Here is a 144,179-nt window from a genome sequence, read left to right on the forward strand (position 1 = left end):
ACGTGACTTTACATTTCAATGCTTTTCCTCCACCAGATGGTTTAGATAAAAACCTATTAGTTTCATTCGTGCAAATGGTTTCATACAAAAAATGTCTATTTTTAACATTTTTGCCTCAAGGCTTGGATTTAACTTTCTTTTTGCAGAAGTGGAGAAGTTTTCACTAGTGTCTAATACTTTAATCATCATCATTCTTACTATCAAATAAGGTTCATACCAGGATGTGGTTGATGAGTCCTCTAAAAGAATTTACGTACAAAAAAGTGCATTAAAATTACTTCATAAATTTGATTTATGCATCTTTTCAGACAACCTTTACGTGTTTGCAATTTTCCATGAGCTTAGTTATGAGTATTTCAATCTCTGCAAAAGTAGTGTATATGTTCTGTCAAACATAATGATGCAGAACCTTTATCTTCCTTTCTTGTCTTGATGTCATTCCTTTGGAGAAAACATTCAGTGTGTGAAAACTGGAGAGGGTTCACTACTGGAAACCCTAATTGCTCTTACAGGCAAATTTACTCCCCTTTCTGGAGGTAGGGAATTCCCTCTAGCGATGAAATTAATGTGGCTCTGCCACACACATGCTGAGGGGATGTTAGGAGGGCATACATGAGTAATTTTAATTGTGAGGTCTTTCTTTATTATTCAAAGAGCTGTTTGGAACGAAGCAGAGCAGGACATGGGAAACACCATAATCTCTTCATTAACATGGTCATCATGGCTGATCTGACACAGACGCTATCTGCCATTTTCTCTCACTTCATCAGAGCTCTCTGGGTGCTCAGGGGTGTCTGGCACCCAGCCCATCAGTTGTGCAGAGCACTAGGACCTAACTCTAGCATGCGATGGAGGCACGCTGTTAGCAACCTGATCACACACTGGAGGACCAGCACATCCAAGGTGCATACTATGTAGGACGAAACTCCTCTCTCTTTTGCCTACTTCTCTATATTACTTGATGAGCCTAAAAACCAATGTCTACACTACACTAGGAAGTAATTCCACCCATTAAGAGTTGATCAACTGATTGAAGTGCAGGGGACCAAAGCTCCTACAATTGCATGAAGTTCAGGGGTTTCACTTATGACGAAATTTACTGTTTTCCCCTGTACTGCACCCCATCACCAGTAACTCAGCAATTCACATACCAGAAGTTAGGTGGCTGAACTCATATCTAGACCCTGACAGGTTTTTAGCAAGTTAAATGCATTAACTGTTAACACAAGAATTAAAACAAACAAATAAACCTTATATGTGTTTTCCTAGATTTGGTTCTTCAGCTACTTTGCCAGAAAAAAAACATTGGCAAGTAGCTATGGGAAGAAAGAAGGTAAGACAGTCAAGAGCAAAAAAAAAAAAAAAAAGACAACAGAAAGAGGAAGAGAAAGGAAATCACATCCCCAAGTGTCTTCAAGAGGTGGGTTTGTGCAGTATCTCATTCTGTTGGACATTCAGAGAACCAGAGCATATGTAAACAGAAACCAATCCAAAGAACAAAACTCTCCATGCAATAAGGAGATTTCCAGTCATGAGTATATTACTTGCAGGATTTACACCACAGGGGCAATATATTGACAGACCGTGACTTCATATATACATCACTGTATTATTATAGCTGTTAGGATGTTCAGGAGGTTGTAATTAGTGAGCATCAGGGTGTGTAAGCCCCCTGTGTGGTGCTGCCAAGGCTAATCCATGTCAGTGCCTGCAGGCAATGGTGGAAAATAAAACATTTCGATGAACAGCACCAGGAAAATCTAAGCCAGGCCAAGACAGCCACAAGACCCTGTGATATGAAACAAAAGCAAACATAATCCATGGGTCAGAAATAACTGCTGATTCATGGCTTATTTTTGTGGTGCACCTCCTGCGTTAAAAGAAGAATTTGAATAGGAAAATGGCAGATGGGAGTGTTGTGTTGTTGGGGTTTTTTTTCCTTCCTGATAATCCAAACAAATATCAGCACATCACTTAGAGCCATGGGCTGTAGCTGGCACACAGGCATTTGCATCTGTGGGCACCAAGGGCTGGATGAGAGATCTCCACCATGGAGTGGCTGTTACACCACAAGTGGGTAACTGTCTCATCTAATGCTCCTCACTGGACTGTGACATGTGGATCCGTTTGCCCAGGTCAGAAGTTAGTGAACTGCTTTTGTAACTGATGACACATACAGCTTTCCATCTGACAGCAGCTAAAGATTGCACTTTATTTCCTTTTAGGTCAGAGTCCATCCCTTCCTGAGCACTTCTGCTCCACCAAAAGGCCTTGGCCCTGCTCCCTGCCCTCCGACACACCGATCCCAGGAGCACAGCAAACATCTGCACTATGGGAGATATCTCTCGCAGGCTGGTAAGGAGTCTAATAATTGCCTTTTGGGGGGATTTCCACACCGAGAAATGCTGCATCAACATGCCAACATAGCATTAGGTGGGCACACAATTCATTTAGCCATCTCTCCCAGCATTTTTATGCACTTATCTCCACTCCCTTCTCTGTGCTTTGAAGTAAACTTAAGCTAGGCCATCAGCCATTGTCAACTATTTCAATCATACCTAAAAAGCTGACCATTGTATGACACACAAAATGTCTGAGATGGAGTAAGAACCATCTCCATGGCTGGGTTTGTATGGAATTGTATTCCAATTGTACGGAAGTTTTTCAGCACACTGCTTTGGGTGAGCATACCTTCCCTCCATGCTCTAAGAAAAGGAACTCTCATGATAGCAGCAAACAATCATGACCATGCTTTTGTCATAACGAATATTTGTACCAGATTCTAAAAGAATAATGTGCATCCAGTCAGGGAAAATGGACCCAAAGTATGACCTGCATGCCCTCAAAAGATCTATGACCTGAATTACAATGAACCATTCATGAATAAGCTTCATATCAAGAAACAGCTAGTTCATCTCTCTAAACATCAGACTCATGGTGCATATTTGAAAACAGAAAAAAATGGAATTCATCGTATGAATAATTTCTTGTAATTGATTTGCCTGCATTGGTTACTTTCCAAATAGTTCTTTATACCTTGTCTGGGAGAAGAAACTTATCTCAGGATTTTCATGCTTTTTCCAAAATGAATCAGAATATTTCCTCTTGAGAGAAACATGCAAGTCAAAAAGCCTAAGAATGTGTTCCTCCAGTAAGACCTGATCTTCTATCATTAAGACTAAAAAGTCTTTTGCCATTGTTTTGAATAAAACTGAATTATAAAGTAGAAAAACAATTTAGACTGTAGAAATACATGAGTGAAGCCAAGTACAGAATGGTGTTAAATGAATGCCTTAATTCCATGCTATGTTTGTTGGTTTTTTTTCAAAAGAGAAAATAGATAAAATAGGTAAAGCCACAGAAGCAAACACTTAAAATGAATTAAGCTGTGTTTCAAGAGAGGGTTGAAACTCCCCTTTGTCCTCAAAACAGAGTCTTCTTTCCTTGTCCTCAGACAAGCCAGAGATTTAATTTGCCTCACACAAAGGAAATGCTCCCAAAGGAATTATACATCCAATTTACAATATGACATATGAATGCCCCACCTGCTTTGGGCCACGCAGGGAACCCGCCTTTCTCCTAAGGACACTGCTGCAGCAAGGTCTCTATGGGGATTTAAAAAATTGCAGCCTGAGATGACTTCTGGATATGAGCAAGTTTGGCCTGATCAGTGGTAAAAAAACCACAGGTAAATAAATTGTATATCCCTTCAGCACATCTTCAGGATTTAAAGGATATATCAGCACTGCCAAATAACTTAGTTCACCAATTCACTCTTGGGCCCTGATATCTGTGTTACTTAAGTGGTAGCTCACTCCTGGGCTTCACTTCTTGGAGTGAAATTCTTCTTCACTCCAGGCCTGTGTGTGTTTTTAAGCCAATTTCCCTATGGAAACACCTTAGTTTTGTCCTTGAGGATGGACAAGGTGGCACCAACCCTGCACAGTACTCCAGCACTATCCCTGCATGCCCATCACCACGAAAGAGCCCACTCAAACACCCGCACACAGCCTTCCTTTCCTGCCATACGCTCCAAGGGGCTACAAAACCTTCATCGTGGGTTTTGAGAAAAAAAAACCCTTCACGCAAACTGATCTGTGCAGCTCCAGGTTCCCGTGGGAGCACCCAGGACTCTGGGAAGAGAGCGGTGTGGTACGGATGCAGCCAGCCTACCTGAGGGGAGGCTGGCCCCAGGCAGTGGCACTGGACCACACTGACCTGCTTGGTCTGGGGACTGAACTGCTACACTGGGGTCAGCCACAGCATAGCTAAAGAGACACATTCATCCCTTGCACCTTTTCTGTTCCTCACATAGGGAATCATCCAGACAAAATGGCCCTGCAGACACACTGGCCAGCACCATGAGCAAGGCATCAGCCATACAGCAGTGCTGGTCTTGCATGGCATGCAGGAAAGACTACTGAAATTTTTCTTGCTCATCCAGTCATGCTCAGGTCCCTGTCTATTCTGGAGTTGTACATACATATGAGGGGAAAGGAGTTTTAATTTCAATTTTGAGTTTGCAAGCTATGTCTCTGAGACAGTAAAAATCATTTTGTAAATGCAATAGCACTTTTTAATGTAGCTTGTACCCAACATATTGTACAAACTAAAGCAAACTCTAGATGGAATAAAATAAAACAGCTAACGGGAGAATATAATAGATGATAAACAGTGAGGCTAAGCATTTGACAGTTTCCCACTGCTGAGTATTATTATCAATAGCACTATATTCAGCCATGTGAATTATCATCACGAGCCACGCTTCATCTTATAATATGAAAAAGGCCATGTTTGAAAACTCTGAGCAGCATAAATTATGCAGATCATAAGTAATTTCTAATTGATATTTTGTTTCATTTTGTGACTCATAGCTATAGTGGTATCTCGATCCCAAAGCACGGAAGAGTCTGCTGTGCCACCCAGGAACGCAGCAATTCTGCAAGCAGCACATGGAATGAGGTGGGCAAGGACAACACTCCAGCGCTCTGCTGCTCTGGCTCACATCGCAGGAGCCAGAGCTGGAGCTGACTGGGTGTTGGAAAGGTTTTCTACTAAGTCATAAACCTGTCATTGCCCGTAGATGTTTGAATAAAAGCAGGAGAGTTCATAATCTTTGGGGATGGAGCATGTTATCTGGACACCAGACAGGCATGGATGGAGTGATCTGAGAAGATGATCACTTGGGAGCAGTGACCATCGCTCACTTTGGGGGTAAAACCAGTGGCTCAGTGGTTGCTTGCAGCTGAGCATCAAAGCATACAACCCTGAGTGATACTCTCCTGATGGTGGGTTTCTTTTCAGCCTCCATACCTTGGGAAGGTGGCACTACCACAGGACTTTTCTATCTTCAAGCCATGGAGACTTAGCCCAAAGCCAGAGTAGTCTTTTCCACTACAGAATGAGCCAGAGAAGCAGCTGCACAGAGTGACCTACTGTCACAGAGCAAGACATTACCATAACAGCAGCCAGATGGTCAGGCTTTGCCTTTATTATTGGAATTATTATTCATATCACAGGAGTGCTGAGATTCCCCAGCCAAGATCGGCACTCAACAGACACATGATAAAATGCATCTTTCGCCTACAGAGGTTCCCATCTAAAACACTGGGACAGGTAAAAAGGAAGAAAGAAACAGGCACACAAAGGAGTTAATGGTTGACTGGTGGCTCTACAGAGAGCAGTGGCAGAGCCAGAGAGCAGGCGGGTGCAGGCACCAGGCTACCCCTGGTGCTGCGCTGCCTTCCTGGCCACACCGACCACCCCATGGCTGCAAGGGCTCACAGCTATCCCGCCTGCTTGAGATCTGCACAGGTCCCAGTGTAATAGGTCCCAATCTCTGCCCAGGCACTCCTGCTGTGCAACAATAAATACTAGTGTGGTAATACCAGAGGGCAAAATGAAGTTTCAACATGTTAAAGACAGATCATTGCTGGAAGCTATCCTATCCTGGCCACCCCTGGATCAAATATGTCGACAAACTAATTTCACCAGCATCTCCTTGCTATGTTTCTGATACAAACTGGTTGGTTTTATCTTTGCCCATTACCATTCAGGAAAAATATCTCAGTAGTTAGAAAGAGTGTAGAGAAAGATCGACCATCAGATATCATGTGTGCTCTGGCTTTGTTTATTGTAAACCCACAAGAAGTCACATGCCATTTTGTTTTTAATTTTGCTGAGATCGGAAAAATCAGTTTAACAGAAACAAGAACTTACCCACAAATGTAAAAGCCCTGGGGCAAGAGATAACCATATGGGATATTATCAAGGTAGGTCACATTTTTCTCTAAAGTTGAGTAAACTCCTAGAACTGATAAAATCTTGCAGCCAGACTCCATTTGATATGAGAAAGCATTTGTGGGAGGGAAGCATCTGTTCATTATCACTCATGGGCTTAATTGTATGTTTCTTATCACCCAGTGGTGTTTTCATACTTACCACATGCACTACCGTATGTCCAACTTCAAAGAGAGAAAAGAATATTGCAGTGCTGAGTGACTTGTTTCAAAAAGGAAGATAGTTTCAAATAACCTGGTTTTATTCTGAAAAAGGGGAAAGGGGCAAAATCTGGGGAGTGGTGTCTCCTATAGGAGTTAAACTGATACCTCAGAGAATAGCAGACTTTTGAAACACCATACGGCTCCAATGAGTTAGTTATCACTCTGCCTAGTGCTCACAGGAGTTAGTGTGATTCATTTTTTCCCTGGAGAGAAAGACTTACCCTTTTGCCTCACTTAAAAATAAAATAAATAAGCAAAAAAACCAATTTGATATTTCTCTTGAAAAAATGTATTGCAGCTCAGAGGTATAATTGAATTAAGGGGAAGAGGCAAAAAACAGCAAGAATACAGAAAAGAAATAAGAAAGGAGAATAAATTGATGTGAAGGGTGATGATATTCAAGAGATTTTGTCCATTCTTTCTTGCAGTACTGCCCTCCCCTCTGTGCCTGTCACCTCTCACCTTGTGCTCTGCTCCCAGACTGTGGTTTGAGCTCTGGCTTCCACTCAAAACCTTCAACATCATAAAGTGGAAAAAAAGACCCACCGAATTCTTTTCAGATTGTTTTTCCTACTTTCCCATGAAAAAAAAAAAAAAAAAAAAAAAAAAGAAAGAAGTAATCATTGCAGGGCTGAAGTAGTCCTCTTGGTGTGAGTTTAATTAATTGAAGCAAGAGAGTCCCCAGGAACCCTGTCATAATTCCCATCAAAAACACTGTAGTAAGTAACCCCATAACTATAGATGAGGGATTTTTTTCATTACTGTTTCAATCTCAACCCTTCAGAAATCCTCTTTTTATTTCTGCCATGACTCAGCTGATTTAGGTACTTTAATTCCTCTTTTCTTCCTTCATGCTTTCCATATTGTTCTGTGTTTCCTAACAATACGGGCATGAAATTCATGCTGTGAAAGATGAGAGGTAATCTCTGATAGCTACTTGAAAGCTCAAGTTAAAAATAATCTTGTGGCACAAAGGGCTGCTTTTTCTTGTTCTGTAGATTTATAGTCAATACTGGTCACATGCCAAGAAGTTTACCAAGATGTTTGTTTCCCCACATATGACCATCTCAGTGTGCTAGTCTACTGAACTACACTCAAGAGTAGCCATCCACTGCAATTCCATGATATATTGTATTAAAAAAACTAAGTGGACACATTGCAGTGACATCTGAGGATTTCTTCTCCCTAATGCTCTAAGAAGCTTAAGTTCCAAAAACTGTTTATCCAAAACCTCATTATCACGGACACTGAGAATTAGGTGGTTCAACCTCTCTCCTTTCTTCTTTTTTTTTTTTTAATTGGAAACCCCTAGATTTGACTGGCTGTGGTCAAGACAGTAAGACAGAGAGTTTTGAACATTCAGGTCCTTTTGGCTTGCCTACTTCTGGCACCTTTCCTGTACTCATATCTTGTTGTTCCTGTTTGGGCCCAGAGGAGCTTTTTTTTGCTCCCCTGTAGGAAGGCACCATCTCTGTCTCCCTGTTCTCCCTGTCGCCCTCTCAGCCCCTGCCACAGGCAGTGAGCTGGGCAGAGTACACACAAGTTGATCTGGGGAAATTTTTTCTCCTCTTCCCTTTCCAGGATTAGTCCACCCCCTAGCATGCCTTGTTGATCAACTTCTAAGCTGCCCTGACTGAAGTTACTACAAATCCATTAGATTTTGGACCCAAGAAGAAATTCCCTAAAGTCTTCTGGAGTATTCACTGTACTCAACACCTTCTTGTTGAAATACTACCTTCATTTTCCTCTTTTCTCTGTCCTCTGAGTGCAACAGGACAGAGTATTCCACATATACTGACACTAGTTCTAACATAGAGCCCCAGGACCCCTTCTGTGCCCCCTCTTCTCCCACACCTGGTTCCCACCAACCATAAGTTATTGCTGCTGGAACTATCAGAGATGACTATCCTTTAGGGTAGATCAAACCCTTCATTCACCTGATGGTTCTGGCCCCAGTGGTACTTTTAAGCTCACAATTAAATTAAGGTCCCCAAACTAGGATTTTACGATCCTATGCTCCCCCACTTCACATTTCTTTTGTCGGTAAACTAGAACAGCATCACTCACAGGACTTTGCCACAACTCTGATTCTGTGTCACTAGATCTTTATTAAATGCAAGCAGCTGTAGTAATATTATGTTATGTTTCCAAAGTTCAAATTAAAAAAAAAAAAATCAGAAAATATAAAACTGAAGCTTTCAATAGTAGCTTTTAGTTGGCTGCTATATAGTTGAAGTATGTTTTTCCACGCAAAAAAAAAAAAAAAAAATACAGCATATCAAGATACTCATTTAACCAGAAAAAGAAAACACAGAAGAGTTTGTAAATGTCCCCTGCAGATGAGGCACTGTTTCTGTAGGAAATTTAATTTTCACTTCCTTTGAATTTTTAATTTTTTCCTATGCAGATTTTGTGGGTTTGCATTTAGTTTCCTGTTTGGGGTTGTCTGCTTTATTTTAAAATAAAAAAATATGTGGATTTATTTGATTTGAGAAAGTTATTGATTCTTTGGACATGAACTCCTAAGGGGCATTTTTATGATGTCCATTTTCCAGAGCCCCCTTTCCTTACCTCATCTAAACACTGCCCTTAGCTATTATCAGCAAAATAGAAAATATTCACTTCCAAGTTTTTTTTATGTGTAGTCTGCCACTTCCTTTCATAACCTCAGAATTTAAACTTACAAGATGCTTTTCAGAGTGTTTTTTCTACCTTCTACAATTCCTCAAAGAGTGAGCATTTATATGGTCCCTTGGTTACAGTTCTTGGGGTCCCTTGCTTACAGTTCTTGGTTCCCAACAAAAGAGGGCAAAAGTTTTCCTTGGGAAACTTTCCCTCTACTTCCCATCAAAGGGCAAAATCTGATGGTCATCAACTGATGATCATCCAAAGGATGGATCCCATTTACTGTCTGGTGGGCAGTGCCTCTGCTCCATCTGAAAACTTCTTCCCTGGCAGAATAAAGAAGCCTTTTGATTCCCATTGCTAGTGCTTCGACAGGGGATAAATCCCCACATCTACCACACAAATCTCTTTCTTTATGCTTTTCCAAAATGTAATGCAAGTGAGAAAGCAGTCCCCCCCAACAGATACTTACAAGCACTAACTGGAAGCACACAGAAGCAGTTCTTCTACTGACATTTAAAGCCACTTTCAGGATTGGGAAAGCACAGCAGGGGGGTAACAGTTCACACCATTGTTATACAGTCAAGGTACCAATGCTCCCACCAAGGGTATTAATAATTGTATTCTGTATTAAAATAATAGTAAAAACTACCAAATCAAACGATGAAGGTAAACACAAGCTAATCAGGAAGGAGATTTAGAAGTTACAGTATAATTCCCCCAATGGCCCCAGCCTAATTAGTGAAGAAGATAAACTGGTTGACAGATTGCACAGCTAGAAAAACATAAAGCAAAGAAGGTTGTAATATTTATTATTACTGTATAAGACAGTGATTAGACCCCCAACCTATGTACAGATCTAATCACCATCGCCTGGAAAGGATAACAGCCAGCCCTGCAAGTCTGGTTTGACAAATTAATCCAAACCTGATCCAAATAAAGAGATTTGTAGTTTTCAATGAAAAATTAACTCCCTGGCTGTGCAGTGGGGACATCGCCACATGCACTAATGGCATTGTTACCAAGAGACAGTGCTGCACTGTGTCTGTGCTCAAGGGTCTGTCAAACAGCACATGGTTTGGTGTTGCAGCAAGGGCAAAGAATTAATGTAGAAATTTGTGTATTTGTGAAGCATTAGCCATCATAGGACATAAAACCTAACCCCAGGATGCAGACAGTAGTCTACAAAGGGTGAATTGACAAAGCTGGTCATTCTCTAATCCCTGGCCTTCTTGAAGGACATCCATATATCTCAGAAAGGTTAGGGTGAGGAAATTGCTCACACTGAGTATCCCACAGTGTAGCAAAAATCACACAAAACAGATTTCGTTACATATTTGTACTATGATGTGGCAATCTGATCAGCAACATGAGAAAGAAGCAACATGATTAGTAGGTGAGACATTGTATGGGCATTGTCCCTAAAAAGAAAGAGTGTATGGAGCTTGGGGAACTTGGGAAGCCTCAGAAAACTGCTGGAACAAAAAGCAAAATTGGAGCAAAACAATAGTGGGGAAAGGGCAAGCCTGAAATTTTTTCTGTGTAATGAATTACGTTTGCTGGTTTGTGTTCTATAAGAGCTCTAAGGGTTTCAAGACCTTCCCTATATTTGAGGAAATGTCATGGCCATTCACTTCATGGCCATGGTCAGCATGTCATTCCCTCACAGAATATTAACAAATATTGTCCATATTATAGGCTTTACTTTATTCACTTGAACAGTACAAAAAATATATGCTGATATATCAAGCAAGCACAATTTCTACTACAGTGCTTTTAATGAGGTATAGAGGGAGACTGTGGCTACAAAGCTCAGCAGTTTGCTGAAGCAGGTTCCTACTTTTTTATGTGTCTGGACTCCTGAAATGAAAGCCTTCATGTGGAGTTAGGCAGGCAGGCACTCAGAGCGATTGCAGGGCAAGTTAGGTGTCTCAGAACAGCTTTCACAGCAGTTAGCAACCTGAGAAAGTTCAGGTAGTTACTAGGAGAATTGAGGACAGGTAGGTCTGAAGTCCTGTCCATGTCCTGCCCTGTGGCCCGTGGTTCTGTGCTGCCAGGACACACTCACCAACTTCCCTGGATTTTCTCCAAACTGCTTTCTAAAAGCACTCAGGAGGGACCAATCCCTCTTCTCAGGTGAGAGCAGCAGCAGTCTTCTGGCCAGAAAGCAGAAAACCTGAGTTCATTTTCTGCCATTTACAAAGAGGACACCAAACCATTCTCCCACCCCATGGCACAATGTCCCAGGCACAGGATGAAAAGATTTCCCTCAAGAGAAGTAGTGGAGATGATGCCCCTGAAGTGAAGCACTAGCTGTGAAGAACCGTTTGTGTAAAATGTGCCTTTGGGATTAGATGGCATTATCACAATATTTGACTGCTGCATTTAACTTGGAAATTAAGCTGGTCTGGAAATATAACCCAACTTTCTACCTACATCTAATCTTCCCTTCCCAAATTGTGCAGAATTCAGTGTAATCTTTCTTTTCAATTTTCAGTCTGAACATTTTTTCCAGTTTTGGCCAGAGAGAAGAACTTTTCAAGAGATCCTTTCCCACCCTTCTGAGATTAAAGCATTTGCTAAAGCAATGTCGTGTGTTTGCCATCCTTTGTGCCTCTGAGTGGTTTAGAGAAGCAACACTATGTTATTGTCCAGCTGTCTTTTGAACACCTGGGCTTCGCAACAGTACAGACAAATAGTGGAGGAGAATACAGGCTTTTATAATACTATGAACACAATATTCAGAAAACAGAAATTACAAAAGAATCTTCTTTTATTCCAACAGCTAAGTGTTTAGCTGAAATTCATATTTGATGGGACTCGATAACTAACAGCAAGTCCTTAATGTAACTGCCCAAAACACTATTATGCTTGTGCTATACAAAGATCATATGTGGTGATAACCAGATACAGACACTGAGAGAGGAAAATAAATTCTGGAACTGGTAAATAAAGCAAAATATAACAGAATCATAAAGATAAAAATGAAGAAGATTTAAAGGTAGCTTTTCCTCAGAAAGGTCTGTTCACTGAATCTAAATCATCTCCCAAGCTGTGCTTAAGAAAAAGTTATGAGGGAAAATGTTGTCAGGGCACTAAGTCTGGTAAGGGCATCTAAGGCCCACTGGTGAACTCAGAGCACACTCTGATAAATATGAAATAAGTGCTTTGCTATGTGTAAGGTTGTTCTGCTCTTAGGCTGTCTAAATAAGGCTGCCTCTGGTGCTACTAATTAACTAGACCTTAGCATGCAATCCACAGTCCTGCTAAAGAATGATACTAAATAAAGTCACGCAGTCTTGTTTAACTAGACTCAAAGATTAGGTAAAGAGACGATACCACTGTGATCACCTAACCTGCTTTCCTGGCTGTATTGTACAAGCCTAATCTGATTTACATTCCAATGCAGGTGCAGGCGCAGTCCTAAATGCTGAGCCATGAGCAGACGGCATAAGAGAGATGACTCCAGTACAAATTGCTTATCCCATGCAAATATAACAGCTCCTGGCTCTAAGAGGCTCTCTGTGTGCAGGAGAAGGTAGAGAAATGGTGGGTTTTCATCTCCTGCCAGACAGCGAAATAAATATGCTGGACTGGAGGGAAGAATGTTGTGGGTAGGATTTGACTCAGAGATCAGCATTCAGATATTGGCCATAGGACTTCACTGTGTTGGTTCCTGCCTGTAATGAAAAACACCAAAAGAACATGTGATCTTAACTGAGATATTTCCAGATGACTTCACCACAGATTTCAGTAAACAATTAAAGTGTTTAACTACTACAGAGTGTGTGTCCTCAGCTTCTCAATGCTGGATCTTTTTAAGCATTTACATCCAGACCAAAGAACCTTCTATTCTGACCTATTTTTCCTCTGCAGTCAGCTGTAGACTGTGACCAAAGGCATCCTCCTATCTGCTCCTTGTTGAGCTAAACAGACAGAGCTCTTGCTTTCCCTCTCTCTCTCCAAGGTATGTTTACTTGTCCTTTTGTATCTGTCATGACTGTTCCCTGAATCCTCTCCAAATTGTAAACATTTTCCTCAGGCTGTGGAGAAAACAGTAACACAGGATTGCAGTAACAGTCATATTCATGCCAAACGAAGAAGGAATATAATTTTTCAGCTCTTGAGATCACTCTGTTTACAGTCCAAGGATCACATCAGCTACACAGCCCACTGTCACACAATAAGCACTTGTACTGAGCTGAGCTATTTCTTCACAACTTGATAACTCCCTTTGCACAGAGAACTAACTTGAGTGACATTATATGTGACTGTTTGGAAAAGAAAATTTGCTTACACTGATCAGTGCACCCCTTTCTCTTCATCACCCACCTTTTCCACAGTCTCCCTGTCATCTGCAAACCCAATCAGCAATGACAGAGGTATGAAATGGTTCCAGGTCTGCTTCCAGTGGGAAGAAATAACTGTGCCCAACATATTCCCCACATTTGCAAGGACTGGTTAATAAGTTTTCTATCAATCAGATACATGTGCCATGCTACTTTTTATCATTTCAGCTTTCACCCTGAAGGTTGTGATGAACTCTGTCAAAAACTTCTAAAAGTCAAGCATCATTATGTTTATCACCCAACTTCACTGAAAAACCTATCAGGTTGGTCAGACAGGATTTGTTTTCCATCTGTGCATGTGAATTGCCGTTAACTAGATTAGTACTATATTAGCACTTAAAAGGAACTGTAGCACAGAACTAGATTAGCACTTACATTTGCTTATTCTATGTCAGCTGTTTATTATTTGAACAGGAAGAGGCTGATAGGCCCATAATTGCCTAGACTATTCCTCTTACCTATTAAAATACAATGGTAACTTTTAAAAATGTCTAATGGAATTTCTTTAGTGCTCCAAGACTGACTAAATTTCAGCATTAATGCTCATTGAGTTCCTCTGCCAGCTCTTTTAAAACTCATGGGTATGGGATGACCAGATTGCTGATCTAAAATATCTTCTTTCACAGATGTTCTCTAACATATTCTTCATTTACAACTGGAGAGAACGTATTTGACATTGACATATTCTACACTATAGGCTGTACATACATGCAAATAGAAACGTTTCCCTTTATTTATTGGACTGACATAACTTACCATTTTTGCATTAACAAACTTCAGAAAGAATTGTATTATTCTTTAATTTGTGGTTCAAAAAAATCTCAGTATGGATTAATATTTATAACTAGCAATTTCTACTTTCTCACAATAAATAGACAATTTTAATCCTTTCTTTAAGCAAGTTTGAGTGAGTTAAGCTTTTCTTTTTTACTTGGGAAATGTGGCTTCTGGGCTATTTCATACAATGTTCACAAACATCTGCAATTAATAAATCACACAAATTATTTAATACAACATTTTTTTACAAATTTTTGGAAATTACTTGGTTCTGTATTTCTGGCTTCCTCAGACTGTACATTTACACAGTCATGCATGAAATATAACAAATAGGCAATGTGCAATATAACAAATCATTGGGATTGGGATCAGTTTATAGATGATCTTAAAATGAAGAAAATTTGGAGGGAGTCATGAAGGCAAATAGAAGTATCTTATGTTCAGAGTAATAAAAAAAAGTTGAGTCAGTGTAGCTATGCAAGAGGTGCGTGTATTTGAAATGCTATGTCAAGAAAGCAGTTTTAGCACTAGATATCAGTGGATCAGAAGTAGCTTCAGTGACAGAACCTGTGAATGAAGTTGAATGCCTCTTCATAACTGAAAATGATCTCCAGTAAATCTCTCCAAAATAACTCACAACTCAGTACTGAGACAGCCCCTGGGAAGAGGTCATCTAGTCGTTACATGATCAGTATTAGTGTAGATTTGCTCACTGTAAGAAGGCATTATGATTATCTCATCATCATTTGTGGTGATCAATCCATGGGATCTACAGATTTTAAAGGGATTACAATTTCTTTGTGCTGTAAACCTTGCTGGGTCATTGACACCTGTTCCTAGATGTTCCTAGATACTGTATGCTGGCCAAGAAAAAATTATTTGAAAGAATTCTCAGAAGTTCTGTATTTTTCTGACTACTCAAAATGGCAATTTTTGATCACAAAGTTTGCTAATATTTGTAATTATACTATCATTTTCAGTTATACTTTACCATTGTTCCCTGCTTCACTCAATCAGCTTCATCAGCCATGATAGTTGCCAAGCTTTATTTGTAACCACATCAAGAAGTGTAGAAGCTGCAGGGGAATGAACTACCAAGAGTTTATGTGCAACCAAAGTAGGTCCATTGGTTTCAACTGAATGTATACTCTCACTTAGCTGGGGATCTGACCCATCGTCCCTGCAAATGGAAGTACTCAAGAATGATAATAATGACATTGTTCAGCAACTATATGTTTTAGACATCTTCTGGTGTTGTTTATTTGTTTGCTTAGTCCAATTTTAATCACTTACATTGCAGTTTTCATATTGGAATGATGTCTATAAGCAAATAATTTATTTTTAACTTATATAACTGCAATCTGTTTGAGATCAGAAGAAAGAGGCTATTTTTTTCTTTGTGCTACTCAAAGCACTGAAATGAAATTATTTCTACTGCTTGTTACTGTTTTCAATGATTATTTGGTTCAACATTTGCAGCTGGGCAGATATTTGTGATTTTTCCTGTGCTTTTGTGTACTGGGAAACAACTTTTTTTTTTTTGTGAGGAAAGAGAGAAAGCAGTAAAATAGGCTTTGCCAATACTTTTCACATGTACACAAAGGAAACACCTTTTATATGTGTATGTATGTATATATATGTGCATACACATAAATATGCATACATATTTATGTACACGCATGTGTGTAGATATATATACATATACACACACCTATATATATAAACATACACACACATAATCCTTATTCATGTGTTACAACTTCACGTGACAATGAACAAAATAACAAGCAGGTTCTTCAAACTGGCACCATGGATTCCACAACCACGTGCAAACACTATATCATATTATTAACAGTAATAAAAAATCATAAATTAAATCTGTGATAGAATATTTTGTCTGTTGGATTTAAGTTAAGATTTTGCATCCAAATGGCTTATGGGCTATGGAATCAAAAATGTGACCCCTCTTTCTAGAAGATAGGAGAGCAGAGCAGTGAGAAGATATTTAAAACCCAGCTGGGCATAGTCTTGGGTAACCTGTTCTAGTTGACCCTGCCTGAGCAGCGGAGTTTGGACTAGACAGTCTCCAGAGGTGCCTTCCAAATTCAACTAACTTTGTGATTCTGTGAAACATCATCTTTTCTTTCCTGAGCAGAAAAATCCACGTCTCTTAGCCAAGTTTTAGGGATTTCTATTAGTCTCGGGCCCCAGCAAGCCACCAGAAGGGATGAGACAGAACAGCACCCTAAGTGGGTGAAGGTTCAGAAAAGAGTCAGAGAATGAGAACAATAGTTGTGTACTACGTTTTTTAAAAATATAACTGTGACTCCAATTATTAAACATGAGAAGGATGGACAACAAGGGAGAAAATACAGGATTAAAAACTTGGGATCCTCTTGAAATACAACACAATCTCCTAGATAGTTGCAGGAGTATGAAGCCTTATAAATCTTGATTTATCCTCTGAGATATGCTTTTCTAAACAGCTAAAGATCTGTGACCTCTTTTTGCCAAGAACTATTCTTGATGATAAAATCATTGCTTGTATTTGCTCTGTTCAGACAATACAGCAAACAGCAAAATTGCACAACACTGCCATGTTAGCCTAAAATCAAAATGGACAACACATGAGAGCCCATTTTCTCTGTGCCTAAAATCAGCAGAGTACTAACTAACTAAAGTACTGCTGATAGTTCACGTCACACCGCAGATCGCTGATGTGTCTGAGCCACACACTTAGAGCAGTCTGTCTCAAGATTCTGTGCCAGACCAGTGCATCCTTGCTTTCAAATGGGACAGCTAAACTACTGTTATTTAGCTTTATTTGTCGGTATTGTCATTAATCCAGCTGTAGGACCTATAGGCTATCATTTTGTTAATTGTCATATGTAATTTTTAGCAACACTTAGGCCCAAGCTTATAGTGTACAGCTCGCATTTATGTTAATGGATGCTCTCATTAACTTCAGTGGTGCAGGGTTAGATGCCAGAGTAAGACAAGGAAATGAAAAGCAGTGGAGGGCCTGTGAAACTTTAAATATGGGCTCAGGCCTCTACCAAACCAGCAAAGTCTTGCAGCATACATGTGAGAGCTGCTGACTTAATTCAACGAGAGGTGGAATAAGAGTACAAACACTCCAAAAAATGCTGGAGGTCACATTTTGGCAAGGAGATCTGGTTCACACTGTGAAAGAGATAAGAACAGAGTACACTGAAAAATGAGAAGACAAGGAGCCTGTTTGTTGACACATACAAACACAGGAAAATGGAGATGACAGCTAAGGTAGTTATTAAGAGTGGAGATCAGGGACAGCACTCACAGGCTGGAAAAACAAAGATCACAGGACAGTAAGCAGTATTCCCTGCTCTGCTCGATGCAGGTGCCTTACTCCCCACATTGCTAATTAAAGAAAAGAGACCCCATAGTGGGTTTTATGGTAGGAGTCAGATTCCTGAAATGAAAAATGTAATGATTTTAAAGACCTGTGAGCATGAACAGGAATTAAGTGGTGACAGCAGTGGTGAGCCATGTAGGGAGAAGAAGGGCTGGTGTAAGTTCAGCACTTGCCAGCACCAATGGCAACACTGTCATCTGCAATGGTACAAGAGGAGGGCTGTCCAAAATTGAGACATTAAAATGAAGGGGTGAGTAAAACAGTGCTAATTATCCATCTGTGATTATAAAGTCTTTTAACTGGTCTGGGGTCTTGGGGTCTGTGAGACCTGTCTGACAGTTTCAGACTACACAGGACTTTTCTATGGTGCCTTTTGCAGAACGAGATTATCATGTAGGGCTAAAGTCTGGATTCATCTCTTCGGTATTCACGTACATACTTTGACTTTCCATTGATTGCAGACCTGACATTTTTGAATAGGACTGCTTGCATGATGATTTAAGGTAGTGGTTGTAATAGCGCTTATAAAGCTTGTTATTTTCTATGATTGTCATCAACTCATTCATTAGGTGTTTATGTATTCTTTTTTATGGTTTTAGCTTATAAAATGAGCACTGAAATGTAGTTATATTAATATAAAACCGTGGCAAGCACCCAGTCTTTCTCTATTCCAAAATATGAGAAGAGGTTATATGGTGTAATTAATGGCAGTTAAATGAAGAACAAATTCAAGGAAATATTATTTCATGCAAAATATGGGATTTACAGCCTCAAGAGACCTTTTGAGTGAAATAGTGAGTTGAGTGATTGGATTTTAAAAAGATCTAGATAATTATGTGACCATTAGCATTTATAATTATGCTAAGATAATTAAGTATAATGAAACCTCATGCTTCTTGGTATAAACATATTACTTACAGAAGTCAGGAAGGAATATGTTTTAGAAATTCAGCATTTCACAACCATCCAGGTGTATTTTGGTTTTGTTGTGCAGACTCTTTTTTTTTTAAACTTTTCCAATCAGACAACAAACACATCTGTAGGCAGAATGATAGATTGAATGGGGTAGCCATCTATTTTACTCTAGAATACCCTATCTCCTTACCAGTTGAAGATAATAAAGTTTCACTGTCTATGTGTGAAACTCTTTATAAGTGTTCAAAATTGACTATTCAAAATTGCCACAGAGGAAATCCTATTTGGAGATATGTCAGTAACCTTATCTGCTACATCACCTTCTTGTTGCTCTTTCACAACTAGGAATTTCATTGATGGACACTGTAGTCTCAGAAGCCAGATGTGTTTTTCAAAGGAAATGTCATTGGTCTAATAGAGGGCAGGCTTTTGGCAAAAGACAAAAAGTTGCTGTGTGAATATTTTTAACCTAGACAAGATTTAAAAGGTTTCTTTAAATAAAAATAAGTATGAATCAGAGATATGTCACTGTTGTTTACAAAGTCGAAAATGTGTGTTAACGTATTGCACAGTCTGGTTCTTACTTATTCATTCATTTTAAATAGACAGTTACAACATTTTGCTGGTGAATATCTTTGCTTACAAGTTGCATGCCTGATTTATATAACCCTGCAAGTTACATAGAAATTTAGAGTACTAAAAAGTGAATGTGGTTTGACTGAAGTACCATTGTATTTTGGCTGTTTGGCATTTGCTTTCACATCATGTGGTCACAAAGAACAAACCTGATATAGTCTAGGTATTTCTTGCCCATTTTTTCTATTAGGTGATAAGCAATACTATTTTGCACAGGTTGAGGTACAAAACTATAGCCATATGTTGTTCTGAAAGAGACTGTATTTACACTACTGAAGAGAAGTTTAAAAATTAGCTGGAAGTCAATAGACATGGCATATATGGTTCAAACAAAGACTTTCTTTGTTAACAAGTTATGCAATACTCCAGTATGTTGCTTTCCCTAGCTGTGAAACAATGATGGCAGCATTTATTTCAACCACTCTGGAACTGCAAAGATTTATAAAGCTCCTTGAGACCCATCTGACAGATATTTAAAGGGTAATGCTTAGATATTCAGAACTGTGGACACTTGTAGAAATCTTTTTTTAAAAAAAAAAAATCTCCAGCAGCACACCTAGTGCACTCCAGTCACTGACAGCCATTCAGTCCATACAACCAGAATAGAACTAGCCCAAAGTAACACATTCTGAAATGCATATAATATGAACATCTGCAGATCCACTCCTATTCATCTGCACACTTGCTAATGTAGGCACAGCCAAAGAGCTTTTAAAGTCAAACGACAACCTGAGTTACTTCAAAAAATAAGTAAATGCAAGATTTTTTTTGCTCAAACAACATACACAAAATAAACACATCATTATAACACTTGCTAGTTGAAGTTTCTGATTAGATTTTTTTTTCCAAGCAGAGGCTGACACAGAACACGTTGCTATATATTGCATATAGATGCATGTCTGTATATATATGTATGGGCATAACGAGCTGTTCTAAGAGCTGAAAGGAAAAGTTACATTCCCATGACAATGGACCACCATAGTAGTGTTTTCGTGTAACTAGAGCTAAGGTACCAGTAACCGGACAGATTTCCCACTTCATTTGCAATGGCTATAGAAAACCATAGCTCAGATTTCACCTCCCTTGTGCCCTTCAGGAATTGCTCTTATCCAGTGGACATCCTGCAGCTCTGTTACTCGAGCCTCATCCAAGCAATCCCTTACCCAGACTGCAACCTGAGGAGAGGTTCACCTACATCAAATTGATGTCATACGCATACTGATGGCATCAACTTTTGAGAGTCTTGTTTACATTCTGAGAACATACCTACATTTATCTGCCAGCATATCCATCCATCAGACTTATACAATTCATATCACTGTAGTACCTGTAATTGCAACACCTCAGTGAACATTCAACCCTAATGTCTATGTACTCTTGAAGAAAAGGAAATCTGCCGCCATTTTAATAGGTCCAATGATCAATGGTGTCAGAGACACTGGTGGGCCAGATTCGATTGAGATGGACTTCCCTTGTTACAAAGGAAAAAATCTGTTATTCTGCAGCCATGAAATAGTGCTTTCTAGTCCTCATGAAACTTCATTGGAAGTTTCAGAAAGTAACATACTACTGAAGTATCAACACACAGGATCTTTAAAGACTCATTTCTTGTTAAGCTGTCTCAGCTTCAGCCTGCCAACTGAGTCAGCCCAGTCTGGGTTATATTTCACTCACTTTTCCAAAATCCACCACTGCTGAGTCCTGGATTATCCCTGTCTAAAAATTCAGTCCCCCTGTGTCTGAAGGTGAAATTTGGTTTAGCAGAAAGAAGGTGTTAACACAACTGCATTGTGGAGATTAACATTATAGCAAATCATCAAAAGAACCAGAAATATCCAACACACTCAAGATATCTATTTTTTGATGAAAGCTTCAAGAAAATAATAAGAGAATGGGGTTTTATAGTAGGTCAGTTATTAATTTTTCTTGGAACACCAACAAAAGCTTGGCAAGAAGCAACATGTCTGCAATATAATTTTTTACTTTTTATTTAATAAGTTCCATATACCATTTAACTTTCTCTGCTCAAACTAAGTATTTATTTTTTCACCTGCTTTGAACTAGGAACTGTGATCTCATTAATAAAAGGTTAGAAATAGTGTTTAATTTCATTGTAGTTCCTAAAGTATCCCTGTGTTAGCGCTGAAAAAGGAGTGTGTGATACCTAGCAGCAACATTCATAATAATTCACAGCTCATGCCCCTCCCATGTTAAGAGCTTTACAACTACCCATACACACACAAGAGTGAGAAAGAGCAGAGGTGCTTTTCTGTGCTCAAGTCCTAACAGGGGACACAACTGCTATCCTGGCACCTTTGAGCTGTTAAGATGCTCCTGGATGTACTTGTTAACCTGCAAAGAGAATAAGAGAGCTGCAGAAGGTGGTAGCACCACTGTCTTCCTGGACAGGCTCTCCAAGAGAATGGCCACATGCCAAAAAAATTGTTGTGCCCACTGCACATGTCTAATATGTACTGGCTTTCATGGTGTGACAGTATGGCAACATGACAGTACAATTATATGACTAGCCTTACCCATGTTAGCTTTATTGTAATAAAAGCTACGTTAAACAGAGCAGCGATACCTTATAAAGGTTTGCAACACGGATGACTCAGCAAAGCAAGAGCTCATTTCAGAAAAGAGTCCGTGTCATATCTCATGAAGTGTGGTCCCCCTTGTTCTGCTAACACGTCCTGTGCTGTTACTCCACTACAGCTCTGTCTGTTCAGCCTTCTGGCAATATCTATTTCTCATAAAGCATGCTTAGTCCTTCACCATGCTAACAACAACATATGCTGGTTTAGTATATACTACTGCCCCTGGTAAGTTGGTGTGTGTGAAGTCCCAATTCACTAATGGTCATTCTGGAAGCATTTTGGGGAAGAGTCTGAAAATCTTTTAAAGAACCAGCGGCTCCATCATCTTTCCAGTCATTTGAAACTATCCCATTTAAAATCCAGTTGTTTAAAGCAAAACCACCAGAAGTATATAGTCTTAGATGTAAATGGATATAATGCTTGGAAAAGTAGTGAGCAACTGATAGAAAAAAGATGATTTAATAGGGCATTGCCAGCTATGATGTCTGTTACACTAATCTTTGATCCATATGGTTAAAACAGAACAAAACATTTGTATCTGTCAATTACAGACTGCTTATCTCACACTGGCCACACTTAGAGAAGAAGTCCATGCTGTAGAATTACCACCTTCCCTATTTAATCTGTCAGATATATATGAGGTAGATTGGGGAGGAAAAGATCATGCATCAACTGCTAGACAGCAGGCCAAACAAATGGCTGTGCAAAATGAAGTGGACTTGCTCATCTAAGGTTTCAGACACATATTTCATTGGTATCTCAGCTTCGTCAGTCTATGAATATGTAGTCATTCAGTTTGAAAATTTTCCCATCTGAGCTCAAAGGTTTCACACTAATACTTCTGTTATTGTAAGAAATTGACGCAGCAAAGAAAAAAACCCTTTTCCCTAAAGCCTCTCACAGAGCTATCATTGCTGCTTCAGACACAGCAACAAAACAAACTAAGACCTGTTTGGAACTACTGACTTAAAATCTGCAGTATGTGCACTCAAGTATGGGTGCCAGTCATGCATGTGCATAATCATGTTAAAACTGCAAACCCATGAGCCTAAGCTCAGACTCAAATGACAGTTCTCTGAAATGACTCGGACAACACAGGGAAGAGCTTTTCCTGAGTAGTTTCTAGCTCTTCTACATCATATCCTCATATACTGTGTTGGGGGATGAAGAAGAGAAATATGATTAAGGTATTTCAAGCCTGACATGAATATTTTTCCACTGGAGAGGGTTTTGATAATGTAGGCCTCTGGACTGAATTTGGAATTTGCTTTGCTTCTGTAATTGGGCTTCTAATGCCAGCAGAAGAATCAAGGCCTGAGAAGCAAACTGAAAATATATTTCAAGGGAATGCACACATCTGTGGTACGGTAAAACTATTAAGCTACTGAATGCCTGTTTTGAATTACATCAAATCACCTGAAGACCATATGGCAAATGGAAATTTTTTAAGTTAACATTTACTGCCTTGTACAGTATCAAGAAAGATTTTTTTGTTATTTTAGCTAAACCTATATATGTAAACTCACAAGCTTTCGACTTTTTATGATCAGTAACTGAAGGCCAGGTGCAACCTGCTACAAATGCATAATCTGCAGAACAGTGAGCTGTTTTCCAGTGGAAAAGCATGTCTGTGTTTTTAAAAATGGGGTGAATGAAGGACCAGTCACTTAATCCTTAGACAGTATCACTGATTCTTCTCAAGTTCACTGGAGGAACCAGAACTAAGAATCTTAAAATCAGATGCTGAACTGGGAACTCAGGTGCCTAACTTCAGGAGCCAGTATTTGACAACATTGACCTATTTGTCTGTCCCTAATTGGACAAAGTGCTCTAGCAAGTTTAATTTCCCTATGCACTTTCCCATATACATCCCATACCATTTGTGGGTTGCAGATGGAGAGAGCAGACAGCAGTCCTAAGAACAGTTTTCTTCCAACGTGGCAGAAGATCTTTGATAAAATGTCAAACAGAATTTTTCCATTTTCTAAGCACACTTCCACATATACATGCGGTAATTAGCCAAATTATTGTCCAAACCAGTCACCTAACACAGCTACTGAGCCTTTGCCTTTGTCCTTACACTGCCAGAATGTAACTTTGGCTCTGTATTAATGTCAGCGCCATTTCATCAGACTTGCACAGTGGGGAGCAGTCCCATAGTTCAGGCTGTTTCCCAATTCCTAAGAAAATCTGACCCTTTAGATTTGAATGTCCATCACAATAGAAACTAATTTAAAGTTTGCATTGTATCTTAAGGACATTCTGAATATATATTTCTCACTGCTGGGATGTTTTGTGTCTCTTCTGGATTTGTAATGTGCGTTCAGCTATGTTTAAAGTGGGTTTTCTGTAGTGAGTCTTGAGCAGTCTGTCTCAAAAATATTTACTCTCAATAGCTGAACTTGAAAATGTAAGTGTTGTAGCGCACGGATCAACACTAAATACACATTTAAGGCAACAGGAGTTGTGTGAGCATGGCTGAGTAATGGCCACCTGGACCTATACATCCTCATACCTAATGTTTTTAAAAATAGTCATTTCTCACTTGCAAGATGCTTTTCCTGTTTTCTGTCTTTCTAACTTCCACAAGAGAGAAAAAGTACTGGCCTCTTAGAGCTACCACTTAGTTTATTAGTTATATTCTTACTTCATCCCAATGAGAAAAGAGGAATCTCTCTAGATGGAAAATGTTGCATTATGCATTCTGTCTAATAAAACATGAGGCTTTATTATTGTTGTGTTCTGGTTTGTTAGGCGTAATACAGCATATCAATGAGTTGCACTTGTCTAAAAATTTAGGACACTTTTTTAAAGAGGCATTATTTAAAAGAATTACTGTAATGGAAAACATGTGCCCGACATACTTCAATAATTTAGTTTATTTTTATATCCTTACATTAATGTACTTACCTAAAGCATGTATAGCATAAAGGCCTTTCTTATGCTTGTACCTGCTATGTTCTGTGAGGTGGCATTTCAGTTCACAGAAATAAGCTACTCAGCAGCACAAACATCTATTATTTGAACCTGATACTGCAGTCACTGTGCTATGGCTGTAGTGCTAAATAACACCTGTTCAGGGACCATTCTCTGGCCCTGAAGCAAAGTGGCCTGGCCTGATCCTGTCTACACAAGGTAGCACCTGTCCTTCAGGTCTCCTTCAGGCCTGGCGTGGTACCTCTGAGGCTCTAACATATAATTATCATTGTATGTGCACATGCTCAAAATGCTCACAGTAATACAAAAGTGCATTGCAGCTTACCAAAACAGTGCTTTTGCAGCATGAAAATAAAATTAGAGTTGCACACTTTGGGTTTGATATGCTGACGTGTTTGAGGTACAAAAGCTGGTAGTACATTTCTGGAAAACTGAGAAAGGTAGAGGGACCCAAGTCATGTCATTCTTGTTCATACTGCCCTTTTGGGAATGGTGCTTAATGCCTCCAAACCCCAAATCTTCTGACTATTATAGCAGAGCATGCTAGTTCCCACAGGACAAAATCATGCCAGGGGGCTACTGAGTAATCAGTCAGAGCGGATGATAAGAGTATGAGTTTTCTGCATGACTCCTGTTATGTAGTCAGTGTGTTAAACACTTTCATGGCTTCCAGTGGTTGAAGAGTGCAGGATTCAGGCTGTCACATCCCGCTCTCACACAGGCGTGTATGTGTCTGGGTACATACAGCCTCTGTTCAGTTTTCCACCTGAGACCATTAACTTTGATTTAATTATTCCTGATTTCCACTGCTGACTGAAAAGTCAAAACTCCTGTTTTATCATGCTTAACCCATGATAACAGGAAAACCACCCCGGTTTTCCAGCTCTGAGTTACAGGGCTGTGCATGGCCTCATAGACATGCCCATCCTGGCAGGTCAGTTCATCTTACCTGTATAACACTTCCAGGAATATATCCTTTAGAGAGCCTTTGTGCCTCTCTGCCCACAGCCGTGGACTCTGCTGGGACTCCACAGCCTCTCACGGGGCTGGTACATGGGGCTGCAGAGGAGGGGGGTCCCTCAGCAGGCAGAGAACCTGCAAAGGCAGAGAGGATGGTTGCCATCGAGGTACTGCACACACACACAACTGTAATTGCACTTCTTTGGTAAAGACTAAGTCTTTCCAAAATGTCACACTTTATCCAGGACTGGAATTAGGAGATTAAAAGGAAAATTAAGAGTTAGCAAAGAGGGGAAAAGAAGTCTACACTGCTGTTGCCACACCTAATTGCAGAGGGAAGACAGCTAAATTAAGTCTGACTTTTTGAACAGGTCTTTATAGACACAGCTGTTAATTTGGGATGAAGGAATGCACTTTATGTGAACTCCATAGCCTTCTTTATTTTAATTATTTTTTTAAAATTTTTCTATTAATTTTTCTTTTGAATTGACAACATGTTTCTCTTTCTTTCAGGGAACAATACGAGCACTTTCCAGTGGCCAAAAATAATATGTCTAAATTCCAGTGGATTTTAAGCAAAGACTGCACAGACCCATGGATAAAGTGTCTGCCTTATATTTCAAAGTACAAAGTTCAAATTTAGTAGGTACTTATAATTTTATTTTTAAATTTTAATGTGCCAGATTCTCAGTTTGGGTAGATCAGCAGAGCTCCACTGATGTTAAGGGAACTATGCCAAGCTGCATTAGCTTAGTATCTGGCTTCACAACTTTTTTTCTCTTTGTACCGAATTCAGCCTTCAGTACTCATGCACTAATAATTTGTTTGAAGTCTGTAACTAATTTTTTTTTCTTTTCTTATAAGTAAAAATATAGTCTGTGAATTTGTAAAAATGAGTAGGCTTTGTGAAAGGAAGGTTGTAGGCATAAAAAGATATTAAAGCTGGACTTCCCCAATTTAGACTTCTACTGAAGTCGGTAGAAATGTTGACAGAGCAGAGAATGAGCAAAATCATAGGGACAAAGCCTCTTTGGTGTCTGTAAGGCAGAAGGATGCAATGATTTCCTTCCATCTTTTACACTCAGACGCTAGGCTGTTCAGAAGTAGAAGGTGACAGCAACGTAATTTTTCACATCAGTCTCAATGTCTACGTCTTTCAAGAGCAGCCTGAGGTCACACCAAAATCCCTGATCTGCCTATTCTCTAACTGTTGACATCCATGGATTGCTTTCCTTGTTTATCCCTTTGCCATCCACTTCCTTGAATTTAATGATTAATTAAATCCTTGTATTTAATTGAATTTCATGTTTGCATCTAACAAGCACCCAAGTATTATGCAAGGTCCTGTGTATTCTGCAGGAGCCACTGCTGGGGCGAGGTTTGCTGGATGGATGAGCTGCAAACCTGAGCCTTGCTAGGGCTGTCCCTCAAGAATCAATATGAACCCATCCACTGAGACCAAGATTTTATCTTTTAGCTTTATCATGAAACTCTGAGGAGCACATTCTCCAATTAGGAAGGCCTATAACTAAAATTGTTTGCAATGAAGAGTTAGTTAGGCTAAACATCTGTCAGATGTATAAATCTTAGCATATCTGAGTGCACATAATTATAAGAGAGAAGACAGAACTGAATACAGCAGAGCTGTGGGTCTGCCCTGTTAGGTAGCTAATGGCTGATCAGGGCTAAAAGGGAAAAGTAGTGGAGCGTGCCTGAGAGGTCTCCCTACGAGTCTCCAGGAGAGTTTCTGGTTGAGTCACAGTCATGTCTGCATTTTATCCCATTTTATTCAGGTAGAAATGTAATGCAAATCTGCCTGAATAAGGATCATGAGGCTCCATGAAGACACAGAAGGGCAAGGCAGCAGTGCCCATCCCATTTGGGCACCAAACTCACCCCTCAGCCAGGCAGACCCACAGTGTCCATTTTCCTGAATCTCCCTCTAGTAGCCCTTTCAGCAAATGTTAGATTTTTCCTGCAAATCTTTACAGGCTGATTACTTTTGCAATGTTTTTAAAACCCTTCAGAAATTTATAAAAGAAGAAAGAACTCAATTTATGTTGTATGACCAAAAAACAATTTGGAAAATTATCACAGTTCAGCAACATAAGGAAAGGGCGGTTTCTGAGCTACATACATACAACCATAATCAAACCTTCACATGAAATTAAAATGATGATAATTTTTTACCAGGTCTATAAAAAATTAGGCTTTGTGTTATGTGATTCCAGCATATGCATAGAAAACATAAGAGACTAAGACATGTAATAGTGGAAAACTTGTATGACAGTGTGTGATACTGAAAGGAGGATTTCTTGAGCTTTTCCTCATTTCTCTTCTTTGTTTCCCTGGCAGTGAGTTTCTGAGTTTGAATTTAGGCTTGCGATCCTATGCTTTTATTTATCATGTGAAAACTAGGTCTGCATCTAAAAAATAGACCTGCATCTATTATTTTTGAGAAGATTTTCATACATATTTCTATATTTCCATAGATTTTTCAAACACCATTCAACTGGTACTGCATAGAAGAGTGTGATTTTTCACCTGGTTTATATTAGCTTAGCTCACATTTATCCAACTTCATCAACAGATTCAGTTTGTTGTAGTTGGATTAAATTTAGTGAGTACATAATCAGATAGCCATGAAAACAAGGTATTTTGAAGCCAAGAAAGCCAAATTTGTCCTTATTTACCTCCTGTGGAAAGCCATTAACTTTCATGAGTAGAAAGGAGGGCAGAAATTTGCTTTGCACAGTATGGAAATCACTGCAATGCTTTGGCAAACTCCTTTTCTTAAGTTTAACATGGTTAAGGACACACAAGAATAACAAATCCAACCAAAATTTTGACAATAGATTCACTGGCTGGCAAGTTGCAAATCTTCCACTTAACTGAAGCCATTGTAAAGTCCACAGAACTCCCAGTAAGCACCATACTTTTTGAAAGTTGTAGAATCATTGAAGATAGGAAAGCATGAGGATATGAGAAAGTGAAGTTCATCATGACCCTCTCTCTGCAACAGTTAGACAATGACAACATGAGAAAACCTGCAGATAAATGCTCCAGTACTCCAGAAGTTGTGAAGTCACGGAGGTTTTTACCCTGAAGAAGAGTACCATCCAAGTCCCCCATATTGCACATAGATGAAAATGTAACAGGTAATAAAAGAAGAATGGAAACACATTTTAAAAAGGCTCTAACTGTAGAAATTAACAAAAGAAAATAACATTGCCTTAAGATATAATGACCACATTTCCTTCCCCTTAAGCTAGGACAGGCGCATGGGATTTCCCATACTCAGCTCTATGAAAGTCCCTCCTTGCAAGTGCTGCTCTGTGGGTCACAACAGCTCTTTCAGGAGTGGTGTGAGAAAGGGGGAGAGTGGCTGCAATCTGCAGCATCATTTCTAGACCTGCCTGGGAATTTTGTGCCACAAATTGTTGTGTTTACTGATTCATCAAAACTTATTTATGGGAAAGGCTTGAATGTAATCTCCATTTGAAAAAGAAATCCCCTCCCTGCCTTTTCAACTTGCTGAAATATTCTTCTTTACGTTTCTAAAACAAGAGATTGCCTTTGGAGACTGTAAAAAAATCTTTCAAAATTTTTGGAGGTTTTGAAATCTAAGTAACTTCCTGTTGAAAAAGAAGTTAAAAGCATCCAGAGAAAAGGCCTTATCAGAATAAAATATGTACTTTGATCCATCAAAATCATTTTTGATTGCTGAGCTGTAAAAAATTTCAAAAATTTTGGTTTTTCTCCTTTGTAGAAGGGGAAAATATTTTAAAAGCTCAAAATTTCTGACAATCAAATAAAAATGTTCCCTTACTATTCTAATCACATCCTGAAAAGTCTCAAAAAAGGCTCTATTTAGCTGAGAATTTCTCAGTTCTCTGATTTCTCTGTTCTTAGATTTCTAAGTACAAATAAAGATAATAGAGACATTTTGCTGGACAGTCAATGAGGAGCTACCTTTACTGGGAGACACAGTGGGCTGCAATCCCTTCTTCAGCCATCCATCACGCCAGGAGCTTCCTACTACATGACTGAGACCATCCAAGCAAAGCTCTCCCTGCTTCACCTCTGCATTCACACAATGAAACCAACACTTAGTCTTGAAATACTGACAGTTTCCCTGTAGATACAGAGACATGGAAAAGGACAGGATGTCCATGTGCTCTGCCTTATGTAGGTGGCCACCTGATGGCCACACATTTTTGTGGAAATGCCACTGTCCAAAATTTGCAGATATTTCTCTCCAATTTTATGCTGGAAGGCTTGGTTTGGTCTTCAGTGTGTTATGTTGGAAAACTGACTTTTGTTTTGCTCTGAAATGCTATGCATTCTATTACGTCGTGGTATTTGTAGTATGTCATGAACTTTAACAAGACAGATGGAACACAGCCAGCCAGATTTCACAACTGTTTCTTGGTTTTATGTTTATTTACTTTTTAATCCCTTTTACGTCTGAAATCTGCCCTCAACAAAACAAAGAACTTTCATCAGGCCAAGCCTTAAAAAAAAATACACCGGCACAGGAATATTCTTGTGCTATTGGTGATTAATATGTATACAGTGTTAGCTTAGTGCCATCAAGTGACCAAAAACATGAAACGGCATTTCTATTTCGGCTTTTTTTTCCGATATTTTTTTTAATCTAAGGAAAGATGACCTGTTATCCGTTTGATATAAGTACAGGAAATAGCCTCACAGGCTTTTGATGGTCTACTTCTAGGGCATTACTAATAAGAATCCCAAAGTTGACCTAAAAATTTCTTGCATACCTTGATAAATCAAGGCCTCCTCTGGCTTCTCAGTTTCTCAGGTCTGAAGAACCTCACGCATCTCTCTGGCTGAAATCTTCACTGTGTAGAATTCAATAGGAGGTCTCACCTAGGTGAAAACTCACAACAATTTTTATCACATGGTGGTATCCTGAGGCTCTGATAGAGGGTTTTTTAATGAAGGGCATCATAAACTGGGTGTATAAATCCCTATTTTGGTTTCTGAAATGCAGAAGCCAGTTCTCTCAGAAACAAGCATCCTAAATGGATTGAAATGGATACATCAAGGAAAACGTTTAGGTTTTAGTATGTCCATTTGTTATATGATTACACATTGCATAAGCAAGCATAGGTAATGTAAACTTCTAAGAAAACATTTCTAGAAATTATTTTTCCAGATTTTATCTATCTAAAATATATGTAAATTACTTTCAAACAGTCGTTAGTGTAGTAGATAAATACATATTGTGTTTCTGATTTCTTAGGGTGGAACCAACCTCAGAAGCGTCATTCTCCGAGGCGGAGTGAGCGCGTTTCCTCCCGAGTCTGTCGTACTGATTTTCCACCAGCAGCCGGAGCTGTGCCTCAGCTGTCGGGTAAATTTAAGAAAACTGGCAGAAAAGCAAGGCAAACACTCCATAAAACACACTTGAGAGAGAAGGGAGAGATGACAGAGCTCAGCATCCACGGACAGGACACTAAATACAAGCATTTTAAAAATCCCAGGTCATGTCTTGGGGGCTGATAAGCAAGCTTCAAGAATACTGGGGTCTGTCAGGGCTTCCTGTGGTTAAGTGCAGAGTGGAGTATCGCTACAAAACATGTTTGTTACCTGATAGTCACAAAAGCAGAAATAATACCATTTTCTGATTTTGTAAAAGTCTTTTCCTGATAGTTCACCACATCTCTCCCCTTACAAATTAATTCCTATATCAAGTGTAGACAGTTAGCATTTGTGGTTATACTTTCTGATGAAATATACGGAAGAACAAACCTTTGTGGTGTTGCTATTTCACAAGAGCCTGTGGTTTACAGTTGGATCTATTTTGTGAAAAGCCTGTGAGAATTGAAAGCTCTGCACATACCCCCGAGCTTTTAAAGTGGTTTCATGTGTTGGTTGGGAGTGCCCTAAGTGCACTGGGAGCTGTGTTTTCAGTATTCATATATTTAGACCCTATCTACATTTAAAATGCATATTTAAATGTGTGGTAACTTCCTGTCTTTTCACTACACTTCCTCCTGCCTTGTTTTTCACTTTTTTATGAAGTTATAAAAATGTGTAATTTAAAAACTATTTGCTTCTTAATAAAGTTTCTAAATCTCTCTAGAAAAAGATTGTAGAGAAAAAAGCTGTTAGAGATTTTGGGACATGTGACAGTTGACAAGAGCACAGCTAACAGCAGAGATCAGCCAGACAAACCTCTGTACCAGTTGCAGAGATATGTGTTTGCTGGCAAAAATTGAAAAATATTTTTGAAGAGACAAATTCTCTTAAACATCACACTTTTTTTTTACATTTCAAATTCTGGAAGGGCTTGGATGCAGCTCTAGTGATTGACTGAGAAGCAGTGGTCAAAGTAGAGAAAAACTTGAATATCAACCAAATGCTGTCAGTAATTCAGAGGTAGAATTTTACTTTGACCATCATAACATTTCCTTTTGCTAATGGCATCTGCTTATGGTCTCATAACTTAATTTAGACTTTGGGGATCTTGCTGGTTTCCTTAACTTTCTTATGGTTCAGTTGCCATCATCATCAACAGCTGATGTAGCTCTATTGTTGTAATTGATTTAGTGTCATGGACCACAATATCCTGCTACTTATACGAATGCAACCAAAAGATGCTTCCTTTCCCAAACAATTTACTGTTTACTTATATAAAAAGGTAACAAATCCTTAGTCAGAGGAAGGAAAACCACCAGAGTCAAAACCACCCAACTCACAGGTACAGCTGGCTAGAAGAATGCATCCCACTTGTTGCGCATAGATGTGGTGATCCATGTAGTGATGATAAACCATACTCTTGGCTTTTTTTTCCTTCTGTTTCCTTCTTCCCAAAACACCACAGCTCATTGCTTAAATTGTCAACCAAAGTGCTGCATGCTTTAATGCTTGACCATTAGAGATGCTGAGCACACAGGCTCCTTTGAAGCAATGGATTTCAGGTTCAAAACCTCAGAAGAAGAGTAGGTGTCTTTTGCTTTAGACTTTTAAAAATCCTTAGTTACTTAAAGTATGCCACTGCAGCATATGAACTCTTTAATCTTTACCACCCCAGAATGACAAGCCAAATACTGCTTCAGTGTCTAAACCGTTTTTCCAGTATCCTTTTGAAAGAAGTGATCAGGTACCTTGAAGTTGAACAGCTTCTTCCATTAATGGTCTTTCCCTTTAGGAATTTTTAAAAAATATTTAAATGTTGGAAGGCATACAGCATGAGGAGCTGTTCAATTTATTTTCTGCATATTGCTGAGTGATGTAGTCCTAAGTAGCTTCCCACACCCTATTCTGTTCTAATTCTTTGAACAGAAGGCTATTGAAGTCAGGCTATTCTAATGAGGCAGCAATATCAAATACTGAATTTTTCTCTTTCATATCATACCAAGTGGGAACTCTATATGTGGTACTGTAAAAATTACCATATGCTTATGAGTACTGAGAAGAAGCGTTAGCTTGGTTTTGGAAATTTTTCAGAGCACACAAGAACCGAGAATTTCACCTCTGCTCCTGAATTTAAAGCAGTCCTCTTAAAAAACAGATGACTGCTTTCCCTCTCTCCTTCTAACCAGTCAGCTGATAGTAGCTATGTTTCCACCACAATTAAAAGCACAATTTACAAAGCAGCTTAAGAGCAGTGTGCTTTATGTCTGGTGAACTTACCCTCCGCAATGCTGCCTGGTGGACAGCCTGTTGAGGCATGCCTGATCATTATAATTCATGAGATCAGCACGGCCACAGAGATCTTGACATGCTTAAAATGTGCTGGAAGATACCTCTGCATGTGTGTGATAGGGCATTTGGCGAGTTTAATCTTTAGGGCTATTTTGGGGTTGCTGTTAACAAATAATGTTAACGTAACCCATGACTTTTCTTTGAAAAGCACCTCCTGCAGTACATGGCTCATTTTACACAGCTGTAGTTGCCTTAAAATTGAATGTCTAATTTAAGACAGTCATCTGGACTCTCTCCATAGTGAACAGAGATCCTATCAGAAGCGATTCATTCTCTGTAGGTGTGACGTCTGAGATAAGAACGGAGAATCACCTACCTCTTTCCATGATGTACAGTAGAAACATGGAAGACTATCTCAGACTAGAGGCTTAACATACATATTTGGCTAAATTTAGGTGAGAAGAATTCATCCTTAGTGCCTCAACTACAATTATTCCCTGAAGAAATTCTGTTCTAAACAATCGCTCTGAATAGGAGAGTTGTTTGTATTCGTCCCTTCTCCAGCTACTCTGAAACAAAATATAACTCTATTGACAGGTGACAGACAGCATTTTCCAGTTAAGAAAAAATCTGGTCTTACATACAGAAATATATTCATAGGACATCTGTATTACACACCATACAAAACGTGTCAAGTTTTCTAGATGGGAATGAAGAAGGAAGGGCCTTTACACATTTGTTGTGTGTCTTCAATATAGGGAAAGCAGTCTAATTTGTTTATTCGGGCTTTGGCTGAGCTGATCTTGTATCTCCCCAGTTCATCACACAGTATCAGCTTTTATACAGAACTTATGTTATCATAGGTTTGCTCTTTATCTTTGCTGAACTGGGTTCTGATTTATGGAAAGCAGGATATAGTCAACCAATAATTTAGAATATATATCAAAGAAATATTACATGCTTGCACATAGGTCTGAAAATCAATCTAAATTATGCATTTGTTTTACTGAATTAAAATGGAAGCATGAATATTACTCTGTCACAGCTCTTCTTTGCACCAAGAATGCTATTGGATACAGAGAGAAGTAGTTAATAAATAAATGGCCTAACATACCTGGGACTATTTCCTATGGAAAAAATATAGGCATTTAAAATATTCTTAGCTGAAATCTTTTAAAAGTTTTAAAGATAACCCATCTAAGCAAATTAAACAGTTTAGTCCTGCATCTCGGTTATTCTTTTGCTTTCTTTTTCCTCCCCCACATCCAACAAACCACCCTCATGCCAGGGAAGGTACTTCCTAGCAGAACACTGAACCTGTTAACCAAAAAAGGGAGACTTGTGCTTTTAGCATTTACAGAGCGGGACTTAAACTTCCCTTTGACATAGAGTTTTATACATACATATTCTTAAACATATAGTCACGTGCACTTGTTCACAAGGAAAGAAATAAAACAATGGATGAATCTGCAAACTAATGTTCTGCCAACAAATCAACTTTGCCCATACAAAAATAGGGAAAGCCCAACAACATGACAAGTTACTTTTTAAATTTCCATTTAAGTGATACATTATGGTGGTGGGTAAAATGGAAACTAGAATTTAATCTGTAAAGCTGTATATGTATACTACTTTTGCATAATGTATCTGTCCTCCACAAACGCTCCCTCCCTCCCTGAGACTTTCTGGGCTTTCTCTCACCACCACTATGCATGTTTATTTTCATTACTATTGTATGAAATACAGCTCCATTGTCCAGTAGACTATATGTAACAAGTTTACTGCCTTTACTTAAAACACTGGCTATATGGAGAAATGATTGAACTGTTAATCCACTTTTCAAATCAACATTTGTGGTAACCATATTTAGTAGCTATACAGCAGAGCAGAGTGACTCTATTGCATCTAATGACATGAAGTATGTTTGGGTGTTGGAGGGGAACCAACACCCAAACTTCATAAAGTAGCTGGGACACTGAAGGTGTGAAGAGGGATCTTACTTGATGAACATACTCAGCTGTTTTTTCCAGTATAGTTAGTATGTATTCTAAACCTGTTTTAATAAAGTAAATATATTATTTTCTGTTAAAATTTTGTCTCTGATCTTTAAATTTTACATGCCTTTAAAGAAACTAAGTTAGTATCGTTGCATTCCCCAGCAGTGCAGATATATACAAGTGTACTGGATTATTTCTGGATTACCATACACTCTGCACTAGTTTATGAGTCCTCTTCAGGACACTGCCACCATGAGGTGCAGGGATCTGTCTGAGCCATATATGACAAACCAGAGGCTGAGAACCCAGCCCTCAAATTCTACATGGCTTAACCTATGAAAAAGAGCTGTTAGTAATGTTAGCAAAGGAATATGGAGACCTAAAGGAGATATATTAACTACCTAATCCTTCAATGAGTACTAAAATCAAAACAATTTATAGTCAAGTAATCCATTTAATCATGGGTGCAGTTCAGAGGGATTTCACTAGAAACATTAATTTTACATAAAATTGTCAATTTAAATTACTGTGTAAAATAATTGTATAAAATTCTCTCTTCCTTGCCTTCATGGTTTTACTTGCAGAATAGCTTTAAATGCTGACACCGTCAATCCACCTCTAGGCTTGTTTTGCTCCAAGTAAAATGGTGTATTATGTATTTGTTTATTGACAAAATACTGGTTTAATGAAAATTGATTTTAAATCAGTTAAGCACTTACAAACTTCTTTTTGTACACATATAAATAGATTTACAACTAACTAAAAAAAAAATTAGCAGAATTTAGTACAAATAAGCTGATTACAAACTAGTTTGAATGTGTTTACACCAGAGCTTGCAATGGTATGATCAGTATAAACTTTATATGATTATTTTTAAATTAGTGGAATTTCTGATTGTACCTCCAAGTCTTCATTCAGATCAGGGCAAGAGGTAAACCAGAGCACATCTAATTGTTGTTGTTGCTGATGCCGATTCTATTGTTGTTACTGTGGTAGAAGCAAGATGTACCAGTTAAGGATCTATTAATCTAGACTGTGAGTACACACACAATGAAAAGATAGTGTATGCCACAAAGAACTCAGAGCTAGCACCTGCTTTGCAGAATTTAGCCTGCCTTAAATTTTTGCTAAAAGCAAAAGTATTCATTTGTACCTTTAAAAAAATGCAAACTTTACAAAACTGCAAACTTATTTTAAATAATTTAAATGTAATTGAAAAATAGTAAGAAGTGACTTATTTTCCATTAAAAAAATGTACTTCTGTTTTCTGACTAGCTCTAATAACAATAAGCTAAAGTATTCTTTACTAGCTTTCCTTTTGGTTAATGTGTCATGCGTTGGCCATTGATATACCTTGCAGAATAAATATATTATTGGGTAGATCCTTGAAATATACTCAGGAGTCTTTTATGCTCCCAACATTTCAGTGGGAACTTCACCACTGACTTCAACAGTTGAAGTTAAGCTCGTCTTCAGTGCAGCTATACCAATGCACGCAGTATGAGCAACAAACAGGGGGAGCTTGAAGCCATGATGCAGCATGAGAACTATGACATAGTAGCTATAACAGAAACGTGGTGGGATGCCTCACACAACTGGACTGCTGCAATCGATGGCTATAAGCTCTTCAGGAGGGATAGACAGGGAAGGAGAGGTGGTGGAGTGGCCATATATGTAAGAGAATGCTATGAGAGCTCAGAAATCAAGTATAGTGATAATGGGGTTGAGAGTGTTTGGATTAGGTTAAGGGCCAATAAAGCAGATCTTGCTGTGGGAGTCTGCTGTAGATCTCCCAACCAAAGCAGTGAGGAGGATGAAGCTTTCTATAAACAGTTGGGAGAAATCTCGCAGTCACTTGCCATTGTTCTTGTGGGGGACTTTAACCTCCCGGGTATCTGCTGGGATCACAGCACAGCAGAGAGGGAACAATCCAGGAGGTTCCTGGGATGTGTGGAGGATAACTTCCTCACACAGCTGGTGAGTGAGCCGACCAGGGAAGGTGCCCTCCTGGACCTGCTTCTTGTGAACAGGGAAGAGCTTGTGGGGGAAGTAAAGGTTGGAGGCCGTCTAGAGTGCAGTGATCATGAGAAGATTGAGTTTTCGATCCTTGGCGAAACAAAGAGAGGGGTTAGTAAAACTGCCACCTTAGACTTCTGGAGGGCAAACTTTGACCTGTTCAAAAGACTGATTAACAAAATCCCTTGGGAGGCTGCCTTGAAGGATATGGGAGTCCAGGAAGGCTGGACATACTTCAAGAGAGAAGTCTTAAAGGCACAGGAGCAGGCTGTTCCTGCATGCTGAAAAACAAGCAGGTGGGGAAGGAGACTGGCCTGGCTAAACAGGGACCTTTGGCTGGATCTCAAGAACAAAAGGAGAATCTATTGCCTGTGGAAGAGGGGCCAGGTCTCTCATGAAGACTATAAAGATGTAGTGAAGTTATGCAGGGAGAACATTAGGAGAGCCAAAGCACAGCTAGAGCTCAACTTGGCTACAGCTGTTAAGGATCATAAAAAATGTTTCTATAAATTCATTAACAGCAAAAGGAGGATTAGGGAAAATCTCCCTCCTTTACTGGATGCAGAGGGAAACATGGTAACTAAGGATGAGGAAAAGGCTGAGGTGCTCAATGCCTACTTTGCCTCAGTCTTTAGCAGTGGAACTGGCTGTTCCCTGGACACCCAGCCTCATGAGCTGGGAGATGGGGAGGGGAAGCAGACTGAGGTCAGCACAGTTGAAGAGGAGATGGTCAGAGACCTGCTACACCACTTGGATGCACACAAGTCTGTGGGACCGGATGGGTTACACCCAAGGGTGCTGAAAGAGTTGGCAGATGTGCTCGCCAAGCCGCTTTCCATGATTTACCTGAAATCATGTCTGACTGGGGAGGTCCCATTGGACTGGAGGGTGGCAAATGTGACACCCATCTACAAGAAAGGCAGAAAGGACAATCCAGGAAACTATAGACCTGTCAGTCTGACCTCGGTGCCAGGGAAGGTCATGGAGCAGGTCATCTTGAGTGCCATTAAAAGTCATATAATGGACAACCAGGGGATCAGGCCCAGTCAGCATGGGTTTGTGAAAGGCAGGTCCTGCCTGACAAACCTGATCTCCTTCTAAGACAGGGCAACCTGCTTATTGGATGAGGGAAAGGCTGTGGATGTTGTTTACCTTGACTTCAGTAAGGCCTTTAACACCGTTTCCCACAGCATTCTCCTGGCAAAACTGGCTGCTCGTGGCTTGGATGGGCACACGCTTTGCTGGGTAAAAAACTGGCTGGATGGCTGGGCCCAAAGAGTGGTGGTGAACGGAGTTAAATCCAGTTGGCAGCCGGTCACGAGTGGTGTCCCCCAGGGATCGGTTTTGGGGCCACTCCTGTTTAACATCATTATTGATGATCTAGACGAGGGGATCGAGTGCACCCTCAGTAAGTTTGCAGATGACACCAAGTTGGGTGGGAGTGTTGATCTGCTCAAGGGTAGGGAGGCTCTGCAGAGAGATCTGGACAGGCTGGAGCGATGGGCTAAGGCCAACTGTATGAGCTTCAATAAGGCCAAATGCCGGGTGCTGCACTTGGGCCACAACAACCCCCAGCAGCGCTACAGGCTTGGGGAGGAGTGGCTGGAGAGCTGCCAGTCAGAGAGGGACCTGGGGGTGTTGATTGACAGCCGGCTGAACTTGAGACAGCAGTGTGCCCAGGTGGCCAAGAAGGCCAATGGCATCCTGGCTTGCATCAGAAATAGAGTGGCCAGCAGGGACAGGGAAGGGATCTTACCCCTGTACTCAGCACTGGTGAGGCCGCACCTCAATTTCTGTGTTCAGTTTTGGGCCCCTCACTACAAAAAGGACATTGAATTATTCAAGCGTGTCCAGCGAAGGGCAACGAAGCTGGTGCAGGGTCTGGAGCACATGTCCTACGAGGAGCGGCTGAGGGAACTGGGGTTGTTTAGTCTGGAGAAGAGCAGGCTGAGGGGAGACCTCATCGCCCTCTACAGCTACCTGAAAGGAGGTTGCAGAGAGCTGGGGATGAGTCTCTAACCAAGTAATAAGTGATAGGACAAGAGGGAATGGCCTCAAGTTGCGCGAGGGAAGGTTATTAGATATTAGGAATCATTTTTTTACAGAACGGGTTGTTAGGTGTTGGAATGGGCTGCCCAGGGCAGTGGTGGAGTCCCCATCCCTGGAGGTGTTTAAGAGTAGAGTCGACATAGCGCTGAGGGATATGGTATAGTTGGGAACTGTCAGTGTTAGGTTAATTGTTGGACTGGATGATCTTCAAGGTCTTTTCCAACCTAGACGATTCTGCAATTCTGTGATTCTGTGAAGCCTATTCTGAACATGTCTAAAAATTCTCAATTCTCAAAAAAAAAGACTGACATGGAACACTTGAGCATTGTATTTCATAAAGCATTTTAGGTACCTGAAAGACAAAACTTTACTGGATAAATACTGTGAAGAATATCTGCCAGAAACCCACTATTGTAAAAAACTTCCCTAATAAAACTGTTGGCACAGTAAGTATAGTACTACACCCGAGACATGAATCTTGTATTCACAATGACATTAATGTATACATTCATCAGTATACATTCATATGTACTCCTCCATTCCTGAAAGAAAAATCTATGTACATCTTTAAGCTTGTGCTGATATGTGGGCATTGTCTGAACTGAACCTTTCATTTATTTAAGGTAGCACTACCCGTGTGAAAATATAATGGTTCTAGGTCTTGTCATTCTAATTCTTTCAATTATCTGCTCTCCACCAGTTTCTTCATGAAAATGAAAAAGACCAGGGGTGTTTACCTGGAAAATACAAGTGGAGAAAATGACATCATAGCAAGATGCTGGCACAAATCTAGAATGGAGAAAACCAGCCAGAATGACAGGATTATAACATCATTTTGACAGAAGAAAGACTAATACCTCTATGGGGAAGATTGAGTTTTGGCCACTCTGTGACAAATACTGCAGTTAAAGGCACAATATTGTGGATGGTTTGGCAAAGGGTCTGAACTACTTGACCATGGGGTGTTGTTCCATAATGTTATTGGGAAGAAATGATGGCCATTCAACAAGGACAGGAATGAGCATTTGAGGACAGTGACTCACAGACACGGGGAGGTGACCTTTTAACAACATTAGAAGGGAACTTTGAAAGAGGCCAGTTACAAAGAGCTACAAATAAGGAATCTTAGAGGGGAAGATGGAATAAAGAAGTCAGTATTAATAGAGAAAAGAAAATAATGAAAAGCAGCTTGAGATATTTGAAGTTAAGGGCCAGGGATCTAGTGAACCTATAGAAAAAATATGTTTTTAATAGCATCCCAGAGATATGGTGGCACACTTCACTAATAGTTGTATATAAGAATGCCAAGGAAAATGGGCACAGGAAATTGGGGGAGAATGATTCATTTTGTATTGAATCCACGAAGAGACAAAAGATACTGTTCTTGGGGAAAATTAAAAGCAGGAAGTAAAAGTATGTCACGATTGGGATCTATTTTTCATAATAGACTAAGCTGTATTCAAAAGGAGGAAGTTGATGTTTTTTCTGACTTACTCTGAGCAACTAATAAAGGTATTCAAAAAGCTTGCCCATGAGATAACAGTGGATTTCAATTCCTTGAATACCAGTTAGAAAACAGTATGTCAGGACATAAAAGGTCCATCAAATCCTTGTAACAGAGGAAGTTATAAGAGCTATTACCAACTCAAACTGCTTGACAAGTAGGGAGGAGCTCATTTTGATTTTAAAGGCAGAAGGTAAACTGGGTGAAAGTGATCATTACACATTTTACCAAAATAGGCTTCCCTACTGTAAGAAAAAGAGGAAGAAAAAGAGGAAGAAAAAGCACGCCCACACTGCCAACTATGGATTGCATTGTTATGTAGAAATACCTAAGCTAGCTTTAATCAAGCTAGTCTAGGTACTAAAAGCAGGCTCATAATAACAGCATGCCATTCTATATGAGTTAATTAACCTCCTTTCTGTATGGTCTAGGCCTGAGCTTAGTCATTTAAAGCTAACCTAGATTTTCTACAGAGAACAATAGACTCATTTTTAATTAAACATACAACAGCAAGCTATCTTGTTGTGAACAAAAGGAAGAAGGGGAAGCTTAAGTAGACTGTGTTAACATCACATTGAGAGCTCTTCAAGGATTTGAAGAAAAAAGTCATAATAAGGGGACATAACTGATGAGTAACATAAAAGAATATGAATAAAAGAATAAAATCACAAAGCCTACAGTACCAAATGAGTGACAGGTAAAAAGGGGTATAAAGGGCAACAAGAAAATGTTCTGGAAATACATTAGAAGTGCCCAGATACTTAGTTAAATTTATCTTACCATAAGATTTAGAGAAGGAATGAGTTAAAAACTATTTAATGTATTCAAGTTATTAGGGCCTGAAGAATTTTACCTAATAATATAGCAAAAATCATCTCTAAGTTGCCAAAAGACTGTATAGGTTCAAAGAGACTAGAAAAGGATAAAATGTGTCTATCTAAGGAAAGCAGGTCCAAAGCTATCCAGATTAATTTTGATCCCGAGGGATATTCTAGAAGAAATTCCATGAAGAGGTTAGCATAACTTAGTCAGGAACAGATGCTCTAACACTAGTCTAATACCCTTTTTTTGCAATCAGTTTCACTGATTCAGTAGAAAAGGAGAAACAGTAAGTATCACAGATCTTGAGTTTAATATAATTTAGACACTGTCCCATGACAGTTTCTTTAAAACAGAAAAAGCAAAGGAAATATAGTTTTCATGAAACCACCAACCAATTGGCATGCTGCTTGCAAAATTCAAACTTGGAGAGCATTTGCAGTGAGAACCTGTAAGGATCTGCTGTCATTTCAGCTCTATTCAATATTTCAATAAGTGATCTGCAAGATGCAATAGAATATATATTAAAAAATCTGGTTTTCACCAACCTGGGAGCTAGAAGACAGAATTAGATTTCAAAACCAGTTTCATAACTTGGATAAATGTCTAAAGTTAGCAGGATGAAATCAAGGCTAAGGCAAAATATTATACCCCAGAAGAACTTAAATGTACAGCATAAAATGGGGAGATCTAGGTGGCAATATGTTAGAAATGATTCTGAGTAGAAGTTTCTGTCACAAGAAGAAAAGCAAGTTATTTCTGGGATGTATTTAGAGATGTTCCTCTCAAGTAATACATGGGACATAATTACTGCACTCTAGTTGGTGTTGATGCCTCAACTGGACGCTATAAGGGGCCTTATAACTTAAGATAAAGACAAAAAGAATCCTGAAGTCAGACTAAAGCTGTAATAATTATTTATGAATGCAGTCTATGAGGAAAGTGAACAAAATTGTTTAGTCTATGAGATGTTATACATATCTGCACATATAAACAACTGTATAAGTATGCATCTATGTATTTACACACACATACTTATTAAAACATATGTGAACAACATAACAAATATTGTCCATTTCCACTGGGAGTTTAACAAGGAATGCCACAAAGAAAATTCAGGTTGAATATTGGACAAATACCTATTCATAAATGCTGTTAGACATCTGTACAACCTACAAGTGTTGCAGATTTCCTTCGAATTGATTAGACAAACAGTTCTTGTGGATGACATCACTGGTTTTCAAACTGTGATCTGCTGCCTCCTTAGATTGTGTGAACTACTCCTAAGAGGTCCCTGAAAGACAGTTAGCAAAAGCAAACCTCTCCTCAGTATATACACCACTTCTCATATTCATGTTTATGGGTCCACAAACTGAAAATGTTTGAGTAACACTGATCAACATATACCTGATTCAGCCTCAGCACAGATTAGATTAGACAATCTCTTGAGGCCTACAAACCTATCAATCTTTTTACTCCTATCTGAAAAATTACATCCCCTCTGTGAATCTTTTTTTTTTTTACTTATAAAAATGCAAATAGCTGTATTTTTCTATCTCACAAGAGATTGAGTCAGTAAACACATTATAAATTGCTCAGATACAATGGCAGTTATATGAACCGAAATGTTTTATACGAACTAAGGGATTTTATTTACCTCCCCCTCCACAGAGGTTTTTTTAGGTTTTGAACACCTGGCAGAACTTCACCTCCTGCCCGAGCAGCATCTGTCACACACATTACAGGCAGAAGGAAATCACTGCAATGGCATTGTATTTACAACTTTTATTTAAATGCAAGTAAATAGACCCTTTTGCTAGGTAATAAGGCGTTCGCTTCCCTCTGTGCACACACGAAGACGATTTTCGGCCCGGGCATTACACTCCCTGGCCGCCCCGGGAGGAGGCCGGGCCCACCGTCGCCCCGGGCCCCGCGTTTCCACACCCAGCCCCCGCTGCCGTGAGGCATGGACACGGGTGGCACCTCCGTGCCAGCGACAAGAGAAATAAACAGGCAAAAGCTTTAAGAGAAGGGATGGCGGGAGGGGTGTGGGTGGGCGGCTGCGTTCCCGTGGTGAGCCCCCCCGCGAGGCAGCCCAGCGGCCCCTGCCCAGCCCAGGCCTCGTCGGCCCTGAAGGGCCGCAGGGACGCCGCAGCCCGGGCGAGGGCGCAGAGCCCTCGGTGCCGACAGGCTCCCTTCCCCAGCGGCCTATGCCACCTTCCCCCGCCTCTCCGGCGGTATAAACGGGGCGGGCGCCGCCGGCCGGGCCCGCCAGACCGGCTGCCTGCCTGCGGCCGCGGGCCAGCCCGCTCTCCCCGCCTCCCTGAGTCGCGGCACGGCCTGGCCTGGCCTAGCCTGGCCTGCACTGCTGTAGAGCGGCACCGAGGCCGGGCGGCTCCATGGCTTTCATCCGCAAGCGGCGGCTGGAGCGGGAGCTGTACTCCAAGGAGAGGTGAGCAGCCCTGCCCCGCCGGCCCCGCCACCGCGGCTCGCCCTCGGCCCCGGGGCCGGGGAGCCGCCCGCTCCCTGGCCGGCGAGGGGGGCCGATGCCGCCGTGCCCCGGCTTACACACACCCACCCACCCCCTCCGCCTTCCCCGGCCTGCCCCTTCGCCGGGGCGGGGGCGGCGGGGCCCCCCGGGGCGGGGAGGCGGAGGGCCCGCCGGGGGGCCGCGGGCGGCGGGGCCGCCTCCAGGGAGACAGCCGGCCCCGGCGGAGGGAGCGCCGGCAGCGGAGGCCAGATGCTGTGCTGGGCTTCGCCTTCGTCGGTTCTACTGTTTTACTCAGATAGCTAATGATTGCCGAGAGTTAAGGCTGACGAGGCTGGGAAAATATGAATGCTGCTTGCCTTGTATATACTGCCTGAAAATAGCATGTGTAGATTTTTATTTATTTGTTAGTTCTCAGTAGTGGCATGGAGTTGCAGCTCTGCTTCACTATAGATGGAGTTTATTATTTTTAATCCTGAACATTATAATCAGTGTATTGTCAGCCCTTTAATTACAGACTCTGTGATGGTTCTTTAAAGTGTTAAATTCAATTAGTCTGTTCCTGCTTTCTGACTGTAATCTCTATTTTGTGTTCCTCTGGCTAACTGAACGTACAAGAAAGGCTTATCACACGTGCTTGAGTATATCCTGAATTTACTTTCTTATTTTTGGCTAGTGTCCTGCTTTCTTTTTTGTGTCTTATCTGCATCTGGCTTGTCACCAAGTTTCAACCCCCTTTTCAATCTTAATATTGCCATGTAGGAAATCTCTATAAGGTGAGAGTAATATTACGGTCAGTGCGGGTCACACAGTGGAGGGACACGGATGTCTTCTCTGGGGGGAAGCAGGGTTCCCCCTTTGCCTCCCTCTGCAAGAACCAAGGGGCCAGCAGGCACGGGGGCCGGACAGCAGACGGGTGCTGTGCAAATTCCTGATGCTGCCGGTTACGCAGCACAGTCTATTGTTGGTGAGAAAACCCCATGACAAAGAGCTTGGCTCACTTTGTCCATATAAATTCTGATTCATAGCTATTCAGCCTGGAAAGCCATTACGGCTTTTGAAGTGTTTTTGAAGTACGGACATATTCTCGATCACTTTTTGTCTTGTATGTCTTCTCCCTGTTGCTTTTGGGTGCTGCTGTGGTTTCAGTTGTGTATGAGGGGCTGCAGGGAGAATGGATAAACTTCCTGTGCAGAAGGAAAAGAGAAGGATTTAAAATTTCAAAGTAAACATCTTAAGTATAGGAAAAGCTAGAAGAATGACTATATTAGCTCTGTTATGTATTTATTGTGAATAGTCTCCCTTTTTTGAGAAGCTGAGAAAAAGGCCGGAACTCATCAGACTTGTCCCAAAGAACCCAAGGGAGATCTAAATCTTTTCTAAAAACAAAACCCACATGTCAATGTCTGTCAGCATTACTGATCTGCAGTTATTGAAAGTCTCTAATGAGAAATATTTTTCTTTGCTCATATTTGGAAGCATTTTAGGATGTTATTATTTGAGTTAGTAATTTGAGCACTTCATGAAAGATGAGTCTTGTTCTCATTTGCACTGGTAGCTTTTCCTATTTAAATATCTGTAAACTGTTTTCTCTGTTTCTTCCCCTTGCCTAACAATTGATATTTGTGTGAAACAGAAGTAAATTTGTAGATATTTTGTACCCTATATCAGGTCTTTCCCCCTCCCTCTCTTCTTGTGCTTTTCTAAATTAGGAAATATTAAAAACATATAAGTGATTTAAAAGGTTTTGCACTCTGAAATATCAAATGAGAAATACCAAATTCTGTCTTCTGTTTTCTTTATAGTCCTGCCTTAAAACAGTTCAAAAAAAAAAAAAAAAAGCTCTTTATATCACTTGATTGAAAGGATAGCCTCTGAAAGCTTTTCTTTTCACCTTCTTGCTGGGCAATTGTTAACAGAGATACCAACTCCTGCTTCAAAGCTTCTCTTGATTTATGTCATTTTGGTGTAGTTATTTCCTAGTGAGATGAGGAGGACTCTGCAACTTTGTGACAACTGCATTTGGTGTGTAGTTTGTTTTTTGGGTTGGGTTTTTTATTTTGTTTTTTGCTATCGTAGCTTGCTTTCTACAAAAACATAAGCTATGAAAGTTCTGGTTAAGAGTACTGTGAAACTTCATAGGTAAAAAGTTAATCTTCTTACGCAGTTGCTTTAGGGAGAGAAGGAAGATCTGATCAGTTTTAAGAGGAAATAATTTTTTTTCAGATCACTTAACTAATTAGTTGGACTGCTTTAATGTCTGGTTACATTAATCTGCTTTTCTGACTGTATGCAGTTTTCCAGAAGAAAACAAGAAAATACTGAAATGTCCTGTGTGCGCATACTGAGAACAAGCAGCAGGTTTTACTTTACATGTGATTAAACAAATCCATATCCCTACTGAGCAGGGTTCATTCTGGCAGGAATTTTCCCTTCAAATTCTTCTGTATTGATAGCTATTTTCACTTTGCCCAGGTGTTCAGACTAAAGAAAGATGAGATATGTCCCTTTTTAATTAGTGTTGTGTGCATGCTTACATAATTTAATCTCTAAAATATTCAGCATTCATGAGTAGGAATCCTTTTTTACGAACAATTTTAGTTGCAAAACTTAAAATTAAATGGTTTAGTGTTTGGCTCAGGTTGTTGCTCTCTTTACAAATTGAGTTTTTGGTTCTGTTGGTGGTGTGCCCAAAGAGGGCCAAGTCTAATGCTTGATACAAGGGCCCTTAATAACACAGTTCTGCTGGTTTGTCTTGGACGCTGCTCGGCCTCCTGTTCGAGGGGTGCATCTCTTCTGCTGAGAACGTCAGTCACACGAAGCAACCCATTGGCAGCATGTAGGACCTGTGGATGGATCTTTCTGGGTGACAGTTGCTTGGGCATTTGGGCATTTTTATTTTTTTTAAATCTGTAGCCTTATCTTACTCTTTTGGGACAAAATATACATAACAAAGGTTTTTATTCAGACATCAGCAAATGAGTCCTACAGCTGGCCTATAGATGCTTTGCTCTCATTAGGAGGAGGTTTAATTTTAGAATTGGTTTTACAGAGCTCTGGGCTGCTGCTGATTTGGGCTGGCCTGCTTTTTCATCCCTGGCCATGTCCTTCTGTTATCAGGATTGCACTTCCAGTATTGGGTCAAGTGATTGTGCAGAGTGTGTCGCATCAGCCACTTGAAACCCTTGTGTCCAAGTAGATTTCCAGCATGTGCTTTCCTGATGAAGTGATGGAAATGTTAAGGATTCAATCACAGGTTGAGAATTTGAAGCAGGATCAATGGGGTGCCTTCTCTGGGTGGTATAAACAGGATTTTGCCAAGACACTCGTTGCTGTGCATTCATTCCTGTGTCCAATTTGGACAAGTCCACTGCTTCAGTTGATAGGTGACATTGGTATATAAAATAAGTTGTGTGTTTGATGGGAGTTTTATTTCTTTTTCCCCTCCGTGTTGTTGGATCTCAGATGAGATCTTTTCAAACTGAAGTGTAGAGGGACATGCACATCAAGCATGTTTTAAAATTCTCAAGTAGACTAATCCTGATACAACATACTCTTTATTTGGATAATATAGCATCTTGGCAGGATTTATAAACCCCAGGTTATAGTTTGTAAAGGGTGATTTGCTTCTTTGTTGAATACTCTGAACAATGTTTGGAATGTTTGGGTGACATTTGGGTTCCCAAACCTTGTGTATAGGGGATGACATCATATGAGCTGAAGTTTTGCAAGTGTTTTCGTGGTACTTAGTGTCGTGCCTGGTTTTCCTATGCGTCTTGGGTGTGTTCTTGACTCATATTCCTCAGCCCTTTTCTGAGTAGCAATTATACGGGATTTTTTCAAAAAAGGCAAAAATAAACAAGTCACTTTCAACTTTGTATTTAGAAGAGAGAAACCAGAGTTCTTCACTGCTTTGTCATTTACCTCTGTCACCCTTTCTGCTGCTGTAGATTAAGTTTTGTTTTTCTTGGCAAGGTGCTTGCCTTTCCCCCCCGCCTCCCCCCCTGAAGCTGCCTCTCAAACCACAACTCATTCCCTTCACAAGAAAATACCTTCCACATCACTTCCATATTAATTTTTCAGATTTTCTCAATATAATTTTTCTGGGACAATACAAAGACAGGAATTTGAAATAAATCTCCAAGCAAAATTATATTAGCATGCTTCAATTTACCTCTCTCCTTAAGTGTAGGTGTTTACCTTTTAAGCTCAAACAGCTCATACGCTATTAAAAGATTAACCCTTTACTCCACCAGGTTCTGTATATCTCTAACACTGTGTGGGAATTGAAGATGTTCCAACACAAAAGCTCTTAGAACCTTCATTAAAGTTGTCTGGAGGGTCTGGGGGTGTGTGGAGGTGTGTGTGACTACATTACACTGATTATGTAGTGCTTCCCCTCCTGCCCCCTCAACATACACTCCCAGACAGACAGACACACACAACTGTGACTGAACAGTCTTCCTTCCGTTTCAGACCTGGGAAACTTCTTACGTTCTTTAAAATTGGCTGGGTTTTTTTTTTTCAGCTATGTGAGTTGTTATAATAGAAGATGTTACCTTACCTAGAATGTTCTTCTCCCCACCCCCCTCCCCTCCCCAACTGCTTCTGCTGTTGATTTCAAATATAGGGTTTGCATTAAACCAGGGATGTAACAGCTTAAATGCTCTTCCATCGACTCTAAAGGTCAAGGGTTTACTCTGGTGGGAGTGGTGGCTACCCATTTATTTCATCTGGGAAAGTGAAACTGCCTCTTTCTCAGCCTCTCTGACAGCTGAGCTGCTTCACAGGCTTGCTGCCTTCCAAAGGGTAGGGTCTCCTTCCTGGCCACCTTGTTCTTGTCCCTGACCCCTTCATATTGTACCGTCTCTGGTATGTCATGTTCCCTTCCACGGACTGGTTCAGGTTACTAAAGCTGTGCAAAGCTGTCCTGGGCAAACTCCACAGCTCTGAATGGAAGCTTGTATTCTGATCTATCTGCTAATGTGACAGCCTTTTCAGTCAGAAGTGGATGGTCTCCACAACTGTAAGTAGTTTCATTACAAGTTGGTGGGCTAGGTTGGACCAGTGAAGCTACTACAGCTTTCTTTTTCTTTAAATTCCAGTTTTCAAATGATCATATGTATTAAGAAAATACCATCTTCTGAGAAGTTTTCTGAATGCCTGTTTGCTAGTGGTGAGACTTTGAGGATAAAGACCAGACTGTTAAGAAGCTGTAATACTATGCATTGAACATCTTTTAACTCTCACCCCTAACAGGTACTTTCATGGAGTTTGAGCTTTCTTTGAAAATCTTGTCTGTCTCTGTCATTTTTGAAATAATGCATTGTTTTTTTAAAAAATACTCTAGTATGTTAAGTTCAATACAAGAGAAAGTAGTAAATGATCCCTGAAGACGTGGCCGTGGCTTAATAACTTCATCAGTCTGTTGTGAGCTATTAAATAGCATGGTGACCACAAACTTTGTGAACATAAACCTGGTAAATGTGTTTTCATTAGGAAGCCAGCATAAAAATAACCTGTAACACACTTCAAGGTGTGAGTTTTATTGCTTGATTTAAAAGCATTTTGTGTCAATAGATGTTTGAGTCGCTTTCCAAGAGAAGATATAACATTGCCCTTCTCTAAGTAGATTTTTAGTAAATGCCGATTAAATCGTTTATACTTGGGAAGTTTCAAGTAACAATTGTGTTATACATTTTGAAAATGTATTAAAATGAACCACTTCCTGATGCTAAGAAAAATATCTTAAACTTGATCCTTTTCTGTTTGCCTGAAGCAGAATAGTTTCTGATATTTGATTATCACAGTATTAAAGAATGCGAAGTTTGAGAGCAGCAGGCACATGTAGAAGATCCCTTTGCTTTTTTTATTAAAAAACACAACTGTTTGTGTTAGAACCAGAACTGTTTTTATCAGTTACTAGTTCTTGCTGATAATTTAAAAGGACAAAGAAACCCCCAACTTTTTTGTTTTAGATATGATGGTATTTTTGTACCTTTCCTAGTTAATACTTATGGTTTGCTTTTGGGGAGAAAAATTACAATTTTTTGATAGGTTTCTTTATTTTTTGGGAGGTAACCAATTGCATTATTGAAGTTGTCCAGTCCTCCTCACTGGAAGACCAGTTTGCCTGACTAATTGCTGAGGTTGAGGTTTTTTAATGTCTTGGGGTCAGACTTGAAGGCAAGGGAGGATAGGCTGGGAACAGACTGGCTTAGTCTTACTTGACTTGACATCGGTTTTGTGATCCAGGCTGTTCTTCTAGGGCAGTGTGGTAAGTCATAGGCTTACAGCATGTGCTGTTAATTACTCAGCACAGTGAACAGTAGAGCTGCTCGGTGGCTGAAGACCAAAATACAGTTCTCAACTGTTACAAATTTAATCAGTTTCTTATACAGGGTATCATGCATTCTCTTCCTACTATTGTTTGTTGTTTTTTTGGTGTTATTTTTCCTTCCTGTAGTGCTCAGAAGAATTAAATTACTGTTTTAGATCTATACTGTGTGTACAAATTCCTGTCATAAGACTACATAGCAGTTGATAGATATAAATTTTGTATGTCAGTTATCTTGATATCATAAGTGTCTTTGGAATACCTTCTTTAGCTCTTTGGAAGACAGTCAGCCTAAAGTCCAACTGCTTAATTGCATGTTGAAGATCCCCATTGCTTTAATTATAATAGCTACTGTGATTGATTTCCTATTTTTTCAGGCCTTCACAACACTGTGTTTGCTTACTCATGTATCATACCAGAGACTGATCTGTTTCCTTGCTGTCTGTAAATGCTTGTTAAACCTCCTGGCAAGCCTGAAGTATCATCCTGTGCAGTGATGGTTCTCAAGAGGTACCCTGTACTACAATAACCATCAGTGACTCTACTTATTTACGTGGAAGAAGTCTGTTCTGTGAAGTTAAAAAGCTCTGACTGTACTCTAGTAACACCTGATGAAACTTGACTTTTCCTTTTTTTTGACAACCCTATGGATTATTAACGCAGACTAATGAAATTTAAATACTTAAGCTTTAAGGACTGAGTTGAGTTGAGAAATTCCAGAAGGTTATTCCAGAGATCATGCTTCAAAATCTTCAAAGCTGGTAATTAGCAGTAACTGGAACTGGTCTGGATTGTTTTGTCAGTAGTTGAGATGCAAGTCTGAAAATTTTGGTTCCACTTATGGTATCATAACTAGAATTTGAAAATGTATTTGTGGAAATGAAGGTAAGACGGACTATTGTCAGGAGCAATTGAAAGAGAACAGCAAGAGAAAAAGAGACATGAAAAGCTCCAGGGAGCTGGAACACATTGACAGTATCATGAAAAAGAGTTAAAGATAGACTTGATATGTGTATGCAAGCAGTTGGACTCCAGAAAAAAGAATAGCAATATTTCATCTTAGCTAATGATGTCTTTAATCATATGTTCTTTTGTGCTGGTGAAGAAGCAGATGGTGAAATCATGTGGTTTTGAGGGGTAGTTTATTGCCACGAAAGGTGGAATTTTGAAAGGTGAAGTTTTTGTGACAGGATCTTTGGACAGACTGTAAGTTCATCCCAATTGCAATGAGTGCTTGAGAAGAGTAGCAATTGGTGATTGTATTTGTGGAGATGTGATGTCTAGCTCTGTCTGCCTGCAGAATTGACTCATAGCAGCCTGAAAATAGAGGAAATGGAAAATAGAAGAAATGGACTTGCAAGTAGGAGAGTAGCAACAAGTACAGAATTGCTTAGAAGAGACTGCAGGGCCACCTGGAACACTTTGTAGAGAGTGTGGGGGCAAAGATAAAATGTGGAAAATGCACTTGGCCTATATGACATACAGTGTTTAGAGAAAAATGCTTTGACAGCTGCCAGCAATACAACCTTTTTTCAAGACAACAAAGCTGAGAATGGAAAGTGGCATGAGGTTACAGCACAGGAGGTCACTGGTCTCCAGCATGGAGCTCTACAGCGATGCTGTCTCTGTAAAACTGGGTAGTGAGTAGTCATGTGGAAGAGACACAGAGAGACTGAAGCAAAAGGGAAGACTGGATGCTGCTAGAAAATATTGTATTTAAAAAGGAAGAAATGTACAATTTCCCACAGTACCTATCTAGCTTATATGAAGAGTTATTCTTGAGTTATGCATAACTTGTCTGTTATCTTTTTCATGAAATCATGAGCAACCTGGTCTAGTGGAAGGTGTCCCTGCCCATGCAGGGGGGTTGGAACTAGATGATCTTAAGGTCCCTTCTAACCCAAACCATTCTATTGTTCTATGATCTGATTCATTAGGAGTGAGGATGATACCAGGGAAAGTGTACCTCAAATCCTTCCCAGTAGCCCACAGCTTCAGATTTTGGGAAGGTGAATTGATGCATAAGGTGTTGAGTATAAAGTTACAACAGTTTCTAGGGGATGGTTATCCGGAAAAATTTGAAAGAGAATTCTCTTGGTTTATGTACTTCAGCTTATGTAAGCATGTTACTGTGAATAACAGAGCCAATATTTTGATGTAAAAACATGGCTTATCTTGAATATATGAAGGATTCCTGCATTTACCAAAAACTTAAGAGGACAGTCCAGTAATTACCAGTGCTGCCAACAAGTGAAATTGGAAAGAGTATAAAGACATGGGGAGTTTGTCAAAAGAGTAGGTGGAGACAAAAGAAAGAGCCCAAGAATGAAGAATTTCAGAAATGAATTCTATCAAACAGGCATTACCAGTTGTCTTAGAAGAAAAATTGTGGGACCATGAACATAATTGCTGTGAAGCTCATTTTTCCCTATGTCAATATTATCTGCCCCCTGATGAGAGAGATTTTTTTCAAACAAATCTGGGTATTACCTTTGTTCTTAACTTTTTTTATTTAAATATTTTGGCTTGTGGATAATAAGCTCAGTGTGTATGCTTATATATACTAGAAATAAAAACATTCTGATGATGAATTGGTTTTTATATATCCTAAGGTAGCTTTATTAAAAAGCTTTTAATCAAAATGTGATACACTTGCTAGATCTGAGTTTGCAAAATCTCAGGTATTTTAAGTTTGTCCCAGATGATTTCAAATGGATGATGTGTTGAAAAATGGAATTTAATGGTAACTGTGGAAGCTGCTTTGGTTTCATACTTCTCTTCCCTCTTAGCTTGTAGACTGTTCCTAGTGAAGCTTTTTTTCCTCAAAATGCTGGGCTAGACCTTCTGTTTTAGCTTCCAGAAGGTGAGTGATCAAAATAAATATGGAAAGAATGATTTGGCTCCTTCAAAGGCACCAAGGCCTCAGAAACTTGGAAATTCAGTTTACACCTGTTGGTAGGACATGTTTTCTTAGGTGGCAGTAAGTTTTGAGAACAGACTTCTATGAGAAATGGAAGGCAACTGAAGTTATGTCTTCTGAGAATGGATATGTGAAGGCAAAGTCCTAAAACCCCATTGGAAACTAGAGATATTTAAGAACGATACAACAGCAACTGGGATAGAGGGTGAAGAGATTTTTTGAGACTTGTGTTGAATTTTCTTAGGGAGTTTTGTATGGTGTATACTGTTCTAACATATGTTTTCTAACATTTTAACATCAGGTGTTTCTTAATGGCATCATAAAATATTGGTTTTCAAAAGAGGAGAGGTAAAGATAATGCATTAGTACAAAGTGGCTTGGACACAAGCAGTTTTGAGTATATAGACCCACTGTTACTTGTAGTTACAGTAAACCGTTATCGTTATGTTCTGTTTAATATAACAGGTGTAACACAAATCTTACATGAACAAGATGTATTTTCCAATAATGCTGTTTTTTCCACTGTGAAATATGCTTTCTTAACAAGCAGACTATTCAGTACAGTCAGTTCATTTTGTGAACTCTCGACATGTTTACTGCTATTTGAATACTGCTCTGGGAACACTTGGTGTTTATTAGCATTGTCACAGGCATTTCTCATGAAGCACATCAGGAACACAGTACAAAAAGCTCAAAGTGTGGATGTGAATAAATACTAAGTACTTCTGCAGATCAGACCAACGCTGCAAATAAACAAGCTGTTGTACTTCCAACTGAAGTGATACAAGATGTTTCTGTTCCTCCTGCTGTGCCATTCCCCACAGCTGAAATGCATAGGTGACCGTGTGTTCACCCTGTTAGTAAAGTTGGTGAATTTTAGTCACTTGCAGCAGTTTGAGTCATTAGAGAACAGAGTTTCATGTTCTATCTAATCTAGCCTATTTGCATTTACCTCATACCAGCACTGGCAGTACTATGATCCTGCAATTAAATACTTTAAAAGACTTCAATCTTTTGTTGTTGTTACTGAGGTTTGTTTGTCTACTGGATTAGTCCATAAACAGGCTTCCTGTGGTGTTGAACAGGCACTGGTGCACAGGAAATGCAGAAATGTGGTTGGAGTGGAAGGTAATGCTTCCTCAGAGGGTATCCATTGAGTGGCTCAGCCATGTTTTAAAAACTGTGGCCATGTTTTCACTTAACAGTTTAGACCAATGTAGTTTGACTTTGCTTCAGAAAGATCTGATCTCCTCCACTCCAAGAGATTAGTTCCTGCCCCTCCTTTTGTGTCGTTGCATATTTTGACTGGCATATGCTGATCGGGACTGAACTAGTGTTTGCTGGGGGGAAAGCCTGCCTGTGTTAGGATAGTTCCCACCTGAGACATATGAACAGAATCAAAATATCTAAACTTATATGTGTTGGAAGATCATCAATCGATCTTCATGTGTACACACATTTTCCATATGAGTTTCTTCTTTAAAAAAATTAAATTAATTCACTCATGGGGTGTGGAGCACAGCACAAAAATCAGTGAAGGCTTCTCAAACACTTGATATATTTTGTTAAGAATACTAACTGTTATAGTCTTTTCTTTTTGAATAAATAATTTTTATTTATTTGTAGGTTTTCACTGCTTCTTCTTAACCTGGAAGAATATTACTTTGAACAGCACACAGCCAATCATATTATAAATAAAGGTTGCAGAGATGAAAGGTACAAAACTCTTAAATACATTCATTTACTGGAATCTTTCTAGTCTCATGTATCTCTAACACGTACACAACTACTTTCTTTTTAATTGTTCCTTTTAGAAAATTCAGAGGCTCTCTAAAAATCTGTTCGAAGTCAATAATTTTTGAACCTGATGACAATATCCAACCCATTATCAAGGTAAGCAGTGCAAACTTACTGTTTCTTGGTAACTTAAGATTCTTTTAAAAAATCTTTTAAGGAGTATGTATTTTTATAACTTGCTGCAGATACCACTGAGAGACTGCATTAGTATAAAAGCCCCAGAAGATAATGAAGCAAATAACCCTTTCACACGGTATGTGAATTTGAGTTGCTGTATATATGTATTTAATGCCTTTTAAAGCTGAAACTCCCGTCTCTTCAAGTATCTTATTTACATTTCAGGGATACATCTGGAGGGATTTCTGTTCTGTGTAACCAGGTAAGACCTGCATTTAACAGATTCTTGATGTATAAACGAGCAAGGTTATGTTCTTTAATGGTGTCTTTCTTGAAGCTGGAGTCTTAGGGTGGGGGATTAACTGGAAACAAAACTAATTAGTATCAAAAATTTAGCATTAATGTGAAGCTGTTGATGCTGGAAACTTCAAACTGTTAATGACTTCATTAAGTCATTAAATTGATAAAGTGAACTTTTTGCACTGTGCATTTTATAATGGAGCTTAGGGCAATTTTAGAGTTGAATGAAAAAGGAGAATAGACTGAAATTAAACTGGTTATTAATCATCTCTGGTTTGGTCTTGCTGTGTTGGTTTCTCCTGCTTTCTGCAGTGTGTAGTGGTAATGTCAAAGCTGTCTTGATCCTTGCAGTTCAGCTTTGTGAAAACATTGGACTGTGCTATACATCGACCAAATAATTTTCAGTAGCTGTTCTGAAACATTGGGTTCAAATTCCAATCATGAGTTGTGATTTAACTTGGATATGTTCATACTTAATGTTAACTGAGGGAATATACTTCAAGCTTTGATGAATTGCAGCTGATAGATGTTCCAAAGCTGTAAAAGTTTCCAAAAAAAAATGTTCATATTTTCATTTCAGGAAAGAACAGAGATGAGGTGGGAAATATCCTTTTAAAGATTCTGGCATCTTTGTAAAATCTGTTTTTAGCAATTTTGATTTAGCTAAAATTGATAGCGTTGCTCAGTTAAGTACTGCTGCAGTTTAAAAACAAACTCAAACATTTAGTATTATGTATGTTGGAGAAGTTTGTGGACTGTGTTAAAGTAATCAGTATATTTAATTTCATCTTGAAACTGCTTCTGTGAAGAGTAATGTGTAGTCAGGGTTTCTTGTGTTGACAGTTTTCTTGTGTTTTGAGTGTTTTTTTTAAAAATGTATTTCTAATTGTTCCATGCAATTGTTCCACCATACATCATTAGTATATGTTCTGAAGAAAAATTATTATAAAAACATTTCATAGGAGAGGAGAATTAACTTTTAAAATGGCAAGTGTGGTTAGCACCTCCCACTCCCTGCCCATGTGTAGCTTGCCAGTCATCCTCCTGTCTCTGGGGAAATGTTCTGAAATAGTGGGGTGGCATGATAAATGCTGGTATTTTGTATAAAAGTCATAGGACTATTGAATGTGAAGTACTCACTAGTTGTACTTACAACAAATCATGATCTAATTATAAATATAGAATTCCTGCCCTGTAGGAAAGTGTGGGTACTGAATAATTGGAACATCTTAAACATCTTTGCCTTTTCAGGCTCAAAAAAGCTTGTTAATGCATAGCTGGATAAGAAGTTTTGCTTTACATGGCAGGCAACTTAGAAACTAATGGCTATAAAATACAGCAAATGGGAATAATAATCGGAGATTATTTCAGTATGTTTTTCTCAAGATAAAATTGGGGAAAAATCCTCCAAAATAGGAAATGAATACAGTATGCTAAAGTTTTTGGTCTGATTACATTCTCTTTTTTTTTTGCTTGCATTGTCTACTTTTTCATGTAATTTGGGGCTCTCAGTGTAGAAAAATGTTTCATTGTCCTACAGAAGAGCAATCTGAGGGTAAAGCAGGTGTCTGATTCTTATTCTCCCATGGCCCGATTCAGGTCTGTACATGCTGATGTCAGATGAAAAGCACTAATTGTCATTATTTTTTAATGTAGCACTTAGAGGCATGCTGAGCTTGTAAACTTCTAAGCATACCACTCACTTTCTTCTAGCTGGATGGTGCTGTGAGTGATTGTGTGGTGAAAGGCAACTCTGTTGTCAGCCGGTGGGAAGTGGGAAGGCTGTATGTACCAGCCAGAAGGCTTCTGGCTAGAGAATGGTACACCATCTGTTCTTGCAGGTTTAATATTTGTTCTTGGTTTGAGGCTGCTGCCACAATGCCTGGGAGTGTAGAACCACAGGTGTAGTGCTAAGCTGTAGGAAGCAAACTGAGGCACTGGAATCTGTTGATCTGCCAAGTCTCGAGGGCCATGGAATAGAAGACAGTTGGTAGTGCAGCCCAGTGTGTTTTGTGCAGTTCAGAACCAATCCCGAGTCTTACACTCAGGCCTGAAATTTAGCAAGTTTGAGCCTTCCCTAGAAGGAGCAAAGCCATGACTTATTTCTGGCTTGTCTACTTTCAGACAGCAGATAGTAAGGTGATATCTACAAACCAGTGTGCTAGCAGTCAGGTCTGTCTATAGGAGTTGTGAGAATGTTGTGAAAAAGGAGAGTATTTTCATGTGAGTTTTGGGGAGGGAGGATTCTCCCGGATGTGAGAATAGCATCAGAGAAACAAAACTGCTCAAAAACATGCTGTTAGATGAGAGAGGAAATCTGGTATTCATAGTGGTTGGAACTGGAAGCGAAATGTTCAGCAGTGGAAAGGAGTTCATTTGAGAAGGTTTACACAGTAGTTTATGTTGTGAGTTGCCACTCTGTGGTAATTCCCATCAGGACAGAAGCCTGAGGGTATGAGCCACCAGAAGGAAAGAAGGGAAGAATCTTTTCATTGAATGGGATTAGACTGATGGCTGTGTGTATTGGCTTTAATGTTGCAACTCCCTCAAGGTCATGTGATTAGAATAAAACCCCACTAATAAACTACATAAGTAAGCCTCTGAACTAAATTGGACACTTGACCCTCTTGCAGTTAGCTGCTCTAAAAGGTCATTGTTTTTCTTCAGTTTATCTGGGGTAGCTAAAGCAGGGTATCACAACCCAGTGTTTCACTTGCTTAAACAGCATTCTTAGCTTTGTCTTTATCAGTACTTTCGGTTTATTTTATTATTTTTTTAAGGACTGAAACTGTAACATCTCTTACTCTTTCAGGTTTTTCTCATTAAAGAAAGAAACATTATTGCACCTTACAAAACAGTAAGAGTAAGTGTATATTTTTTTGCTATTTTTAGCAAACAAATGTTTTGCAGGGATTTATGTTCTCATTTCTGAAAGAGTAAGATAATTATCACTTGACAATTATGACAATAAAGCTTTAAAAAAAAAAAAAGTAATTGTGCATATTGATAAAACAAGTGTCAGAATTCTTCCATAACAGGTTTGTGATATTTCTTGGAGTACATACTGCAGACTTGATACTTTACCTCAATGTGCAACTCTGTGGGCTCAACAGTCAGAACTGTCAGCTGGCTGCTAGTATTCAGTGGACACTGCATCCTGGCTAAATGGCTTCTCCTCAGTTCTGCTCACACCTGAGATGAGAGATTGCTAATTGATATTTCCCAGCTGAGTGCTTCACAGTTCAAAGACATGGCAGATAAAACTGCTCATAGCAGAAATCAGAACGAACTTGTGGTTGCTTTCTGCTTATGGGGTAGGTCTGCTGTGATTCTGATCCTGGAGGCATCAAGGCATAGAAGTAAGGGTTTTTCACCTGGAATGTGGGATGGGTTAAGACACAAACACAAAATGAAAATGCTATCATTAAACACCATATTTGCCCAAGAATTGAAACAGACAGAATTATATTTCTCAACGTATTTGTTCAAGTAATAAATTTCAAGAATGATGGAGTCCATAAATTTGTGTTATTGTAATGAACAGGAAAGAGGCAACAGATTATCTCTGTTCTCTCAACAACTGTTTGGGTTGGTGTCATATTAGATCTGTCTCTAAGCTAGGATTTTTTTCAAAATTTTCTTTGTTTATTCGCTTTATGCCAGTAATTCTTCATGTATTGAACCTGTTTTCTCGTCTAGTCCTTCTATTTTTCTGTTTTGCCTCCATGTGCAAGCTTTTTTAAGTATCATTCAAATAGCACGTTGCCAACATTGTGAAAAAGAATCAAAAGGGCTATTAGAAGGCTTTTCACTTTATTTTCTCTTAAGTTCTCTTAAAATATTCCTGAGAGTTAACCATTACAATTTACTTCACAAAAGTGCAACTGTGTTTCTGCATATTGAAACAAAAAAATCTAGTTTGTCTTCAATCATTTCAGAATTTTTTCTGTTGCTAAGTATCTTCTGCTTGAATAGTTACCGATTCCAGGTGCATCACGGAGTGCTGGAATTTGGTAGTACATTTTATCTTCCATGTCTTGCATTGATTGTTTCAGATCAGTTACAAAATACTGAGCTTTTGTCTTTGCATATGACTGGAGAGCTACAGAGAGAACTGCTCACAAAAGCTTTTCTGTTGTTGGCTGTAAGCAAACCTTGCAGACCATCCACTAGGTTTTCTGAGCGCAGTGCTTTCCCTGTTGAAGGAAAATGGTGCTCTGGGTGTAATGTTACAAGGCTTTTATTTAAATTCTACTGAATTTCTTGTTTCCCTTTACTCCAGCTCCATTTGCTTCCTGAAGCATGCTTTCCTCTTGGATTGCTGTCAGTTCAGCTCAGATCACATACATTACACTGGAGGTCATCTAGATTTCCATGTCTTCTTTCCTTCAGTTTTAAATTAATCCAGTTGTATCCACTGATCAATGTATTGATGTAGTCTAACTGATCGCGCTTTTTTTTTTTTAAGTCTAGTGCAAGAAATTACAAAACCTACATAAATGTGTTGATACAGTTTTATACTAGATTCAGGTGTCATCAAGGGATCCCACCACCTTTGTTATGAGTTATGTGTAAGAGTTAATACCACTTGATTCATGCACATACTTTTAATATACTTAAGTCAAAACCAGAAATATGTACTATGAAATGACACTTAAGAAAGCTGGGAAAACTTTGTAGGGGAAAATGAACATGCCACATATGCTGGGTGATGTGTTAGTGAGGTTTTTATAAATCACTAGTCAAAACAGGTTGCGATTGGGTTTGGGATCTCTTCAGCTCAAAACTGTTTATGTAGAGGAGAATGATAACTTTTATAGCCTAGTCTTTAAAGATTTGATGGGCTGGTCTCTTTTGTCCAAAAGAGATACAGTAGTCATTTAAATGTTTAAATGTACCATGTCATTGGCTAATTCTATATTTACATATGTTTACCTGATATTAAAATAGAGCAGGCACTAGTTCTACATTTACTGATGTTTACACTATATTAACTTGTTCACTTCAAAGCTGTTGTGTTGTACTGTAGTAAATAACGGACTAAGTATTGCACAAAGAGCTTACCACAGGGCTCTTGGAATGTTTCGGGTATACTGCAGCCTTTGATAGCATACTTTGACCAGGTTTTAGAGTATTTTGATTTTAGTTTTAATTTTTTTTCACTGAGCTTTATTTTAAACTCATAAATATGCTTTTGGTTTTAGGGTAGAACAGAACACTTGTTCCAACTGGATGTTGCTGGGAAACTAGGAGATGTTGTGCAAACTCTGCATCAGGTATGCAGTTATTTAATATCACTACACAATTCATCACAGCATCTTTTTTGATATTTAATGGAGAGCTTTCTTTAAATATTTATTCTCAAGTTGAAATTCTTCGAGTATCTATTTTTAAAACGTAGCAGTTGAACGCAGCATCTAGTTCTGACAGCTGTTGTAAGCTACCCATATTAGCTTTTACTATGCAGGGTGGTAGTATACAGACAAAGTAATAACATGACAGTGACAATGAACAAACATGCCCTACTTTAAAAAGAAATAATAATTGCTCTTTTAGTACTCTGTCACCAAGAATGCTAAAGCCCCCCCCCCCCCCCCCCCCCAGTTTCTATTGACTTCTGAGCTGTGTGGGACATCTTTGTGCTAGTTCACTTAAAGCTCATTGTTCTTTAGCTTTACAGGGCTTCTTGTCTAGATAAGATGGGAGATCAAGCTGCTATGGTAGGTATCTGATTCATTCTGATACCACTGTTTAATAATAAAATTCTAACTGCATTTGAATCGTAGACCATATTAATGTTTTTTTCCCTCCACATTAGATAACTGCTATATTGCAATCACGCTTGGCTAGAACTTCATTTGATAAAAACAGGTATCTTTCTAATCACTTTCTACTGGGAAGTTATTTTCAACTTGTTTGTTGATTAATCTACTGCATCAATACTTAATAAGTGCTTGTTTGGGACAGCATAAGTTCTCCAATTCAGAGAGTTACCATCTTTTATATTCTGAACCATCTGGAATGGAGACTGGGAAATTCTGGGTTGTGAAGATGAATGTGTTACTTTTTTTATCTCTCCAAACTGTTCCGTTTATCTTTGAATTTGTTGCAAATTGGGCATCAGTATATGCCAAATAAAGTGCTGTATAGAAAAGTCAGCTAGCTTATTGCTCTGAGACTGGTGCAGAATGTTGCAACTTCCCTTTCTGGAGTGCCTGTTAAAGTAGAGGTCTCAACAAAGAACTTTCTTCATGTCTAAAATAAGCTTAGTGAAGTCCCCATTCTGATGTCCTAAGGTTATAAGCTGACCTAAAACCTTTCTAAAGGACTTAAGGGTAGCTCTACCTAAGTAAGAACTGGAGGTAAACTTACTCCTTTTCTTCACTTGTAGATTTCAAAGCATTTCTGAAACGCTGCATATGGAATGTAAAGCAGAAATGGTGACACCACTGGTGACTAATCCAGGGCATGTGTGTGTTACTGATGCTAACTTGTACTTCCAGCCTCTTAATGGATATCCTGTAAGTGCCTCATAGATGGTCTTGCATACGATGTGAGCACGCTGCCCCTCTAGTGGACAGTTTTCATTTTCTGTATTATTCCTCTTAAACGCACATGGAGCACATCTACAGGAAGACTCTATTTTCAGTTGTAATCAGAAGCTCCTTAGTTTTCCTGTGATCCATGCTGCTCTATTGCATTCAGTGTATCGCTACTTCTGAGGCTTTATTCTGTGCTAACTTGCTTAAATTGACCTTCTACTGACAAAGCACAAAATGTCCTTTGCTCATTCTCTATTGATATTTAAAGATCACTTTTTGTAACTTTCATTTAAGATAAATTTCTTAATCTTACTCTATGATGCTGTTCCTACCTAATGAGAGCTTTATATACATTTAGCTTATATAGGAATATCTTAGCTAGGTTTTCTATTAAACCCATCATTTCTTTCTCTAGAGGAAATCTGAGTGCATGTCACAGACAGATTACATCTTTGGAACTTTGTCACAGAAATAGCAGCGATATGCTAATAGTATAAGTAAATAAAGCTAAAATAGCACTAATGTGCTAAAAGTATGTCCAGACAAGGAAAGTGTGTTTCACAGCTCAAGATGACGAAATGCCATTCAATTTCCTTCCACCAGGTGGTATCATTGGCAAACAGTTTGCCCAGAAGCCCAATGGCTTTCTTATTTTTAATACAGTTTCTTGTGTTCTGCTTCTCTCTTGCATGATTATTATAACTGGTGACAGACTCTGATGATAATACACTGTTCTTTATTTATTCCTAAACTGCTTTGCTACTCAGACAAGAATCAACAGCAAAGACTCTCTTTAACATAACTGCTTAGCATCACTGTTCCACTGCTAAAATGACATGGATGGATTTTCTTTTCACATTGTTAGTATCTCTGGTCAAGAGAAACTTCAGATTGACTGGAGAGGTTAATGTAGAACATGTACCTTCTAGAATATCTCCATCTTTTCTTCCCCCTCCCTCACCCCACACAGAAACCAGTAGTACAAATAACACTGCAAAATGTGCGTCGCATCTATAAAAGAAGACATGGGCTAATGCCATTGGTAAGCTCAAATTTTACAATTTTTTTTAATGTTTTACTGTATATATTGTTTCTTAAAATAACCAGCTGAAACTGTGTGCATCATTAGGTAAAAGCTACATGTTTTTAAAAACTCTGGTTTAAGTAGTGAACAGCACTCAAAGATCCTTTCTGGTTTTTAAGTGGTTTAGTTCCCTGTGTTGTCAAAAAGATGAAAATGGGAAGAGTGAACTCTGTCAAGGATGAAAAATTTCTTTCATAAGCAGTCAGTATAGGTGAAGGGAGAAAGGAGTACCTCCAGGGAACAATTCATTCCATTTATCTCAAACACCTATCTTGGGATAGAATGAATTGCTCTCTCATGGTGTATTTTCTCTCTGGATTGATTCATGGAGGGAGCTTGATCATTGCCTCAGATTGAGACTAACGTAGAGTGATGAGTCTCGCTGTACATGACTGAGGGGTGATGAGAGTGCTAACGTGAAACCTCAGTTGTATGATTTCAGTGTTTGCACTGAAATTTCAGTCTTGAACAAAATTTTTGTCTCAAAACACATTTAAGCTTAAATAGACATTTAACTTTTTGGCTCACTCCATTCACTTAGGACAAAAAAGTGTATTACCTGTGCTTAATCAATCCAGACAGAGCCAATCTATGGACAGCTGTAAAGCTATTTGCTCAGTTGGGTGGAAACTGAATGCTTTTATGATTGGAAATAGGAAGGATCAAAATGTTAGACTTTGTGGGTAAAACTGCTACCCAGTTTAGAATCTTGAGTTTTAGATCTTAGTAACTGGAATATTCTGTTAAAAAAACATGAATATTACAGCTTGTCAGTAATTGCTCTCATTTACTTTTTCCCCTCCCTTTAACTTTTAAGGGACTTGAAGTATTTTGTACAGAAAATGATCTATGTTCTGACATCTACTTGAAATTCTACAACTGTCAAGATCGAGATGAGCTCTATTTCCTTATTGCAACATATATAGGTTTGCAGTATTTATTTATTAATGTAGTCTGTAGTACCTCATGAGGGGAATTTGTCTGGGTTTTGCTCTGTTGGCTTGTGGGAAGATTAAGAATACGGATGTCTTAGTCTTAAAAATTTTTGATAGAAGTAAGCAAAGTTCAGAATGAATGTTGCGAAGTTGCATATATTCTGTTTGTGTTTGGAGAGACGAGTATGAAAGCTGAGATAGCATTATTGAGGTGAAACTAATTATCTTGATTTGCAACTTGATATGCACTGTCATTTAAAATCCTCCCCAAGAAAACAACATCAAAGCAAACAAACAGATGAAACCAACCAACAAACAAAAAAGACCCCACAAAACACTTTGTCTTCAAAGCAAGGGGTAAATAAGATCCACTCAGCTAAATTATGTTTTGCTAAAAGAATATAGACTGATTTGTGGGTGGATCCACCTGGCCCCCCCTTACGTCCAAGTAAAAGTCCTTTGAGAAAGTTCCTGTAATGGATGGATTTCCAGTGCACACACAAATACCTGAACTTTCCTCAGTCTTAGCAGTGGTTGATGAAAATTATCATTCTGAAACAGTTAAAGTCTTATTTCTGTTAAATCTTGTATGCATTAATTCATAGAAAATTATACATATCTTTTTGCAGATCATGAACAGAAGCTTTCTAAAAGGCTAGATTGTGTGCTGGAAAAACAAGGGGGAAAAGTTAATAGTTTTTCTGTAATGCTACTACAACTGAAACATTGAAACTCATGTTTACTGCCAATATTGAAAGTGTTTATATAAATTGTGTACTATCTTGTTACTGTACCAGAACTCTAGTTCTGTTTTAATGAATTTGTCTAAATATAGTTGATGTTTTCCCCACTTCACAAAGAAAAGTGGTAAGTCCACAAAGGGGAATGATCACTTCTAAGAATTGTTCTAGTCTTTTTGATTTTCCTTTTGAAATGGAAACACATTCTGACATGATTTTCTCTGTTATTGAAATAACTGCATGCTGTTACCCTGCTTCAAACTTTGTTTTCTGGATAACTTTCAGAGATGAAATTTCAAGGTGCAGATGATGATGTTATTGTTGGAACTTAGAAATAAAAAAGGATGAGCCCTTTCTCTAAAGGTGTTTGTAGCACCTCAGTAGCTGTCTCTGACAGCAGAAGATTCTCTCTTTGAAGGTGCTAGCACTTTTTACTTGTAGAATTTAAGGTACTAAATTGAAGGGAAGGTTGGAATATGTTTTTCCAGCCTATGCTGAGCTAAAATAGCCATATCCTAATCTGAATTCCTTTCCTTCTAGTTATAAATGTAGTGATAATATTTGAATAAGTTGATGTTCCACAGAAATCCTAATTCTTTAGCTTTGTGTTGTAGCCTTCAGCAGCAAATGGTGGTAAAAGGTATTTAAAGACTTTTAGTAGAAGAGCAGCCTGTAACACAGATGCAGTAAAACAAGCATGCAGAAGTGTGCCATATCATGCTTTGTAGGGCAAAGATGTGGTTTTGCTGTGATTACGTGATGGTTGGGTGGTTTCTTGACATCATGCCATGGTTGCAGTCCTTCAGTTCTGCTCTTTCAGGCACTTGCCAAGGTGCTGTAAACTGAAGGAACAATAAAAAAAAAAAAAAATCAAACCCCCTCCCCATGCAAAACTACCACTGCCACCCATTTCTCTCGATAAACCTGCCACAAACAGAACAGACTATGATAATAAAGAAACCTTTTTAATTTCATTTTAAAGTGGAGAGACAGAATGAAATCAATATTCCCAGGTCATTTTATTGTCCAGCAGCATACCTTTGTATTATAGCTGTTGAGTAGAGAGTAGTACAGTTTTTAGTTTTTTGAGCCACTGCCTAATGCTTCAGACAGAAGCTCCAGGTGCTTAATTCCTACTTTCTCGAGTGGTGGTCAAGTTTTATCTTCCTCTAGTGTCTCTGTTTCAGTGGTTCTGAAACTGAATACTATTTACGTACATATCTGACTTCTTTCCACAAGTTGTTGTCAGTGGGCATCCTCAGTTGTCCAGTAGGAAAATAAATTTATTTTTCTTGACTCGAGCAGAACTCTTTTTAGTTCTTAGAAATCTTAGCGGTTCCCTGATTGCCAAGAGAGCTGTTCATGGTCTGCAAATATTTCTCTATGCCTCCATAAACATTCAAGTTCTTTCCCATTCATTGTTTCTATGTTTGGTTTCAGCACTCTTTCTGCATGATTTTTTTTTTTTTTTTGGTTGAATGCAATGTAGGCCTGTTTGAACAGATCTTAAAAAAAAAAATGTATAAAGTATGGTAGCTCTTGAAACATGAAGTTACCACTTAATTCTGATTTGTTCTTTTAAACAACTATGCCCTTAATTGTTTTATAGTACCTTGTATAATGTTAATCACAGTATAATTTAGGAGTGGAACTCCAAACATCAGAACTCTTAATGTTTTCTTTTATTTTAGAAAACCATATTACAGAGCATACAGCTGAAAGTTATATGTTGCAATGGCAGCGAGGGCATTTATCAAATTACCAGTATCTTCTTCATCTCAACAATCTTGCTGATAGAAGCTGCAATGATCTCTCCCAGTATCCTGTATTTCCCTGGATCATCGCAGACTACTCTAGTTCAGTGTTAGGTATGTGTATACAAAAAGACATGTTAGTGCATCATGTCCAACCTGAAATGTCTCAGGGGGATGTTACACTGCATAAAGTTCATGTTACATCAAAATATACCTGGCGTTAATGATCTCAGATGTTTTCTTGTGTGCTTACCCCTCCTCTGGAGTTTAGTGGACAAAATAACTCACCTTTTTCTGTTAAATATTTCGCTCTTCACATACAGAGTATATACCAAGCATCTGCTTGGTTGTGTTAAAAATCAGCAGTACTGAGCATTCAAAGACTTTCTGTGATTTCTAATAAATGCAAAAGAAACAGTAAAATAGCTTTTTATTGGTCAAGTTGGGTGCATTGAAATGTATAGAATCCAGGTAGCTTTTTTACAATACTTAGCATTGCAAGTTGAAAGGAAGAGGCTAAGAAGGCTTGTGCCTAAATAGGCTCCTTGATTAAGGGTCTAGATGCAGTTTGTGTTGGAAGTTTGTCCTTTTGAGGACTGTGTCCCCCTACAAGGGGTAGAGCAGGGGAATCTCGTACAAGCAACTACTAGTTCATGTACATGTAACTACTAGCTCTTAATCAAGAGGTATGAGATTATATCCATTTGGAAGGAAGATGATGAGTAGCCATTTACAGTAAGACTTTATTCCTTTCCAGTTAGGGAACAGAGAAAATTACTGGAGGGGTTCTGTGTTGGTTTTTGTTTGTTCTGTTGGTGTTCGTTTTTTTTCTTTTGTTTTTAAATATTTATTAGACTACATTCCTGTCTAGCAGAATTCATAGAGTCTAACTATGTTTTTTTAGATCTGACAAAGCCTGAAACATTCCGTGACCTTAGTAAACCAATTGGTGCCCTGAATAAGGAAAGGCTGGATAGACTATTGGTATGTAAATCTTGGCTTTTGTGTTGAACGTTTTGGGCCTTATATGTATTGGCAATAAAAGAAGCTTTGTCAAGCAAGCCTTGGGAATTATGTAGATATCTGAAACTATTAACCTTATCAGAAGCAAACTTACTTATAAACATACCACATTTATTTTCAGCTTGATTTCATCAGTACTAATTTAAAATTATTTGAATCCATTTCCTCTCTCTTCCTACAGTTTCATATGTATATGCTTTTAATTTTTTTTACCTCACTTCCCCAAATCCATTTAACTATTGTAACTGCATTTGTGTGGCAGGCACTGAGGTGCTATAGACATATATGGAAATATAAAACTTCAAGACCAATGGGTTTAAATGTGTAACGTAAAATACGTGTATGAATTAAACAAGACAAAGTAGTAGAAATCTTAAGTACTTCCATTTAAGAAAAATGCTGAATTTGAGGGAAAGTACTTCAAAGAGAGGAAATCTGGATCCATGAAGACCAGAGCACCAACTTGAAATTACCACATGCAGATAATAGTGCACATACTTTTTCCATTTCTCAAAGTAGGCAGGCTTTCTTTTCATAAGCAGTTAAACACATAGTTACAGGCTTACGAGATCCTTTTTTGGCTTTTAATTCTTAGTATAAAACCATCATCTCCTATGATAAGTTAATTATTCCAAAATTATTTACAGAACAGAGCTATATTTAATGTTTTGGAACCTTTATTAGTTTTTAATGAGGCATTAGAAAAAAAATAATTGCCAAACCAGCTGCATTATATTCAGAAAAAGGATTAAAAATTTCAAAATCATGAAGCTTCCTAAGGCTGTGGAAGGTAAGAATGTGATTGATATTATGTTTTCAATTACAGTAAATTTTTCTTTCTAAGATCTGACTGTTTCCTCAAACTGTCAGCTGCCTCATGCTTACTGAAGTAAAAGTAATTTTATTTAGATTATGATAGGTTTTAGGGATAATGTGTAGGAGCTTCGGACAGGAGGGAATCTTCCAGGTTGAATAAAGTCAGTATGTACTTCCACATTCTTGTTAAACTTCATGTGAAAGACGAAAAGGAAGTATTTGTTTGCACTCCTTTGAAGTTGTGTCACTGCAATTACGTGTGAAAGTGAGAGAGGAAAAAAAAGCTGAAAACCTGATAATTCTGGATGATAAGTTATAACAACTTTTTTTGCCTTACTGATACACTGATCTGATTAAAGCTACATGGTTATTAGAATTTAGAGTTATCGTTAGGAAAAAAAAATTGAGGGTGGTCCTAATCTGTGTCTTAAAAAAAAAAAATGTGTATGTGTTCAATATTGAAGGAAAGCAGGAATGCTGATTTTAAACAGACCTCTCTTTCTTCTTCGTATGTTGCAGACACGTTATCAGGAAATGCCAGAGCCTAAGTTCATGTATGGAAGCCATTATTCATCTCCGGGTTATGTTTTGTTTTATCTAGTTAGAGTTGGTAAGACAGCTTTTACATACTCTCTGAGCAGACAGTTACCTCCAAAGTGGACAAGGTTTGGAGCAAGCTGATGATTTTTTTTTTTCTCCTTAGCTCCAGAATACATGCTCTGCCTGCAGAATGGAAAGTTTGATCACGCTGACAGAATGTTCAACAGGTTTGTTTACATTTGGCTATAACTAGGTTGGTTTTGTTTTCCAATATGCATCAAGGGACTGCAAAGCCCTAAAAATTTTTTTTTTTTTTTAACAAATGCGTGATTGATATGTGTTATCTAGTCTTGCAGAAACCTGGAAAAACTGTTTGGATGGTGCAACAGATTTCAAAGAGGTAAATGACTGGAAAATGACTCAAGTCCTTCTTCGTATCTATGCTAAATTTATTTGTTCTTTGATGTCTTCTGTTGATTTGAGAGTTTTGAGGTGGGAGTGGGGTGTGTTTGGTTGTTTTTTTTGTTTGTGATTTTTATTTGCATGGGGTTTTTTTAAGGCTGTTGACTGTATCTTATGAATCCTTCAACGTTTTTAACTTCTCTGTAATTCCATTATTGCTTGTCTGTGTCTGCTTTCTGGCTTTTAGTTTAACAGAAGTGTTATTGTGAATATGTTATTAAAATAAGTGTGAATTCTTAGAGTGGATTAAGGCTGAAAAGATCCAATTTTATGTATCGTCTGCTGGAACCCCATAAGAATTTGGCTGTATTACAACAGTACAGCTGGACAGGTTAAACTATAGAAGTTTTTTCTTGGTGTTTTTGAGCCTTATAGAAACCATAACTTGTACAATATGTTAAGAATCACTAACTAGCAAATAGTGGGTGCTGTTAAATAATATTTCTTTGATAAGGAGTTTAATATAGTGATACTTTAAAAAAAAATCTGTCATTACTGGTAGGTTGGTTAACTATGGTGGTCTTTAAATAGTTGACTTAAACTCTGAAAATTTTGTCATCATTCAGTTTTATTCTAGATTTCTGTCTTGACTCTTACCTGATGTCTTAAAAATGAGAAGATAGCTATGCAATTAGTGTTCTAATGGTACTCTTAAATATTATGGATTCTTATGTCACACATCACATGTTAAAAATATTTATGCCACACTAATTGTCTTGTAGGTAGTCAAGGAGCCTGAAAGTAGTTGGAAGGATAATGGGAGGAATTTTCCAGTCCTCCTTTAGTGACAGAGAAGAAAGCCTGAAAAAATTACTACCCAACTTTGGGACTTGACATATGAACTTTGATAACTTCAAGTTTTTATTGACTGTAAGTGATCAAAGCTAAGCTAATCTCAAAACTGCCTTTTTTTTTTTTTTTTTCTTCCAGTTGATTCCAGAATTCTATGAAAATGATTCTAGTTTTCTAGTAAACAGTTTGAAGTTGGACTTGGGAAAAAGACAGGGTGGAAAGATGGTTGAAGATGTAGAGCTTCCCCCTTGGGCATCAGGTAATAATAGTCAAACTTCTTGTATTATGAGTTAATTCAAGACTATCTAGATTCCTGGGATGGTGGTGGTTCTCTCAAAAATGCCCATTCTATTTTTATTTAATACATTGATGTAATTTTTGCTTTAAAACATTGACATATTTAATAGTTGTGTTTAACTTTCACAGCAAATTGGAGGTTTGGTGGGGGGTGTTGGGGTTGAGGTTTTTTTGTTTGGTTGCTTTTTCAAGAAGAAAGAAGAACAGACATGGGTACCAATACTGAATGGGATATTTTCTCCTTTAATTAACCTTTCTCTTGCCAGGTCCTGATGACTTTCTTCAGAAGAGCCAAGAGGCTTTGGAAAGTCAGTATGTATCAGAGCATCTTCATGAATGGATTGACATAATATTTGGCTACAAGCAGAAAGGAAGTGAAGCAGTTGCAGCTCACAATGGTAACGCATACACTTTATAGAAATAGCAAAAAAAAAAAAGGGGGGATGCTTTAATTAGCACCAATGGTAAATAACAGCATTCTGTAATGCCTGATTATACAACTGCGCTTTTTTTCTTTATTGGGGTGGGGGCAGGTATTTAATGAAGCTTAAATAAGTCCTCCTTCCTTTATGAAAGGGCTGATTTCTTCTGAAACTTTCTATGAATCTCTTAGCAATCCTAAACTTCTTTCAGGTAAGAAACCTAGGATTAAAACACAGAATCTCAAACTCTATAGCCTGCTGAAATAGCTTCTTCACTTAAATGTAACCAAGTTGAGTAAAAAATACAGCCTTCTTTATAGCAGGTATGCAAGACAAACAAAATGAGCCTTGTATATCTACATTGTACAAATAAGCTTTTTTTTTTTTCCAGTGTTTCACCCATTAACCTATGAAGGAGGAGTGGATTTAAACAGGTAATTAGCAAGAATCAGAATGTTTTTGTTAAAGCGGTTAGCTAAATTTCTCAGTATCCCTCCAGGTTCTCTGCTGACTGTAAAAGTGCTCTGTACCTGAATGGTGTAGCTCTTCATTTTATACTCCCAAATATCCAGAGAACCATCATCAGGTTGTCATTTTTAGCAGGCGTTGGAAGATTGTTACTTGCACATTCTTTCAGTCTGGCTTTCATGAAATTCTTTATTTTTTAATTGAGCATACTGTCATCGTACATAGACAAATTTATGAAGCTGTCATATGACTGTCCGTCACATCTGTGGTAAATCAGTTCTGTAAGAATTTGTGATGGCCTGTGGTGCTGTAGTCACAGCACATGCATGCCCATGCTTTCATGGGAGGGGAGGAAGAAAAAATACTCGCCTACTTGGCTTAATTAAAAATCTTGTTTTTGTAAAGTATTATGGACCCCAATGAAAAAGTAGCTCTGCTGACACAAATCTTGGAGTTTGGACAGACGCCAAAACAGTTGTTTACAATTCCTCATCCCCGAAGGATAATACCGAAGTTGAAAAGCTTGTCTCGAACATCTAGTCACAGTGTTTCCATAACTGAGTCTCCAGGTAAATGTGTAACAGATAAACTGACGATGTAACGGATTTGCAATTTTGAGAAGTTCTGTATCTTTCTCCCACAGGATCTCATTATACAACTCTCTTGGCCACTTTCCCTGTAAGCCAACTCACAATAAATCCATGAACTAACTGTTAAAGAAAAACTGGCAAGACCAATTCCAAATTTGAAAAGACAGATGTTGTCCTGCATTTTTGCCTTCTGTTCCAGTGGTGTCCTCTGGGACTGTTCAACCTCTGCTTTTTAGGCTGTGGGAGCACTATCATCCCTGGCCTTTCCTGATGCTTCAAAATCAAGCTGGTATGACAGCAGCTTCAATGACTATATCTGCAGGCATTCTAAATGATGCAAAGATTTGTTCAGTTTTTGAACAGGGATGTCTTTGGGGTGATCAATTGGCTTGGTCTTAAATTAAGCATCCTTTTTTTTTTTTTTTTTTCCTTTTTCCTTTTCTGTGACTTGAATGAAAATCTGTAAAGAAATTACTTTGTTTTCCCTGCATACTGTAGGGACAGTGTTGACTGAGTAACTTCAAGACAAGGATGTGTGATACCATCACAGGCTTCTGTTCAGTGTGGAACTTAGACCATTTTTCTGAAACTAAGATGATGTTCCTCATCATATGTACAGTGATCTACTATAAATTGGACTGAATCTTCAGCCCGGGTATCACATGGAAAGGTTTTTCTCAGTTGATTGTCTTCAATTCAATTACCTTTTGATGGCTTTCATCATTAAGCAGAGAAGTGAAGATGAGTGCTACTTAGCATGGCAACCTGTAACACCCAAATGGCAAGAGTGGCTTTGAAAGTTGTATATGGTGATAATAATGTTCATATGTGTTAAATAGATATGGTGGTATGCTGCCTAAGTCATTAATTCACGGATCAACAGTTCCTGTTGGGTTTGGCTCTTTTATAGTAATCAACATCTAATTGTCTCAATTTTGTTGCATTTTATCCCTTAACCTTTGCAACACTGCAGTGAAAATGAAGTTGTGACTTTCGTAACAGAATGTAATAGAATAATAGAAGTACATGCTGTATCGTAGCAATAAATGGCTTTCCTGGTATTTTCCATTTGGAAAGCTCTTGTCATCTCAGTGGAACACTAAAACATCTCTGCAGAAAAGTTTTTGGTTTGGGTTGTTTTTTCCCATTTTGGAATTGTATTCTGTAAAGTTTAAAAGCCCTGGTTTTGAGAGAAGAATCATATTTTTGACTGTGTAAGCCTATGCATTCAGGAAGAGATTTGGAAAAACGTTAGTGATCTTGTCACTCTGCATTAGCCAAAGTTTCTTATTCCTGGAGCTCTGCATGACTTCTGTACTTTCATATTTATGTAACTTCAGCCTACCTAGTTATTTGAAATCTATCTTTTTATTTTCTATTTTTGATGAAACTTTATTGTGGCATTTTATTGCAGTTTCTCCAAATGAAGAATCATTTGAAGATTTGACAGAAGAAAGTATAACGCTTGCTTGGAACAATATTGCCAAACTAAAATTAGATGAGCAATATAAAATTCACAAAGAGTAGGTACTATTATTTTCTTTTCACAGTCAAAATTGTGCCATTTAAGGGGTGTGTGTGTGTGTGTGTCATGTATCTACATGTCAATCTGAATGAAGGGTTAGGGTTTAAGGTAAATACTTTTCTTTGTGAGACAGCTCATTGATTTGATTACACAAGATGAGTTTGAGTAAAATCATGGGTTGTCAATCCAGAAAAGGTATTTGTCAGCTTGATTTTTTTTTTGTTTGTTTGTTTCTTATACAGATCTAGAGCTAAGTTCATTATCATTCTAGTACCTAAAGCAGATATTGATTACCCTTCTCTAAAACTGTGATAGAAGCAGCCAGATAAAGACTTCCATTTATTTATTTATAACCCCAGGAGGATCTAACTTCTATTTGAAAGGTTAAACCACTGAAGTTTAGCTACTGTACACCTTGAATTGCTGCTGTGTGAGCAGTTTGCCAAGTCTCCAACTACAGGTTTTCAGTTAATCCAGGTACCAAACTACTGTTCTGATGGATTCCTAGGGAACCATGAGTCAGCAGGAGCACTTCAGGTGAACTTAGAAAATACCTGACAATGAACAACAGCAGCTGTATTTCAAAGAACAGATTTTCCTTTGGCCCCCATCTCTTGTCCTCGTGGCTGGACTAGTAGAAGGATTTCTTACTACCTGGAGTGCAGCTACTTTCTTGGGACTGTAACCCAGTCTAGAAAAGAGACATTCTCTTGATCAGAAAACAAGGTAATCTTTGTAGTGAAAAAAGTGCCTTACCAGGTTGTTAGGGTTAGGGAAATCCTGATCCTGAAAACAGACTTGAATTTCAGCTTCTGATTCTTTTTTTCTGAAGACTGCTGGGAAAAAAAAAAAATAGAAGTAGGCCTGTATAACCGAATATTGGTTGTGCAGAATGCACTGTGCTTCCTAACAACTAACTCCCTGACATAAGCTGTATGTCTAAATTTCTAGACTATCGTGACTTTGCCAGTGTCAAATCTGAGGAGAAAAGACATGCAAGTTCTGACTCCTGACACTCGAGGTACTCAGTATCTGCTTGTAGGCAGGTTCCTGACTCTGTAGTTAATCCCAAATGGGAAAGACTGAATGTGAAACTATTTATCCTCTCACATGGGCATGTCCTTTCTGATGAGGATGATGTTCTTGTAGAACAACATGGGGAACCTCTACTGGTGTTTCACATATTATATCAAGGTATATTTTTGTTTCTAGGCATATAACCACACCACTGTAGTGGTTTTAATCTCCTTGAATGTCTTAGCTCTTAGATCAAATAACAAATTTCAACTGTAGTCAATTTACAGTACGGTGGTTAAATTTCATGAAATCACTTATAAGCTTACTTGTATTAAACAGGGCAATTACTGGAATAGCAGTCACTTGCAACGGGTCTTCTGTTTTCACTACATCCCAGGGTAAGTATTACTGCAAAGGTATTTACTAGAACCTGCAGTGTAAATGCAGGTTGTAAGACCAAATAACGTTTTGTGAACAAAATAGCATGAAACTCTGAAATGTAGTTAAGATTAAATCCCATGAATATATTCATGGAAAGCAAGAAGATGACAACATTAAATGGGATATTTCTGGTATCAGTGAGTTCTGGTTTTTTACAGTCATGAAAAGAGTGGCCCTAATCTGCCAAATGCTAGATTCTTGTTTTCACTTCATGCTTAATTCTTTCTTGCTGTTTAGGGGAATTTCAGTATTAATATGTGAAGGCTACTTCTGTTTGACTTTTGGATTGTCACCTTTGCAAGTCACCTATTATAGAAATTAGATTAAATATACATTTTCTGTAATTAAACAGCTTACGTACATAAACTTGTTAAGTTTTAGATCACTTTGACTCAAGGATTTCAGCATTATCTATATCTAGGCTTGGGAAGGTGATAATTTCTCCCTTTAGATACCAGACTTCTCTTAAGAGTTTGATGGGCACAGAGGTGTACATCTGTAACTGATGCAAAACAGGCTAGTTCCAGGCTCCAGTCACAAGCTTGTAATAGTTTCTCAAAGACTATGAGAAACCTATACCTGCTTTTCATAGTAAGATTTGAATATTCAAACAGGAGCAAAATTACTAGCTTCTATAATAGAAAACAGTCCTTTTATCTTCTATTTTGTCCATTATTCCCAGATTCAACTTTAAAGATGTTTTCTAAAGAGTCAAAAACAATCCAGAGAAGTGTGTCCTTTTCAAACATGGTAAGTTGCTGTCAAAATAAAAATGAGATCATTGGGAATCTTCTGAAAGCTAGTCACAGAAATGGCTCTTAACATACATCAGTGCCTCTTTTCTTCTCCTGCCTACTCAATTGTATTGTGTGTGAATAATTTAGCGGAGTGAATTGAGACTCTGTCAGGCCTCCAGGGAGACAGAGCACATTCTGCAAACATGGGAAGGAGCATTAAATGGTTGTGCTTTGCTTCTGTGTTAGCTCTGTTCTGAGTTGCCCTGCTATCCAGGGAAGGGCTTGTTGCAGACAAAGATAGTCTGGCATGAGCAGAGGAGTCTTTCTGAACAACCCTGAACTGCCACTGGGAGCATAATCACAAAGCTTAAATTCCATCCATGTGCTCACAATCAACATTGCCTTACTGCTCCCAAGTGTTTGAAGGCTGTGAGTCAGCCGGTAGAGGAAAACCAAGCACAGAGAGTGGGATCTATGCTGGATGAATTTCAGCCATCCTTCCTCAGTGAGCAGTGATCTCAGCAACCTCTGAACAACATTTTTCTAAAACAAAACTTGGAAAGAGAGTCCATATTTGACTTTCTGTGCTTGAGCACTGTGGCCAGACCTGGGTCGTAGAGATTCACTTCCAACTGTCATGTTCAGGGTCCTTTATTGAGGCAAGACACTAGGATATGTCAACCTTCTCTGTACCCTTATCTCTAGGAGGAACAAAAAAGGCAAATAGGTTGCCCAAACAGAAGCCATAGCGTGCTTTACCAGGTCCCAAAGTAACCTGCAGGATCAAGACCCTATGGCCTGCCATGGCACATGCTACCAGGTTGATCTAGATACAGCAATTCCTGATGCTTTAGTCAAGGCAAACTTAGGACTTCTTGGCACTGTAAAAAGGGAGCTCTTTGCTGACTCCTAGACCAAAAGTCAGTTTTTCATGAGCAGGCCTTGTATACTCTTCTTTTCTTTATTATTCTCCTCTCTGTAGTTTTAGTGCTGATCTGTTGTGGCAATGTTAGAAGCAGTAGTCTTTTTACAGTCCAGCAGCTTATTGTTTCTTAGAACAGATGTAAAAAATAACCAGTAATAAGACCAGTAGAAACACTGGGATGACTTTTTTTTTTTTTTTCCTTGCTCCTCCTAGTGACGGTAATGTAACTGAGCAGCTGTCTGTAAAGCATGTTGCTTGTTGAGAATTGTAGAAATTAGACAGTTACATTTGTTGTTTGAAACAGCTGAGCTGATAAGTAGCTGTCATGGAGAACAAACATCAAAGGAAACCTTCATTTTCAGTTTTTGTTAGGTATTTGCATCTAGAATTGACAGTAGCTTACAAGATGAAGAGCTGGTCCAGTTTCTCCTGAGTGAGGAATTACATACCATGTCCTTGAAATACCAGCATTTTGAAAAAGGAGATCCATCAGTTCTGCATGTGTTTCTGAACTTCAGTGCTATTTATATTTACTAGGGCTTAAGTATTCTTGCTGTCCAGTGTCCAACCTGTGAGATTTTTCCTAATTAGTGTTCATGTAACACCAGTATGTTGTGTGTATGGAAGATTAAAATGCTTCTTGTTCTCCAAAAGCGTGTTAATGTACTTCTATTTGATTTGGGGTAAGAAATTCAGCACTACTTTTTTCTTCTTCTTTTTCTTACAGGCTTTGTCATCTTGTCTGATCTTACCAGGAGATACCACTGTCATAAGTTCTTCATGGGACAATCATATGTGTGTATTTACTACCTATTGACTTTACTGAATTACATTTAGTGCCTTGGTCATTATGTTTATGGTTTTAGATAATGATTCATTGTTAAAATGCAGTGTCTATATTTCTGCTTTTTTTCCCAGTAGATTTCTGTTAGAAACTGTAGAACCTAAGTTACTTTCATCTATTTAGAAAAAAATGTTTACATTTTCTGAAGGCATAATGCTTTTATAACCTTTGCCTGTTAGATATTTTTATTCAGTTGCATTTGGAAGACGGCAGGACATCTTAATGGGACATGATGATGCAGTCAGTAAGATCTGTTGGCGTGATGGGCGTTTATATTCTGCATCTTGGGATTCCACTGTGAAGGTATGGGTTTGTTATACTTCAATAACTATAGCTAGCACTTTGTAATATTCAGCCAGCCAAATGCTTTGAAGTGGATGTACCTGTGGTACTAGAATAACTTAACTAGTATCAGTAAGTTTATTTCTAGAATACCTTCTTCATTTAGCTTTATCTCAACCATTTCAAAGCTAAAGTGGTACTCAAAGAAATTTCATTCATTCTAACTTACTCTGAATGTGGGGTTTTTGGAGTCAGACTGTATTTGTTGCAGGAACTGGAATGTTCTGTGACCTTGACTGGTGATTCTGTTTGAGTGGAATAGGCTTCTAAAATGTTTAATAGTTTTGTAGCTGATGTTCTTCAGCTAAGTGAACCAGGAACTTGCTAATCTAAAGAGCATGCCTGCAGTCAGGTGGAAAGATAATCTGGAAGTTAGAGACAGGAAAGAATTTCCCAAAGTCTACATTCAGGGCAGTGCTATACCCGTACTTAAGTAGGCTTCTGTAAACTATCTGGAATCAGCATAGTCATGTTTAGTATGTAGCTCTGCTTAGGGTAAATGAGTTCAGGTGCCATTTGCTGTTGCTGTATTCTGCCACGTAGGCAAGACCCACAGTTAACACAAGCAGCCCTCCTTGTAATGTGAGAATTCAGTACTGATGAAACTCATCCAGGGTTATACTAATGCTTCCTTGAGCAAACTTAAATATCTGTGTTGTAGGTGTGGCACTGTGTCCCTGGAGAGACCTTGAGCAATAAAAAGCACCACTTTGAACTGCTTGCAGAGTTAGAACACGATGTTAGTGTAAGTATGTGGATAGAGAAATATCTCAGAATATTAAAATTAGTTGCTCATTAAAATTGAAGTCAAGATCTAGTGGTAAAGCACAAGGATTGGGTTAGGGGGCTGAAGGGACATGTTGTTTGGGGAAGTGTGTGTGTAGGGATTTTTTTTGTTTCATTTTGGGTTTTTTTGTCTGATGTGTCCTGCACCAGTGTCCCCGGCTTCCCTGGTTGAGAGGTCCACTCCTGGGGATTGAAGCAACAGTATAAACAGAAGTTTCTTAATTTGTCTTGCTCAGCTTGCATGCACAAAGTTCCAGGGGGGAGAAGGAGGACTGGGGGTTTTGGTTTGCTTCTTTGTTTTTGAAAACAGATTAATATTTTTAAAGTATTTTTATTGTTACAGCTGCTTCTTAACGTATCTTTGCCAAAGGCAAGCAAATGAAAAAGAATTCCTCTGAGTTGTTTATCATGCTGTAAAATATATTGGTGAATTTCACTGTAAATATATAAACACATTGTGTGTAGTGAATCATAAATGAGTAGCTGCACACTTTTATTGATAGCCTCTAATGTCATTCTAGTAGGATATTTAGAATTACTGTCGTTTAAATCTTCTTAATAGTTAGTTGTTTAACAGGTCACAACATAGGCAAATACTGAAACAGTTCTGATAACACTGAAGAACTGTACCCAAGAGAATTGGAAACAACTGATGGCAGGGAAGTTCTTTAAAGGTAAAGACGACTTTTACCCCCTAAGGGTGAAGTCTTGCATTTAGATGGAGAGTATGGGTACTAAAAGTAGTCTGAAATGCTAATTTGCATTTCTGACTCTGCAAAGAAAAAGCATTTTAAAATACCATCAAAGGGACCTATCTTTTACTTAATAATTGTATTTAATTAAGGATGTTGCAGAATTAGATGTAAAAGCTTTTGGTAAATAAAATACCATCTTACAGATAATAGACTTGCTTTGTGTATATTTAAAATCTGTCTCAAGATGGCTTATATGAAAGAACAGGAAAATCATGGGATGTTTAACTTCCTAGGTAAATACAATCAACCTTAATGCTGCAAATACTATGCTAGCATCTGGAACCAAAGAGGGTACCATTAATGTTTGGGATGTTACTACAGCAGCAGTGTTGCACCAGTTGCCGTGTCATTCTGGGACTGTGTTTGATGCTGCTTTTAGTCCTGGTATGTTGGATTTCAGTTTTTAATATGCACTGTTGGGAGTTTCAAAGGGAATCTTATTCCTGATATCATGTAATATATCCTTGTTACTGGAATTACTACTTCAAGGGGGATGGTGATATGTTTTGGATTGACACACATCTCCATTATAAAGAATTTATTAATTCTACACAAGGCCATACTAGACTGTAGACCAGTGATCTAGACTCTAAACCAATTTTGTTTATCATTGCTTGCTCAGAGACTTAATTTACAGTAAATTATTTTGGTAACTAGAACTGAATGTCTAAACATGCTTTTGTGTTGGTTTTGTTTGCTTTTTTTCTTTTGTACAGACAGCAGACATCTACTTAGCACAGGAGAGGACTGTTGTTTTAAAGTAATAGATGTACAAACTGGAATGCTTATATCTTCTGTAACCGCTGATGAGCCACAGAGGTAACTCAGAACATCCAGGTTATGAGGCTGTGTGGCCAACTTAGTTAACTGTGGAGACGCTTGATGGTTGGTGATAGCAGAATGAAAAGGGCAGTAATACCAGCAACTGTGTTTTATTGAATTGTATTACTTTTTAAAGCTGACATTCTAACACGTTGTGTGCATTACAACCAAGCTTTCCAAAATGGGACAAAACCAAACAAGTACCTAAGTAAATAACTCATGTTTTTTTCAACAACTTTAATGTTCATAAAAGATGATGAGAGCTGTAGCTAACCAGCTCTTCCAGCAGCTGAGCTACTGAAGTGTCTAACAAGGAGACAGTTCTCTTACTTGAGAACTTGCTTCCTTTTTGTTTCGATAATTACAATAGCTAATCTTTTCTTAGATGAAAGAGCGATCACTTTTTTCCACAAACCAAAATGCATACAGTTCTTTTCTGGATAAACCATAAACAGATGCAATGCTTACTCAGTTACTGGAGTAAAAATATAGCAGCTCTATATGGAGTACACTTGTTGGCTTCTTGTGTGCACAGATACATAAATATATATGTATATGCATCTGTGTATATGTAATTTTATTTGGTTATTTCCCTGAAAGTCCTCTTTGCACTTCAAGCGATTGTTTCAGGAACATGAAGTGACAGAAGCAAAAGTGGTGGTTCATGAGAGTACTTGGGTTCCATACACAAGAGGGGTCCTCTTCTGTTATGGGAATACATTTCATCCTTCTGCTAGGGAAGGTCTGGCTGGGTCTAGGGAAGTCAAAGAAGCAAGTTTGGGTCATGACCCTTTAAGATAATTTGGGAATAGCCTTTCCAGAAAGACTGGGTTAAAGCGTGGAGTTTCGTTCGGTTTTGTAGCTCCATTTTCAATTCTTTTTGGCTTAGTCAGTTTGGAAATGTTCAGCGCTCATTATACAAAAGCTTGAAGTGAACTGATTTCAGATTTACCTGCAGGTGCTTCAGATGGGATGGAAATGCCATCTTATCGGGAAGTCAGTCTGGTGATTTACTGATTTGGGACCTTCTTGGTGGAAAAGTTATTGAAAGAATCAAAGGACATACAGGTATGCCTGAACTATTCCTAGTCTCAAATTGAATGGAAGATTCCTATTTTCCAGCTCTGTTAGAATTGAAAAGTTTGAGAGTCATCTACTCAGTCAGTGAGCTGTTCTTGATGTTAGTGTTATCTGGAACACCAGAACTGAAGGTAGGTCTACATGAGCCTCCTGGGAAATTTAATAACAATGGAAGAATGTTGCTATTTAGAAGATTGACCAAAGGTAAATGACCTGTGATTTTTAATTCACACAACATCACAAGAGTCAACATTTTTCTACCTCATACCCCTAATAAAGTGTAGTATAGACTGCACTGTGTACTTTGTCAAAGTCTGTCCAGACTGTGAGTCTAACAACAAATTAAGTTCACTAGAGAAATTGTTTCAGGTGGGGATTTATAGGCGGCTTAAATGTATCTGTATATTCTTCAGTACAGTAGCAACCAGGATGTGTGAAGGAACAAAACTATCTCATTTTATTCAATTTGGTTTTTAAGACTCCCTTCATGAACAGTTATTTCAAACTTCTCTACTCTAAGCTTATACTATAGAACTTGACCTGTATAGCAATCATTCTATAGCTTGGGGAATCTTCAGAAGTGGGCTTCTAGGCATATGCTAGAAGATATGAATACACTTTTAATATGAGAAGTCCAAATGGCAGAGTGAAAAATCTCCTTTCCTAGAGAAACCTCTTCGAGCCCTTATTCCCATGAATCCTTTTGCCAGTGTGCCACCTGCGTTCTACATTGGCACTGACATTGTCCCTCCGGTACCCAAAGTCAGCTGATGCAATGTAGCATGAGATCATTACTGTGAATAAGAGCAGCCACCTAGAAGCCTACTAAAATTTCGTAGCATATGTGGTGTCAGTGGAATCCAAACTAATGATCAGATGATCCTAAACTCTCTTGAAAAGATCTGTTCCATCATCTTGAGTACCACACTTATTTGCATTTGGATTTACTTGTTTGGGTTTTTTTCCCCCAGGTGCTGTAACATCCATGTGGATGAACGAACAGTGCAACAGTGTTATTACAGGAGGGGAAGACAAGCAAATCGTGTTCTGGAAACTGCAATACTAAGTGCCTTTCCCTCTAGACATTTAAATGAACTCTTATTTTAAACCAAACCTTTTAAAGGAATTTAACTGTGTGCAATGATGGCTGCTGAAGTTCAACCAGACAGGAAGCTTTGTTCAACTACAACTTTCTGTGTTATGGTGACTTCACTGAGAGCTCTTAACTTCCATAGCGTATGCATTTGTTTTTCATGGACTATCACACTGAAAATGCTTGTCTAAAATTATATCAGATTTGAAATTAAAGACCTATTTTTCTGTAATTAAAGAGCTCTTAACTTGCAGTCATTGCTTGATTTACATAGAATGCATCATAGCTTGCTGTTTGAACTGGTTTAAAAGAAGCAGCATTTGCATTCTGAAGTTAAGCCCTCAAAGATGCTTGCAGCTTAGTGCTGCGTCTCTTGACATATTGTATGTACCTCTTGCATAGTCAGCCTGGCTTCCTAGTGAAGATGCGTATGATGGTAAGTACTACTTTGAACACTGAGGCAGCTGTTGTTCTGAGCAGGGGCCAGTCTAGGCTAGTTTCCAAATGTGGCTATTTGCAAAAGCAGAAAGAATAAGAAAATATTCTGTACTGAAAAACAGCACTAATGTATTACCCTGAAAGGAAGCCAAATGTAAAATTGATCCTGTAACAGAGAACAGTTACACATACACTTAAATCTTCCCCTAATAACATGCCTGAAGTTAGTCTTATGCTCTATTACTACTGCTGTTCATCACTTGTATTAGTATCCTCTTAATAATCTTCAGCATCCTCCTGTTTTGGTTGGTGTTCTCAACCTCTTTTAATTCAAATAAACCTTGAGATGGAATTTAAATACAGCATTTAAATAGAGCTACAGCTCCTGGGTTTATCCAGTCCCTTATTGTCTTAACCCCATGACAGAGCTGTGTTGCACTAGGCTTACTTTCTCTGTAGGACTTAAGGATATGATTTCCTGCAAGGGGCTGTTCTGAAGTTAAAGACTTGAAGTGGTCTCTGAATGGCTTATTACAGCAACAAGCATCTGCAGTTGTGATGTTGTCCCAAGATCAATTGTGACCCAAGATCAATAGTTATTTCTCTGATGGTATTCTCTACTGCTGCTATGAAGATGCCCTGTTGACATGTCCAGGACAAGCATTCTGCGAAAGTATATTCAGTCAGTCCTTTGTCTGTAGAAATCCTGCCTTGGGTTTGACACCTAACACCTGTTTCTTGAGCATTGCAAAACAATTGTTTTAGGGTTAGGGGCTGTTTTTAATTTCCCCCACTTTTTTTATTATGCTGGAGTTGAACTTATTTTTCAATAAGGTAATGGTGTGATGTTAAAGCAAACTGGTATTTCAGCCACATTACTCATTTGGCTTAGCAAATAACTGATTCTTTTATGTAATCAATGAGTGTGTGTGGGGAAGGCACATGAAAAAAGCTTAAGCCATATCATGCATGCCTGCTGTTACCAGTCTTAGTCCTGCAGCAGTGTTTGGTGTCTGCCCTGTTTCTTCACCTTTCATTATATTTATTTCCCAAATATAGAAAATCACATTCTACACATGCCTGGAAGTGTCTTAGGTGATTTCTGGATTCTGTTAAAAGCTTATGTGTATTGCTTGTTTACCTCCACCCTACTGTATCTTGTCCCTGGCCTGCATAACAGTACCAGCCCGAGTTTAAAAGTTGCACTGTAACTTGTTTTACCTTTTAGCACATCCTATTTTTGTATTGTTTCTGCTAATGTGCAATTTCACAACTCCAGTTTTACTCCAATGTGCTTGAAAATCACAAAGGAACTACCTGAGCAATAGTAAACTACACACTCACACCTGTTTTCTTGATGCTGTCTTACCCAAATTTTGGGCACAGCTGTGCTCCTTTGTCTCTGGGGGGGGCCTCCTACTGATCTAAACCAGAGGAAAATGACACTGAAGTTTGACTCCTGAATTTTGACTTGAACTGCCTCACAGAGAAAATACTCTTTAACTTTCTCTTGGTTAAATAATGATGACTACAAGACATAGCTCTTAAGTGCAGCTGAAGTTTGCTTTCTGCTGTAAAGCATGTTCACAAAAGAGGCTTCAGCCACCTGCTTCAGTGCCTGAAGCAGCCTTTTTTTTAAGGGGGGAGGGGGATAAAATCAACTTAACCCTATTACTAGGTTATATCATCAGTTTGTTGTTTTAGTGTTTTTTTTAAAATCAGATGTGTGCAATATATATATTATATATATTTCTTGCAGCTTAACTCAAAGTTTATATGCATTTAACTATAGCTTACTCTTCAATGCAAGCTCATTTCTGCATGAAAACAGGAGGTTTTGGTTAATTCTTTCACTTTTGGTTGCTACATGCTACAGCTGGAAGAAAAACACTAAGTACTTGTACTAAAACTCTACCTTTGTTCATTTCCAATGGATCTACTGTAGTTACAGCTATCTGATAACAAAAAGAGTATATTCTTCCGTTGCAGCTGTGTTCCTCCAACCTGTTTTTCTCTGTTTAATTAAAAAAAGTTTTAGCCAGGCTTCTTCTTAGTAGGGAATCACAAGGTTGTGTTGGCCAAACCACATTGGTCAAGCTGTAATATGGTTTGCTTAAATAAAGAGTCTTAAAGCTTAAATAGGTATAGAAGTGGCCCCTGCTCCTAAGTAAAAACAGGTTAGATAATTTCAATAATACGTTGTTTGGGGCTCCAAGGAGTTCATAACTAAGCATACTAGCTTGCCAAGGAACTTCAAGAGGACTGACTGCTACAGGTCTTCTGCCCATAAGGCTGAATCATACCAATGCTACATGAAGCCACCAATTACTGCCAGTAAGTGCTTGCCACAGTGGTTCCAGAGACATATCATTTAGTAACCAAATGATCCAATTAAAATGGCTCCCAGGGTTAATTTGATCACCAACTACAGCCTGAAGTAGTGTAATGGTTTTCTCAGTTACCATAACTGAGAAATTCATTTGATAAGCAGGAAGTTATAGATTCTTCTTGACAGGCACAGCTGAGCTAAACTTAACAGTGCTCCCAGGAAGAAGAGGAGGTCTGCAGCTCAGATCCACAATTAAAGCTCCCAACCCTACCCCCATCACTACTTTTCCTAGGAACTGGAAAAGCTACAACTAGCTACACATGCTAATAAGGGACTGGTCTACAAGACTATTGCAGAGTGACAAGCTATGAATTGTTTGCTTTTTTAGTGTGATCTTTTGAAGTATTATTTCACTATGGACAAGCAAGTCAATAATTAAGATACCACCAGCCCCTGACCAATTCTGGATCTAAGTTAGTTCTGAAAGAATAGCTGAACTGATTCCCCACACCCATCTTACAAAAATAATTACCTAAAGTTACTTGTATTGACTTTGGGCTACTGCCCCCTATGAGGAAGACTGAAGTTCAGTAATCATAGATTTCAGAGCTGAAACCTGGAACAGGGCATTTAAAAAAAAAAAGATCACTCACAAAACTGGTATTGAACTTCAGATCACTTCACTTATAAAGTCTCAGCTGAGCATGCTTGTGACTTATTGTGGTGGGTTGACCCCAACCAGCAGCTAAGCCCACCCCACAGCAGGATGGGTAAGAGAATCAGAAGGGAAAAAGCTAGGAAAATCTGTGGGTTGCAATAAAGATAGTTTACTAAGTGAAGTGAAGGGAAGGAAAGAAAAAAAAACTGCAATGCAAAGACAATCACTCACCACATGCCACCAGCAGACTGATGCCCAGCCAGTCTCCAAGCAACAACTACTTCAGCAAGACTCCTCACAAATTGTTGCTGAACATGATGTCAAATGGTGTGGAATTTTTCTTCAGTCAATTTGGGTTAGCAGACCCAGCTGTGTTCCCTCTCAGCCTCTTGGCCACCCCCAGCCTACTCACTGGGAGCAGAAGGAGAAGCAGAAAAGGCCTTGGCACAGTGCAAGCACTGCTCAGGAACAGCAAAAAGGCTGGTGTGTTAACACTGGTTTAGTCACAAGTCTCAATTCCACACGTGGTGAGGAATTCAGTCGTGGAACCTTCAGAACCACTGGGAGCTTTTCATGAGTGGCAGAATCAGACAGGCCTGCAGCCACCTCCACCATTATACTCTCCCCAGTCTTTGTTAGAAAAGGTGTGATAAATACAAAGAATACATCATACACAAAAAGAACCAGGAGGAGCAAGGTACAACCCTTAAATGTAGGCAGGCAAATTATTTTCAACATGTAAAGACAGAAAGCGATTCCTAAAGCATCTTGCAGAACCCAGGCCCACTGATCTTCATTTCTGAAGATTTCCCAGACTACACTGACAGAGATACAAAATACCGCCAACAGCAACATCTGCGGATGCTTGTTAGAATAAGGCAAGTTGTTGTTTGGGATTCTACACTTTCCCAAGGGGACTCTTCTTAGAAAGGGAGACAGACAACTGTAAAGACCAATTGAGGCAGCCAGGCAGAATACTCCTATGATAACATAGACTAAGTGGTTGTAGAAGAAATAAAGCTCATCTTAAGTATGCACACACACAGTATCTAAAGTTTCAGTCATTTATTTGGTGATTTCTGAATCTTTAAGAACATGGTTAAGGCAAAAGATAAGCATATTAGTTACAATTTGTATAACAAGTAATAAAAAGATTTGAGTATCTGTACACTACTTAATACACTTACTTACTGAATGATGCCTTTAGCTACCTTCAAGCTTAGCTGGCATTCTTGTGTAAACAGTATTTACTAGAACAAAAAATTAACTAGTACTAGCCATACTTCTAATACGCTATTTCAAATCTACTCTTGCAAACAGAAAGCAGTAAAAATACTTGTTTGTCTTAGACATACAAAGCACAGCATTGTCCTAGGTAACAACACGTAACTTTGCAAGTGATACCTGGTTCCTTTAGTTGCAATGGCTTATAAGAGTAGTAAACTAAGACCTACAAAAAGAAGTCATAACACAATTGGAATTTCACATTTGTCAAGCATAAGGCTACAAGTTTTACAGTTTGTGAATAAACAAGATAGGTTGAACTGTAACATTCCCAGCCATTATAGATGCAAATGTTTGATGCAGCATATCTTCTCTTAGCCTCCAGAAAGGCTCATGTGCAGAAGAAAGAAATCACTGAGTATAATAGCCCAAGTGTAGTGGAATCATCATTATATATATGTACACACACATACATGATGCAAGTTTAAACTTCAGGAACAGAGTGATCCATCAGGGTTTTCATAATGCTAGTTGCCATCCTAAAGAAAAGGAAAAGGCATTCAGTTTTGTAAGGCCACTGTAGGAGACCACTAAAGGTTCTGATCACTGTATCTTTGTCATTGCTAGCCCTTGAATACAGTTTAAAGGTTGGCCATTTACTCTGCTATTTTTGACAACAAATACATTGCTACAGAAAGCTGCACCAAGCTGCACACACAGAAGAGAAGCCCACGACACTCAACATTTTTATTAGTAACTGAGCTGTGTTATCAGCATCTTTCAGGATGTGAGCATGTGTGCAGAGCCAGATCACAAGTACAAGGGGAGGGCAGGGGGAAAGGTGGCTGTTAGACTGTTTTGCAGAAAGCATACCAAGTGGAGAGGAAAAAAAAAAAAGAGACTCAATTATACCTGAAGCATTATTAATTTCTAGCAACTTCAAAAACATATTTGTGCAGGAGAGATTTAGCTGTAGAAAGCCACTGCTGCCAAAGGATTAGAAAAAGCCAACTATATCCTGCCAAGAAACATGTTTCTATCACCAGAATTAGTTGCAACAGGAACAACATGGTAACAAAATACTTATGTTATCCATGTATTTGAAAGTTCCTGGAAACTCACGTTCAGTCAAATTATGTTTAGAACAGGGTTTTTCAAAAGAAAGAAGGCAAAGGAGCATCACTAAAATATGAATAGTTTAAAAACAGAACCAAAACGGTGTGTTTTGGTTAAAACATCGGATTAAGCAATTTTTCAGACTCCCCCCACTCCCTCTCCAGCCTTTATGTGGAGTTTGTAATTAGGTTTTACCGTAAGTACATTTTATTTAATGTACAAAAAATAGTCACTGTCAACTTGATTATAATTAACATCATGGCTGCTTTGTTTATTACCTACCTCTTTATTATATACTCATAAATACTGGAAGGCATGACAGTAATGGTCACTACATTTCCAGCTGTTGCCAAGATATCCGCAATCTGAGGGTCCTGTTATTAAAACAAGAAGTCATATGAGCAACATTACTCAAGCTGACTAATAAAGCAGCAGTTCAAGAGCTTTTTCTAGGCATGTTTCATGCAGCTTAAGAGGCCCACAACTCCTTGCCTGGAGTATTTAACCTTCAGGGCAAGTGACTAAACCTGCAATACCACTTCATAGATGTTGGGTTATCAGTACCTTGCACGAACTGACTAGAGAAGGGATACAGAATTCCTACTAGAATTTGACACAGGCTGGCAGGAAGAAGCTTATTCTCCGTTTTGCCAGCAAAGTTAGATAAAAACTGAGGGTCAGCTGAGCTAGGCAGAGGGGAAGAGAATGAGTTGCCCTGCCTACAGATACAAAACTGCAAAGAAGCCTCAAGACATACATGTCTCACATGTACAAGCTAAGCTACCTCTCATGACTTATGAACATTAAACAATGTTACAATCCCTTTCCCCCCCTCCAAAACACAATTATGATACGCACACACAAAGCTCACAGCTACCCACACCCACCACATACTACTTATTTTACCTTCAATCCGATTACATTCTGGCCATTAATTTCACAGATGTTGTGCTCTGTAAGAAGTCCATTTCTCGCAGCAGAGCTGTCTTTCACTATTGAGGTTATTTTTCCATTCTTGAATATGAAACCAACATGCCCTGTGCTGTCCTTATGCATAGTAATAATTCGTTCAAAAGGCCTATAAGACATTTAAAATGAAAAAAACATGTTTTCAGTCTACTAAACCACAGAAAGAACCACACACTATTTCAGCATCTTTGACTTAAAAAAAGTAGTTGCACTCTAAAGGACTCACATCAACTACAATGAAAGTAGTTGGGTTTAACTTAATTTCATTGATATTGTTATATTAATATATACTTGTTTATAAACCTTACATGTTTTCCTTGTTCTACAGGCATTTTACCATCTGGATTAATAATAATACCAAAATCATTCACCCACCCACCACAACCACCAACCAAACGCAAAAGGCCATTAAGAACTAAGTTTTCTCTACAAATGTTACAAGGTAGATAAAATAGTGCAGGCAGTTTTAACAGCTGTAGGTAGACCACAGGATTCTGGAGTACAAGGCTTCTCCAACAGCTTTTCTACTGCTTTACAGTCCATAAATCTTTAAATTGTGTCTTAAAAAGCTAGTAAATCCAGGAAGGGGGTGGGGAGCTGGGCACGGAAGTGGTAGACAGAGCAGGGAATCTACTACCACAGTATTTTTATTCAATGCATGAATAGAAGTACCTGCCCTGAGAGAAGCAGCATGCCCTCCACTGGGTCAAACTTGGGTCTTAAAGACAAATGAACACTGAAAAAACTTTAAGACGGATACCTAGTCATACCATCTATCATCTGTCTTCTCACAGCCTACAGACCTTACGTTGAATCTGACCTATTATTACAACTAGCTGCAAGCTCAGTATTTAATCAATTAAAAATCTGTATTGGTTCATCAAGCATACTTTTAGACAAACAGGCATTAATTCATATGTAAGCAACAGAGTTCACAAGAAAACTATCATGTTAAATAAAAAGCAAATGTATTAGTTAATACAGTGAATATTTTGGTAACATCTTTTATTGCTTTTTCAATTAGTATAAGCAAAAGTCAAGTTGTGTCTGAAAAAAGCACAGAACTCTTGAATTCAGAGTTTAAATTTGACTTGTGCTATTGCTAACTAGTTTACTTTGAAAAGTGTTATGCCTCATCATGCCCAAACAAGTGTGCACGGGAAGTTTACAAGTTAAGAACTATTTTGACTGTTCCGCCTTGAAAAGGAACATTTCTGAGGATCTTTACTATTGAAGTACATGAACAAATTTTGTTATGCCTGCAGTCCTGCTCAAGCAAGAGGAGACCCAAACCCCACAGAATTATTCCAAGATGAATAATGACAATCTGTATCTGCAGTTGGCTTTACCTGTCCCGAATGATCATTGAAATCCTTTCTCCAGAAGCCTGTTTCAGAACTTTATGTGCTTTATCAGAACTCCATCCTGCACAGTTTTCACCATTGATCTGCAGAACTTGGTCCCCAAACCGCAGTCCAGCAAGGGATGCTGGAGAGTTTGCCTGAACTAACTGGACAAATATACCCTACAAAAGAGAAAGGGGGGGGGGGGGGGGGGGGGGGGAAGAATTAAAAAAACATAAGTTCTTCCTTAAAGATGAAGACCAGTAACAGAACACACAGACCTTTAAAGTTTACCAATCAAACAGAAGGACTTGCTAATTACCTCTCCTTAAGAGACATTTTTGAAATTTCAGTCTGTTTCTAGATGTCTTTAAGAGACTGACAGATAACTAATGCTAGAATAAAGTTCAGAAACAAGCAAATCTGTTCTGTCTAGATCTCTAGACATTAAAAAAAAGACACAAGATTAACATTAAAGCCTTACTCAAAGGGGTAAATACTATTCTGTTTTAACAAGGTATCTAAACAACTGGATCAAAACAGACTAGTGGTAAATTTGTATATCTCCTTGTGCATTTAACTAGTAATTTATTTGCGAGACATCAGAGTCTATATATGGCTGTAGAAATAGATCAGCAATGCTAGGAACTCTATGGCAGATATTCTCCTTCTTTCACAACCCCATTAGTGTTCAACTTTTTATCAATTATGACTTGCTAGCACCTCAGGTAAAAAAGACACCAAGGTGTTAAAAAGCTATTTCTAGTCAAGTACCTCTAAAAAAAAAAAAAACCAAACCAACAAGTAAAAGCATATCAAGGCAACTGTAGCTAATACCTTGAGGAGGGGGGAGGTATAGGATTTGGAAAAAAAACAAGAAACAAGGACACCCATGCTACTCTGAGAAAACCCCAGCATTTCCTGGGTTAGAAGAACTATAAAAAGCACTTTAACCTTATATGAAACCTTGAGTACAATTTATTATTTTTTAAACATTCAGATTAAATGACCTTGCCAAGGGAAAAAAAAAAAAACCACACACAAAACCAACTAACCACAAACAGAGTAGCATTTCCCACACTGAAAATCAAAAGATACTGAAACAGAGAAGCTCCAGAGTAGATTTAAGGATCTTCTTGCAGCTACGTTCATGTTAACGGAATTTTGAGAAAGCCTACTCTGAAATTACTCTTTACATATAGGTAAGATGACACCCTCACTATCCTTACTTTTCTCATCAGCAACACACTGCAAGAATCTATAAAAGATGAGCTACTTTTAAGCCATGGGCAGTTCTCTGCATACTGCTGAACTTTTAAGTACTGCCCAGCGTTTCCACAAAATAGAAACAAGAAGTCTTGAACTGCTAACAGGTATCACAGCAGCTCTACAAGGTCAATATCATGCTCTAAAATGGAAAAAAAAAAAAATCACAAGTATTTTTCAGGTGTTATAGAACACATGGAAGTAAAATGCCACTGTAGGTTTAGATTCTACTTCAGGCAGATGGAAATCTAGTTACTAATCTAATGAAGGATTTTAAAATTCTGATAATGGATAAGCAAACATTATACAGAAGACAATTTTGTGACCATATACTAACTTCACTACTAATTTAATCCAGCAGTAAGATCTCTATAGGCAGAAGCAAGCTTCTATACTTACATTGTCAACAGACTTAAGGCGAAGTCCAATTTTGCCATCTTGATCTTTACATAAAATAGCTTCACGGATGCCTTGTTTAATTTCTGCTCTGCGAATTCCAATATCATTTCCAGTCACTGGAGCTACCATGTAATTAGTAGAAGGTCGTGTTACCAGTTGCTGATTAAAACAAAATAGCCAGACAACTTAGTTTCAACTTTTTAAAATAGCTATACATCAGTTTATATGAAGTGATATTTAAAAAAACAACACATAAATTAAGCCACAGCACCAGCTCTTCCCCACCCCACCACTGGAAATAGACTGCTCAGTTTAAAGCCAGATTAAAACAGGCACTGTTACTTAAAACAATTCATTTATCAGTCAAGTATGGTACTTAAGACAAATAGTAGTCCACTCTCTAGAATGCTAGATATATATTTAGTCTTTATACTTTTACTTTCTAAAACATGCTTGACTGGTACCTACACCCTGTGGCTGAGCAGCTGCTGCCACCGGTAAGTTTCTCTGCACCTCTTCTTCATTGAGGCTCAGGCCCATGTACTGAGAAAGTTCTGGATACAGTCTAGGGTATAAGCCTATAGGAGAAAAACAAAACAAAAAAAACCCTGTCAATACAATTGTCAGTTTAACAGAACAAGCAGTTACTGCTTTCACACGTACAATTACTTCAACAAATCTTGTCCTATTATAATGTATTTAATTTGAAAATTACAAACGGAAGACCCACTTCAATCAGGACTCTTATTCTAGCCCAGTTTAGAAAAGCAACGAGACAAGCGGCACTTTTGAGATAAAGAACTTAAGAGAACTTTTAATTTCAGTTACTCCATTCATCCTTTACGGCACAAACAACATTAGACACATGGTGATAAGTTCCAAAGCCAATGTTGTGCTGCAGTCCATGAAGACATGCTCTTGCTCCAAAGCTTTTGGACAATTTGTGGGAAACTACTCTCCCTCCCACCCTCAAACCAGGTATGCTGGAGAACACACACACAGAGCCACCTTCCACCGAGTGCAAGACAGCACTCGCAAGAAGCATCCATGCCAAGGACATTCCAGATCCCAGGCAGGGTAAAGTTTCTGCAGCAGACAGCCTTCTGGCTGTGAGGTCCACAGTGTAGTCTGCTTTAAGAGTCTTCATAAGAAAGTAGCTATCATTTTCTCATAGCTTCAAAATTAATTGGTTTTAGATGTGCTTCTCAAGAGAAAACAAACACGGCCCTTAAAATATCCAGCAGGAGACTGCTCTACACCCAAGAGGGGTGGGGTGCAGGGAATGGGAGGAAAGGAAGTTAAACTGACAGACTTGTCAGATCTAGAGTCAAACCACTCTGGAAATAAGCTTGATATTGCTCTTGGCATAACTAACTGGTGCCATTTAACAAGTGGCTGTTACAAAAACTCTTAAGAGTCCACATGCTGTTCAACAGAATTGGCAGGGACAGAAAAGGCTGCTCAGAAAGCAAGGTGGTGCAAGGGACAGCCTTGGAAATGAGCAGGCTCCCCAGTTCACAAAGCTTAGGTTTCTAGTGTTCATTTATGGGTACATGTATAAAATCAGATATTAGAAGAATCCATATTTGACCAGAAACGGAAAGGAACTTTTCTGGGAAGGAACAAAGGTCATTGCAAGGTGAATTCCAGTATAAACAAGAGACTTTTTTGCTCCTTAATACTTTCAGTGGTCATATTTGCATGTTGCTTCACATGAGAGCTGACTGATCTTACTTCCAGATAGATCTATCAGCCTGTAGTTTCACCAATATTGATTAACAAGCTGTTTATCTTTATTTGTTCTATTTTTGCTTGCATTTTCAAGCCCCTAGGATCATACACAATTAACACTGCACAAGACTTTTACAGCTACTTGTTTTTTCTCTTTTGTTCTTCAAAGACCACACACGTGATGCGTCTCTGCTGGCTGTATTACATTCTCATTCAAAACAGAGACCTACAAATCGCAGAACACATCCAGAAGTTCTTGATATTTTATATTCTCCTGCCTCTGCCAGGACAGAGGGATTTCCAGCAGGTTTGGCACATCCTATAGATAATGTAGGCCTCCATTTGGGATATATTTAGTGATTAATCACTCTTCAGCCACACGTAGCTCCTGAGCAATTCACGCTGATGTCAAAATTATGTCATTCAGGCAGCAGGCACAAGAACTGCTGGAGAATTCAAACTCTGGACAGTAGAAAATGCTGCCAAGAAGGGACTGCTGAAGCAAACACAAATCTGGTCTGGTGAGGTTAGGCCAGGTAAGTATCTATTCCAGAAAGGATCTACGAGAGGCAGCTCTCTGGTGAGCTATACAAACTCCTGTGTTAAAGTCATCTTAGACACATCAGCACCAAGAGGAGAACTGGAGACAAAGTCACATGTACCAAGCTTTAATCTGATCCACCAGCATTCTGACAGCTGTTCCAGCACTGCTTCTGGTCATGCTGGTTAAGAGTCTTAGGCCTTTCAGACCAAGCATAACTTACTAACCCAGATCTTTGATCTCAAACATACCTGTGCACCTTCGTGGATGCACATGTGCATGGGAGAAAAGGAGGAGAAATTGGTACAAGTCATTCAGTTTTAGGTCTGATGGACCAGACATTTGATCCCAAAATCTGCTGGAAGCTTTACATTGATAGCGTGACAAGATCAAGTTCCACCTTCCTGGGCACTTTTCTGTTGACAGAGATTTGTGTTTGTTCCTAAGCAAGTTCATATGGACAGGAAAGACACTCAGACTCATGCTGCCCTCTGAAGCTTACAAATATACGTGTTATAAATAAGAACAACTACACATTTGAGGTTAAGAGATAAAAAGAGCACAAATGGTATGAACAGCAAATCTTATGTTAGGCTCACTTGGAAAAGGTTTCAAAAAGTTAAGAGGAGGGTTAGTGTTTGCCACAACTTCCTTTTATAAGCAAACACTGTTTTTTGACTCCTACAGCACCTTACCAAGGTGCATGTTGGCATTTCCAAAAAGGCATGGTCTCACCCTTTGTAAACAGGGTTAGATATTTATAGGTATCTGACTGTATTGTTAACTTTAGGATTTCATAACTGCTTTCCAGAACATTAGGATACTATATAGTACACGAGCTTACCTCCATCATGAGGAATAGGAGCAGAAGCTTCAGACAAGATTGCTGGATTAGCTGGATTTGAAGAAAAGGCAGTCTGAGCCTAAAAGCAAAGAAACTCACATTATCTTGTACAAGAAAAAAAAAAATAAATCTATGGAATCTCCATTATGCAGGCAGGAGACTTAAATATTTTCTTTTTTCTTCTACATGCTAGTTACTATTCATCTTGAAGTTCTGAAGTCAATCTTTTTCTTTAAAATAAATAATTTCAATACAATATGCTGTGGTAGTATCAAACTACTTCAGTAGATCAACCTGTATCTTCCTCAAGAGACAAGGCTACAGTTGTAACACAGAAAGGCTTTACTGTCAACCTGTTTTATTTTTGCCATCAAGCAACTTAGAGAGCCTTAAAAGACACGTTAAACTTGCCTAATAAAGCATTATAAGTTTAAGTTTTAAGGTATGACCTTTGGCAGAGCATTCTGTAATTACTTTTTACAGCTGGATAGTAGCAGTTTTACCTCTTCACCACTTACATGACATTATTCCTGAGTTCTACCATAGTCCCTTACAGGTTGCAAGTTCCACACAATCCAATGCTACTAGTTTAATACCTTCTGAAAGAAATGAACCTTCTAAGATCATTTTTCTACAGAAGGTGCCACTACAGCAAATACACTAAGCTTGATTTCTGTATTGCTTACCAACTCACAAATACAAGAGACTGTATTAAAGTAAGCCAGTTCCCTTCCTTCTCAATACCTCAGCTACTATTCTTTTGGTCTTGTGTAATCATGACCAGTGAAAAACACTGCCTTACAGAGGCCTGTTAAGTGTGATGAAATAGCTATCCCAATAGCTTTCCTGAGGTTGAACGTCAAAGGTGGGGGGGAAATTACTAAATGCACAGCAAAATATTATGCTAAACAGGAGACATAAATCATCTAATACAACATGACAGTCAAATTACTTAATGTTTTTAAGAAAAACATGCTTAAAAATAGAAGACTTCATGGTCCTGTACTCTCCAGGAAGCTGTTTTTAGAAAAAGTTTCAGAGCAAGAATGACTCATTACTCATCAATATCACATGTATTTCGAATAGCCTCCAACTCAAATGCTGGACAAAAAGAACAGGTTAAAATACTTAATGTAGCAAGTCTGTTTGTTTTAACCAGCAGTCAATTTAATCTCACTCACGTGTTGTGGATACAGACTTTGTTTTTCAGTACTCTGCCCCCTTTTCTAAGGGTGCTCTCAGCTGTATTTAAAAAGACAGCATTTTTATAATGCACTTTTTGGGAGAAGCAAGTATTTTAGCCTCTATCTGCTGTAGCCAGCAGGTTGAGGGAGGTGATTCTGCCCCTCTGCTCTTGTGTGACCCCACCTGGAGTACTACATCCAGCTCTAGGACCCCCAATATAAGGGCATAGACTTGTTGGAGCAGGTCCAAACAAGGGCCATGAAGATGATCAGGGGGGCTGGAACACCTTCCTTATGAGGACAGGCTGAGATAGTTGTGGTTGTTCAGCCTGGAGAAGAGAAGACTCCAGGGAGACCTTATAGAGGCCTTCCAGTACTTAAAAGGGGGCTTATAAGAAAGATGGGGACAGACTTTTTAGCAGGACCTGTTGCAATAGGACAGGGGGTAATGGTTTTAAACTAAAAAAGGGTAGATTTAGACTAGATACATGGAAGATTTTTTTTTTTAAATTTTTTTTTTTTTTTTACAATGAGGGTGATGAAACACTGAAAGAGGTTGCCCAGAGAGGTGGTAGATGCCTCATCCCTGGAAACATTCAAGGTCAGGTTGACAGGGCTCTGAGCAACCTGATCTAGTTGAAGATGTCCCTGCTCACTGCAGGGACTAGATGACCTTTAGAGGTCCCTTCCAACCCAAACTATTCTATGAATATCAGTGAAGATGGAATGGCTTAATCTTGAAATAATGATATTTAGCAATAACAGTATTTACTTGCCCCCCTCTCACATCTACACTCAATACACAGCCCGTTACCCCACTAGTTCCTACTACAGTTGGTAGGAGTGAGATGCTGCCACGTAACTGTTAAAGGGCATCTACCCCACTGCCGATAGCAACAAAAACACCCAAGCCTCTCCACTGAGGATCTGTAATCAAATGCTCTTGGCTCTACCTTCCTTCCCTCCCACACCCACATGAATTTTCTCATAGGCTGTCTTGTTTGACATTCCACCCATCAAGTGGTAGAAATTTGTGAAATCCTAATTTAAACTTTGATTGGACAGTCATCTTTAAGTATGACAGCAAGTGTCTATCCTGTATGAACTGATTTCTGGAAAACTGACCTTTGAGATTACAGTGTCACCAAGGATTAAACTAGCTTAATAGAACAATTTGTTTCGCTCCCTATAGAAACCTCTATAGGGTTTATTCTTACTTGTCTGTGAAACTCCACAGTAGACTACAGGCACAGTCCCACAGGCAAGGCACTCTGCCCAAGTTCATAAGCCCTGCTGAGCGTACTGGCAGACAATGTACAACAGTTCCTGCTCTATAAAGTGACAGAGCATGTATCTATGGTTCAAGGTTTACAGGACTCACCATAGAGATACCCTACTACCATTTTCTCACTGCTTCATTCAGTGCTCATATAAAAAACTATATTTAATATTTTTAATTGTAACACTTAAACTCTCTAGCAATTAGTTATTAAAAGGCCAAAGGGGAAATTCTTAGCTCCAGGCTACTTTTTTTTTTTTTAACACACCCCCTCCCCTCAGTTCAGCACTACCTGACTGTGATAAAGGACTTTAGTAAGATAAGAAGAATGGGGTGGGGAGGGTGGACGCAACAAGAAGAAATGCCAACACAGCACCACAACTTTAAGAGCCCCACCCCACACATACAAACACAGTTGAGACTGAGGCACTCCACTTTGGGACAGCACAGGAGGGTTAATAAGCTGTTCTCTGCAGTTTGCTTGCTTCCCAATGAGAAGGACAAGGACAGAATAGTGGCCACCTTAAAATGCAGTGTAACTCATTGCTGTTGTTTAAACTGGGAGGGAATCCAGTTTAAGCTTAGGAAATAAAAGTGAAAGCTAGGTAAAATGCTGAAAAAGCAAGGAAACGCCTCATAAAACACATTCACGTCAAATTTCTCATGGAGTTTTTAATCCATTAAAATGTTTTTAATTTTTTTTTTCCACAGGTATTTTTTTCACCTTCATCCTGTCTAATACTAAAGCTACCAATATTCTTACACATAAAGAGTTTTACACAAATGTGATAATCTTGGAAGTTGAGAGAACTGGTCACTACCATGAAATAGCCAGAGCCCAAGTTTGTGATTCTAGATGACATTGAGAGAGCCAGTGCTCTTTTTTGTGCCCAGCTGACCACGAAAGCTTTCTGCCACAGGTCTGGACACTGGGAGTGAGACACAGCAGGTTTATTAGCTCAGTCAACACCTATTCATCATGTCAGAGCTGAATTAAGAGAAGAGACTAACTATGTTTGTCTACTTAAGACCAAGTATCTACACTTCAAAACACCCAAACATATCAGCACATTAAAGACAAGTGACTATAAATGAATATATAAACCAAAATAAATATACAGTGGTAAAAAAAGCTTGATTATAATATATCAAGCTACAAAGTAACAGTTTGTCTTTCCCCTTTTAGAGGGTGATGGTAAAACAAACTGTCACCTACAATAAAATTCTCCCCTTCCCTGAATTAAATATCATCAGATATATTATTGTCATTAAAACTCATCTTATTAAAGACTACCATACCTGAATAACTTTGTCCACCTTCAGATCTTCCAGGGAAGGGTAGAGAGACATTTTGGTGCAGTCTCACTGGGTACAGGGAAGACCAAAAAAAAAAAAAGAGGGGGGAAAGCAAACAAAAACAAACATCAGGGTTAACCATCAGATATTTACTTAGCATTACAACTTAGAAAAGAAAAAAAAAAGAAGAAGAAAACAAAGTGTTAAATAAGTGATCTGTGGCCTGCAAGTCTTAGCACTACAGATAAATTCCATTAAGACTACCCATTTAATCTATTATCAGTAATAGACTTTGCATAATAGGCTTTAATATACTTAGTGTTGTCAAAGTTCAGTCCTCAACGATGAGAAAGCCTATACAGAGAAAACCGTTTCACATGAAATATCGCAGACAGACTTTAGGAGGCCAGGATCCGATGACTGATGAGGGTTAAGAGGAAAAATTTAAATCACTCTCCTCCTTCCAACTGGAACAGTATTTTATATACAACTGCAGAAGCTTTCACTCTGTTACCCAAAATATCTATACACTTTCATCAGTTCTGATACTCCAGTAAGAAACCACTAAAGAGAACTGACTTCCCATGTCCATTTGCAACACATTAATTGCAGCAAGAGACCATAAACCAGCAAGATTCAGTCAGTGGTGAGTTTCAAAACACACAGAGGCTTCAGGGTGGCTCTCATGTGATGTTGGGAGAGCCCTGTGACAACTTATCAGGAAGTAATACAACAAAAAAAACACCGAGGAAAAAAACCCAAGCAAAACTGGAAAACCCACTTCACATGATCTTCTCAGGCACTGTGCTGACATCCAGCTCTGCTAGAGCTGGGCAACTGAGGCATCAGGAAATCCCATTTTTCCAGAGCTCATGTTCTCACTGAGGTCAGCTGAGGGTTTCAAAACCATAATAAAATATTTCATATCAACATATGGGAACATTTTAATGGGACACACACACACACCCCCCAGAAACAGAAGACAACAAAATGTGATACAGTTTTGCAGTTAGAGAAGGCCATGAGAATGCAGTTAATGAGGCAGCTCTATTAAAAGCTTTTGGTCTGGGGATTAATTTTCTCATCCAAAGAACAGAGGTCCTTTTTCGCATAGCAATTCAGCAAAAATTCCAGACTAAAAGTGGCCACTGCATAAATCCTTGAGCTACTGCTTCTCCAAGTGGAGATATTAAGTTGATTAAAAAAAAAATAAGCACACACTGATGCCTAATGTGATATCGCAGTAACACAATAGGCATCTCTTCATATTACACTAAGCTCATCAACAGCTTTTCTACTTGTTCAGAGTGCCCAACAGCTCCAGTATCACGTCAAACTACAATTAAAACTTAAAAAAAGCGTGGCCTAAATGTGCCAGAGATCTAAACTGTGAATGGGTGGCTGTTGTTGTTATGTTGCAATAATTAATTGCTACTGGCATTTTTGACTAATTGTCGCAACTAAACCAAATATAGTTAAAGCTTCTGGGCTTCGTAAATTAAACATACACATTTAAAACCAGATTAAAGTTCTATTTTAATCCAGCATTGACCTGAAACAATCAAGTGCTTTTGTGCATCCAAAATGGGTAATAGCAAACGCAAACCCAAGCCCAGCAAACCCCTCGCTCAGGTAAGCGGTGTCCGGACACGGCATTCTGCTGCTAACACCAGACAAGCCACACGCAGCATCACACTCATCATTTACTTCTACACTACAGCTGCCCTAGTACATTCAGGTGCTGGTCCAGGCCCTGGCACACCCCCAAAGCCAGCACACCAGCAGAAAAAGGGAGCAGATCAAGGCCAGTGCATTCGCAAAGGAGTCACCCTGTTTCAGAGCAACGAGGAGCACAGAAGCAGCATTTTGCGAGTAGGGAGCTCTGACATTCACACAGCAGCAGAGCACAGTACAGGGTCTGCTGGGTCCCTGGCCCCAGTGACGGACTTCCATGCCGCAAACCCCAGAGTGCTTGCACCTCGGCCAGCTTTAGTTCTCCTCCACAGACCAGTCTCATTCTGCACGCAATTACTGGTGACGTTTGTCACAGACAGGCAACCTCAGCCTTCCTCTAGTTTACAAAGAGGAGCATGGTGCTTTCTGTAAAAAAGTATTAGCAAAGCTAAACATGTATTAGTTCTCGGATCACGTAAGAGGACACTCCAGCAGCTTATCCTGACACTTTACAATGCTCCCCCACTACCTCCTTTCCCCAGCCAAGGGCTCACAAACTCAAACGTTTGTCACTGCTACCAAGGAGCTACCCAGCTAGCTCCCTTGTCCTAATCTCACCAGTTACTATTTTTGGTTTTCCAGCTAAATAGCCAGAATAACTGTCACCACTGTAATTGCATTCAATGAGCTCCTAACTACGCATACAGAATTTTCAATTTCTGCACAGGGAGTTGTAGCAAATAATCCTTGTTAGGTAAAGCAAGATCTGCAAAAATACTGCATTTAGTTTAAAATATGACCTTTCAATAACAACTGCCACTGTCAGGGACCACCAGGAATTACAGGAAGAACTTGTCCATGACTTCTGTGCAACATTATTCACAGCATAAACAAGTTTCAGCAGGCGCTATAACGGCTTTAGGCACTGGGGAGTGACTAGCACAAAATATGAGTCACTATAACCTCCTTTTCTCTCTTAAAAATCTACACTGACACCAGAATCATTTTCTTTGATCATTTCCGTATTCCCACATCTTGCAAGGAACACAAGTGTTTAGGAAAGCAAAAGTGAAAACCAAAGGAAGAGTGTGAGGCAAGAGGGACAGCCATAACTCAGCTAGTGACCCACAAAATGTGGTGGTGAAGGCCTCTCCCTATTTCTCAGTACCCTTGCTGGGAAGTTCAACTGCTGGCGCCCGTCAGCGGATCCTGTCTGCAAGGGGAAGTGCTGGGCCACTGGCCAGAGACCTGTGGAAAGGCAGCACTCGTGACACCCTGGGGCTGCCAGCAGGAAGTCTTGCGTGGGGGAGTGATCCCGAACTGCCCTCGGTAGCATGGCCAGCAGACCAGCTTCCCGACATACTCTCCAGGTCAAAAAGCCTGGAGCTGAAGGCAGTGCAGGATCCAGCTGAACCCCAACTCTGGCCAGCCTGTAGTGACTGCTGGCCTGAAAGCACCAGCAGCCAATACCGGGGGAGGGGGAAAAAAAACCAAAGCAGAACGACAACCACAAGTGTCTTCTGCTTGTGGCCCGTGAAGAGATTACAGCAGGCCACAAAGCCAGCACCTATACTGAAACACCGGTTTTCACTTCCAGAAGTTAAAAGCTTACAAACCCAAAAATTCATCTTTAAAGCAGATCTGGGACAAGACCTCCTGGAGGTCAGGCTGAGACATCAGGAACCGAGCAACTGCTCTGCAAAACGCTTTCTCCACTAATAACTCAGTGTTGCCCTTCTGATACATATCTAATTAGCCTCTGAGCAATTGCTCTCATTATGCATTTAGCTCTGAAATCTGCTGCCTCCATTTCAGACCTGAAGCAGGGTTCGCTTGCCCAAAAAGGCACGTCGCCATCCTCTCCACCCCTGCAGAAATATTTAGCCCGTCTAAAAAGAAGTTATTACAAATGTCCGAGTCTCCTTACAGACCCCGGCCAGGAAGTACCGTCCTCACGCAATGACCCGGGAGCCTGAACGAGAGGTCAGAAGACACCCCCAAACCCAGGGCCGGGGGAGACTGCGGACACAAACACACGGGCGTTTTTCTACTCGCTGTGTTCTCTGGCCGCGGGCGAAGGAGCCCCTCGTCCGGCAGCGGCCGCCCCCCACCCCACCCCGGCCGGGTCCGGGGACCGGCCGCCCCGCGATGCCCCGCAGCAGCACGACATGGCTCCCCGGCAGGAGCGGCACAGCGAAGCCGGCTCGGTACCGGCCTCCCCCGCCACGCCCCCTCCCCGCTCCGCTCCGCCATGCCCGGCCGCCGCGCCCGCAGCCCCCCCTCCTCCTCCTCCTCCTCCTCTTGCCGCCGAGGACGGACCGCCGCCCTGGGCCCGCGCACAAAGGCCGCGGGGGAGGGGGCTCCGCCAGCCGGCCGGCCCCAGCCCCTCCTTTACCTTCGGCCCAGGCGGCGGCTGCCGTTCGTCAGGGCCCTCAGCGCGGAGAGGGGCAACAGCGGCAGCAGCTCCCCGAAGTCCCGGCAGCGCCGCTATGAGGGGAACGGGGCGGTGGCGGAACAGGCCCGGCCCCGCGCATGCTCCGCCGGCGGGAGTGGGCCGGGCCCGGCGGGCGGGGAACGGGCCGGGGCCGGGGCCGGGGCCGGGGCCGGGGCCGGGGCCGGGGTCTCACCGCTGCGGGGCGGAGGGGCGGGAAGCCGGGTGGCCGAGGCCCAGCTCTGTTAGGAACGGCCCCCACCTTGGCCGGCAACGCTCCCCTCTGGTCCCTTGTTTTACTTACCCTATGGCTCACCGCTGGCGCCCTTCATTTTTGTACTGCCTTTGCCTCATTCATTTGCATTTATTGGTTCACAGCTGTCATCCTCACGAAGAAAAATTATAATTTCCTACTCATTTTCCAACTTTTTTTTCCTGTAATGAAGCATGTTCAGCTGACTGCCTTCTGTCAGCTTTGGTTTGTGTGTTTGCCGGCCAGGTGTCAGTGTCGCGACATGCCAGAGCTGGGGTGACCACGTCACCTGGACCGTGGTCCAGCACCTGCATGGGCCTTCGCCCACCAACGTGTGTCTGAAGCAGAGCAGGTGTCCTGGAGAAGCTCCCCAGGAGAAACCGTGATTTAAGGTATACCAGCAACAGGGAAATCCCAGAACAAGCTTGGAAAGAGGCTTTCATACTCAATTCATATAGATCATTAAACGTGCTGAGCACCCTAAAGCCTTTCTTCATCTAAGAAACCAGAGCGTTCAGTGAAAGTTTACCACTTCGCCAGCACTGAGGAAGGAGGTCTGCTCCCACCTCGTCTCTTTCTCCTGTGCTCAGCCAGCCAGTCGCAGGAGTTGTCAGGCTCTTCTATGGGACAGTTTAATTCACTGCTCCAGCAGAAATCAAATCCAGCAAAAAACATGAATGTTTTTCTTCTGGGTTAGTGAGCCAAACCAGCAACGAAAGGATCTCGCAAGCACCAGCACCAGCCAGAGCAAGGGAAGGGAGGGTGTGTCTGGAAACAGGAGAAAGGAGGAGGAAGGAGAAATGGGAATGAGAGGAAAGGGTGATTCCCTTTATTCTGGCACTAACAGGCTGTTTCATCATTGGAGCTGCCTGCACAATTATAACCTTAGTTAAGTTAAACAGATTTTGATGCAATGTCTATTTTCCAATCCTCATAAGTTTCTTGATCCTCTCCAGTAGCCAACGTCTTTGGTGAGCACCACAGGGGTGTGTAGGATTGGGGTGGCAGCCACAGCAGTGCTGAATACAGAGCAACAGCCTCTCCCTGGCTGCTCAGAAGGTTCCTGTTTCTGTGTCCAACAATCAGCCAGGCCTGGCATCTTTCTGCATGCCAGTGCCTGAACCATCAGCTACCGAGTCATGCAACAGATCATTAAATATATATGAAGTGCAATTTTGGGCTTAGGGTATGAATTCACAAAAATCCTGTGTTAGGTGCCTTCTGGGCCAGGAGGGAGGGAGGCAATCTAGCTCTGGTTTAATAATGACAGATGATTACTGCTTCTGAAGTGCTAAATTTTCTGCATAGCCAAAAGTGATTTTTAACATAAATGCAGTGAAAGGTTTAAAACTTTGTATGGTCAGACCGAGCATGTAACTCTTCATCCTGCAGTGAGGTCAGTGTGGTGAGGCCCTGTACCCACCTTGGAGAATCAAGAGCACTGTAGTGTCCATATAGCATGGAAACTGCAGGTGTGTGATTGACAGTCATCCAGGTGGTGGAATTCTGCTGGCCTCCAGTGCTGACAACTGAAGGGCAATGTTTTCTTTTGGTTTGATGTTGAATGCCCCTCTCATTGCAAAGACCTTTCTTTTCTCCAGAAAGCTAGTTTATTTCCTATTTTCTACATTACTTTATCGCTTGTCATGGTCTTTCAAGACAGCTTGTTGTCAAGGTAGCAGCCTTTGTCGGTGGATGTCAGATCTGCACTGTCAATCCACACTTCCTTATTTTACCCACAAAACTGTAATGGATGTTCATTTTCCTTATGATGATGTCCTAGCCCAAACATTTGGCTCCATATAGTCTATTACTTGTTGGGCATACAGTGTGTGCCCTGCTACCAATACGTAATCTAAGAACAAGCAAAGTCCAGGTTACAGGCAGTAGGTCTGGCACCACGTCCACCTGGGGGACATCCACCTTGGTAATAAAAGTGTCTTATCATACTCATCTCCAAACGTATCACGAAACACAATTTCAATAAAGATTTTGAAGAACAGTGTGAGGCTGCTTTTTCTTGCTTAAGAACAGTTTTCAGACAGAGAAAGATAAACCTTGTTGTACTGAAAAGCTTTCTCAAAATTGTGGTTCATTTAAATATAGGGACAATACATAGTAAAACAGAAAGGTAATTGCTGGAAAACAGCTATGTCTAATCTGTGCAACCAGTGCAGTTTGTCATGTCTCAGGGTCCTCATCCTTCAAACAAACAGACCAAAGGCAATTCCAGCTACTGTTCTAGTCTTGTTTCCTTCCCAGGGAAACCAAGGCTTGGAAGGGGATGGCACATGCCTCAGTCGCTCTGTGACGTGAACTGAGGACCTGGAACAAGGGAAATACCTCTGTGCCTCAGAGTTTGGAAGCGGGCAGCAGAAGGGCCTGGCCATGTCTTTCTGGGAACTCCACTGAGACTGGGGAGCTCTAAAGAGTCAGAGGTGAATCGCCCAAACAAATGTCTCTTGATTAGTTCCTGAGGTATTTGCAAAAAGATTATCCATTGTTTGAGAGATGTGGAACAAATGGCCAAGTTATCAGATTTTGCTTGTTGAAAGTAGAACTCCCATGGGCAATAGTGTGGTAATTTTCCATTGTCAATATACTGTTTGTCATTTTTTTACTAGTCTTGTGCCAAGTTTCAAAGAATAAGAGAAACCACCTACTGATCGGTATCAGTCTCAGCTGTTGCAAAAACCTTAATAAAATAATTCATGGTTGTTACCCAAAAATTCACATTTCTCCTTTGAAGCTGGAAACCAGTTGTGCTTTTGTTCATTAGGAAACTCTCCACCCATTCAACAACGAGACATTATCAGTGGTCACTTAAAATGTACAAACTGCAAGATAGCACCCTGTCAGTACTGGAAATAGAATAATTGTATTAAAGCAGTTTTGTACCTGAGGTAGTTGTGAGGGAGTTAATGGGTCCTACTCTAAGCCAGGTACAAGGAGTGACCTGACGTATTGTTTGTATTTCTAGAACAAACCCACCCCCAACTAGTATAAGTAACTGTGCTGCATTGCACTGAGCTGTGCCGATACATCTCTAGACTTTGTAAACAGGAATTTTTGGAGTTTGCATATAGAAACAAGAATTTCAGCATAAAACCCTGTTATACAGAAGAAATTACATTACAGGAGCTTCACTCCAGTAAGGTACTTAACGTTAGAAACTGCTGGAATTAAAATTGCCTGGGTCACTTTCTTTCTGACTCCCTGTTCATACACGTTTGATCCTGTCTTTTAAGGGCAATATAACTTATTACTTTCATTGTCCCCTCCTCAGCCCACAGGGGGGATGGTGCTCAGTGAGTCTATAATTTTCCACTGTTCAGTTGGCAGTTTCATGCCTGATTTCCTGTCTGCTATTCAAACTCTGCTCTAAAGATGGAAATACTGTCACCATCTTTTCTAAGTAACGCTCTAGTGTCCAAGTGCTGTGCAAACAATCATTTATTTTCTGTCATAATTCCCAGGATACAGACAGGGAATTCAGGCACTTAAGTTGAATATGCTTATAATGCATTATTCTGAGCTCTCAGTTCTACAAACTTGTCTCATGTTTGTGAGAATACAGAAGATTTTTTGTTAAATCACCACCTTCCTGACTTCACTCACGGTTACATGTGCCCAACACTTCTGCAAATTAGACTCTAGGGCCTCTGTGGGGCAACTGGAAAATGAGGAAAACACAGGAACTGCTTATGGAGAGCCTGGCCAGAGGACTTGTTTGTCACCGCAGGAGAGCTCTGCGGCAGAATGAGAACAGCATCCAACTCTGCAGTCTGCCAGTCCAGGGCGTGAGCAGTAAGATGTTCCTATCTCCTCCTCATTCATTAGACACCTTCCAACCTTTACAACAGACGAAGCAGAGGTCCTGCAGACAACAGGCTTCTTCATGCACAACCCTGAGTCAGTCCTAGGAGAGAAGAGACAGGAAAGAGAGACGAGGAAGGGGTGGATTTGAGCTCTACGTGGGCAGGCGGGAGGGGTGACTGTGCGCTTCCTGTGCTTATTCCGCAACTGGGACTGTGCTGTAAAGGACTTAAATAGACAGAACAGCTCTTTCCTATTTCTGATGTACACATTTCAATGTTTTAAAATTTGTGTTCTTGTTGTAAAGACTAGAAAGAGAAGTTAGGCATAGTAGAAACAAGGCATATATTTCACAGTAACAGTAATTTTTACTGTTCAACTGCTTCCTCAGGGATTCAATGTTTTTTCCTTTCTCCCAGTGTCTCTAAATCAACATTTTATACATTCATGTTACATATGGTCTGTTTCAGGCCAAGGTTATGGTTTCTGATTTAGGTGACATTCTGTGGTCTAGATGAAACATAAAGCCAGACTAGAGGACTACAAACAGATCCCTTTGCCCTCAAAATATGTGAATAAAATAGCCTGGTGGAGCATACCTCTGTGTTCTGCCTTTACTGGGTCACAGTAATACACTGGAGTCAGCTGAATGTAAAAATGTAGCAAGAATTTAGACAGGCTTAAGCTCCACAGAGTTCTTTTGTCAAACATTGTGGTGACTGCCGGTACGCACAGGGAGGGCACCCCAGCCACCTCTTCTACACGCTTTGCAAACACAGGGCACAAGTGCTTGTGGCAAATGCGGCACGAAGAAACATGAGCTCTGGTGCCTTGGTGGGAGCCTGGCACTTTGTCTTAAAATGCTGCTGAGGATAAATTTGAGCAAACACTGGCCTCTGGACTGGAGTGGTGGGACAGAGGTGGGTGCTACTCTTGTGCTGCTCTGGCTACTTGCTCTGTAACCTCTGTCAGAAGAGGTGGAAGAGAGCTGGGGCTGACAGTGACGTCAACTGCTTCAGCAAGGCTCACCAGTGGCATCTGTTGGAGAATTTTTATGGTACTCCTCAAGGTAAATTAAACACACGTTTGTGCTTATAAAAGAAAAATTTAATGAACAGTGTATTGGGCAGAGTCCTACTGCAATACACGGTCCTGTGTGGAATTTGCAAGGATGCATCACAAGCAGGTTCCTTATTGTGAGGAACTGAAGGAGTTAATGTCTCAAATGTTCATTGAAGGAATGAACTGTTTGCCTAAGGAAGCATAGAGTGCATCGAAGGGTGCACGGCTCCACTCCCTTGCACTGATCTTCTTAAGGAGCACTGCTAAACATTGGCTCTATCGTGTAAGCTTGATCCTTTGTATAAATGATGCAGGCCTTGCTAATGACTATACACTTGAAGAAGAGCTAAAGATTGATAAGAGGGGAACATCCTACCCCAGAAGGAGCCAAAGGCTGCATGATTGCCCAAGAAGCATGAAGTCTGTGATAACTGGAAGAGAGAAAGGCGGCAGGGGCAGATCATGACCACTGACTCAACTGGACAAAAGGGTTAATGCACCCCATCCCCCCTCAACGCATGCACAGGACCCATGCTCCACCTTTTCCTCGCCCCTCATGCAAATGAGTTTGTGGAAAACTCACCTCTCTTTGTCTAGTATGCAAATTAGCCGATAAAACGAACTTAAAAGGCGACAGAGAATGTTGCTGGGTGTGCACCCACCACCCAAGATTACAGGACCTGAGACAATGCTGGAATCCAGGGTAGTGATCCAGATTCTTTAATTTTCTTTCTCTCCCTTCCTTTTCTTTTATTTCCTTTCTTTTCTTATAGATTTTTCATTAAGAGGCCACATCGCCTACTATTCTTGCCAAGTTTTAAGTCGTTACTACCACAAGTAAAACATTTTAACCAATCATTTGGTGTTGTTTCACCTTAATTTAACCTGAGGGAATCAGGAAACCTTTACGACTCTCTGGGCTACCCAGTCTGGGTCGTAACACTTATGTACACTTGCACCAGCACCAATCCCTAGAGCAGTTACATGGGGCACCTCAGCCCCACCATGAGTCCATCCCCCAGCCCAGCTCTGCTGCCCAGTGGTGGCCCATGAGCTTGGACCCCCTCACGCTTCCATTCCAGGATGGCTACAAGACAATGCTGAGGCTGTTTCTTATCACCAAGGGAAACTTCACTCCCTTGCAAGAAGTCTGTTCTGTCTCTGGCATTCTTGCTTCCAGCCAGTTTAACCTCTTCCTGAAGCTGAGCCTCCTTGCCCTCCATGCCAGATCATTCCTCAGTCACAAATTACCACAGCTGAGGAGTTATAATGAGAATTTCCCTTTCATGTCTGTCACCACTGAAAGTCTTTAGATCAACCTGAAAATTTTGGGGCAGACTGTCATGGGAACTTGAATTGCCATGAGCCATCAGAAGGCAGCTCATCCAAAGGCATGTATTGGTGTTGGCGCAGTGCCTGCGCTTTTCTGGGGAGCTGTCTCCGCACTGACCCGGCAAGTCAAATGCTTTCCGTAGCTCAGGAGTGGTTTTTTTTGGAAGACTGCCACTGCATTTCTGACTACACCAAACCTATTTAACTTATGAGATCAGTCTTGAGTCATATGGCTACAGGAGTACTGATATTTATTATTTTGTTAAGAAAAGCAATAATTTGTTCCCATTTGTAAACTTTCCAGCTGTTTCATTGCTTCTGTCTTTTACTTTGTGTTTTGTCTTTATCTTCCTCAGCTCCTGTTCTCTGCCATATGTACCTGTCATTCCTCATCCATTAGTTTTTTCTTCCTATGTTACCATGTTCTTTTTGAGTATTTCTTTTTTCATTTTTGTCTTTTTACTTGTGGTTTAAGTCCTTTCATCTGCAAAGCCATAAGAGGTAGATCTCTGGTCTTTGCCTATTTAAATTTAAAAAAGAATATAAAAACATATAGAAAGAAATGGGTAAAATGCAATATTACAGCAATTCTGGTAGTGGAAAGCCAGAATTACTTGTTAAACATCAGCACAGATAGACAGTTTTTCAAATTAGCCATCTGCATTCAGTTGCAATTCAATTTTCTCGGGCCAGAGGGCTGATTCACATGTAAAGCTAGTGGGCTGTGCTTTGGACAGCTTATTTTTGTAGTCCCATATTCATCTCTTTTTAATCTAATCTGTACAGTTGAGCAGCCTCACACTTTGAAGTTGCTTTCATACTGTGTCTATCACAACACCATGCCTTATTTTTCCTTTCTTCTGCACAATGAAGACATTGTTCACTGCCACAGTTCCCTTTAGGAAAAAAAAAAAAAAAAGAAAAAAAAAAAAGAAAAACCAAAAAGAAAAAAGCTTTGGCTGCATAGAAATATGATCATGAAGAGCAATATATCACAGAACAGGATTGAAGCTGACTGGCAGATTTCTGCTGCAATATAGAATGGCACTCACTCTTCAGTTCTTCACTTGTATCCTCCAATAAATACTGTAATATAAAAAGTAGCACATAGAGATTGGGAAAATATAATATTCAAGTAATTCTTGTAGTAGAAGGACATCTGTATTTTCTCTTGGAAGAGTAAAATGTGGCTCAGTCTCATAGCTGTGTGCCCCACACTTCACCAGGTTCTTCGCATTTTGGGCAGTCCAATGAAGCTTGGATCTGCATTAAAAGACACATTTATGTGCAACTGTTCTAGGCAAAATTTTCCATACCTAGGCAACAGACTAGCAGAAATCCACCAAGGATGCTCTCAGAGAATGATCCCTGTGTTCATGTATAGATCCAAGGGAAAAGTGATAGAGGATCCTGAAACAAGAGAGAAACTGTCCAGGGAAAGCTATGATGATGACTTCCCTCTGCCCACCAGGCAGCCCCCAGTGTTTCCACCCTGCAGATCCTTTCCAGCTATCATTGTTAATCCAGCTTCTCCATTTCCCCAAACTTCTGGAGACTTATCCAATCCCAAAGTGGCCACAATAGCCACTGAAATCACCACCAGGGAAACTCACTGATGGTTTCCAACTACTAGTTGCCTGTTGGCCTTTGTCTCCCCTTAGATCTGCAGTGGCAATAGCCTGAAGGAAGAGTCCCCACTGTGACAAGTCCCAAACTGACTCCCAACCAAAGTGGTGTTCCACCAGTAAGGTTGTGGTCCTTTTGGTTGCCTTCCATACTGCAGCGATGGAGGGTGCCACTGCACAGGGTGATTGCTTCAGGAGCAAAAGAAGCTCATAGCCAACCTCTCAGCAACCTGATGCAAAGTTTGCTGAACTGGCACAAATCCAAGCTGCAGGACCAGAGAGATACCAGCACCTGCACAGAGAAGATGGAAACAGCTGTAAACAACAGAGTGGTTCTGAAGATGCCATCCTTCTCACAGAATAAGTACTGGTCTCACTGGTTATTTTTAATATTTTCTTACATGCCTGCCCAGTCCTTTACAAACTGGCCAGCCAGTCTCCGCCTTCTCCTATTATGTTGTCAAAGCCTTGCAGCTGTCTTTCAGCCTGTTAAAGCTAAAACCAGACTGATTTCATCTAGATGACTGCCTTGGAAGGGAGAACAGCAAAACAACCCTTCTCTCTTATTATCCTTCGGTCTCCATTTAAGGTATCCGTTAAACCAACAGTCAAGGTATCTGTGAAAGCGTTTGGTGCTTTCTTGTTGGTGGTTGAGCCTCTTTGCTGATCTGCAGCCTTTGTTTAGACTTGCTTGGCCAGCTTTTTATATTTTCCCTGACAATCGTGAAATTCAGATGTCCAGCAAGACACATGCAATAGTATCTTACTTGGATATGTAAGTAAAAAGGGGGAAGGTCTCACATATGTTTGTAGAAATAAACTTGGATGTACATATTTTAGCATTTTAGTTTGCATTAGGAGTGCAAAGCAAACCTTCCGGATGTCCCCTCTTATAATGCTTTGGTTTGCATTTGGTGAGGCAGGCTGGGAATTCACAAAGTGCATTTTTTTATTTTAGATGAATGTAAACCTTTGCAGGAGGACATCTAGTCTGTTCTGCTGGTCCATTGGGCCAGAGAGCTAGTGTAAAGACAGAAGAAGAAAACAAAAACTATGGATAGAGTGGACATCAGGTCTTCAGCACCATTTCACACCACTTGCTACTGCTGATATAAACTTGGATATGCAGGAACCTTCCAACATCTCAATCTCTGTGGCTTCTAAATGGAGACATAAAGTGAGTTGTGAATATGAGGTAGGGGACATGAATTAAGAGCTACATTTAATGGATGGCTAACTCAGGCAAAAGTGTAACTAGTAAGCTACAATGGTATGTGGGAGACACACTTTTTTTTTTTTTTTTTTTTTTTTTTAAAGGAAGAAAGAAAAAGCAGCGTAAGAAAAGCAAAGCAAAGCAAAGCAAAGCAAAGCAAAACAAAGCAAAGCGAGGCAGAAGGTGCTGTTACATTCCCTGCTCCATCTGCTGGGGCAACCCAGAATAGCTTGTCATGTTCATCCAGACAACTGTACTGTAGTAATCTACTAGCTTGTTACCTAGCTACCTTTGTCCCAGTAATTATTCGGTAGTACTGAGCTGCATCATTTTTGTAATCACATCTGTGCTTTGATTTCTCCCTGTTCAATGTTTTGAGTGCCTGTAATTAGTCTTTTAGGTGTAATAGGATAATATAGAAGCTGCTGTTTTGTTATCAAATGATACAATTTGACTCCAGAGTTTAGAAAAAAAATTGCTTTAAGATGCAGTTTGCTGCACTGAGTGAGTAGTAATAACTCCTCATGGTTTAGTTTGCATCCATTTCCTTTCCCTACTTCGGTTCCCATCTCAGTTCTCTTTTGTCTCTGCTTTCATAATTGCTCTCTTTCTTTACAGTTTCTTCACTGTGATACCTAGAAAAAAGTAACTTACTTAAATCTGCATATTCCTAATTTTTACCAGCAGCCATAGGTTTATTAATTAATTTTTCTACAGTTTTAAGGAAATTTGTCATGCCAGAATGGAACATATTATTAAAATACTCTCATTCAAATGGAAGGATGGTATTTGTTAATGAGATTTAGTTTATAATGCTTGGTATTAAAGGGAAGATAGTGGCATTGTAAGTTCCAGGTTTTGATGGAAAGGTTACTAAATTTTGAATTGACATTCCAAAAGAACAAAGAAAATCCCAGAGAGAAAATTAACTGATATGGTGTAAGCAAGCAAAGTTCATTATTTGATATATGAGCACATTCAGAGGATACTCTGAGATAAATATGTAAATATTAACTTGGTCATTAGAGGAAACATCTGTCCATACTATTTAAATGCTATGGGGCAATTGAAACAGGATGCAAATAAACCCGGTTCCCAAGCCTGTCCAACTTTATAACCCACCAATGTTGATTACCCTAATGCAAATACAAGGCATTGTATATGCAGAGTGCTTTATAATGAAACAAAATGACAGGGTCAAAGATATCACAAAGATATCAGATTACAAAAGAGTTGTATCTCTACCATACTACATTCAAACAATCTACAGAAAAATAAATAATAATTTTAAAAAAGAAATCTGAGCATGCTATTTTCCTGGAGCCAGATGACTCACAAATTTTGCAGAAGGCAGAGTACAATGTAGACAAAATCTGCCCTTCGAATAACCATGACAGTTGCTAAAATAGAGCTGTAGCATGACACTGTAGTAGCATGAATTTATTATAGATAGTGTAGATCATTAAATAATTAAACTGATTAGGATTATTCTCTACAGCATCTTTAATATAATTTTCCTCATTTTCTTTTAGATACTCTATTCTTATTCAGGTATACAAGACTTCTGCCTTTTCCATTGACCCAAGAAAATCAGGGAAAAGGTGAATCCAGCTAGGGATCTGTTGTGATTTTTTGGGGGATTACAATCTCTCTGGGGAAGAAACTAGATTTCTGGCATGATCACTTGATAACAACAGTTAGTTTATGCTCTTTCAACAGAGGTCTAAAATGGTAGAGAGACTAAAATGGGATCAGAAGAGGCAGCAATCAAGAGGTGCCGTAATTCCATTTCCTAGTAGTATTTTTTCCTGAAGGGGAAGCACAAAAAACTGGAGTGCAATGGAGGTGAGACACAGCACTTTATAGCTTATCTGCCATTAACTGCTCCCTTTGAGGGCAGGTCTTTTCCAAAGCACAGCTGGGAACAGTGATGAGCTCTGAAAACCATGGTGAAAGCAGACTGGGCAATGACACGCCATGGTTGGAGGTCAGGTCTGTTCTTGCTAGTGGACATGGTAGTGAGCGTTCTCTCCTCTGTGCCTGGAGCATCGCTGATGCTTTCCAGTTTCTAGACATATGGTGGCTGAGGCTGGACAAGGACCTTCAATTTCAGGACTGTCCCCTCAGTACAGGATCCTGTGTGATGTCATTCCTCTCTACAAACAGCTACTTCTCACGGCTGGAGAAAAGTAAAACCCTGATTCTGTTGAAGTCAACGGCAACATTTGCAGTGACCCCAGAAAAGGCAGGTTTTCAGCTCAGCCCTCAGGAACCTCAGCAGTCTTGCCCAGCATATCAGCACAGACAGCAATCCATGCCTCCAAAACATCCACACTCTGAACAAACCTAAGTCACTCTTCCCCAGAAACTAGTAGTATGATAGCTTGTCAGGCTATACTTGTATGTAAATACAAAGAAAAATACATAGGCATGTAGAATAAATACCATTTTTGTTTTATAGAAAGAAGAAACAATACTGAATAGCACAGTTCAATGACTGCTATAGAACACAACACACAAGTGCCATTCAAAGAGGTTTACCAGTAGGTGGTGACATATAATTATTTATTAGGAGTTTTCTGTCTGCAAAATGTTCTGAGCTACAAGAAGCTATGCTGTACGCTGTGCAACTTTTTGTTTAGGTTTTCCTTTCATATTGCTCCACATTTCTGAGCTATCTTTCACATGTTTCACAGCTGCAGAAATGTTTCATAGCTGCAATTGCATCTCCTGGCACATCAGACTTCTGCTCTGTGAGCTACAGGGCTGCCTTCACACTGCTGAGCTGGTTTTTTTGTGCAGTTTCAGTGTTTTCCATCTGTTGATGAAAGATATTAGCATGGTTCTCATTACACATGCAAGAGAAAGAAGTCAATCATTTCTTTATAGGGTACGCCTCTTATTTACTTCCAGTGAATAAACAGGTTTTATAGTTAGCTGTGTGCAAACTTGCTATTTACCGCCAAATGTAAACATCAGCCTCTCGTAACTCCATCACACCCTTCTGTGCACAAGTGCTCCCAAGTTATGAAGCCATCAGTAGCCCTGGAAAAAAATTATTTGCCTCAGCTTGGCCTATGTATTATTGCTTGTTTAAATACCATGTGTGGGTTATGATTGATGAAAGCCATGTAGCTACAACATATGAGATGAAGCTGGGGTTTGGATGGTTGGTGAGCTGTTTCCGAGCAGCTGTGCAAAGCAAGCCAGAAGGCTTCTCTTAGGCTTCAGGAATCACTGCAGAAGTGAGCTGGGCCTGTTTGCTTTATGGGAACAGTATTGGCTCCATGGAGGCCACAACCAAACATACTTCACCATCTGGAGCAGAGGTGATAGATAAGAGTGGTCCTGGCAGCCTCTGCCCACAGCCAGCGGGCATATCTACGTGAAAAATGTCTGCTGTCCTCTTGGGGAAAGTGATGCAATGTGACCGTGCATTAGTCTCGACACAAGTTCTGGCCCTGAAGACACAAGCAGAGCCATATCTCTGCTGACCTTGCAGCTGGTGTGACAGCCAGGCTGAGGTGATAAACACATCATACTGGGTAAAATGTCAGCACGCTGCTCTGTCTTCACTACGTTCTCTTAAGTTGGTCTTTTTGGACTGGTTCTAGCTCAACCAAAAGGCTTAACCAAAACGTCAAATGACAGTTGTTAAAAGGTTTTGCATTTTTTAACTACTACACAATGCACTGCTGAGTTTCTCCACTGTTCTTAAGGGATGAACACCCATATTCAAACCTGCAGTGACAAAGGCTTATACATTCAAAGATACATGGTGCTTTATTCCTGCTGATGTCATTTGCCTGAGTCTTGAGCCCAAGTCCTGTCACTTCTTTGCACTAATACTCTTCTTACTGTTTATGACAGGAGTCTGCCTCACAAAGCCAAGGCCAAACAAGTCCATACATTTTTTCTGACTGCATCCATAACTCCTGTGGGCTGCCCTTTTGGGCTGGGGCAAGAAAGTTAACCTCATACACAACAAACAATGTGCTGCAGTAAATGTAATATCTGTCAACATGAGGGACAACACACGACCTTCAAGTCCTGCTGTACAGATTGGTGGCAACTGCCTGAGCTTTGGCAGTGGTAAATGGGACCCAGTATCCAGCCAGATGTTGTGTCTCTGTCTGAAACTGAAGCACACCAAAATACCATATCCAGAATGTCAGGGCACTCTACTGGTGCTGCTGAAAAATCAGGAAAGCCTAATACCCACTGATATAAATGAAAGGAGATTCACACTGCTCATCTGCTGAATTTGGGGGAGTATCTGTGGCAGACAACACTCTTGCTTACATTTATCACAAAGACATATGTCACAGGCTGCAGCCTACTATAGTACTGGCTGGCTTTGGGGCTGTAAATTGGCCTATTTAAGAAATCAGGTGGGAGATGATCTAGAACTATGGAAGCACCTCAAACTATGCAAGAGTGACTCTGTTCAGTCATAATAGTTATTTATCAAGGGTGCTGCCACATAAGGGTCCCTTAAATAGAAAAGAGGGGGTGTATTTGATTTTCCTGAGAGAAGAAGCAATTATTTAAGGTAGGCTGCCAAGCTGCTCCTGTTCTCTGCCTACATCTGGTTACATTTTGAGCACTATTACATATGTACAAATCAAAAAGAGAAAGAAGGTGGGCAGCTTTAGAGAAGTCACTCCTATTGTGGCAGCAGGATGCTATTTATAAATGATGTTATCATCACACTGTGGTACAACTACCCAAAGCATGTACGGAAAAGGCAAGTGTGACTGGCAGCTCTACTTGGTGCAACACATGATGGTGTGAGGAGACAGAAGTATCTGTTGCTGGTTAAGCATTATTCTTGTGTTAGACACAAAACTGACAGAAGCTTCCAACTTTCTGTTCAGTGTTGTTTGGACATAAAAAGTCTGAGACCTACACATACACTAAGAATTAGATGCCAAGATAATAAAATTATCATACTTGTTTAGGATGAGGAAGTGGTAGGATGTAGTCAAAGATGACACCCAGAACTGAAATTTCTCATAATGGAAACAAGCAGGAAATGGGAAAGCATGGCTTTTATAAAGCAATTCTGTTATAACAGGCTAAATTCTGATGGTGAAAAAGCAGCTTTTCTAGGAAAATAAAAAAAATGCCTGTGCTTAAATGGAAATGGGGTGGGGGACTGGATCTTGAGCTGACACACAAAAGGAGTTGGCTTTTAGTGAGGGCAAACCTCAATGCTGTAAGCAGAGTTTATTTCTTCAGTAGAGCAACTTTAAAATTGTCTCAAATGTAATGGCATGTGCACAGAGTTACCTCATGACTCACTGCCTTCCTTGGTTTGAAGCCAGGACAGTATTCCCATCTGCCAGATTTGCAGCTTGGTGCCTTCAGTGTAGTGTTCGATTTGGACAGCAAAAGGTCCAAATCTTTACTGTTTTATCACACAGCTGTAGGGACACCAACAAAAACTCATACAAAAGCGAGCCTGAAAAAGTGACTAAAACCCATCAGTTTCTCTCTTAGAAACATATTAGGCCCTGAATGACTAATGAGCCATCACTATATGCTACCTGAGCTACCTCCTCGATGTCATGATGCCAGGTGTTAGGAGCAAGCCAGAGTTTGAACTCTCAGCACTCAGCAACAGGAAGGGAAAAAGGTTTAATGGGAAAATAAATGGTGATCCAAGGATAATAAAAAAAAAACAAACCAGTATGGTTGTCTAATCCTGCTTTCTTCTCTCTCACACTGCATTATAGAAAGCCCATTTTTTCCTTTCTACCAGAGAAACATTGTTAGAGGGAGCAAGTCCATGTCCACAGCCACCCCTTTTCCCACGGCATAACCCCCACCATTCCCTCTCATAGCAGCACACCAGAGCCAGGGCAGCCCACCAGAAGGAGAAGGGAGTGAGTGAGCAGGCTGGCAGCTGAAGGACCTGCAGCCACCATTCAGGCCAGTCTGAGTCCTCTGGACACCTGTCAGTAGCCATTTCATATATTGCTAAACTTGAACTATAAACTGCAATTAGTAAATCTGCAGGATAGTTCAAAACACACCCGACAGACCTTCAAATTATCAACTATTACAGCTCTTTGATTACTTTGGAACCGCTACTGATATGTGACATCAGCTCAAGGGCATGTCTGCAACTGTCTGCATCAACCGAGTGAAACTCTCTGCAGAAAGATGTCAGAACAGAGACAAAACTGGCTCTCTCCAGAAATGGTTAATCAATAGCTTGCTAGGTTGGCTGAATGCCATTAGATACAGTGGTGCACCTACTGTATATAAATTGTAACCTGTCTTCTGTATCATTCTCAGTCACCTCTCCTGCCATACTGGTAGTTACCAGTTTTCAACTTGGAAGTTTTTGGGCATTACCAGAAATGTTCATAGCATCATGGATCTGGGGAACAGTGATAATACTCTGTTGTGGGTTTTGGTTTCTTCTAGGGAGGAGGAGAAGGTAAGGAATCTATTTGTAAATGAATCTCAGTGTACCTAGCCTTTATTTCTGTCAAATATACTATGTACATAGCTAAAAGAAGTGTAATCTTAACTGTCAGAGGGACAGATGAGGGATAGCATGGGCAACACTGTAGTTTGGTCTTTTGATTTATAATAGAATTTTTCTGTACAAACTTTTTAGCAATAGTGAGGTAATGCCTAGACATAGCTGTAGATACAAATCTATGCATAAATGAGGTACTTCAAATATGAATATGTATGTTCCGATTTCCTGAAGTACTGCATTGTAATCACAGCTAATACCTACTTATATGTAATTATAGTTTAATACCTACTTACAAACATTTGCATATTATCAGTCTGTCATATTCAGTAACACCGTTGTAATACAGATAATATTTATGTACCTTACTATGTTGAATACATATTCCTTAAAAGCATTCATTCTACTGGCACATTTACATAAGGAGCAAGTAGTTTGCTCACCTGTTGTAATTTTGTATTTTTCATCAGTCATTTTCTTGTTTTACTTTAAAAAGTTTGATAAAAAAGGTGAAAATAGTTAACTTCAGATAATAACCATTAGGAATTTACTACAAAACCTAATGTATTATCTGAACATTTTTTTAGCAGCTATGGTGTCCTTATGCAGGAAAGTGGTTTTCTGACTCAAAATAAAAAATATCATTTAAATATATGCTTCACTTTAAGCATATGTTTCACTTAAAGCGTGTGCTTAATGACACTTTGCCTGAAAGACTAACTCATGCTTACTGAAGACCATGGCAAAATTCCCACTGTTTTCAGCAGGATCTGGTCCAAATAGGATATGCCAATAATAACAACCTTTCTACACTAAAAGGCTATTCCCCTTGGTATTCAAATTGAATTGTGGATACCGTTGCCCAAAAATGTATCAGACAATATTAGTGGGATGGATTATTCATTTATGGGAGAATTACATAACTGTGCATGTTAACTAATGGCAACAATTCTGCATATAAATAGGTGAAAAATATACTCCTGATCTAGGGAAAAAAAAAGATGACATAATCAAATTGTGGTTTATTATGTTAATTATAATACAGGCTGTTAAAGTTATTCTTTCTTACATACCATAGACCTCACAATAGGCTTAGTCCTTAAGGAGGAGAAAATGATTTGTCAATATACTATTTGTTTGGGGTTTTTTCTGCATTTTTTTCACATTACAAAAAGCCTAACATCAGTATTTTACTTACCTGGTAGTCCTGGAGAAGAGATCTTTATACATACTTATAAATTCAGGTTTTGTTTGTGTTTTGTAGGCGACAAGGTGAGCCACCACTTGAAAATGGATTCCTTCCATACCTGGGCTGTGCCTTGCAGTTTGGTGCCAACCCCCTTGAATTCCTCAGAGAAAAGCGGGAGAAGCATGGCCACATTTTCACTTGCCGAGTAGCAGGGAAATACATTCATTTCCTCACTGACCCTTTTTCATACCATGCATTGATTCGCCAGGGAAAACACTTGGACTGGAAAAAGTTCCATTTTGCTACTTCTGCCAAGGTACCCCGTTAAAAATGGTTTTAATATCTAACATGCAAAGTATCTGCTGTCAGGACAGATGTACCCAGTTAATCCCTATATCATAACTATGCCTTTGGAATAGAATTGGTTTTACATTTCTGCATCTTTATTGGTTTAAAACATTGGGGTCTTTTCTCCCCTTTCCTTAATGGAAATCACCATAAAGGTGATTCGGATTGTCCAAGAATGACATTATTTAGCCATGTAGTATCTCAAAGTGCTAAAGCAGAAATACAATTTGCACCATCTGCAAAATTATGATATAGCTTGCCAAAGCTGAAACCTTCTTCAGGAGGTTCTCACTACTATGGAAGATTTGATCCTAATGCCTTAAAAAAATATGCAACAGAGTAGGAGCTCAGTCAAACTTACTGAAGTAAGCAAAAAGGCTCCTGTTGATATCAGTGGGAGCTGAATGAAGGTCTAGGTAACCACATGCATTTATTTGTAAGCATCTATTCAAATCTATTTTTCATTTGCCTACTTAACTGCTATGGTTCGCTGAGAAAGTATCAGTTCTACTATTAACAGCCCTTATTATGCTTCCCTCTAGTAAGCTATAAAGTTTTACTTTGGCTTTAATTCCTGTTAGACTTTATCATTGAGTTTATGATGGGCCTTATTTATCATGCATAAAATTTATTTTGTGACAGGCTTTTGGACATGGTAGCATTGACCCAGCAGAGGGAAACACCACTGAAAATTTTCATCAGACTTTCATTAGAACCCTTCAGGGCAATGCTCTAGATGCCCTCATTGAAGCAATGATGGAAAACCTACAGTACGTCATGTTGCAGTCAAGAACATCTAAACTTCAGTCTAATACCTGGGTGACAGAAGGACTTTATACGTTCTGTTGCCAGGTGATGTTCGAGTCTGGCTTTTTAACGCTTTTTGGTAAAGAATTTAATTCAAATAATGACAAAAATCCATCATCAAAGCAGGAAACTGAGAGAGCTCATATCCTAAAGGCCCTTGAAAACTTCAAGGAATTTGATAGGATCTTTCCAGCCCTAGTGGCGGGGCTGCCTATCCACCTTTTCAAGAGTGCTCACAGCGCACGTGAGAAGCTAGGAGAAGCACTCCTCCACAAGAACCTCCTGAAGAGGGACAACCTCTCTGAGCTTGTCACCCTCCGCATGTTCCTGAATGACACTCTGTCAACCTTTGATGACATGGAAAAAGCAAAGACCCACGTGGCAGTGCTCTGGGCCTCACAAGCCAACACCATTCCTGCCACGTTTTGGAGCTTGTTCTATCTCCTTAAGTAAGTCCCAATGCTTCCTCTTTCCAAACAAGAAAAATGTTTGTTATCTTTCAGAAACCAGTTCATTAATACAAGCAAATTCCACTGCTTGGTACCTCATCAGTGTCAAAAAACTCACTGATTACAACAGAAGTGGCATGTTGTTCCAGACTTCCACAGAAACCCCCTTCACTCGTCTGAGATCAAATAGTGGTACCACAGAGCAATTCTGTAGAAGTTTTTTTTAAAAAAACACTCCAGGGGAATGCTACACTTTGTCAAGACAATTTTGGGTCAAATCTACATGATATGACATTAAAAGTGCTGTTTACAGTCAGAACATTAATTGTATTGAAGGCTCCCAGTATAATTGGACATTTTTACACCATCTTACTAGAGCAGGCAAAATGAGCTTTAACTTCATTATTGTTTTCACAGACACTTAATAGAAAATAGTTTATACATTGATAGATCTTACTGAGGTTGCAGTGCAGACTGCAGCTGCTGAGCTTGTTACTCATGAGAGGAGTGCACAGTTCAGATAATACTACTAAATGTCCATTTTAGAGTGGGCCTCTGTGGAGTGTAATCTACCTCAACATAACTAACTCTTAAGTATGTATCTAAATTGCTGACATTTTTATTTAGCCACTGGCTTGCACCCTCATATGTACCTGCCAATGCTAATATCTGAGGTTCTTTAGTACTTTTCACTCCAAGAATGAATTGGCTTTAGGTCTTCTGGCCTTGGAGTCTTTTAAAACCTTGATTGATTGTGTCTTCATCAAGACACTATTGCATCCTGTATTATTATCTATACATATTTCACCATAGCCCATGGATTCTGTGTATGTAAGAAAGTCTAGACAGTGATGGATACTATATGGACTTTTAGTATTAGGAAGATTCTTTTCAGTTAGACATCATCCAGGATAAGTGATGTTATAAAACTGATCTATAACACTATTCCTACATTTTCTGCCTGCAGTGGGGCTATTTGCTAATCTACAACTGATTGTTCTATTTCTTATTCTTGGCATTCCTTTTTAGTGACATTACTGTTTATTACCTGAGGTCTGCACATCAGTTCTGTCCCACTTGTCATTGGAGACAGAATCAAATACTTGGGGTTCTTTTCCTTTTTTTGAAGCTATTGTACCTCTGCCAAGACATGAAAAAGTGTCATTGCAGCATTAGCTGCAACATTTTAATTTTAGAAGGTTGTACTTGTCAGCTAGCAAACTAAATTTTAGTCAGGAAGAAAGTTAATGGCAAAACTGCTTTTTTAAAGCATTCTTAAGTGTAAAATCATGTTATTCTTCTGCTCTTTTGATCTTAGGAGTCCAGAAGCAATGAGAGCTGCTACCAAAGAAGTGCAGAGTACTTTGGAAAGTGCCGGAGAAAAGATCAACTTAGATGGCAACCATATTTCCTTGAACCGAAAACAGCTGGATAATATGCCAGTACTAGGTATGATTATTTTATGCAGGAGTACCAGAAATCACCCCACAATTTTCACCGTCTTCTATTTGTTACCATATAAATGCTTGCTATGGAATGACTATGGAATTAGCCAATAAACACCATAACAAAAACTTGTATGTTCCTTAGCAGTAGCCAACCCATTCAGTCTTCCCAATTTCCCAGGTGGTACTGAAAGTATCAAAATTCACATGAACAGCACTTTTTCGTGGGTAATGGCATATCTCAATACTGCTACACAGCTACATAACATAGTATTGGAGACCCATGGATAATTCAGAAGAATATTTTGTTTAGTAATGCATTTAGATCAAATAAAAGGGTGTTGCCAAATTTTATATCCCAATTCTTATGATGTGAAGCAATATCTTCTAATACCATTACTTTTATTTCTTAATATTTTTCAAATTATAGGCACATTTTTCAAAAGTGTCCAAGTTACAGAGAGTTTTGAAAATGTCACCCTTTAACTACTGTTGCTTTTTTTTTAAAAAAAAAAAAATCTGCTTATGTTGAAACAAAATAGAACAAGTTACTTTTTATGAGTACTGGTTTTTATGTACCACCTCTTAAAATTTCAGAAAATCCTGATCACTGTACTGTTTCTTCTTCTTGTTATGTTTCCAGTTTTAACTGGTTTGTACTGTATCTCAGAGTGGAAATATGTCTCACTTTCAAATATTCTGTTGCACCAACTATGGGTATTTTTCTAGGGGAAAGCGGATTATGTTCTTGGTGTTATCTGCAGAAGGGGTAATATGCTAAAAAGAAATGAGAAAGATACTTTCCTAGGCATTTAGAAAGTTATTGTTAAAACATTTCTTCTAATAAATGCAGGGTTTGATAATGGGTCTGAAATACTTCAAAATGCATGACCTCCCCCAAGGACATACACATACTATTTCCATGGTAATCGTTCCTTTTCCTCTCCCGATAGACAGCATCATCAAGGAGGCAATGAGGCTATCAAGTGCATCCATGACTTTCCGAGTTGCCAAGGAGGATTTCACTTTGCACTTAGAGAATGATTTTTACAACATTCGCAGTGATGACATTGTAGCTCTTTACCCTCAACTGTTGCATTTTGATCCAGAAATCTATGCTGATCCCTTGGTAAGTATTTATCAAAATTCATTAAACTCTGAGCTCTAGCAGAAGTTAACATGCCTTTAAATAGAGCATTTATCATGGGTCCCCCTATGATTGGTTTTCTGTTGTACTCCAGAGAGTCTGTTCTTACACCTGGAGACGTAATGATAGGCAAGAAAAAGAATAAAGTCAGTGCAAGCACTACCTGCAAAACATGATTTGGCGTAACCAAAAAGTGTGCTTCCAGCCCAAGACAGCCTTTTACTTACTGCTTTCCTTAGTGAGGAAGGATCACCATTATGAGGGGGGGTTAAGGGAGGACAAGGATAAGGATAATATTTTCCCAAAGGCACAGAATGAGAAATCTTCCAGTTCTGCTGTGTGAATAAGGATGCAGGTTATAATCCTTATTTTAAGAGGTCAGAAGAGAAAAGAAGAGTTATCAGCAAAGAACCTGGGATCATGTCCCACATACCAGAACTTCTCAGGGGCTACCATCTCCAAAACAGCACCATTGGGCCTGGCACTACTGTACCATGCTTTTCTTTCCCAGTCTGCATTTTGTGTCTTAATGGCATTATCTAGTCTTTGGAGGTATTCAGATATCAAGTAACTCTTTTGTGGGTTTAATTACAGACGTTCAAATATGATCGCTTTCTCAATGAGAACGGAGAAGAAAAGACTGACTTCTACCGCAATGGTCGCAAGTTAAAGTATTACTATATGCCATTTGGGACAGGCATAGCAAAATGCCCTGGAAGGTTATTTGCCGTCCATGAAATTAAACAATTCTTGGTTTTGATTTTTTCATATTTTGAGATAGAGCTTGTGGACAATAATGTGCAATGTCCTTCTTTAGATCAATCCCGTGCAGGACTGGGTATTTTGCAACCAGCCAATGACATTGATTTCAGGTATAGACTGAAATGCCTATGAATATATATATTATACATATAAACTATGTACTATATAACATATACTTTATGTATATTTTATGTATATATGCAAATGAAATGTTGCAAGTCTTGGGGAAATTCTATATGAAGATGTTAATTCATCAATCTAATGGAAAATGCATAAGGTATACCACTATGGTACCGGCATGCAGTGGGTTTGATGCACTATGTTGATTACAAATGTCTCCCCTTTTACCAACCATTTTGAAATGCAAGTTAAGATTTTGAACTGTGTGTGTACAGTAGTTCTTTTTTTTCTGTCAGCAAATACTTTCCCAGAGTTAGCTAGAATTCCATCAGCTAATTCAAAATAATTGTCAAAATTCAGCTACAGTTAAAGCATATTCTTTTTTGTAACTGAAATGTTGGGGGTGGTGGTTCTCCCCACAGGTGAAATAAAATTTTTGTTGTGTAAAGGCAGATTCGCAGTGAGGAAGAAAGAGTTTCCTGGGGAAGTACCTTTATGGTTTTATGAAAAACTAGAAAAAGACTTGAGGAAAACCTACAAAAATGTTCACGTTCTAGTGAAACTGAAAAACTTGTATTATATTCATTCTAATATACTTCTTTTCAGAAAGCTGTAACTATTAAAATAAATGATATTGGCTGAACCAAATGCATCTCTAGACTGTCATTTTAATGTCTTAACTATCAAAGATCTATGCACTCATCCAAAGCCACCTAATCCAGCTTTAAATAACCAGCTCAAATGCCAATATGGAGATAAATAAATAGCCAACATATATTCACCAGTGGTTCTGGTTGGATTTTGCACCATTGTCTGAACTCTATATTTCCATAAGCCTCCATTGGTCATACTCCCAGGTCTTCCTAGTCTAATTGCATTAAAGTTATCATGGATAGTATGCCCACACATTTCATTTTTAGTGGTGGTGTGCCCATAAGAACGATTGTTCCAGGAATAATAGAATTTGGTTCTCTGTAGCATCCTTGTCCTTTCCTGCTGCAAATGATGGATGGATGTCACAAAAGTCCATTTTTTAATGAAACTTCTTCAGGCTGAAAGAGATAGTTTTCTTATCATCTGCCAACGAAAAGAACAAATGGACTTAAAATATTATTATTATCCTTTTTTTGTATGTTTCTAAGGACTTATGGTCTGACCTTTTCTCCTTGACTCAAAAGTAAGTCTCATCACAGAAGATTAGATGCAGGACTATTAGATACTTTCAAATTTCACATTCTGGCAAGACATCCAGTCTAGCTGATAGAACTCTTCGTAAACATGGAATTTTGTATTGAGTCCTAGAACTGCTTTCTCTTCTCACTATCCACTGTGCTAAATATTCAAAGACAAATAAAAATATTCTGTAGTGTGTGATTATTTATTACCTGTGTTATCTTCGTAATTTTATTTAATCTTTTTTCATTTTCTAAGAACAGAGAACACCAATTTGTTGCCATTTGCAATATGTATAATATTAAACTATTATGTATAATGCAAGTGGTTTTGAATTATTTAGTTCCCTTGGTAAGTGAAGTATCCACTCTTCAGGTACAGCTTGTTTTCATACTTCTGTCAATTATATTTTTGTATGATTTATATAAATTATAGCACATTCAGTGAAAGCTAGTACTGATTCAGAGAACACATGAAAGCCTGACGTTATCATTATTACATGTGCCCTGGCACACACTATTACCATTAGACTGTCTACCCCCCCTTCTTAAACAGATCCTGCTTAAAACAACAGTTTTTGAGGGTACAATGTTTTAAGCAAAATACCTTTCCTTGATGAAAGGGAATTCAACATAGAATTACAACAGCAGATAACAAAAGATAAGGACTGCTAAACTAATTATAGGCTCTCTGGAAAATTAAGCCTTCTTTTACATCCTCTTGTCTCATTCAAACTGACTGCTCCAGACTGCTCTGACTGTGGTTTAATGTTTTCTTTCAGCTTCCTTGGTCTATGAGAAATTTAAGTATTCAGTAGCTCCTAGAGCTGATCTGACTTTCAGCTACCCAAGTGTGGGAAAATAATGGAAGATTGGCGAGGAGGATTGTAAACACGCTCAAGTGACTTGCAGCTGAGGTGTCAAAAAACCACATATATCATGCTAATAGTTGTTTGGCCTTGTGGTTAGAGAAGTAGAACCTCTGTGTTTAGATAACATAGGCCTGTGATAGACTTAGAGGCACCCTATCGAACATGCTTGAGATTCCTGCCCTGCTGTGGGAAAGATCAAAGCACAGTGATGAACTAAGCCTGCGCGAATCCCTGATAAACAGGTGAAAACAGCAGATTTGATGATCCTCTAGCATAGACCAAGCTCTGCAGTGCCTGTGACCCCACCTGTGTGCCTCTGCCCGGGTGCTGTTTTGGGGATCCCCCAGTTGGTGAGGTAACAAAAATAAATTTACTCTTTGCATTTCATCCATGGTTTTGTGGTTGTTCCTGCGTCCTGCCTGTGCTTGCTCACACACCAGGGAATACCAGCAGTAGAGAACTGAGGGGAAGGTAAAAACACCACAGGATTCACCCTGCAGATTAAAATCAAGTTCTGAACATTTTGGGGAAGCTCTTGACTTTATCGCCAAGTGTCAATGCTCTCAGAGACAGCACAGGAGATGCAAAAGCCAGCAACTCCGTGTCTTGGCACTTCTTCCTCCTTCCCCTGCCATGTGATAATCCTGGTCCACTGGAATTATGTTCTCAGGACTTTGCTTGACTGGCCAAATCTCATTACTCAGTCTCCCCACTATGCTGACAGTGTGTGCATTAGGTCTGATGACTGTTTTCTTTCCCGGGACTCTAAAACCCACTCTTCCCTCATCCTCTAATTCTTCCCCTTGTTATATTCCATTTTCATTCCTTCTGGATAGTTGCTACATGGGCAGAGCTACAGAGGTAATAGGAAAGATATTGGTGTGGTCTCTCTGGTCCTTCAATCTCTTCATAGGGACTTCAGCATTTTAACTAGAAGTTCAGCTAGGAGGAACCATGGCACATTTTTCATTGCAGCAGACATATAGGGAGAAGCTTCAGTTTCTGTTTGAGGTTTACTTTTTTGTTGCTTTTTTCAGTGAGCATTAGATCAGTCTTTAATGTTCAATATGTACCAGATAAATGCTACAAATACGTTAGGTTTTATCTATAGCCTTCAGACAATTTTGCACCAAGAAGATGAAGAGCAAGCAAATAAAAATTGTGAAGTTCTGTCAGGCTGGACTTCTATTTACAGATTTATGTTTGACTTTGAAGTCAGTGCTAAAAGTGTTGACATTCTAGAACAGAAAGTGCTTTACTGAAGCTTGCATAAATCCCTATGAATTTCTAATGGAAATAATCTGAACCTGGTCTTAAAGGTCTATTTGCAATTAAAATAACTACATTTTTTTTAAAAAAATTGTAATATATATTGATGCACATGATAAACAACTTTGCTTTAAAAATTATTTACTCCGGTATGAAAAGTACAAAGCTTTGTTATCAAAGAAATCTTAATAAATCCAAGTCCAATGGAAAAGAGATATAGGCGTGCTAAGGTATGACTAAGGAATGACCCAAACTCCCAAATGTTCATGCAATGCAACTCTCTTACAATAATAATAATATATCTGCATACTTTAAAATGGCCAGCTTTAGTACACCTCACATTGCTCTCCTGGAGACCTAATTCAAAGATTTCCTAACAGAGACAGCAAGACCATTCCTGGGTAACAAACCACAGCAGAGGCAGGCGTGAGTGTCCATATCCATCCCACCCAAGTCCAATGTCTTAACTGCAGAGTCACCATAGATTGGCAGAAGTCAGCACTGTCGCCAGATACGGGGTCCTGCAGGGGTAGCTCAGGTGCTCCTGCCCAAAACTCCTGTTGGAGCATAGCCCTCGCCACTCAGCTTCCTATCACTCCTCTGTTGCTGGGGCAGCAATTCTCCATGGACAGATGGACCCATAACCTGTGGATTGATATTTGGTGTATAAAACAACAGAGGCGACCAGCTCTTTCTGCCCAGTTCTGAACTCCTGTAACATGAGGAGTATATTAGCATGTCTTCAGGGGACTCTGCAGAGCAATGGCACTTTTAAATGTTGACCTAGTGTTATGCAGCTGAAAAGATCCAGTATAACCCCTGAGTATACTTCCACTTTGTGACAAAAGACATAGAGATGAACAACTTGAATAGTTTTGGATAGGAATTTCTTCTTTTTTTATATTGGCTATATACAAGTATCTTTGTTTGCTGCCATGGCTGCTAATTTTCTAACCTTAGTTATACCCCTGTTACCAGGGTCACACAGATGCAAGTGAGGGGACAAAAGAGTACAAAGTCTGTGGCTGCTATGCCTCAGCTAATGTAATCAAATACTTCAACAATCGATAGTCATCTGCCTTGCCAGGGTCATGGACACCACAAGGTTATAACAGGGCAATTCTCTTTGCTGCCTCTCCTAATAGCAGTACTTTTCTTAAGATAGGAGACAAAAAAAAAAGTAAGACTAAACATCGTAAGAGCAATTAGAAAAATATTGGACAGATCCAGGCTGGTAGGAAGGAGGCAGCCTCTGCCATGGGTTGTGTGAGTATTTCACATTACATTCTTACTAGGTAAAATGCATAAAGAGATATGGACAGATGCGGGGAAAAGACCTCACCTCCAGGTAAGAACCTTAACCATTAGGTTAGCTCAAGCATTCACTCCTTTTCTCAAGGCACCTGTAGCCTGTTTTCACTGAAAAATGGAACAGATTCAACAGGACAATTTGCATGACTCTCTGATGGTACCCTTATAGCTAAAGTGCTCTCTTAGCTGAGAAAAGATTCAATTTTGACATGGGATTGAAGTCCCTGAGGTAGAGGAGGGTACTGAGCCCAATCTCTCCCAGGGGACAACTCCAACCTTGTGGTTTTCCCATAAAGAGTAAGAGTGAGGGGTACCTCCTCAGGGAGGCACAAGCACATTATAGATTAGGTGCACCAAGGAGTTTAAGGGATCAAGCTTTTGTGGACCCAGATGAGCTCTGTGTTGGGCTAGCCAGGTTCCTCTGCACAGCAATCTCGGGATTAGGAGCAAGACACTGGCAGCTGAGTGAGAGCAGGTGGCTCAGTAACCCAGCAGAAGGAGGCATTTTGGCTGAGCAGATGGAATCTAGGCAGTGAAAATATTTTACAGTTTTCAAGCTAAAAGAAATCTTTACCTCATCATGGAGTTCTTGGAGGTGACACGATGACCTGACTAACGAAACAAGACATGTTATCAGAAAACAAGACAGTTACATTTCTGAAACCACGCTGGCCATAGCTGTTGTTCACCAGCTAGGATTCATCCACAGAGAAACTACCCCAGATAATCTTTTGCTGGATGTTAAGGATCGTGTAAAACTACCCTGGGCAGAGTCATCTGCCTCCAGCAGGCTGAAGCAGCTCCTTTCAGCAACGTGAGCATGAAGCAGCAGCAGCCACACTCAGAGGCAGCAGTGGCAGTCTTGGGAGCAGTGTGGGTGGGGGGGGGTGTCTCAGTGGTTGGGACTTGGCCCTTGTCAGCAGCAGCACACTGGTAATTTTCTCAAAGTTAAGGGTCAGCCTGGAACTGCTTGACAGGATGAAGCTAAAACCATCCTAGCCAAATTTTAAAAGGAAGAAGCTGCCACCATGTTGTGTGGGGACTTGATCTGTGAGGCTTGCTTTGAGGAGCTCCCCAATGACAGAGGGAGAGGACCTCCTCTGGTCTATGGATCCTGATGGGCTGCATGTCAAAGCTGTGTGCAAAGTTCTGCTCTTCTCAGTCAAAACTACAGCACTTCTGGGCTCAAACAGAAGCAGAACTGTAGGCACCAAGTAACAGAGCTGCCACTAAGTTCAGGCAGCCACTCTTCAACTTGTCAACAGTGACTTTGGTGACTGTGGTTTTGAACACAGATTTTCAAGCCCTACCTAAAGTTCTTAAATTGTTTTTGTATTTTACTGTAGAAATATCAGGATAAACTGATGGTTATATTATAAAACCTTTCATGCAAGATTATGAAGAAAAAAAAAAGGGGAATCAAAAAGAGGAAACAAAAAGAGAAACCCTCACGGGATACTTTTTTTGAAAGCATGAAATAAATTTTAGTGATAACTATAGCCTAGTTGCCAATAGGGTGCTTCAAAAGATATTGTTCATGGTCTTGGTGTAAATGGTTAGCTGTAGCAGCATAAATAGGTATTTGCCATTTATGAACTGCACAGAGTGCTACAGTCGCATGTCAGCAGCCTGAAGATAGGGCCAAGATCTGCTCTCATTTACACCACCATAAGGTCAACACAGTTAAACAGCACACAGAGGGGGCTTGATCATAATTGTGCCTACAGTCTATCCCTCTAGCTAGCTGCATACAGGAGGTTTGGTGGTAAAAGCAGTCATTGCCTCATAATAACCTTAGAATTAAACAATAAAAGGGTTACATACTATTAAATGGACTGCTGTCAGTGTAAATACTCAGCTTGCTAACTGTTGTTGACTTTAATTGTTTTTTGCCAAGACAGACAACTCTGTGGGACACACTTCAAATCAAATGATCTTCAGTGGTCCACGTGTCATGAAAGGAGAGAGAGGTCACTTCAGAGCAATTCACTGAAGAGCCACAGATTTTTAAAACGAAAAGTTCATTTTACATAATTCACCGATAAATAAGATCCTGCAGACCCTACTTACCTTTTTAAGGATAACAGGAATTTCTGAAATTCTTCTCATCAGATAGCAGGATCCCATAGAGATTTTGAAAGATTAAAACACCTTGGATGACTGAATTACTCTTGTTTTGAGAGCTCTCCAGTGTGAGGAGCCGTGTAATCATTTCTTAGTAACATTAGTGTAATAGTTGATTGGAAGTGGTAACTGCAGACTTGAGACATACAAACATCCACAAGAACATCATTAAAGACCATAGGCTGGAAAAGGCCAGGCTAGAGGTCCACTTCACCCAAGGTATGGCAAGAGGTCCACTTTACCCAGGAGTATGGCAAGCACGAGCGGAGATTCCTCAGGATCTGTATAAGGCTCCTGAGTAATGGACTTGCTCTCAGAGATGCTCAACCTACAAGTGCTTGTCACTTTTCAAGAAGACAACTGTTTTTCTGTCAGGTTCCGGAGGGCTTTGGGAGGCCTCCACCCTCATGTTAGCTGCTGGCAAACACCCTGTGCAAAGGGCTTGCTGGCAGGAGTGAGGGGCCCAGTCCTCACCACCGCTGTGATGTGCCTGTGCCCACTGTGCCATGGTGAGTCTCACCTTTTGCTCAGTTTATAGAGAGATCAGTGCCAGTTCCCCTGGCTCTTCTCAGCCATACAGACACTTGGCCTATATTGCATGGAGTGCCTCAAAAGATAAAACAGAGCTTGCAAGAGAATTGTGGACAGATATGAACATTTGGTGCCTGCAAAAGCTTTATCACTCACCACCATGAGCTTGCATGGCTGGTTTGAAGCACAGAGTGAGGAACATGGCCCAAAGGGTTGCATCAGTGGGTGGGAGGAGATTGCTGACCTACCATGACTTCAGCTCTGTTCCCTTCTTTAATGATAATTGCTCCTTAAGCTGAGGGAAAGACTTCCTCTCTGCTTTATGTGACATTTCCGCTAGACTGCTCAGCCCAAGTAAGCGAAGTCTCAGGAAAGGCAAACAGTCACGGGAAAGCTTTCCAGAAATACATCCTCCACATTGAATGACTCATTTAATGGCTGTTCTATTTTCTAGATGTAAGAATCTGGAATAAGGAATAATATCCTTATGAGGATTAAAAGCTGATGTTAAAAATGACAGGGGAAACCATTAATGACTCAAGCAACAGTCAATTATATGAGTTCTGTTAACTGTGCCTCATACTCTTGGTACGTTAGTTTCTTACAGGTATTATTTAGACACAGCAAAGCTGTGTAAACAGACCAAAACAACTGTTGTCCATTGAAGTTGCATGTCTGGAGTTAGAAGAGATTCTCCTATGTCTGTAAAGAGACCACAGTCAAAGGACTTTTCCTGAAGTCTGGTGAGTGATAAAGCATTAGGAATTCTGCAGAATCTGCAGAAAACATAGCCAGATGCTATGGGTGCTGGGTACAGATATACAGAGATATGCTACACTGCAGAGCTATCTGCAGGTGGCTGACATTAGATTCCTACTGGAGGCATTGCAATGCCAGAAGGTAGACATCTGGTTGCAATTCAGAAGACCCAAGCTAACTGCTGAAGCTCCTGGCACAGGCAAGGCAGAGGCAAGGGCTGAAGGGCAAGAACCATCTCACCCCATGAGTGATTTCTAAAGCTAAATGATGGCACAAGTTACATGCTTATTCCTTGGCCTCCCTGCTAAGAACATTTTTACTATTGTTATTTATTATTGATATTATTTCCACACAGATCAGAACTTTGTTATAGGAATTATTCAAACACAGAAGAAAACCACCATGCTTCTCACAAGGATGTCACAATCTAAGGAAAGACAAGGTGAAAACCATCCATCTAGAGAAGGGCAAGGAAACAACAAGGCAGCATTGCCAGCATGCCAGCTAGTGGTCTGAAGAGACCAACAGGTTGGTTAAATGTCAGCTTTATCGCTGACACTAAAGCATCTTGATCTGGTCAGATCTAAAATGTGAGAACTAGACAGTTAATACCAGATGACAGATAAGTGAGGATTAAGCTATGAAGCTCCTTGAAAGTGAAACAAGACCAGTTTATCTTTGGTGCTATAAAGGATGCAGGAGAAGAAGGCAAGGGAGGAGGGATCACAGTATAGATAACCCTTGCAGTAAAAATACGAATGGATGTAGTAGGACAGGAGAGCACTAGAAAATTGCTACAGTGCAAGAAGGGAGCACTTGGATGAATGTTTTGTTAGGAGAATGTCTAGGAAAACCTATATCTTAACAACAGTTACACAGAAGCCAAGACATAACATTTTAAGAAGAGGAGTACCATTGACCATGACAGAGATTGCTGAAGGGTGAGGCTGAGGTACTATTTTTGAGACTTGGCCTGACTAAAGACATTGGGAAGCAGTGTCACTTGAGTGAAGCAGGTATAAATTCAATTGATGGGAAGCCAGGACATCACTTAAAAGCAGTACTCCAGAATGGCCTTCCGCAAGCTATTAAGCAAAAAAAGGAACACGGCATGATCCCCACTGAAGTAAGCTTGCATTAGGTAACAAAGAGAGAGGGAGAACAAAAGGTTAAGGGAAGGAGTGACAGACAGGGTGACTCTCAGGAGATAGAATAGGATGGAGTCAGAAGAAGAGGAGGAGAGCCCAGTAAGAGTGCTGATTTAGTGGAAACCATGAACCTCAATGTCCAGAGTAGACCTCAGACAGAGGTCTGAGACATTCCAAACAGTTACTGCTGTAAATAAAATACAGCAGACTGAATCCACATGCATGTACTTATGCAAATATTTGCTACCACTCTGATCAAAGCTATTAGGTGATAATGTTCAGCCTTGGAAACTGGCCTTGAACAGCATTTATTAAGGTGTTCCACTACTACAGCTATTGCTAAAGATCAGTACACCAAACTGCACCATCAATCAGCCTTGAACCTTTGTGCAGAGGACTACCAGTAAAAACATACAGAAAATAATGTATCTGGAGTCTGCCAAATAAAACATGTGTGCAAATATCACCAGCACCATAGAACCATCATTACAATTTATGTATTGTCAAAAACATGCTGGGCAACAAGCAGTAACAGGAAATGTAGAATTTTCACTCCTTGTTATGCTTATCTGGGGGATAATTATAATATGTTTGAGGCGAGTGTTCTTCATAAGTTAACACCTTTACTTCAAGTTCCTAGATTCAGTGTAATATAGATTTTTGTAATGAATTTATGGTAAGCATAAAATAAAGAAAGGAAAAAATAGGTGCCACATATATAGATGAAAATAATTTATGTTATAGTCTGAAAATTAAAATGCTAAATTGTGCCACCAAAGACTATAGGAAAATAAACTTAAAAAAAAGTTTAAGGTCTTATTTTGAGAGTGACAGAAAGCCTCAGTGAGAATCAGCTCACAGATTAAGAAACTTACCTGTAGGTGTCCATACATGAACTAGGTTTCAAAACTCCTCATATAGCCAGTGGAGATCTGGTCAGCACACGCAGAGCTGAACACCAGCAGCTGTCAAAATATACGTGACCACTTTAGGTAAACCAAATAAATCTCTAAATTGAAATGATGGCACTAACAAAGGGTTTGACTCATTTGTCCCCACACAGGTATCTAGAGCCATTTGAAATGCCCTATGGTATCCCATGTAATGTCTAGACTCCCTTCTGACAGGTATGTGGATCCCCTAAGTCGTCAAATCTGTTGATCTCCTGGTGTCTTCAGAGACCAAAAGGCTTCTGGAATCTGACTGCAGGATAAGCAGCCTGATGTAGCCCTAAACCTCCATCAACTAGAATGGGAGCTGGGCACCTTGCCCGTATGTAAATGTGTACAGGTAGATACCTACATTTAAGTGTCCTAATCTTTGAAGTGAATCCCATTCTCAGAGTTCCAAGGACTGTCAAGAAATGCAGGCGTTGAATTTAGCTTTGGTCATTGGCTTTTAAAACAAATTTTGATTTATACAGGAACAATAGTTATCGTTTTATAAAGTAATAAATGTGTCCAGGAGACTTTTGCTCTCAATTACCCTCTGAAAAGAGATCCTGGAGAGAGTGTTCTTGGCATTGTATCGTGTAATTTATGCATAAACCAAGGGAGTCAAGATTGCACAGATATGGCAAAACACTTTGGCCAACAACTTTTGTGGAAAAAAATGCAAATTGTAGTCAATCAAAACAGTTATATAGGGTTTATATTTCCTGAATCACATGGATTGGAAATAAGAAAATTAATTATTTCCTTTCATTGTATTCAAAATGAGACATTTCTGGTTTCTTTCCCATTTAAAAACTCTTTCATTTCAAAATTACTTCAAGTTAAAGTATTAAAAGATGGAAAGCATAGCACTTTGTTTCATTTGAGCTATACTAGCTGTCACAATGTTTTGGTTTGCTGAAGATTCTGATATATTTTACTCAGGTCAGATCTGCTAAATGGCTATCATCCAACTCTTTCTGAAATAAATTATTTTTATAGCTTCCCTAGTAACTAAAACTTCTGCTTTTTCCATTTTAGTGATAGAAGTGTTAACATTCTCTTACCATACATTCATATATTGAAATCTATGTAGACTAATATAGCATTTTCCTTCAAAAACATTTACCAGTCCCTTCTCTGGAGTTCTTACACAGTAAAAGCTCCCCAAGACACTTGGCATTGGTTTGCTTCCACTCTCCTCAACATCAGTAGGAACTTAATCTGAAAATTCCACCATAGGAAGAGAAACCAATGTGTACTGCTCTTGAAAGTCTCCTCTATAACTTTTATTATAAGAGCAGAAAGTGGCTTTGTATATTTCTATTAACTTGAAAATACAGAAGAGCTATATAGGGGCAGATTTCAAGAACAATTTTCTATCTATTGCTGTATGCACAAATATGGATCCATCAAACTACAGAGATGTTCCTGTCTGCCGAAATTAAATTTTGGTATGCAGCATCTCATGACTATCAATCACAGCCGTACTGTTGAGATGCATGTTGCATAAACCCTTTACAGTAAAAGTTCAGGTACAGAGCTGCATCTTTTTTGTTTACTTTAAAATTATAACAGAGAAGACCTATCCAAATTCCTAATCACAAATCAAAGTCACTGACTGTCATTTTATAGTACTACTTTTTTGTTTTGTTTGCTGTTTATTCTGATAAACTTCTACATATTTATGTGCGATGCTGCAGGTGTTTCTTATGAACATGAGAATTTTATTAATTTGCTTGTTTTATATAAAGCAACAGAGAACAATCTACTTACAGAAGGAAAAAGGAGCCCATCTCACTGGGCTCATTGGTGCAAGTCAAATCTACCTCCATCATTATTTTCCCTGACCAAACCTCAGAAAAAAATTACATTAATCATATCATTCAATGGAAGAATTTTAAAGAAACCTTAAGCCACTTGGAAAACTCTTCTCGATAAGAACTACATTCTACCTTAAATGACAATCTCACTAATATAAAATTGAAAACTGAGTTGTATTCCAAAAACTTATAAAGTCATGATTCTGTGGGCAAAGATTATGTTTTAGTCTTTGGGGTCTTTCCCTTTCTCAACACCTAGCCCATTATTTGTGAAATAACGTGTATCAAGTCCTTATTCTAAGAGTTGTCACTGGTGGCAATAGTCCAGGTCCACAAATCTCCATCTTTTCATTTGACATGTGCATCACACCTGTCTGTTTTTCCTCAGCTAGGGAATTCACGGAATCATAGAATAGTTTGGGTTGGAAGGGACCTTTAAAGGTCATGTAGTACAACCCCCCTGCAATGGGCAGGGATATCTTCAACGAGATCAGGTTGCTCAGAGCCCCATCCAACCTGACATTAAATGTTTCCAGGGATGGGGCATCCACCACCTCTCTGGGCAACCTGTTCCAGTGTTTCACCACCCTCATCATAAAATATTTCTTCCTTATATCTAGTTTGAATCTACTCTCCTTTAGTTTAAAACCATTACCTCTTGTTCTATCACTATAAGCCCTACTAAAAAGTTTGTCCCCATCTTTCTTATAAGCCCCCTTTAAGCACTGAAAGGCCACAATAAGGTCTTCCTGGAGCCTTCTCTTCTCAAGGCTGAACAACCCCAACTCTCTCAGCCTTTCCTCACAGGAGAGGTGTTCCATCCCTCTGACCATTTTTGTGGCCTCCTCTGGACCTGCTCCAACAGGTCTTTCCTGTGCTGAGAACTCCATAGCTGAACACTGTACTCCTGGTGGGGTCTCACGAGAATGGAGCAGAGGGGCAGAATCTCCTCCCTTGACCTGCTGGTCACACTTCTTTTGATGCAGCGCAGGATACAGTTGGCTTTCTGGGCTGTGAGCTCACATTGCTGTCTTATGTCCAGATTTTCATCCACCAGTATCCCCAAGTCCCTCTCTGCAGGGCTGCTCTCAATTCCTTCATCCCCCAGCCTATATTGATACCAAGGGTTGCCCCAACACACGTGCAGGATCTTGCACTTGGCCTTGTTGAACCTCATGAGGTTCACAACTTGCCACTTCTTCAGCTTGTCCAGGTCCCTCTGGATGGCATCCTGTACGTCATATGCAAACTTGCTGAGGGTGCACTCCATCCCACTGTCTGTCATTGATGAAGATATTGAACAGTACTGGTCCCAATATGGTCCTCTGAGGGACACCATTTATCACTGACCTCCATCTGGACATTGAGCCATTGTCCACTACTCTCTGGATGTGACCATCCAGCCAATTCCTTATCCACCAAACAGTCCACCCATCAAATCCATATCTCTCCAATTTAGACAGAAGGATGTTGTAGGGGACCGTGTCAAAGACCTTACAGAAGTCCAGGTACATGACACCCACAGCTCTTTCCTTGTTCACTAATGTAATCACTCCATCATTGAAGGCCACTAGGTTGGTCAGGCAAGACTTGCCCTTGGTGAAGCCTAATCCATTACCTCATACTCCATGTTTCTCACCTGCAACTCCACAGATTTCCTGTACTACCATGGGTTTAAATGCAGCCTGATCTGTTAGTCCCTTACTAAGTTTGGAGAGTGGGGTGAAGGAACCCTAGGGTACAGATGAATAAGAGGTGGCTTTCAACCTAAATTATTCCATGATTCATCCCTCCTCTTTTATCCCAGTCTTGGTACTGCAGCAGGGAAAGAAAAGCTTGAAGAGACTGATGCAATGCTCATAGGAAGAGGTTCATAAGCAGAGTCACTTTTTACTGCTGGAGCTCTTTTTTGTTTCTTTTGAATTCCTCATCTAGAAAAGTCCACTGGCTCACTGAATGAGAAACTCCTGCTGCCTTCTGCAGCAATCCAGTCTGACTGTTCTGCTTTAGGAAACAGAAACAAGAAAAAAATAAAAAAGAAGAAACAACAGAAAGGGAAAGTCCTCCCACAGCTAGGTTGCAATATCTGTGGTTTTTGGCATGTCATGGGTTGACGGATCAGCTGCAACATCAGCTAAAAACTCATTATTAGGATGAAATGATGAGTTGGCAATACTGCCAAAGTGCTCTGAACTTAGGTTAAAGATGATAGTCATCCAATTAGTCAAAAATGGTGAGGAAAGTGAGACATGTTCTAGTATGCAAAAGACAGAAAAGCAATGGGGAAAAAAGAAGTCCATAATAATGTATTGTTGTGAGAACTAGCCACCACCCCCTCTCATGGTAACCAAGGTCCTTTGTTGTTACCATTCACTTCTTACGTCCACTGGTATTTCACTAGAAAGATCCCCTGTGTTCACAGTATTTTAGCTCACTGAGTAAGGGAACACGCTTATGCTTCCAGTGCCAATCTTGTCTTTTACCTCTATCCACAGATTAAAGGACTTAATTCCAACCAGAGAAGGACTGAGAAACATCCAGATACCTTCAGAGTAGTGGCAACAGAGAAGCAACACAAAAGAGATTCAAGGTCTTTAATATGAAAAATTGAGCTTAGCTATGGCAAAAAAAGGAAGTGCAAGGAGTGTAGAAAGCAGAATCCATTAGTGACATTTGCATCAAACGTGACAATCTTCTAGTACTGAGTTGAGGAAGAGTTCTTTTCCTTTCTTCCACTTTAATACATCTGCCAAATGATTTCTTAATTATGTACAAAAATCCGACTCTCGGAAAGAAAGTTAATCCTTAGGATAAAAACTATTAAGATCTATTCTCCAGAAAGTAATTTTTCAGCAGAAACTGCTACATGATCAGCCTAATTAGCCACCCATTACTTAAGCAGAAGCATTAGCTGCAGAAGACCAAATAAAATGGATGAGGTGCAACATAATATATGAGATCCTGAGAGGACAGAATGAAAATATTGTCAGAAGACTCCCTCAGTTTCAGTGACAGATGCTCAAGTAGGCAAGAATACAAAAAAAAAGCATGACATTTATGAAAGGTGGGCAGCCACCAGCATGGGAAGTGTAGACTGCAAGTTCTGTGGGTGCTATGATAGCTGAAGTAAGAAAGCAGTGTCTTTTATTGTCACTTATGTTGAAGATTTTCTAGCAGAAATACCTGATACAGGTTACAATCTGTTCCTCCCTCAGAATGACAAGATAAAGAAAAAAATCTCCCCTAATCATTTGCTGTGATCAACTTGCATGGTGTTTGTAATGAACTGCTCCATGTAAAGGCAAACCAGAAAGGAAAACTGGGCTGTACTGATATTAGCAGCTGCTTCTCAACCACTTAACTAACATTCAAGTCTGGCCTTCAAATCTCCAGTATACTCAGGCTTCTTTTTGAAACCTAACATTTTCCTTTTGTTATAAAGTACAAGTTATTGGCAGAATCTACATCCATATTTCACTGAGGGCATTTAGACAAAATACTTACCACATCCTGAACAAACCATAATGTAGTTCATTCTTGAAGATTAGTCTGACTTCATCAGACTAACTTGGCAACCCCTGCTTGGTTTCATCTATAAAATCTTAATCCAAATAAATTTTTCCTATCTGATAGTATAGTTACAGATTTTTTTTTATCCTGTCTTGCAGGAATTAAAACGTCCTTATAACTGTAGATAAGCTCTCTATAACAATGCTACTGCTGCTACACAAAATTTCAAGTTCTTCTGAATATATTACAAAAATTCATATTATTATCACATTGTTACTCTACAGAAAAGAGACCGATTTGTTCATCTAAGAGTAGACTTAAACAAGACTATTAGCAAAATGTCGTTCTCTCCATAACAAAGATATCTCACTACTGTAACAGCATTTACCAATACTGTGCTTGTACAGAGACAGCAGCACTATCTGAGCTTGCATACACTACTATTCTAAGAAAATTCATAAAATTAAATGCATGTTTGTTGGTGGCCTTGGCCATGAGCAAAGGCTATTTGGAAATCACTAACTCCAGGTCACCTCTACCTTCTCTGCTTGCGCAGTTGATTGGGTAATAAAGCCTATACAGACAACTAAGGTAAACAGACCTTGCCAGGTTGACATGTTCTGACTTTTTATGGGTTCAGCTAAACTGCCATAAACTTCTTCAAAAAAGAAAGAAAGAGAAAACAACTATTTTTCTCTTCCAAACATTTTCTCTACAACAAAGCTGCAGAGTATATCCATCAATGCATCAACTTGGAGATCCATGGGACTGATACTGCAATATCAGCCAAAGCACTAGGAGCTAGAATTGGAAAAACCAATAACGTAGTCATTAAACTGATTTTTTTATTGTTTCAAAGTTTTACTGCAGGAGGCCCTGAAGATTGCAAGTAGAACGAGGCAGCCACTATTTTTAGGAATTGCAGACACACTGAGACATGGCACCAGCCACAAAAAGCTTAGGATTTCAGAATTAAACCTAAAGTTATTTATTCTCACATGTGCCTACAGGCAGGCCAATAGTCTCCAGGGAGTTGCTTAGGAAGACGGGATATTAAGCATTGCAGGCTCAAGCCTCTGATAAATTAAAGAGTCTTTCTGTACACATATGAGATAGTGTTTAGCTGAGCAAATAAAAAGTAAAAACTCCTGTGTGGAAGAGGTCAGTGCAGGTTAGACGAGAAACATGGAGAATCAAAGTTCTTCCAAAATTCTTTGAAGGTTCTAGTTTTCCCACATTTATTTGCTGGCACCGTGACCTACTCCACATCTTTATCATACATGCAACCTAAGCTTTATTTCTTAATTTGGACCATGAGATACTACCAAAAACCCACAAAAACCAGACAGCACTGTATTCCAAAGGCTGAGCTCTGCAACAACAGGAATAGAAAAACCATTAGCTAATTACAAGTCCCTTGGTGTGAGTGTCAAAGAATTGTCAGATTTAAATGTGAAACATCAAAACACTGGAGAACTCTATACAGCCTGGAATACACAATGACTAACCAAAATTTACTTGCTAATAAACCAAGCAAAAGTAATAAGTAATAGTAGTAATAATTCTTGCCATAGTGAAGTGTAGACCTGAGGAAGAAGAGCTGCCCTCATGAGAATTCCACAGGGCAGGAGTCCTTGGGCAGAAATTATCTGCCAGCACTATAAGTTTACCAGAAGGGACACAGGGAAGACACCAAAATTTTGATTGTATTTGTTTTGTTTGGGGCACATGTATTAAAATCAATTAAATAGAAATAGGGCAAGTGCAATATTTATAAGTGACATGGTGAGAAGATAAGTCAAGCGGAAACGGCCTCAAGTTGCACCAGGGGAGGTTTAGACTGGATATTACAAAAAATCTCTTCACTGAAAGGGTTGTCAAGCATTGGAACAGGCTGCCCAGGGAAGTGGTGGAGTTCCCATCCCTGGAGGTATTTGAAAGATGTGTAGATGTGGCGCTTGGGACACAGTTTAGTGGTGGACTTGGCAGTGTTAGGTTAATGGTTGGACTCAAAGATCATAAAGGTCTTTTCCAACCTAAATGATTCTATGATTCTAAGACTTAATGTACCCAGGTTAAGTGTTAGTGTATCTTGGGGTCTTATGCTGAAGAAATTGGATGAAAAAGGTATTGAGGAAAAGGGGAAGACTTCAAGTCTGCCTTTTGTAGCAGACTGACAAACCACTACAATTCCCTGTACGAACTGATGCACTGCAGGCACTACTCTGCTGAACAGGACAACCAGCAGAGACAAGTAGAAAGTCAGGAAAGAAGGAAAGCAGATGTCAGAAGCTCAGGAGCCTGAAGTACCAGCTTTGATCCAGCTAACAGCCTCTCACAGAACAGTGACTATTTCAGCTGGGATGTGTTACAGGTCCCCACTAAACAAGCATCCTCTCCTGCCTACATTTGCCAAGTGTGGTTGTTCTAGCTCCTAGGCCCAGATTGCCTCCAGGTTTGCCAGACTGACACATCCATCTGTCCCCTTTCCTGTTTATTCAGCTCATTCATTTAAGCAATTGCTTTAGAGAGGGCGAAGTGTGGATTACAGAGACCCTGACAGAAACCTGGAAGATGAATTGCACTACATTTTCAAAAAAACCCCCTTTGAAATTAAACCTTTTTGTCAGTAAGTAAAAATGACACTGCTAACATCAACACATTAAATCATTACATTGCAAAGAAACTTTCATTTCCGATTTTCCCTTGTTCATGTGACAGGCGTGGTTACTGTGCAATGGGCAAAGATAGAAATGTTCAGGGAATCTCCCTTAGGCATATCCCTAATAATATGGCTTAGTCCTCCATTAAGGGTTGTGACTGATGCCAGACCTATTTTAAAAACCTACTAGTTTTATTTTTGATTCTATCAAGGTGGGTTCTTAGCCTCTATGTTAAAACCAGCTTGCAGTACAGTAAGATCAGGAAGAGTTAGCTCCCTCCTTGCAAACCAACTGCAGTTTATTTTTACCATTTTCACAAAGAGCAGAGGGAAGAGCACCTTCAAACCAACCAAAATCGAGTTTGAACAGCCACTTTCCTTTTTTGTAGATGAAAAAATAAACCTTAAATATGCATATACAACTCAGTGGTACATCTGAACTTTCCTAGTGTTGGGATTTAAGATAGGATTCAGGTTCACTTTTTTCCTCTGAGCAGATCATTTTAAGGTCTAATTGTCTGATCTCTCCAGATGAAGCGTTCACTCCTTTCACACAGACCGAATCCTGGTTTACAATATTTTAGGTGGTGGCCAAGTTACCAAGAAGTTACAACAGGGTCCAAGATCTGTGTCTGTTTCCAGGAAAAATAGTGTTCAAGAAGACTCCTTAGAATTATTAGACTATAAGAGCAGGAGCAAATCATTTAGTGAGAAACATTTCAACATAACCATCTGCC

General features: G+C 39.6%; 3 protein-coding genes across 7 annotated transcripts; 2 read left to right on the forward strand and 1 right to left on the reverse strand.

Annotated features, from left to right (window-relative positions):
- The first annotated feature begins 43,832 nt into the window (after positions 1-43,832).
- Positions 43,833-82,799, forward strand: NSMAF (neutral sphingomyelinase activation associated factor). Of its 5 annotated transcripts, XM_074818659.1 has the most exons (31): positions 43,836-44,207; positions 55,127-55,216; positions 55,315-55,393; positions 55,483-55,550; positions 55,640-55,676; positions 58,527-58,577; positions 60,919-60,990; positions 61,387-61,434; positions 61,533-61,585; positions 62,106-62,235; positions 63,227-63,298; positions 64,158-64,266; positions 66,707-66,883; positions 67,674-67,753; positions 69,128-69,218; positions 69,312-69,375; positions 69,497-69,548; positions 70,541-70,661; positions 70,966-71,097; positions 71,513-71,555; positions 71,995-72,158; positions 73,594-73,702; positions 75,061-75,119; positions 75,845-75,912; positions 77,552-77,619; positions 77,848-77,971; positions 78,672-78,755; positions 79,785-79,935; positions 80,268-80,370; positions 81,332-81,441; positions 82,425-82,799. In XM_074818659.1, exons 1-31 carry the CDS (start codon positions 44,155-44,157, stop codon positions 82,517-82,519), a joined length of 2,757 nt encoding a protein of 918 aa, XP_074674760.1. In that variant the 5' UTR covers positions 43,836-44,154; the 3' UTR covers positions 82,520-82,799. The 5 variants fall into 5 exon arrangements, with proteins under 5 accessions (XP_074674767.1, XP_074674760.1, XP_074674776.1 ...); XM_074818666.1 differs by lacking the exon at positions 78,672-78,755 and having other exon boundaries at positions 43,833-44,207; XM_074818675.1 differs by lacking the exons at positions 61,533-61,585; positions 62,106-62,235.
- A 4,222-nt stretch (positions 82,800-87,021) lies between these two features.
- On the reverse strand, positions 87,022-103,369 carry SDCBP (syndecan binding protein). The gene is made up of 9 exons (XM_074818709.1): positions 103,233-103,369; positions 99,167-99,232; positions 95,405-95,483; positions 92,757-92,866; positions 92,289-92,447; positions 90,630-90,805; positions 89,218-89,389; positions 88,594-88,685; positions 87,022-87,734 (listed from the first exon to the last, which is right to left on the reverse strand). Exons 2-9 carry the CDS (start codon positions 99,215-99,217, stop codon positions 87,680-87,682), a joined length of 894 nt encoding a protein of 297 aa, XP_074674810.1. The 5' UTR covers positions 99,218-99,232; positions 103,233-103,369; the 3' UTR covers positions 87,022-87,679.
- Positions 103,370-118,937: 15,568 nt separating this feature from the next.
- Positions 118,938-125,977, forward strand: CYP7A1 (cytochrome P450 family 7 subfamily A member 1). The gene is made up of 6 exons (XM_074847349.1): positions 118,938-119,017; positions 120,327-120,567; positions 121,242-121,855; positions 123,174-123,304; positions 124,254-124,429; positions 125,042-125,977. Exons 1-6 carry the CDS (start codon positions 118,938-118,940, stop codon positions 125,339-125,341), a joined length of 1,542 nt encoding a protein of 513 aa, XP_074703450.1. The 3' UTR covers positions 125,342-125,977.
- The last annotated feature ends 18,202 nt before the right edge of the window (positions 125,978-144,179 follow it).

Source organism: Strix aluco, chromosome 1 (assembly GCF_031877795.1).
Source record: "Strix aluco isolate bStrAlu1 chromosome 1, bStrAlu1.hap1, whole genome shotgun sequence".
NCBI classification, from domain to species: Eukaryota; Metazoa; Chordata; class Aves; order Strigiformes; family Strigidae; genus Strix; species Strix aluco.

Coding starts and splice junctions, on each gene's coding strand:
- NSMAF (XM_074818659.1), top strand. CDS start 44,155: ATGGCTTTCATCCGCAAGCGGCGGCTGGAGCGGGAGCTGTACTCCAAG. Junction 55,551..55,639: donor GCAAATAACCCTTTCACACG/GTATGTGAATTT, acceptor TTTACATTTCAG/GGATACATCTGGAGGGATTT. Junction 77,972..78,671: donor CTTGGGATTCCACTGTGAAG/GTATGGGTTTGT, acceptor TCTGTGTTGTAG/GTGTGGCACTGTGTCCCTGG.
- SDCBP (XM_074818709.1), bottom strand. CDS start 99,217: ATGTCTCTCTACCCTTCCCTGGAAGATCTGAAGGTGGACAAAGTTATT. Junction 90,806..92,288: donor GCCTTAAGTCTGTTGACAAT/GTAAGTATAGAA, acceptor TCTCTTTTGTAG/GGTATATTTGTCCAGTTAGT. Junction 89,390..90,629: donor TCAATGATCATTCGGGACAG/GTAAAGCCAACT, acceptor AATGTCTTATAG/GCCTTTTGAACGAATTATTA.
- CYP7A1 (XM_074847349.1), top strand. CDS start 118,938: ATGTTCATAGCATCATGGATCTGGGGAACAGTGATAATACTCTGTTGT. Junction 120,568..121,241: donor ATTTTGCTACTTCTGCCAAG/GTACCCCGTTAA, acceptor ATTTTGTGACAG/GCTTTTGGACATGGTAGCAT. Junction 124,430..125,041: donor AAATCTATGCTGATCCCTTG/GTAAGTATTTAT, acceptor GTTTAATTACAG/ACGTTCAAATATGATCGCTT.